At 46.7% G+C, this 143,138-nt stretch overlaps 3 protein-coding genes and 2 long non-coding RNA genes across 21 annotated transcripts; 1 reads left to right on the top strand and 4 right to left on the bottom strand.

Moving 5' to 3' along the window:
- The first annotated feature begins 26,617 nt into the window (after nt 1-26,617).
- Nucleotides 26,618-73,181, top strand: LOC129635426 (uncharacterized). 14 transcript variants are annotated; one of them, XR_008706287.1, is made up of 4 exons: nt 27,142-27,591; nt 27,747-27,894; nt 33,735-33,831; nt 72,964-73,181. It is a non-coding gene; the product is annotated as an uncharacterized LOC129635426 (long non-coding RNA). The 14 variants fall into 14 exon arrangements; XR_008706281.1 differs by having other exon boundaries at nt 27,144-27,591; nt 33,738-33,831; XR_008706280.1 differs by lacking the exons at nt 27,142-27,591; nt 27,747-27,894 and adding an exon at nt 26,618-26,754 and having other exon boundaries at nt 33,738-33,831.
- On the bottom strand, nt 28,873-30,029 carry LOC129635427 (uncharacterized). Its single transcript, XR_008706292.1, has 2 exons — nt 29,724-30,029; nt 28,873-29,356 (listed from the first exon to the last, which is right to left on the bottom strand). It is a non-coding gene; the product is annotated as an uncharacterized LOC129635427 (long non-coding RNA).
- LOC129635425 (nascent polypeptide-associated complex subunit alpha) lies at nt 43,523-44,424 on the bottom strand. The gene has a single exon (XM_055558421.1). It carries the CDS (start codon nt 44,288-44,290, stop codon nt 43,643-43,645), a length of 648 nt encoding a protein of 215 aa, XP_055414396.1. The 5' UTR covers nt 44,291-44,424; the 3' UTR covers nt 43,523-43,642.
- A 2,387-nt stretch (nt 73,182-75,568) lies between the features above and the next one.
- EXOG (exo/endonuclease G) lies at nt 75,569-95,832 on the bottom strand. The gene is made up of 6 exons (XM_055558419.1): nt 95,590-95,832; nt 93,941-94,090; nt 91,050-91,189; nt 89,283-89,359; nt 87,138-87,252; nt 75,569-77,679 (listed from the first exon to the last, which is right to left on the bottom strand). The coding sequence occupies exons 1-6, from the start codon at nt 95,750-95,752 to the stop codon at nt 77,218-77,220; spliced, it is 1,107 nt and encodes a 368-aa protein (XP_055414394.1). The 5' UTR covers nt 95,753-95,832; the 3' UTR covers nt 75,569-77,217.
- A 3,248-nt stretch (nt 95,833-99,080) lies between these two features.
- Nucleotides 99,081-137,355, bottom strand: ACVR2B (activin A receptor type 2B). Of its 4 annotated transcripts, none has more exons than XM_055558586.1 (11): nt 137,190-137,351; nt 114,926-115,133; nt 114,569-114,678; nt 114,263-114,414; nt 114,041-114,184; nt 113,370-113,513; nt 112,904-113,052; nt 111,235-111,349; nt 110,457-110,595; nt 110,210-110,340; nt 99,081-108,859 (listed from the first exon to the last, which is right to left on the bottom strand). In XM_055558586.1, exons 1-11 carry the CDS (start codon nt 137,239-137,241, stop codon nt 108,665-108,667), a joined length of 1,539 nt encoding a protein of 512 aa, XP_055414561.1. In that variant the 5' UTR covers nt 137,242-137,351; the 3' UTR covers nt 99,081-108,664. The 4 variants fall into 4 exon arrangements, with proteins under 4 accessions (XP_055414561.1, XP_055414560.1, XP_055414558.1 ...); XM_055558585.1 differs by lacking the exon at nt 137,190-137,351 and adding an exon at nt 131,947-132,228; XM_055558583.1 differs by having other exon boundaries at nt 114,041-114,414; nt 137,190-137,355.
- Between the last annotated feature and the right edge of the window lie 5,783 nt (nt 137,356-143,138).

Below are 143,138 nucleotides of genomic sequence, written 5' to 3'. Positions count from 1 at the left end.
CCGTGACAGTCAGAGACGGGGTGGCTGGACAGGCACCACGCGGGCATCTTCAGGCTTGCGGGGCCTTCTCCTGGTGGTCTCCCAGCCCTGGGGATGCACTCTTCCAGGTGCCCCATGACCCCTTCTTTGCCCATGGGTACCCATGGGTCCGTTCAGCCTCTTCCTGCCAAGCCCCTGGGCTCCCCCAGTAGCCCCGCTGTGGTGGCCCACAGCCCCCCCGCCTGCTGCCCCTGCCCCACCCACACTGGCCTGCGGCCCGGCCCTGGCAGCACCGTGCTCCACAGCCACCGCCAGGGCAGCTGGCCCACAGCCCTCCACCCAGATCCCAGAGCTGGACTCAGAGCCCTGTCACTGGCCCACCTGAGTTTTCTCAGCCCCAGGGGGGCCCAGTCCTCACTTGGAAAACAAACTTATGGTCACCAAAGGGGAAAGGTGGGGGGGTGGGGGGAGGGATAAATTAAGAATTGAGGATTAACCTATAAAGACTACTGGGCTTCGCAGGTGGCTCAGACAGTAAAGAATCCACCTGCAATGTGGGGAACCCGGGTTCGATCCTTGGGTTGGGAAGATCCCCTGGAGAAGGGCCATGGCAACACACTCCAGTATCCTTGCCTGGAGAATCCCCATGGACAGAGGAGCCTGGTGGGCAGGCATGACTGAGCGACTCAGCACAGCACACTACGATACATAAAATAGATTATCCACAGGGAACTGCTGTAGCGTAGGAACTCTACTCAATACTCTATATTAACCTATACAAGCAAAGAATCTGAAAAAGAATGGATGTATGTACATGTATAACTGAATCACTTTGCTGTACACCTGAAACTAACAATAAACTTCTATATTAACCTATACAAGCAAAGAATCTGAAAAAGAATGGATGTATGTACATGTATAACTGAATCACTTTGCTGTACACCTGAAACTAACAATAAACTAACGCAACACTGTAAATCAGCTATCCCTCCAACAGAAGACACTGGCCTGGGAGGCGCAGGCTGATCCAGAGGGAGGCAAGAGGGGGCCTTGCGGTCACTACACCGCCACAGCTCTCACCCGGCCGCGCTGGGGCGAGGCAGGCGTCCAGGCTCCATGAGGGACGGACGCCGGCTCCTGTGTCAGAGGGAAGGCATGTGGCCCGGGATCTCAGCCCTTGGCGGGGACAGAGATGCTCCTGGACAGACGTCAGCTCTCACCCTGGGGCCGTGGCCCTGGCAGCTCCCTGCCCCGTGCCGGCCGCTCTTCCGCCTCAGCCCCGATGGCCACGGGACTTGGTGCCCGGAGGCTGGGAGGGGCAGGGAGACAGCCAGGCACTCACTCCTACAGGTGGAGATGGAGTGGGCAGCGGCCGAGAGCCAGGAGACGCCAAAGGCCGCCTCTCATGGGCTGGGGGTGCCACGGGACTGTACACCCCTCCAGCACACTGTCCTCTGTGTATGTGCTCCCTAAGGGCTGGGGAAGGCCAAGCCAGCACCCCCATACCACCCTCTCCAGCCCTGCCCGTGCCCGACACAGATAGAACCCCAGGAGTATTAAAACAAGAGACACCCCATCAACCCAGCTGTTCAGTGTCCACGGGGTTCACCTGGACCCTCTCCTCCGTTTGAACCCTTCCTGCCTTTCTGTCCTATGAGACCCTTGGCCCCGTTTCTCAGCCACATTTCTACATTCCATTCCTTGTTCTTCTGGAAGGAGGTCACCTACATGGAGGGGCACGGGCAGATTCACACACAGGGTACACTCAAGGCACAGTAGCCAGTGTCCATGTTGATGAGGGGGCAGATGTGCTCACAGGGAGATGCCTGAAATCCTAATACTGAACCTCAGGCTTCCTGTCCCAACCACCCTGGACCACAATCCTCGGGATAGGGAGAGACAGACAGACCAGAGGTTGGGGGCAAGGGACTTGGTTTAGAAATGACACTCAAAGCCTGGCAGCTGCCAAGCTCTGTCCGGGGGGAATCCCAAGAGGCCCCACCTGAGGCACCTCTCTCCTGTGGGTGTCCCAAGTCAGCGTAAATGGCAGGGGAGGGGGCTGGGCCAGCCCAAGCCCAACACGTACAATCACCACTCTGACAAGCACTTCCTCCCATGCCAGCTCACGGGGCTGGCATCCACGGTCAGCTGCCAGGCACCTGCTGCCGGAGAGAAAAGGCCCATCACTCCAGCCTCCGTGGAGGCATGAGCCAGCTCGGGTTCCAGAGAGGCATGCAAGTTGCAGCAGAGCCCCCTTCCCCGGATGTGGGTGAGCGGCAGCGGTCCATCCCGGCCTCCTGCCCCGCCGTCCTGTGTCTGGCCGCTGTGGGCTGAGTCTGCCTCCAGGATTTGCTCTTGGAGCCATGTCTCCTGGGGACCATCTGTCTGCCACTCACCCTCTCGGGCTGCACTTCCTGGACAGCCAGGGGCCAGGCTGCTTCTGCGTGTGGGGCTAAGGGAGGTTCTGCAAGGACAAGAGGGCAGGGAGGGCTTGACCAAGAGGAGAGGCCGGCTTGATGGAGATAATTGGGCCTCCTGTATCCTGTATCAATCCATCATGTTTATAGTCTTCCCTCCAGACAGGAGACAATGAGGAAATGACAAAAGCCAATAAGGCCAATAAATGAGGGGTAATGGAATAATCAGTATGTGCAGCCCTGAGCCCCAGAGCCAGGAGCAGGCCGAGCCCCTCCACTCCCCTCCCCACCCCCCACCGCCGGTCTCTGTCCTGACTTCAGCCACAGGCCCCCAAGGGACAGGCAAAACCAGTCAACAGCCTCCACGGGGGTGTCCGGCTGGAGATCCAGCTACTCGGTTCCAGCTGGCGTCCTCCCCGCCTCCTCTCTCTCTCTCTCTCACCCCACATCCAATCCCAGGAAATCCTGTTGGCTCTGCCTTCAGAATGCATCCCAAGCCTGACCACTTCTCAACACCTGCACGGCTGCCATTGCTGGTCTGAGCCACCATGGCCTCGCCTGGAATCTCCCAAAGGACTCCTGCTTGGTCCTGGGTCCAGACCATTCTCAACACAGCAGCCAGTGGGGTCTATCAAAAGTCATGCTGTTGGCTCAGGCTGCTGCTTCACACAGAACCCCAGTGGCCCCCAGCTCACTCAGAGAACAGACTTAATGTTTTCTATCAACTAGTCAAGAATTTAGTGACATATCCAGTTCCTCTCTTTTTTACTTGTTTTTTTTTGAGGGATCTTCACTCTCTGCTTGAATTGTTTATAAAACGAAATAGGGGCTGAGGTCTGACAGCACCGCCATTTCACTGTTGAGGAGACCTGGATACCCTGCAGGGTCCAGGCTACCAAAAGGCGTTGATGTTGTTTAGTCACTAAGTCAGGTCCAACTCTTTGCAACCCCATGGACTGTAGCCCACCAGTTCCTCTGTCCCTGGGATTTCCCAGGCAAGAATACTGGAGTGGGTTGCCATTTCCTTCTCCAGAGAATCTTCCCAATCCAGGGATTGAACCCACGTAACCCACGTCTCCTTCATTGCCGGCAGATTCTCTACCGCTGAGCCACTTGGGAAGCCCACCCGAAGGCAGTACCATTCCTCAAAGACATGGAGAGCTGAAGGGGTGAATCCACTTTGACTCTTCTCTAGGGGACAGTTCTGTGGATAAATAATCACAGTCTCCAGTCAAGAGCACAAGCCCAGTTCAGCACCTCCCAAAAGTGGCCTCACTCCACCCTGAAGCCAGCCTTCCCCCCATGAAACACAGGGGAGCCCTGCCACCACCACTGACTTCTGCTTCCCCAATCATTTCATTTCAGAAGCCCCTGGCCCAGGGCCTTTACTGTGGCCACTCCACCCCACTGCAGCCTCCTTCCCTTCCCGTCTCAGGAAGCAGCAGGTGGATACTGGGTCCTTCTGTGACCTGATGCAGTTCCGCCAGAGGCCAGCTTTGCATACCTCGGATTTCAGAGAGAGGAAGCCTTGGATCTTGTCTCAAAACAGTTAACTAACTTCAAGTGGGGGACTGGGGAGACTCACTCACCCGACGTTTGCATAACTAACAAAGCCAGCCAAGTGGCCTTCACTGGACTCCAGGTACTTTCTTTCTACCTGCTCCCTGTGGACATGGCGAGTGGGCTGTGCTAGGCGTATAACCATTCCTGCTGGTCCCCAGAGCCTGGCGGAGGCTTATCTGGAGAGCAGACCTCCAATAGCACCCCAGCCTTAACCTCAGCACAGTTTGTGTGCTTTTCGTGCAGGAAGAAGGAACGTTTCCAGGTGGAAATCTTCCAAATGTGTCTTCCCCAATCACCCTGTCACCAGATTGTTCTCAGCAAAAACTTTCTTGTAAATTATCTTTGCCTTTGACTGTTCACACACAAAGGTCGCACAGTTGCCTGCCTCTGGTATCACACACGTAGCTGGGGAGCTGGTTTCAGAGGTTCCCACAGCTGGAATCTCCAGAGGAATTCTGACTAAGAAAGAGGACATGAGGTCATGATGAAGAGGGAGAGAAGGACAGAGAAGGCGGGGAGGACTCAGACAGCCAGAAAGGGGAGGGACCCTATCCAGCCCACCTTGCCCCTCCCATCTCCAAGCTGCTGTTTCTTTGCGGTTGCTCACACCACCGCATCCAAATGAACAGACAATAAAATGCTCAACTAGAAACAATAATACACTGGTATCAATGAGCTCATGTAGCACCCGAGTCTTGCTTTCTAAATACTATTCTGGGGACTTCCCTGGTGGTCCAGAGGCTCAGACTCTGAACTCCCGATGCAGGGGGCCTGGGTTTGATCCCTGGTCATGGAACTAGGTCCCACATGACCCAACTAAGAGTGCACATGCTGCAACTAAGACCCAGCACAGCCACATAAACAAATATTGTTTACAAAGATTACAAATACCATTCCATTCAAAGGAAAGAGGATTCCTTGGTGAAACAGCTGATTCACTGTTAGAGTAGAGAAAAAATACAAGATGAGCCCTGGACCATCCTGGAAAGTAAGAGAGTTCTTAGGCTGATAGATACACATCAAAACACACAGGAGGCAGTTTGGATGGTCCAGTTAGTAAGGGAGTAACAAATCATCAGTGGATGAAAATTAAGGTAAAAGTTTGATGAGCAACATAGTCTCAAAGTATCCTCCAACCATTGCTTTTTATAGCTTTCTTAATTTAACAGTGGGGAGGGGGAATTTGGTGCTCACCTCCTAAACCACTGATCGAAGACAACATTTCTAACAAATGAGAAAATGTACATTGCATGGCTCCCCATGTGATTCTCAGAGAGACACATCATAACCTATGTGGTAATCTTACCGAAAACGCATAACCTGAAAGTAATCACGAGGAAACAGCAAACAGCATTTGAGCAACAGCATTCTACAGAATAACTGGCCTAAACTCTTCAGAAATGTCAGGTTCAAGTAACACAAGGAAAGGCTGAAGAATTCTTCCAGATTAAAGGAGATCAAAGGGACATGGCAGCTAAATGCAACAGGTGACTCCGGAAAAGGAAAAAAATAAACAAATAGAAGATAGGATTGAGACAATGAACGAAATTTGAATATAGCCTAAGGATTAAATAACACATTTTCTAGTTTTGTTAACTGTGTTGCAGTTTTGCAAAAGAATATCCTTATCCTCATCAATATACTCTCAAGTATTTAGGAGTAAAAAGGCATCATGTCTTCAACTTACTCTCAAGTGATTCAGAGAAAGAAATGTGTGTACTGCGCATAGTATATTACAATATAGAATACATACTGTATATATAGAATATATACAGTATAAATATACACTATTTATAGTATATTATATACCTAATATATTGTATATGTAGTATATACATATATTGTATAAAATATATTAAATATACTATATATAATACATTATATATACACATATATAATACAGTATACTAGACACATATATGTAGAGAGAATTATAAAATAAATGAGCAAAACATAAATAACTGGTGACTCAGCATAAAGGATATAAGTGAAATTAAAGTAAAATTTACGCAAATAATAATGGCCAAAACCCCATGGTGCGTGCTGTGTGCCAGGCCTTGTCCAAATACTTTGTAACTCACTTGATATTTGCAAGAGTCCTACAATGTATGCGGTACTAACATCCCTGTTGTCATGGAGATGGGGAAACTGAGGCCCAGACCAGTTAGGATGGCAGAGCTGGGATGTGACGCCAGGCACCCTTAGACCGTGGGCCTGAAGATGCACAAGCTGTGCAGAGGCTGAAAACGGAACCCAGGGACGAAGCACAGAGGACCCCACACTCTTATGCCTGAATGCACATGGACGGGCTGCCCGATGCAGCGGGCCGCAGCCTGAGAATCAAAACAACCTCCAGCTCTGAACATATCAGCAAGACTCTGAAAAAGCAGGAAGAAGCTCCGAGTTGAGTGCCTTAGGCGTGGGGGACAAAGACCCGCTTTCCCAGAGGGTCCGCGCAGCCTCTAGCCCAGACGGTTGGCCTTTCCATTCCCCATCCAGAGAGCTCCAAGCTCTGGTTCTCTTCCTCCTTGACCCCTGGCCCACCACCCGGAAGTGAAGGGTTTCTGGCCTTGGCCTGCTGGCGATGATCACTGCCTGGGGCCATGGAGGAAAGGAGGAGGCCCCTTTGGAACGCTGGCCCCGAAGTCAGAGCTGGTAGGGGGTGGGGGATGACTGAGAGCTGGTGGCCACGCGCACTGCAGGAGATGGGGGGTGGGGATGAGGTCACTGCAGGAGCAGCTGGGCAGGGGCGGCCGTCCTCCTGGGCTTTCTGCCAGAAAGGACGGAGGGAGGTCTGCTCCCCGCACCCAGCAGGCGGGGCCTCGCTGCCCAGGACAGTCTCCAGGCAGGGGCGGGAGGGGCTGCCCGGGCCTGTCCAGCCCGCCAGGGACGAGGGGAGGGGGAGGAGGCCGCTGCCGTCCAGGCTCAGCGGTGGATGGACCCCCCATCCCCTCCCCGCTGAAGGGCCTGTCACATGGCGGCCGCGGCTCACACCCGCTTATCGGCGCCCGGGTGTGGAGAGGGTGTCGCGGACGGGAGATAGCGCTGGGACAGAGCTGTCCGCACCGGCCTGCTCTGCCTCCCTCATTCGCACCTCCTCTGAGGCCCCCCAGCCCGTGCATCCCCGGGGCCTCCAGGCTGCCCCCACTCGCCTCCCCGCAAGCCCCCTCTGCAGGCTGCCTTTGAGAAGCAGAGCCCTGCCCTGGACAGTCAGAACACTGGCCGCCAAGCGACCCTGGAGGGTTTCTGGTCCTCGTTACACCTAGGGGACCAGGCAGATCTCACTCACCTGAAATCATACTGCAAGCAGGCAAAGGAGCAGAGCTAGGTTCTGACTCTGGACCAGGGCAGGTGAGGGTTCGAGCCTCCGCCTGGGACCCTGGAGGCAGGGTCCTGGGGCCACAGTGAAGGAGCAGTGAGGGGCACGCTTGTCCCTGAAGAACCCAGGCCGTTCAAGTTTCAGCCTCATATGGGGAGTGAGGACACAGACACGCCATATTGTCCTGGACTCCACTGACCTTGGAGAAGATCCCAGGTCTCAGCCTGTGTCTGAATGGTAATGATGACGAGAGGCTGAAGGCCTCTGCAGTGTGGGGCTGGGGCTGGGGGATGCAGAGACATGAGCGGGGACCCACTGCCCAGAAATCAGGAGGCCGGGGTAGAAGTCAGGGGCCCATCATGAAAGGTGGTGGGAGTGAAAACCTGTGTCCTACCTGATAGCCTTCCCTGGTGGCTCAGATGTTAAAGAACCTGCCTGCAATGTGGGAGATCTGGGTTTAATCCCTGGATGGGAAGATTCCCCTGGAGAAGGGAAAGGCTATCTACACAAGTTTTCTTGCCTGGAGAATCCTCATGGACAGAGAAGTCTGGTGGGCTACAGTCCATGGGGTCACAAAGAGTCGGAACACGACTGGGTGACTTTCACTTCACCTCATGGGCTAAGGTGGGCCCCTGACTGGGCCAAGGTCTTGCAGGTATGGGGAAGGCCTGGCAAATTCAAGGCCCCTGTCTGCCACTGTCCCTACCCCCACAGCCTTAGGAGACATTTGTGCAGAAAGGAGCCCTGGCATCAGCAGAGGGAGGGTGGTCCATCTTGTGCTTTTCAAGGAACTGAGGCTGGGGGAGGGAGAGGTTGGAAATAATCCCAAGATCCTGGCTGGGAGCAGGGGAGAGGGCAGGGCTCCACACTTGCACACAGCTGGAAGACCTAAATTAACTCAGCTTCTCCCTGGGCCAAACACACAAAAACCCTGCTCAGCACACTCCCACTGGCACCCCCTTGCTCCCGTGCTCCCACTGGGAAAGGCAGCTTCAGGACCAGACCTGGCAGAGCCTGATGAAGAGTGAGCAGGGAGAGCGCCCTGAGAGCTGCAGCGGCCGGAAGCAGTGCTGGGCACCCAGACATCCCAGACACAGGGCCCTGCTCTGCTCCGCACACAGCAGCCCGCCCACCGGCATACAGCCTGGGCCCTGGCTGGAGCCTAAAGGCCAATGCACATGCTTTGCTGTCCCCTCTGAGAAGCATTTGTCATGGCCGGTCTCACGGTCAGCTGGTCGAACTGGTTCCTGCAGAGGGATCGGCCCACCAGCCAGGTCCTAGTCCCCAGCCTTCCTGGGTTCCCTCCCAGGGACAGGGAACACGCCGGGAATCAAGCAGGATAACTTGCTGGTAACTCCACAACAAGTCCTGGGCACATGCTCTTTACAGAACCCTGTAGAGGCCCCAGAAAAGAGCCACCTCCACAATCTGCCTGCCTCCAGGAAGTTAAGAGGTCTTGGAGAGCTAAGGCGAGTCAATGATGAATGACTGGATTATGAAGCAAAGTAAAATAACTGCAACGGCCTTAGGGAAAGGGAAAGTGAAGTCGCTCAGTCGTGTCCGACTCTGCGACCCCGCGGACTGTAGCCTACCAGGCTTCTCTGTCCATGGGATTCTCCAGGCAAGAATACTGGAGTGGGTTACCATTTCCTTCTCCAGGGAATCTTCCCAACCCAGGGATCGAACCCAGGTCTCCTGCATTGGAGGCAGATGCTGGCCTTATGGGGTGGAGGTCAAATGTTAGATGGGGGGGGAAGACGGTTGGGCAGCCAAGTGTGCCTCCCTGTGTCCAAAGCACTGACCCAGCTATGCTGTGTGCACCCAGAGGTGAGAGGGCCACCTCCCTGTTTCAGAGTGCGAGTGTGTGTGCTAAGTCGCTTCAGTCGTGTCTGACTGTTTGCAACCCTATGGACTGTAGCCCACAGGCTCCTCTGTCCATGGGATTCTCCAGTCAAGAATCAAGAATACTGGAATGGGTTGCCATTTCCTTCTCTAGGGAATCTTCTCGACCCAGGAATCGAACCCACATCTCTTATGTCTCCTGCACTGGCAGGCAGAATCTTTACTACTAGCAGCAAATTATCATTAATACCTATTTTTGCATTGTGCAGTCATTTGAGTTAAATTTTGTTTTCTTAAGATATAGAAGAGAAATGAACAGAAGTTCTGAAAATATCAGAGCCCATTATTATCACATGAAACTTGCTGGGTGAGTGTGTGAAGGAGGTTGCTGTGTAAAATGAAATTTTTACCAAAAGGACCCTCCTTGGCTCTGTCTGCTTCAATGTTTTCAAGGGACACATTGAAGGCTTGTTTATCCAATCTGCGATCTTAGAGCTGGGAGACAGAGCTAACATGTCAGATGGCCAAGTCAGGATCATAAAGAATGAGAACTCACCTGAAGATGGGCAGGAACTATAAGAAAATAGAATCTTAACAGTTGGGCATATATATGTATAATGCCACATTTGTGTTCCAAAAATTGACTATGTAAGCACACGACGGGAAGTGATGTGACGGTAGACCATGTGGAAAAGACACGAAGCTGCCAGTTACAGTGAGTTCCACATGAACCAGTGGTATTGTGAGAAAAGGAGGGTGTCAGTCCCCCAACTTGATTCAGCATTGCTATCACCTCACCCTGAAATCTTTCCCCAGATGTGGCTGCCCACCGGGAGGGCATGTGAAATAATGCTGAAGGGTCTGAAATCCATGAATCCCCATGAGATGCACAGATGTCTCTAGGAGCTCCTCATCTCTAAAGGGCTATCAGGTGACAGTGGGTACCCACCAGGTCTGTGCAGCCCAGAACAGCCGTTAGGGTCTGTCACTGATAGGCAGAGTTACAAGGAAGGTTTTGTCTTAATGTTATGAAGCTCTTCTACAAAGAAAATTGGACACCTGGGGGCCCAAAGGCATAGGAGAAAGTTCTTCCTTGATATTCACAAAATGAAAGTCGCTCAGTCGTGTCCAGCTCTTTGCAACCCCATGGACTATCAGATCAGATCTGTCGCTCAGTCATGTCCGACTCTTTGCGACCCCATGAATCACAGCACGCCAGGCCTCCCTGTCCATCACCAACTCCCAGAGTCACTGAGACTCACGTCCATCGAGTCAGTGATGCCATCCAGCCATCTCATCCTCTGTCATCCCCTTCTCCTCCTGCCCCCAATCCCTCCCAGCATCAGAGTCTTTTCCAATGAGTCAACTCTTCGCATGAGGTGGCCAAAGTACTGGAGTTTCAGCTTTAGCATCATTCCTTCCAAAGAAATCCCAGGGCTGATGTCCTTCAGAATGGACTGGTTGGATCTCCTTGCAGTCCAAGGGACTCTCAAGAGTCTTCTCCAACACCACAGTTCAAAAGCATCAATTCTTCGGCGCTCAGCCTTCTTCACAGTCCAACTCTCACATCCATACATGACCACAGGAAAAACCATAGCCTTGACTAGACGAACCTTTGTTGGCAAAGTAATGTCTCTGCTTTTGAATATGCTATCTAGGTTGGTCATAACTTTCCTTCCAAGGAGTAAGCGTCTTAATTTCATGGCTGCAGTCACCATCTGTAGTGATTTTGGAGCCCAGAAAAATAAAGTCTGACACTGTTTCCCCTGTTTCCCCATCTATTTCCCATGAAGTGGTGGGACCGGATGCCATGATCTTAGTTTTCTGAATGTTGAGCTTTAAACCAACTTTTTCACTCTCCACTTTCACTTTCATCAAGAGGCTTTTTAGTTCCTCTTCACTTTCTGCCATAAGGGTGGTGTCATCTGCATATCTGAGGTTATTGATATTTCTCCCGGCAATCTTGATTCCAGCTTGTGCTTCTTCCAGTCCAGGGTTTCTCATGATGTACTCTGCATATAAGTTAAATAAACAGGGTGACAATATACAGCCTTGATGAACTCCTTCCATGGAATTCTCCAGGCCTGAATACTGGAGTGGGTAGCCTTTCCCTTCTCCACAGGATCTTCCCAACCCAGGGATGGAACCTAGGTTTCCCATATCGCAGGCAGATTCTTTATTAGCTGGGCTACCAGGGAAGCCCAAGAATACTAGAATGGGTAGCCTATCCCTTCTCCAGGGGGTCTTCCTGACCCAGAGATCGAACCATGGTCTCCTGCATTGCAGGTGGATTTTTCACCAGCTGAGCTACCAGGATGCTCACAAGGTCAAGCTCAAAGACCTCCTGCTTGCCAGAACACTCCTGTGTAGGGGCCATGTGCATAATGGGAGGGTGGGAGTAAAGGAGGGCCCAGTCTGGTTCCAAACCCTGGATGCTCATCAGGATCACCAGTGTTGCTTGTTCACAGAATAGATTTGAGCTTCACATGCATGCGTGCACCGAGGTGAGCGGGCCACCTCCCTGTTTCAGAGTGCGAGTGTGTGTGCTAGGTCGCTTCAGTTGTGTCCGACTCTTTGCGACCCTATGGACTATAGCCCACCAGGCTCCTCTGTCCATGGACTTCTCCAGGCAAGAACATTGGAGTGGGTCGCTGTGCCCTCCTCCAGGGGATCTTCCTGACCTAGGTATCAAATCCAGGTCTCCTGCATTGCAGGCAGATTCTTTACCACTGAGCCACCAGGGAAGACCTTTAGATACTGAATCAAAATCTTCTTCAAGTATGGATTTGGAGAATTTACTATATTTTTTGAAGCTCACTAGGTGGACTATTCAAGATTGGGAGATTAGACATAACAACAAAATATATGAACCTTGATTGAAATTGATGCTTCAAAGAGTATAAAAAATATTTTGGGAACATGCAGGAAAATCTCTCATTGAGATTGTTATTAGATGATATTGAGTTCTTGATAATGTTCTTAGAGGGGATAATACTTATTTTGGGTATAGGGGCTTTTTTTCCCTGGGTAATTCAGGCTGAAGTATTAAAAAGTGAAGTGCTGTGCATTATTCACAATAACCAAGGCATGGAAGCAACTTACATGTCCATCGACAGAGGAATGCATAAAGAAGATGTGGTGCATATATCCAATGGAATATTATCCAGCCATAGCAAAGAGTGAAACCACGCCACTCACAGCAACATGGATGTCATTAGAGATTATCATACTAAGTGAGGCCAAGAGAAAGACGAATACCATATGATATTATTTACATGTGGCAGCTAAAATATGACACAAATGAACCTGTGAAAAAGAAACAGACTCACGGACGGAGTACAGACTTGTGGTTTCCCAGGAAGAGGGTTTTGAGGGAGGGATGGAGTGGGACGTTAGACTCCGCAGATGTAAGCTTTTATATAGAGAGTGGATAAACAAGGCCCTGCTGTATAGCACAGAAAGCTATACGCAATGTCCTATGAAAAGCCATACCAGAAAAGAATATTTAAAAAGGATGTGTGTGTATATATATATATAGACTTCCCTGGTGGCTCAGACGGTAAAGCATCTGTCTACAATGAGGGAGACCCAGGTTCAATCCCTGGGTCAGGAAGATCCCCCGGAGAAGGAAATGGCAACCCACTCCAGTATTCTTGCCTGGAAAATCCCATGGACGGAGGAGCCTGATGGGCTACAGTCCACGGGGTTGCAAAGAGTCGGACACGACTGAGCGACTTTACTTTCACTTTTCATACATATATAACTGAATCACTTTGCCGTACAGCAGAAATTAACACATTATAAATCAACTATACTTCAATTAAAAAATAAAAAACAACAACAAAAGTGAAGTGCTATGTCTACAACTTACTTTTTTTTAGACAATGAGTTAATTTTAGGTAGTTCAAGAAAAGAAGAACACAAAGGAGATGCAATATTGAGGGAGAGGGCTTTCAATGCACTTTCGACTTTTCCAAAGGCTTGAAATTATTCAATATAAAACTGGGAGGAAAAGTTAAGCCTCCTGGGCTACTCTGATGTGAGCCAAACACGAGGCGCACTGGACAACAGGGTCCCTCCATCCCACCCAGCCTGCTGACTGAGGCTCCGTGTTGGGGCTGGGTCCCAGCAGTGTGGTATTACCTCAGTGACCCCTAGAGGTACTGTGCGCTCAGGGTAGACTGGCCCTTGGCCAAACTGTCAAGTTCATGAGCACAGAAGAAAAGCCCATCCAACTACCCCATCTCCTCTGCCCCAAATTATAGAGTGCAGGGCATCTGATCAGCCCTCTGACCTAAGGGTCGGTCCCTGGATGCCTATGGCATCCCGTGATAGGTTGTCTCCATGACAACATCCAGCACAGCAGGCGGATGGAGGCTGGAGGCAGGCAAGAGCAGGAGCTCCACAGCCGATACGAGGCCACCCCTCACCAGCTCCACCAGAATGAATCAGAGGTTCGAGGAGGAGACCAGGGGCCCATGAAGGGGAAGGGCAGACAAGGTGGACGGGGGCGTGAGCAGGCAACACAACAGCAGGCCCTGGGTGGGGACGGGCGCTGCGGGAAATTCGAGGTGCGTCATGCTGACAGCAGTGACAGGGGCTCAGGAGGATGAGGCCAGGGAGCCCGCGGGCACTCACGGCCACTCCTAGAGCAGGGCTGCAGGCTGCACCCGGCCCCGCAGGAAGCCGCTCCCTCCAGATCACACTCTGCCTCTCCTGCTGGGCTCCAGTCTAAGTCCTGAAGGACGGACGGAGGTTTCCAGTTGGAAGACCGAGGCCCGAGGCCAGAAGCCCTGGCAGGGGTTTAAGGGGCTCGCATGCCCATCCTACCGTGGCCACTTGTGTGAGGTCCCCGTCCCACACGATACTGGCGACACAGTCTCAGTGCACAGACCAGAGAGCCTGAAGCCTCGAAATAAAGATGTCACTGTGAGTGGAGAGAGTAGGGAGCCCCTCACCCCCAGGCGGGCTCTCAGCAGCAGAGCCCCCAGCCTGGTCCTTCTCCCCGGCAGCACCAGGGGCTCCCCGGGTGTATCGGGGCAGAAGGCAGAGTCCCAGGTACAGGAGCCCAAAAACACGCAGGACCGAGGAGGGCTGGACGGGGATCAGCTCAGGGCAGTAGTGAGGTGGATATGCCTGGCCTAGGGCTCTGCTGCGTCTGAGCCCCAGTTCTCAGATGTCCCACGGCGGGAGGCAGAAGTGATCTGATTCAGAGGAACGTCCTGAGCTCTATGCAGTGCTTACACTGGAAAGTCTGTCTTGGTGTTAGCTCAGTTGTGTCCAACTCTTTGTGACTCCATGGACCATAGTTCATCAGGCTCCTCCGTCCATGGGATTCTCCAGGCAAGAATACTGGAGTGGGTTGCCATTTCCTACTCCAGGGGATCTTCCTGACCCAGGGATTGAACCTGGGTCTCCTACATTGCAGGCAGATTCTCTACCCTCTGACCATTAACGGAAGTGCTGAGATAAAAATTCAAGCATCACCTGTCATACACCAACAAAACTTTTACATATAAAAATGAGGATTGGGAGACTGCATTTTTTAAAATTATACGTAGTTATCTCTATTTTTCACAATGACCAGGTAGCATTTTTACAGGAACTAAAAATATGTTAAGAGCCTTTACTGACTTCCCTGGTGGCCCAGTGGTTAAGAAGTTGCCTTCCAAGGCAGCGAGTGTGTGTTCAATCCCTGGTTGGGAGCTAAGATTCCACATGCCTCGTGGCCAAAACACTAAAACAGAAACAATATTCTAACAAATTCAATAAAGACTTTAAAAATGGTCCACATTAGAAAAAAAAATCTTTTAAAAAGGACTGTAATTTACTGATCTAAAAATCAAGCTTCTCAACCATCCAGGTGGAGATGCGGGAGTGGAAACAGTACGGGGATAACCACACATTTGCTGGAAATTCAGGTCAGGCAACGGCAGACGGGGGCTTGCCTCCGAAGATGGGCGGTAAGACCTCCCCCCAGAGCCACCCTCGGGCTCCTGGAGAAACACCCAGACCCCTCTGTCCCCTCTCCAACAAGGACAGAAAGTAACAGGTGCTTTTCTGGGGGTGGGGGGTTTGGTCACAGTGACATTTTGGCTGTTTCTCCCTGAGAATAAAAAAGCCTGGCACAAGCTAATGGGGAACAGTGTGATGAAGAGGCCATTATAATCAGGCTGCGGTGTTCTGACCCCACCAGCTTCCTTCTTTTTTAACGATTGGCAGAATCAGACCAGTCATTACCATCTTAACTTTATCTCAAGCCCTGGCATTTCTGTTAGAGACAAACACAAAACCCCATGAAGACTGTTCTGGTAATACCACTTGGAACAGCAGCGTGACGGGACACAGACAAGTCCCTAACCCTACGTCCTACTTTAAGACATTTTTACTTCCTACCCTGATGACAGCCCATGAAAGGGTTCCACGTAAACCCAAACTAGAGACTTGGCTCAGAAACACAGCCACTGCTTCCCTCGGAGCTAACAGTTTTGGGGTCTTTGGCCCAACCAGCCATCCTATGCCATCCAGGTAGACAGACAGGCCCAAGGTGAGGGCTGGTGACTCTGCGGGCACAGACCCTTCTTAGGTTCCTCAACCTCTGGAACAAAAGGCCCACCTGGAAAGCAAGCGACACGCATGGACTGGGCACCAGCCAGTCACTAGAAGAGCCACATTTCTGAAGGCAAGTAAGGACTCTGATCAACCCCAGAAAGCACTGACCTCTCACCTTCAATGACTGTTTCTTATTTTTAATTTACTTGTGCCGCACTGGGTCTTTGCTGCCGTGCGGGCTGTCTCTAGCTGGAGCGTGGGGGCTACCCTCCAGCGGCGGTGCGCAGGCTTCTCATTGCGGCGGCTTCTCTCGCTGTGGAGCGCGGGCTCCGGGGGCACAGGCTCAGTAGCTGCAGCACGCAGGCTCAATAGTTGTGGCTCACAGGCTTAGTTGCTCCTAGGTCTGCGGAATCCTCCTGGACCAGGGATCGAATCCACGTCCCCTTCACTGGCAGGCAGATTCTTAACCACTGGACCACCAGGAAAGTCCCCCTGTGACTGTTTCTTCCCAAAGAACTAAGGAGGGTTCAAGTCAGAGGACATTCAAGTCTCTTTGGCTGGACGGCAGACAAGAAACCAGACACCCTCACCAAGCGGGCCCCAGGCTCACAGACGCCCACGGAAGAATGTCTTTCTAAGCCAAAAGCCTCTGTGTCAGAGACGACTTCAACATACCCCATGTCGGGTGCCTCTTTCCTCGTGGATTACTTCTTTGAGAAGATGAACTTTGGGCAAAACAGTTAAGCTCTCCAAGCCTCAGCTTCCTCATGGGTAAGATGAGGACAGTGCCGTTTCCCTCAGAGGGTAGTTGAGGATAATACGTGGAAAGCAATGAGCTTTGTATACACGACCCACTAAGTGAGCAGAAAATGCAGGTGCTGGGGGCTTCTACATGGCAGAAGAGGAGAAACAGCGGGTCCACAAGAGGAGCAACGAGAAAGAAATATACAACACGTGGTCAGGATAATGCATAGAGGCGTTAGACCAACTCAAGTCCTAATTACAGAAAACACAATATTGGGTTCCAAGAAGGCTGAGTAAATACATGATTTGGAGAAAGAAAACACAACACCTTCCTGCACGATAAGGGACATGCATCCCAACAGATTTAAATTCACCTGCCAAAGGTGATAAGAAACCAAAACACAGATTCCCAGAGAAGATGAGCATTAACACATGGAATTCTCATTGTTTTTAAAGTAAGGTCACCCCAAAGAGAAGGGGTCCCATCCTCTGCTCTGTTTGTAGGACAAAGGAATGCCAGGAGTGAGTCCTGGGTTGGTTTTGTTTTGGTTTTTGCCACACTACGAGGCGTGTGGGTTCCATGATCAGGGATTGAACCTGTGCCCCCGACACTGGAAGCATAGAGTCTTAACCACTGGGCTGCCAGGTAAGTCCCCTGGGTTTTTTAAGAAAAGCCAGGGCCTTCTCTTTGTCTCACAATCAGAACTTCTGGTGCTCTAAACATTCAAAGGTCAGAACCGCCAGCTTGGGAACTCCCATCACTAGAAATAAAAATACGGCCTCAGTTTATCAAATTCACTAGGGAGCTAAACAGCCTTTCAAGAAGCAGCCAGACAGACCACATCAGGATCGCTATCTCCAGTGTCACCTAGACTGCGGCTCATTTTTAAAATTACATTAGGTAAATGTAAACGCTGTCTGCTCAGAGCTCTGCACACTCGCGTCTGCCATCAAACACACAATTCCTGAATGTGTCATCAAATCTAACACTTTGGAAAGGTCTCCACACAACAAAGCAGCCAGAGCTGGAGACAAGGCTGTAATAATGAAGTAACACTGTTAGGAAACCTGTTCAGATTTCCTTCCAGTTGGCCTAAGAGCCATTATCTGTTTTCTGCAAAAGAAAAAGTGAGCATCCGTTTCCTTAATGGCCTCCAATAAAATGACGCGATCCCACAACAGCATGCTGTGCTGGCCCTGGTCCCCCCAGGCCCGCCCGCCCTCTAAGAGGCCTCCCTTCCAGACCCAAACCGCCAGCTTGGGCAGGCCCCGCAGGGAGCCCAGATAAGACAGAGGGACCAGAGCCGGAGAGGATTCGCTTCTGCCTTCCCCAGCTCCTACCCACATAGCACAGCCCAACGACTCAGGCCACCTGCTGCCTAGCACGCAGGGAGGCCCCGCCACCATGACCCACCACAGGGGTGCGGGGAAGACCCACCCAGAGGAGTGATCTCTAACTAGCTGTCCTGGAAGTTAGTGCAAGCGGTTGGTCAGGGTGCGGTTTAGAGTAAGGTTCACGGAACTGCACGGCCTACGTGACCCCCTCCAACAAGTCATATACGCGTGCTCCTCACAGACCAAAAAACACACCGAAGTGAACCCGATGGGGTGCACAACGAGCGCACAGATCACCAAGAGATGTTCACTCAAGAATGCAACTCAGAGGCGCTGTGCTCGGCACGCTGGAAATACTAAAGGAATAAGGCTGAAAGTAAATACAGCTCGCGCTGCTCTCAGAAGCGTCCCATGGCGGGCAGAAGTCAACACCCACAGTTTTCACTGCAGGTAGAATGTGGTGAGGTGTCAATAAGAGCATCAATGCCTGCGCTGAGGGCGTGGGTGCAGAGGAAGTCAGGAACCAGAACCGAGGGCAGGGCAGCAGCTGCGCCAGGGTTTACAACTCGGGGGCGGGCGGTGGGGAGCGGGTAGCAGGGAGAAGTTTAAATGGGCTTCAGGTGTTCCAGGCATTAACTAGCTGGGAGCCAACAGTTAGGCAAATCCTTGGTGCCACCTGGTGGACATCCTCTGTCACTGCGGCACAAACCTCAGACTCCCATTCTATTCTAGAAGCCCTTGAGACCAGCCACTTGAATATTTTCTCTCCTCATGGACTCTTCGTCTACAAATGACAATTCTCAAAAATAATTAATTGGTCATATCCATGTGTTGCCAAACAGGGCTTCTAATCAGGTTCATTAAATTCCACCCAAAAGTAAAGAAGCTTGACATCTCAAGATTCATTGCTTTACCTCATGGAAATGAACCATTTCTATTAGATTTTTTAAAACTGTTGACATAGCTAAAGGACCTCCAATACTACTTTTTAGAAATCTCGTAGACATAGAAATTCCTACCAGGAATCACAAAGTGTGACTCTTCCACCCATGACCTTCTCACAATATTTCAATTAAGAGGGATAAAATACTATTCCCAGAAAAAAAGAGAAAAATGAACACTTAGTCACTCACATCTTCTCTGATTCAGTCCTCTTTTTTCACAGGAAGTAAACATCTTTAATCTATCTAATGTAGGAACCAGTCCTACTTGGAAATTCAGAAAACTCTTTTTCCTCCTTGATTTTAAAACTTACAAAAAAAACCCTGAAATATTTTAGAGCTCTCTTTTCTGCAGATAACTCAATCTACATAACAAATTCTTCCCACTTTCAGGAAAATTGGAAGACTTTCAGAAAATGTTTCTAGAAAGTAGGGTACTGAAGCAGAATGGTTCACCAGATTGAAACCCCAGAGACCTGAGGCTTTGCACTAAGTTGCAAATCACGGCCACCAGTATCTTTTTTTTTCATTCATAAAACAGGTAATAACAATCCCCGAATCATCCTTCTCATAGAATAATTCTGAAGACACAAAGAGCCGTTAGTTAAAAAAAAAAAAAACTTAGAAATCTGCAAGGCCTATGTGAAGAGCTATTTTTGTAGCAAATGTCATTCAAAAGACAGGAATGCAATTGCATTTGGTACAAAAGATAGTTCTGCAGAGGGACAGTTTCCTGTGGGAAAACACAGAATTAAGCAAGATGAGACCAGTTCAAGGTAGACAAAAGGGTTTCAGAAGAAAACAAGTTGGACACAAATGATGCCCTCAACAAAGGACCAAGGGCTTAACGTGAACCAAGTCTTTAGTATCAGTAAATCAGCAACAATCCTTTTCATATAATATTTAGGTATAAAAATACTTTACAAAGGAAATCCTTGCTGCTGTCAAATTACCAAAAACCACTGCACTCTTGTCAAAGCTGTAACGAAAACTGGAAATCAACCAGGAGTGACTAGAAAATACAATACATATAACAATCATAAATCTAGCACTCGCTCACAACCTGAAATCAGGTTTTGTACATGAGGGCCTGAGCTTGTTTCTTCCCACCCAAGAGACAGAGATGACAATTTGTCCCTTCATCTAACCCCCAGCTCCACACACATGTAGCTGGGCCTTCATGCTGATGCAGGGCCAGAGAGACTGGCCACAAGCGACACAGGCTGAGGCTAAAATAGGTACCTGCAAGACTCAGTTAGGTATTTGGTTATGTTCCTCTAGCAAGACATAAAAAAAGACACTCCAAAAATAAAGCGATTGGACACATCAAGAGATGAAGCCCTTAAAATAAACTCATGCCAATCAAGTGAAAGAAAGAGACCGTGACGGTGTCCCACCTGAGGGACAAGAAGGGAGGGAGTCACAGGGGTGGGGAGTCAACAGGGGTGTGGCCGCCCCGTGTCCTACCCGTGAAGCCTCTACGGACACTCAAACCCTGGGAGACGGTCCTTCTCACACTGGGCACCCGCCCTGGGAGGGGGCGGGAGATGCCAAGCCAGTGAAACAAGCACATCTGCCCAGATGGTCACTTCTACTGAGTGATTTAGGAGGGGGGTAAGGAAATGTTTAACCAATAAAATAATGGATTTCAAGTGAAACAGATATGGAAATGAAGACTGTCTAAAGATAAAACAGGAGATTTCAAAAAAAAATTCCTGATCTCTTCGGCTGAAGCCTCAAGATCCCAGGAGGCATATTTTCCCTTTCTTCCCCCTCCTGGAATTAGTGGCAGTTTGGAAAATAACGCCGTAGAAGGAAAACACAGACAGGTAAGCACTTCTAATAGGACCACCACCCCCACTGCTGAGCCATCAAATATGAAGCTCACTTTCTTGCCAGGACAATTATAATCTGTGGGCTGGAATCTTCAGGTATGTTTCATTTGCCTGGATTCCATCTCTTCTTGAAACAGGCACATGGCTGACCTAAGCTATAATAAAGGGGGTGATTGTGATCAGAGCTGTCAGATGACTCGCTTCTGATAAAATCACTGCCTCTCATCTTCCCGCGGGCTCATGTTCGCTCCGGTCCTATGACGCTGCAGTTCTTTCCTACATATTCCAGCAGACATTTCTGCCTGGCTAGAAGGAACCCTCCTCTTGGCCCATTTTCTGCTCTTATTTTTGCACGCCAGCAACTGTCACTTGTAACTGCTCTCCATCCACACCATGTTTTACCTCCTGGCCTTAAGTTTCTACATATGAAGAGCAGAACCATCACTTCACTGGAGATTTATGAGAGCTTAAAGAACAACGCTGTGAATGACAAGCAATTTTCATACAAGCAGAGAGACCCACATTTAGATTTCCCCCTTGACAATTACTAGCAATGTCACTTGAACAGGACCCCTCAAAACCTCAATTTCCTTCCTATAAAAGAAGAAAATCACTACCTGTTTGTAAGAGCTGTTTGCAAGGACGGACCGGGATAGCATGAACAAAGCTACATACATACTGGGAGGTATACAAGGCCCTTGATAAATCCCAGTTCATCTGCTCCACTTCCTCCAAAGTACATGCATATATGCTTAATTACCTAGACAGAAAAGTAAATAAATACCTTATTTTTATTAGCCACATTCTCCTAAAGTAAGGTTCAGAGTATAGTTGTAAACAAGAAGCAAATACTAAATGGACGGATTTAAGAAGACAAAACATGAGCACTTCTCAGGCTCTCTGAATTGCCACATGTAATTACATGCATCCCTTGGAAACAGGAATTCATGATTCAAATACAAATTCATTCCTTGAGAGGAACAGACCCACCTTGGGTCTGCGATGCCACGTCCTCTTTGTCAGCATCACTAAAGGACACGATTTTACTAACAATGATTTCATTATGAATTGCTAGAAAATAACCTGAATTTTTAGCGGTGCATTCAGGGTTTCTAGCATCTGGTGCAAACCTTCCCCCCTTTTTTCAAAGCAACTTTTTATTGAAATATAGTTGACTTTTAATGTTGTATTCATTTCAGGTGTATGGCAAAGTCATTTAGTTTTATATATACACATATATATATTCCTTTTCAGATTATCTTCCATTATGGTTATTACAAAATACGTGATATAGCTCCGTGTGCCATACAGGAGGCCCTTATTGTTTATCCTCTTCTTTTATTTTCGCCTCCTTCCCTTTACAAGTGCTCTGAGCCAACTGTCCGTGGGGCTGCTTCTCAGCACACATCCTGCCTCCTCCCCTTGCCTGCCTTTGCCTCCCATGTCTATTTTCCTTAACCAAATTCACCCAAGTTTCTACATGTAGATGTTTGTACATATACATATAATATTTTTTACTCAACTAAATTCAATTGGCAAGCTCTAACACCTTTTTTCCAATTTAACTTATTAAAATAGCTTTTTATTTTGCTTTCATGCTAACAGATATGCTAAAGATTTTTAAATTCAAAATTCCACCTGAAGTCAAGTTTGATCTGAAAAATGTTGCCAAATCTAACAAAAGCTATATAGAAATTGTGAGTGAAAAATATAAATACGTATATAAAAGTTGATGTCCCTTTGATATGATTCTAAGAAAGACGAAAAACTACATACCCATAGTAGATATATATTCCTATCAACATTCAACTTTATGTCCTCATACATAACACACAGAGTTATCTGCTTCCTTTACAACCAACGTCTATAAATCTCCTTCTCAAAAAGCACAGGAATATTGAAGGTGGAGAAAAAAGGTCTTCTGAACAGTGAGCCACTAAAAGCAATAAAATTCACATACTGTGTTCCTGGGGGCTCTCTTCACTCACTATAAAAGGCTAAAAATAAATGTGGTGAACACACGTGACAAGCCATACGGCAGACCGAGTTTTCAAGAATCAACTTGTCCAGATCTTGGTTTCTAAACACCAATCCTAGTTAAAAGGAGCCAAGAGAAATGGCTGATTCCAGAGTTTGCAAAAGTTGAGTCTGGAACATCCTGTTATACCAGAAAGCAGGAAGTGCAGAGAAACGTAGCGGAGTCCTCAGCAATACTGCAGGAGTTCAGAGCTTCAGCAAAATCTGAGTACAAGTTATTAAGTAAAAGAATTTATAAAAGTTGTTGATTCAAAGAAATTGAGAGAGAGAGAGAGATGACTCCCACAAGGTGAAATAGAGGAAAGAAGGGAAAGGCAACCAAGAACATCGTTTGCAGCATGTCATTTATTCCTCCCATGTGACAAGTACTTAAAGATTTGTTGAATTAAAGATTTGCCAGTGTGAACATGAGCGTGGGCTCAGTCACCTCAGTCGCGTCCAACCCATGGACTGCAGCCCACCAGGCTCCTCTGTCCATGGGATTCTCCAGGCAAGAATACTGGAGTGGGCTGCCATGCCCTCCTCCAGGGGGTCTTCCCAACTCAGGGATCGAACCTGTGTCTCTTGTGTCTCCTGCATTGCAGGTGGATTCTTTGCCACTGAGCCACCAGGGAAGCCCGAACATGAATAGGTCCTATCAATTAATATAGATACAGAAAACTAACAATATAGGTTCAGAGGCTCAGCATGTGAAAGAAAAGACTGATAATGCTTTAAAATAAAAAAAGGACTGTTACTCAAAGTATACTCCTCAGGAAGCTTATCTTGACTGCCCTCACACATTCATCGTCCTGACACGAATTACGTGGAGAAGAGCGGACAGGTCTGTTTTGAAACTCTCTTCAAGGCTACTTGAACATGTCTGAATAGCATTCACTGATTGACTCTTCAGGAGAAGCAAGGTTAAGTCTTTTTAATGGTTAGTTTTATACATTCCAGTGTAATAAGAATTCTGGCATAGACAAGATGCACTGAAAGGTACAAATATACATGTTTTATTTTGAATTAATTGCAAATTTTAAATGTGTACGGCTGGCATAGAACACCTGCATACCGTTCAGCCAGATTCACCAACTCTTAACACTTTGCCCAATCCACTTTATTGCTCTCTCTCTCTCTCTCTCTAAACCTTTTAAAAATAAGTCGTAAGATAACCTTCGGGATCTGTTTCCTAAGAGCAGAGACATTGACTTGTATAATCACAGTACCATGATCAAAATCAGGAAATTTAACACTGATAAAATATAATTATCTAATCTATAGACCTCAAATGTTACCAGTTGTCCAAATAAAGTCTTATATAGCAACTTTTGTATTCCTGATCCAGGATCTGACCTAAGATAACACAAGGCATTTTATTTTCATGTATTTGAGTCTTTAGTTTTTAGTCTTCATTAATGTGGAACAGTTAATTTCTCAGCCTCTGTCTTTGAGGACACTGACATTTTTGAAGGCTCTAAGTTGGCTATTTCATGGAATATCCCTCAGTTGAGGTCTGCCTAATACTTCCGCATGATGAGACTCAGCATTATGCATCTGGGGCAGAAATATCATAGAAATGATATTGTATCCTCCTTAATGCATCATGGGCTTCCCTGATAGTTCAGTTGGTAAAGAATCCACCTGCAATGCAGGAGACCCCAGTTCGATTCCTGGGTCGGGAAGATCCCCTGGAGAAGGGATAGGCTACCCACTCCAGCATTTTGGCCTGGAGAATTCCACGGACCGTATAGTCCATGGGGTCGCAAAGAGTTGGACACAACTGAGCGAGTTTCACTTCACTTTAATGCATCACACCAGGAGGTACAGTTTATCAGTAAGTCCCACACATTTAATATTAACCTTGATCACTCGGTTAAAGGGCAGTTTCTCCACTGTGAAGTTATCATTTCTTGCTTTGTTATCAATAGGTAATTTGTGGAGGAAATCTTTTGGACTATGTAAATGTCCTATTCCTCATAAAACTTCACTTTCCAGCTTTAACAACCACTGATGACTGTCTGAAACACTTACTGCCATTAACGGCTACAAAATGATTTTTCTCTTTCATGCTAACAAACTTATTAGTTGACAGTAAGCAGAAGCTTCTCCTACACCCATGTATTGACTTACATATTAAAATATGGATTCCTGTTTAAGAGGTCTATAATCCATTTTATTTTGATATCCAGTAGTTCCAGACACGTTAAATTAGAACTCCATAAACCTGATTCCTGCATCCCTTTGACATGCCCTCGCTATTTGACTGCTTTCTTGCTTTCTGGCACAAGATGTTCCAGCATGTACTTTCCCTCACCAGCCCTGGAATCAGCCATATCTGCAAGTGCCAGGTCCTTTCAGCAGGAAATGTTTTTTTTAGAAACCAAGATCTTGTCTCAAGGTACATTCATTGCTAAGAGCCTATCACTGCTTTTAGGCCCTTTCAGCGGATAGATCATACAAATTATAGCCAGGTTAAGAAAAACAACACACTTTCCATGACAGCATTTGGTCAAAACACATTTAAGAGAAATATTCACACACACACAAAAAGCTGTTTTATGAAATGCTCTTAATTACTGGTTAATTTTCCCTTTTAAACTTTGTATATGTTTTGCTTCTACTACACAGGAAGCTAGTTATACAAATTTTATAAAAACAGAGCACACACAAAATTGTAATTTGCTCACTAAGGTGTAGAAGTGAAAGCTAGGAGAGCCTATTTTCCAAAGGTAAGAGTGAAGAGGATTTACCAAAGCTCAAGAATAGTCAGTATTTGAAAAATAAGTGAGTCTAGGAGAAGGAAATGGCAACCCACTCCAGTGTTCTTGCCTGGAGAATCCCAGGGACGGGGCAGCCTGGTGGGCTGCCATCTCTGGGGTCGCACAGAGTCGGACACGACTGAAGCGACTCAGCAGCAGCAGCAAGGAGCTTTAAGCCATTTTTCTTCTAATATTACAAAAAATACTAAAATCTGCAAGTTGATCAGAGGAGAGAGATTAATCTGCTTAGAATACTAACACTCTTACCACTTTCTCACTCCTACAAGAACGCCTGGAATGTTCTGAGGGTGTGAGTACCCCTGTGAACACCTTGCAGACACACATCACTGCTCATCAGAGCCAAACAGGCTGATAAAAAGCCAGTCAAGTGTGACAGAATATGCCCTAAAATTGTTTTTGTTTTCCTAACTCTGTTTCTCAGGTCATTCCGTCTTATCACAGATCCTGTTAAGTAACTATGTAACCTAAGCAGCATTTACTCCCAAATACACCTCTTGGACTTTCCAGAAAGTCTTTCTTTCCCACAGTACATCAACTCAGCCACCATCTTGGCAGAATCCTCAATCTTAGACATCAATTGGAGCTGTCCGCAGTTCCACACCAACTATTCTCCCGTGTTCTTCATCTCCCTTTCCTTTGGTCCATAAAGATCTCAAATATCTTGCATGTAAAAAACTTCACCTTAAAAAAAAAAAAATCCAAGCGTCTAAAAGAAAAGCTTTCCTTCCCATTTAATCAACTAAGTGCAATCGGGATGCCCTCCTAAATTTTTCCCTCTTCCTCACCCCAAAACGGGATTCATGCTTTCTCTCTCCTCGGTCACTCCACGTGCATGGGTCCAGTCCCGCGTGGGTCCTCACGTGGACTTCTGCACTCACGTCTCAGACCTCTCCTGCAAGCACCAGCTTCCTCCCCTGCCACTCTACACAGTGCAGCCAGAATACTTCCTGACAAAACCCACAAGTCAAGTCACCCATGCTTTAAAAACCTATGACTTCCCAATGTCTAAAAACTAAAGCCGACGAGACGCTTTCAAGGAATACAAAGCCGTCTATTAATCCGGCCCCCTGTCCTACCTATTGTGATAGAAATCTTCAACCCGCTTCTGAGCCGTCCATACTTTTTTGTACCATAAGCGTCATCCAGGATGGAGCAACACCTAAATCCCAGGACACTGCGGTCAACCATCAGCCGCAACACCTGAAGGCAGTTAGGCTGGGGCGCCTGACCCGAGGCCACGCGGCCCCGCCCCCCGGGGATCCGCGCGGAGCCTCAGTTCGCGTCTCGGCTTCTCGTCGCTTCAGGGTCTCGACCGCCCCGGAAACGAAGAGGGGGAGGGCATGACCCCGACCCACACCCCGACCCCCGACCCCACCCAAAGCCTCACCGCTCCGGCGAAAACCCGTCTGCCCTCGGGGCCGCGCGCCGGTAAGTGGGTCCGGCCCCTGCGGCGCGTCCCCGGCTGCTGCGCTTGGCCCGCGGGGTTCGCTCGCAGTCGCTGCTGCTGTTTAGGAAGAGCTGCGCGCGGCATCTCCGGGGGAACTTCGGTCCGTCCTGTCGCCGGTAGCCTCCGCCCGGCTGACTCGGGCCTCTCGGGGTGGGGAGAGGGCCGACTTGCGCGTGCTAACTGGAGTTGGGGAGCGGCAGTTGCAGAGTCCGGGCTGAAGTCGCAGCGCCCCTCTTCCTGAAGGCGGGAAAGCTGGGGGTCGGGGGAGGCTGTGCGGGGGTCCTCCGAGGCTGGACTCGTTGCGGTGGGCCTCAGCCTCCTAACCTCCCCTCCCCCTCTTACAGGAGGTTCTAATAACTTTTAATTGTGTCTTGGCTTCCCTTGTGGCTCAGCTGGTAAAGAATCAGCCTGCAGTACGGGAGACCTGGGTTCGATCCCTGGGTTGGGAAGATCCGCCGGCCAAGGGAAAGGCTACCCACTCCAGTATCCTGGCCTGGAGACTTCCATGGACTTTCCATGGGGTCGCAAAGAGTCGGACACGACTGAGCAACTTTCACTTCACTCCACTTGCGTCTTGGGGCGTTCTGGCTTAAAATTCATCCCTAGGCTAGCAGGTCCCTGGATTCAGCCAAATCTCTCTGCGCTCCTTCCTCTCTGAGATGCAAGTACCGAGGGCAGGGGAGCGGGGATTGGACTGAAGGGACCCCTGGAGCGCTGGCCTCCGCCCAGAAAAGAAGTCGGGACCAGCGGTATCACAGACGCCCCGGACCCTTCTGGCGGAATCGAGGGGGACAGTTAGGTCGTCCCTGCCGCCTCAAGTGAGTATTAATCACCATAGCGTGGGGGAGCAGGCTGACCATGAAAAGTACTATTAAAATGATGCCTTCCTCCTTCCACTGGAAGGAGGTGGATGGGCTTGAAAGTTCCAGTTTCCCAACCTTTCCTCGCCTTCCCGGTATGATCCCGCAACCAGCGACCTGGAAGCCTGGCTTCCAGCCCCAGAACTTTCCGGGCTCCGGGAAGAATCCAGGCTGGAGGCTGGAACTTAAGAAGTGCTGCCCCGTGAGTTCCAGAGGTGGAGGCGGAAGGGTGAACGGAGTCGTGTGGTGGAGAAGGGAGAGGTGAGTGAGTGCTCCGGGAGACTTTGAGAGAGAAATACGCCCCCATGTAGAGACTTCATTGCATTTAGAGGGAAAGGAGGAACGAAATCAGGCTGGAAGGTGCCCAAGGCCAAGCAAGCCGCTAGGGCTGGGCGGTCAGGAGGAAGGGATGGGAGTGGTCGTTAGAGAGGATGGCCGCAAGAGGGCGCAGGAGAGCCGGCGGAATGCAACTGCGGCTCCCAGGTGAGACTTGCAGGCTCTGAGATGGGGCATGAATGGTGAACAACAAGGCGATGCCCAGAGTGATGGTTGTTGGTTACCAGGCGGCTCTGACTCTCGGCCCCAAATAGCCACGCCTCACAAAGGGGGCAGAGGTCTGACTACAGCATGTGTTGGGGGCATTTCCAGCCTGGCAAGTGCCTCAGTGGCCAGACAGCCTGCTGTTCTGTGCATTAGAGTTTAGTAGATTCTACACAAAATTGAGATGACACTATTTTCCTTTCTGCGTTCGCTTTGTCAACTTAATGTTTTTCCGTTGCATTCACATTGTCTGAAGTGGAAGGATGTCTCTTTTTGTAAGACTGAGTAAAATATATATGTGTGTGTGTATAAATATGTCACATTTTCTTTATGCTAGACACCAGGGAAACAGAAAAAGATGGTACCTCAAATTTCTGAGTGCCTAAATTAAAAAATAAACCAAAAATGGGTCACATCAAATTTTAGTGAGAACATAGAGGAGTAAAAATTACCCTATATAGCTTCAGTTCAGTCGCTCAGTCGTGTCCCATGTTGCTCTTTGTGTCCCCATGGACTGCAGCTCACCAGGCTTCCCCTTCATCACCCACTCCTGGAACTTGCTCAAACTCATGTCCTTTGAGTTATGGGAGTATAAAAAATACATCTAGTCAGGAAAGCTGATTGGCTTTTACTTAAAAACTTAAATCTTGTACCGTATTGTTGTAGCCACGTGTTTCGGGAAACGAACTCACTCAGAAGGACAGTGCAGATATCGGAGTGCAGTTTATTACACCGGCGGGCCCAAGGCAGAGTCTCCTCTTAGCCAAGGACCCCGACCAGTTTTTATGAAAACCTTATATACCCTAAGTGTACGTGCTCAAACCCACCTCCCCAAATTCTCTGAAACTAGTCTAAAGAAAGGAAAAGAAAAATACAATCAAAGTTCCCATGTGATTCATATGCCTTAAGCCTAGGTGGTCAATTAATAACAGTGGACAATTATCAATAGTCCTGTGATCATACCCCAGTAAGCATAATAGAATGTATGATTCTATTCGGGTTACACAGATAATTAGGGTATTCTTTTAGGCGGCAGAGAGTCTAGGTACAAGCCCTGGGGCTCTTCCATGGGCAGGTGGGCGGGGGGGGGGGGGGGGTCTGGTTTCCAGTTGGTATGTCGTTTCCAGATACTGGCCATACAGCTCAAAGTCCACTGTCTGGCCCTGTTCTGTTTCCTCCTTCACTATTAGAAAAGAAAAGAGTAAAAGTAAACACAAAACAATAAATTTCTAAAAACAACTCTCTGAACTTCTAAGATAGCCTTCCTTTCTGTATTCCTCCAGCCATCTGTAGGTAGTCTCTATTGTATGCAAATATTAAAAATAAAAGTCAATGATAGAGAAACAGAAAAATAGGTGAGTCTCTGCCTACATCATCATGGTTATTGTGAGACTCCTAATGCCCAAACCCTCGGGTATCATAAAGGTTAACTCTAATAACAACTGTGAGATGTCCAAAACAGCGCATGATAACCTACTGCAAACACTCGGTGGAGACTCAGTAGTCATTGCCCTGATGACGATATACATGTGTTCCAAGCAGAAACTTACTCAGGTGTTACAGCCTTCATTAAGCTTCCGTATGCCCTAAAGTGCCAGCCAGGCGTGTGAGCCTTCAAGGCCGTGATACGGTGGTCTTTGGTGGACACGACAGTAGTTGTCCTGAGACAGGGTGTTTGGTGGTCGGGGCTGAGGTGTGGTGTGCCTGCTTGCTCCACTGCTACTCAAAACGGTCTAGGCGAGCAGCAGACACAAGGAAGAAGCTTGTTAAAGATGCCAGTTGATGGGCCGCACTCCAAACCTGCAGGATCGGTTTCTTCCTTGGATGCGGACTGCTTTGTATGCATATTCAAGTTTGAGAGGCAAGATTTGCATAAGTGCTTTTAACCCTAGGCTTACTAGTAAAGATGACTAGGCGAGTTTTAATTACTACTATCTCCTGTGACCCCTCTCAGATTCTGTCTATTGGTCTGGGCGAGAGTACATTTAAAAAAATACATAGTTGACATTTGGCTTCCCGTGTGACTCAGTGGCAAAGAATCGCTCTGCCATGCAGGAGACACAGGTTCCAATCTGGGTCAGGAAGAACCCCTGGAGAAGGAAATGGCAACCCATTCCAGTCTTCTTGACTGGAGAACCCCAGGGACATAGGAGCCTGGCTGGCTATGGTCCATAGGGTCACAGAGTTGGACACAATTTGAGTGACTAACACACACACATAGTTGACGTTCAATATTGTATTTGATTCACAAAATTGTATAACATAGTTTTAGGTGACCAACATAATTTATATAGAATACAAATTTGTTTTAATTACGTCTTCCAGGCAATTCCCAGATGAAACCAGGATTATGCAAGAGGGCTGTTGTATTTTTGTGGTGTGAGACTTGAGTAACCTTTGCTTGGTAACCTTTGATTCAAGGTAACAGGGTCTGTGTGGGTGGGCCAGGTCAGTGCTCCCCACCCTCCCCATTGCTCTGGCAGCATTAGTGGACCGTGAGACGGAAGGGCGTATGAAAATGGGGAAGGAGACCATTACCTTGTGGTCTCCATATGGAAGCTCGTTTCTTCCTGAATATGCCACGTGGCAAAGGACAGAGCAGTGTGGTCTTTCTGCATTTTACAGGCCTCCTGAGTGTATAGGTAGCAGGTGAAAATGCTGTGCTGATAATGCCTTCAAAGATGTACAGGTGTGATCTCTCTATATAATAACATCTGAGAAAGAAACTTAGAAATGGAGGAGAAAGAGGAGGAAATGGTAGGTTCTCAGATAAAATTTGTGACTCAGGTCAGCAGCTGTGTCCCCTTTTCTTGCTGAAGTCCCACCTATTCAGACCTTGTAAACATTTACTTCTATATCTCTGGTGGTCCTGCCTAACAAATTTATTTTTAATACTTTTTTTCCTCCTAATGTTAGCCAAGGTTAGGTCTTTAGGATATCCCACTGCCTTCTCTCCATTTTCTTCATCCAGACTCCCTTTAAGAGCATGACAAATTCCTGCCATGAGTTACTGATGTGCACATGTTGAAAATGTTCTTTTTTCTTATTAACTTGGGGATGTGTTGATACAGAAGATGCCTGCTGAATATAAGGGTAGGTCGTGGGATATCGGTGAAGAAGGAGAATATGTACTATCTAGGTCCTGTTTGGATTCAGCATCAGTCTATGTCATTGGTTCCCAACCTTTTTTTGGCACCAGGAACTTGATTTCATGGAAGACCATTTTTCCATGGATTGGGGACAGGGATTGGTTTCCGGATGGTTCAAGTGCTTTACGTTTATCCTGCACTTTATTTCTATTATTATTCTATCAGTTCCACCTCAAATAATTAGGCATCAGATCCTAGAGGCTGGGGACTCCTGGTCTATATAGACAAGGATAACGAAAATGCTCCGATAAAGCTGATTGCTGTATGGCCTAGAAATAACACAGAGTTCTAAAAAAGAAGGAGAGCTCTCAGTTGCCTCAAGGAAAGACTTTTTATTCAAAATACACAACAGTACAGGACTTGAGAGCTACATGTGATTTAAAATGAGCTGTGGTTAACCCTGTTCTCAGATTAATGTTTCAAGGGTTAATGTTTTCATTCACTTTTTTTGTTCTGCAAAACTGTCCCAACAATGGCGATGAGTCCTGCATGCAGGCAGCTGATAGCAATTTGTCCCAGCATAGCTGATGTTAATTTTGTTCACTTGAATCAGGGGCAGTTGGCCAGATTCCTCAACTGAAAAGATAATAATTTTCCAATTATCATTAACAGGGTCTTGGAGGGGTCTACTGAGAACTGTGCATGAACCATCGAGTTTCATGGGAATTTTCTTTCTCTACTTCATTTCCCTTGCCTGGAGATTTCTTTGGAAAATGAAGCCTCTCATCTATGTTCAGGCTTTTGTTATTAAGTGTTCTGTAAATTTCCTTTTTCTAATTTAAAAATTGTATTTATTTATACATTTATGTATTTTTTTATTTGGGCTGTGCTGGGTCTTCCTTGCACCACGCGAACCCTTAGTTACATATGGAATCTAGTTGCCTGACTAGATTGAACGTCAGCCGCCTGTATTGGGAGAGCCGGGTCTTAGCCACCAGACCACCAGGGAAATCCGTGTAAATTTCTTCAATTCCATTATCGTTTCACAGTTACTTTCTTGTTTCTTTTTGTTTCTCCAGGGGGAAAAAAAAAAAAGAGTTCTGTATGGCACCCCACTCCAGTACTCTTGCCTGGAAAATCCCATGGATGGAGGAGCCTGGTGGGCTGCAGTCCGTGGGGTCACTAAGAGTCGGACACGACTGAGTGACTTCACTTTCACTTTTCACTTTCATGCATTGGAGAAGGAAATGGCAACCCACTCCATGTTCTTGCCTGGAGAATCCCAGGGACGGGGGAGCCTGGTGGGCTGCCGTCTATGGCGTCGCACAGAGTTGGACATGACTGAAGTGACTTAGCAGTAGCAGCAGTATATATTCAAGTATCTTAAAATGCTGTAATATAATCACAAATTAAAAATGAAATCATTTCAAGAAAATAACAATTTGTTGATGCGAAAAAAAATCTTCATGATGTTTCATCTTGTCCTCATTTCTTGAGCCGATCTGCATCTTTCACTCTAGATGAGTGGTCATTCTAGATATTTAAAATAAAATAAGATATTGTTGCCCACATCTTAAAATCAGATAACCATTCCTTACTTTTGATTGAGTAGTACTTGGAAATAGAGTTAAGGATCTGCAAATGAGAAATGCTTCCTAAGTGTTTTAAAGAGGCTGTCAGGAAATACTATTGGGTGAAGTCATTTTGTATAACTTACAGCTGTTACCAGAGTCCAGGCTCACTCTACTCAGAGGTGTTGGGATCAAGAAGGGACTTTATTCGGGAGCTGGCTGACAGAGAAGATGGCAGGCTAGTGCCTTATAATAACTGTCTTCTCAGGGCCTGGTTGCTAGGTTATTTATGGATTGGAGATAGGGGGAGGTGAGGAAACCACGTAAAAAGACTAAATCCTTGCAAATGTCTCCTAGAATGGCAAGCCTCAGGCAGGGGAATGTGTTAGTTGCACTTCCTTACAGTCCTTCACAGGGGGGCAGCTCCGGTTATCTCCCTGGGGCAGGCCATTATGTACGTTTATAATAAAAAAGGGTTAAAGTCACTGAAGCAGATCCAGTGTAAATTTAAAATTAACTCTTGCTGGTTACATAGTGTCATCTCTACTGAACACTGCTGCTGCTGCTAAGTCGCTTCAGTCGTGTCCGACTCTTAGCGACCCCATGGACTGCAGCCCACCAGGCTCCCCCGTCCCTGGGATTCTCCAGGCAAGAACACTGGAGTGGGTTGCCATTTCCTTCTCCAATGCATGAAAGTGAAAAGTGAAAGTGAAGTCTCTCAGTCGTGTCCTCTTAGCGGCCCCATGGACTGCAGCCCACCAGGCTCCTCCATCCCTGGGATCCCAGGCAGGAGCACTGCAGTGGGATACCACTGCCTTCTCCACTACTGAACACTACTGGGTTGGATATTGTAGAAACCCCAGGATGAGTAATATGTTCCTTTTTTTTTTTTTTAAATAAGCAGGTCTTGCTGTCTCTAAGCTGAACCTGGTCACCTTTTTTTGAGCCAAGAAGAGCCCTGGGATGTGAAGAAAAGGAGACAACAGTCATGCACCCAGGTAGGTGGGGATGAATAAAGCAGATCGCACAGAGGTGATGTCTGAAGGTGAAGGAGGAACCGAGGCCTAAAGTGTTGTTTGCGTGGCTCTGCTCACTGGGGATTCCTTCGAGAAGTCCAGGTCTCTGTGTCCCGCTGTCACAGAGGTCCCTCTCCTGCTCCACTCCCCATGCTCCTAAATCCTCTAAGGGTTTCCTTTTGCTCCGATGATCTTCCATGGCAATCGGAGTGAGAACCAGAGGCTTCCCCATGCCCAGCAAGGGATGTTCTAACTCTTCTTCCATTGCTTTTGGGGGCCTGGGGAAATCTGTGCATTTACAGAGTTCCTTTATGGAGTTTGAGTGAGTTTCTCCTCCCTTGTCTCCTAGAGACACCTGAATGTTCCACTATGACACTGGGAGCGTGAGGCAGACTGACTGTCCCCCATTCACGTCTGTGCCAAGCAGGCCTCCCCAGCGCCCAGACCCTCCACTGGGTCCTCAGAAATGAGTCTGAGAGCCTCCCAGTGTTTACCCAGCGTCACAATAGAGTAACCTGGGCCACTTCTTTAAGATAGCATTGATCCTGGGCCCTGCATAGGACTAATTGACAGAAGCTCTGGGCGTGCAACACAGAGGACTGTAGAGTTCTAAAAATAACAGAAATGATCCCAATGGAGAGTCAAAGGTGAAAATGACTTTGGTGAATGTTGCTCAGAATTTCCCATCTATATGAATCACTTTTGGATCCCATTAAAAACAGTAATAGGGGCCTGATACTCAGAGGTTATGACTCTCCAAGTCTGGGTCATTAATTTGCAATTTGAGCAGTCAATGAAGTTGCTTCCCCCAGACCTCATTCCCAGCAGCATTAATCTAGAGAAATCAAGAACAGTGCCTGAGTGCCTTACACACGATCACCCTATCTGAACACAAATGCTGCTGCTCCCAGTGAAGACCACCACCAACTTCTGGAAGGATGACATTCTCTGCTCACCACTTGCAAAATGAGTAGGGACTAGAGAAAGCAGTGGAGTCTGAACAGTGGGGGAACAACATGTATTCATTCCCGAAAGGAATGTTTCATGAGAATCTACTGTGTGCTCACACACATGTGTTAAAGACACTGTGCTAAGATCCACACATTACGAGAGTTGATTGTTGTAATCTTCTGGGGACGGAGGCTTCAGTGTTGGGGATGGGGTCTTCAGTGTTGGGGACTGGGTGTTCTGTGTTCATCTTTACCAGGAGGATTTAGATGTCAGGCTTGCCTTCGTGGGAGTAGAGATTATCTTTGTTTCTTCTCTTTCCATATCATGGATAATAAAGATAAAACCCACCCACCAAATTTCAAGTCCTTGCTCTCCTTAACCCGAGTCTGAGCATCAAAAACTGGAAATGCCAGATCCATTCACAAAGGTGGCAGAGTTGCCAGGAGCTCTGGTCTCTGAGCTGCTCTGAGAAGGGTGACCGATGAATGGGGGCGGAGCCATGGCAGGACAGTTTTTCCTTTTTTGGTCGTTTAAGTGATCACTTTAAACGGAATCTGAACTGACATTTCCTATTAGGCTCTGCAAGTCTGATTTTGGAAGAGGGACTATATTCTGGATGGAAACTCTGTGCCCGAATGTTAAGCCTCAAATGAGAAACAGAGATCTGGGGCATCAAATGGGCTACTCAGGAGGTGGGACTGATCCTGGGTGACCAGCGCCCCTGATTCCAGTCTGCTCTTTGGGCAGATGCATTGTTAGAGTTACTAGATTCAAGTCACCGTGAGTTTCACCTGGATTCCCTGTGTGTGCCTGTGTGGAGGTTTGAGATAAAGAAAAGGCGAAAAGGGAAAGGCTGTTGAAAACCCTAGGTGGGGTAACCGCAGATCAGAGTGAGAAGTGGTCTGTGCTGCACACTGCGATACCAGTTTGCCTGAACTGCAGGCTGAGGTGTGTGGGCCTCATTACAGTGGGAGTCGGGACTGGTGGTCTTGCGCCCAGGGCGGGATGTCTTGGCCCTGGGAGGGGCTGGCGTGTGCCGGAAGTCCTCCGTGCGCTGTTCGGCATGTGGTAGGAGAAGGGTAAGGCAGGCGGAGTGATGTTACTATCAAGGGCGAAGTCTCTGATCGTAGGGCACAGAGGTGATGGGGAGAGGTTGGCACGAGCGAGGGGGGCCGGGAGGAGTGGGAAGAGACTGCACTGAGGGTCCTCGGCCCCAGTGCCCCTCAGCGAGGTGTTCAGGAACTAGAGGAGTGTGCTCCCTGTGAAATGCAGCACTGTGTGTTAGAATACCGATTTCTGCCCATTTCAGGTTTTCAAGAGTTAATCTGAACCTACCTCTTTTCAGTTCCAGCAGCCTCAAATCAAAGGTGGTTAAGAGCACTTTATCTGTAGGAACTAGGGGACAGGTTTTTCTAGGAAAGGAAAGTGGAAAGTGAAGTCGCTCAGTTGTGTCTGACTCTTTGCGACTCCATGGACTGTAGCCTACCAGGCTCCTATGTCCATGGGATTTTCCAGGCAAGAATACTGGAGTGGGTTGCCATTGCCTTCTCCAGGAGATCTTCCCGACCCAGGGAATGAACCCGGGTCTCCCACATTGTAGGCAGATGCTTTACCATCTGAGCCACCAGGGAGGTCCGGTTTTTCTAGAGAAGATGCCAAATGAAAGCAAGGATACTATTTGATTGTATCTTACCCAGCCACCTTGGTCTTGGAAAGCCTAGTTGGCTGGGTGTGATTGGCTGTTCTTAATTTATTTTCTCAGGTTAACATGCCTTGACTCGATATTAAGTTTTGTGTGCTTAAATAGGCTACCAAAGGGTGAGAGTCACCTCAGCCTAGTGGCCTCCTTGTTTAATCACTTTTAACAGTGGGAACTCAGTAGGTGGAATATTACACTTCTCATCCATTTGCAAGGTAATTTAGCAGTTGTCCACCTAACACAGAAACGCACAGGCATGTTGGTGCAGCAGTTTCACCAGATAAGCCACATGTGTAGAAACCAAAGAGCCACGTCTATGACAGCAGGAAAAAGAACATGTGCAGCTATGTAAATGCATACTACGAAGTGTTTTGGTTAAGTCGTTTTATTCGTAATTACCATGGAATACGACACTGTTTGGGAATGCAGGAGATCCATTTCTACTGGTGCGAAAGTATCACCTTCAAATATCATTGGTAAAGGAAAGCAATTTCATTGACAGAAAGTTTGATTTGACAATATATGTGTCAGTGTTGAACCATGTACGTAGTATTTTAGCAGTGGTGTATGTGTGCATGTGTACTATACAAATTCAAAAGCAGTTTGTGACACATGGAAATTGCATAGCAAGGAGGGTACACTTAGTGGTGACTAGAACATCTGGAGATAACATTTTACTACCTCTGGGGGGTAGTTAATTCATGGACATTTTTACTTGATTTTATTATTCATAATGTGTATTACTTTATAATTAAATTTGTTCCTCTGTAATTTTCTATCACTACCTTAATATATGACTACACGTTTCACAGTTTAAAGAACATTCTACAGTTCATAAGTTAGAAATCTAGCAGTCTTGGCTGGGCTTTCTGTTTCGGGCCTTAGAAGGTCAGTGAGGAGGGGGCTCATGAGGCATAGGTTCTTGTCTGCAGCTTCCAAGAGAGAGTCCACTTCCAGGACCGTTCAGGTGCTAAGCAGGATCCATTTCCTTCTGGCGGTCTCTGTGTCATGCTTCCATGGTCACACCTTGCATCTGGTGTCCCTGAAGGAGAGAAGAAATACTGTGTCACTGTGGACTCATTTGTTCTCTAATCTTTTACAGTGTATTCAGTTGAAAAGATCATCACAAGTATTTTATGTCAGGAAGGTTATTACCTCAAGGTCTAAAACTAGAAACTGTTCACAGTTAGGTTATGATTCAAATGCAAGTCATGGGATTAGTAAATAGAAGAAATTAGTGACCCCCAATCTACCCGCTGCAACTGCCAGCACCCGCCTCTATCCCTCTCCTCCTCCATTCTCTGCTCCTCATGGTGACCTCACTGTCTCTGCCTGTGACCTTTAGATATCTCTAGAACTAAGGCTTCCCCTTCTCAGCCTCTTTACTGTGCTCCCACACCCATCCTGTGCATTTCAGACCTTCATCTCCATGAAGCCTCTATCCCCTGATCCCAAACGCTCAGCCCAGCCCTCCTCCCCTTCTGCTCTCCCAAGCCTTTTATCCTTTGTTTCCTCCTTCTCCTTTGCCCTTTGTCCTCCCGTCATTCCAGGGACTTCTGCCCATTGCTCATGTCTTGTGTGTCTAATGCCCTCAAATGTTCCAGTCCTCAGTTACCAAGTGTCCTGCACCATTTCCCCCATGACACCATCTTTTTTTTTTTTAATTTTATTTTATTTTTAAACTTTACATAATTGTATTAGTTTTGCCAAATAACAAAATGAATCCGCCACAGGTATACATGTGTTCCCCATCCTGAACCCTCCTCCCTCCTCCTTCCCCATTCCATCCCTCTGGGTCGTCCCAGTGCACCAGCCCCAAGCATCCAGTATCGTGCATCGAACCTGGACTGGCAACTCGTTTCATACATGATATTTTACATGTTTCAATGCCATTCTCCCAAATCTTCCCACCCTCTCCCTCTCTCACAGAGTCCATAAGACTGTTCTATACATCAGTGTCTCTTTTGCTGTCTCGTACACAGGGTTATTGTTACCATCTTTCTCAATTCCATATATATGCGTTAGTATACTGTATTGGTGTTTTTCTTTCTGGCTTACTTCACTCTGTATGACACCATCTTTATGGCAGAAAGTGAAGAGGAACTAAAAAGCCTCTTGATGAAGTGAAAGAGGAGAGTGAAAAAGTTGGCTTAAAGCTCAACATTCAGAAAACAAAGATCATGGCATCTGGTCCCATCACTTCATGGGAAATAGATGGGGAAAGAGTGGAAACAGTGTCAGACTTTATTTTTTTGGGCTCCAAAATCACTGCAGATGGTGACTGCAGCCATGAAATTAAAAGATGCTTACTCCTTGGAAGGAACGTTATAACCAACCTAGATAGCATATTCAAAAGCAGAAACATTACTTTGCCAACAAAGGTCCGTCTAGTCAAGGCTATGGTTTTTCCAGTGGTCATGTATGGATGTGAGAGTTGGTCTGTGAAGAAAGCTGAGCACCGAAGAATTGATGCTTTTGAACTGTGGTGTTGGAGAAGACTCTTGAGAGTCCCTTGGACTGCAAGGAGATCCAACCAGTCCATTCCAAAGGAGATCAGTCCTGGGTGTTCTTTGGAAGGAATGATGCTAAAGCTGAAACTCCAGTACTTTGGCTACCTCATGCGAAGAGCTGACTCATTGGAAAAGACTCTGATGCTGGGAGGGATTGGGGGCAGGAGGAAAAGGGGACGACAGAGGAGGAGATGGCTGGATGGCATCGCTGACTCGATGGACATGAGTCGGAGTGAACTCTGGGAGTTGGTGATGGACAGGGAGGCCTGGCGTGCTGCGATTCATGGGGTCGCAAAGAGTTGGACACGACTGAGTGACTGAACTGAACTGAACTATAATTCCTGACTCTGCAATTTCCCCTGCAATTTTGGGGAATAGTTTGAGAAGAATAGGAATTAACTCTTCTCTATGTGTTTGGCAGAATTCACTTGTGAAGCCATCTGCTCCTGCACTTTCATTTTTTGGAAGCCTTTTTAAATAGCTCATCTAAATATGGTATTCTCTGATGACTTAGCAGGTAAAGAATCTGCCTGCAATGTAGGAGACACAGGTTCAATTGCTGGGTAGGGAAAATCTCCTGGAGGCGAAAAATGGCAACCCACTCCAGTATTCTTCCCTGGGAAATTCCATGGGCAGAGGAGCCTGGTGGGCTACTGTCCATGGGGTTGCAAAGAATTGGATGCAACTGAGCGACTGCATATCTATATCTATATAGATAGATAGGAGTGTATATCCTTCTGGTGTGATGTGTCATTTAAGGCCGGTGTTTCCTCATTGATTTTCTGTCTGGATGACCTGTCCAGTGTTATCAGTGAGGTGTCAAAGGTCCCTACTTTTATTGTTACTGTCAATTTCTCCCTTATGTTAGTTAATACTTGCTTTATGTATTTTGGTGCTTCTATCTTGGGTGCATAAATACTTAAAACTGTTGTATTTTCTTTTTGGACTGATCCTTTGATCATTATGTAGTGTCTTCCTCTGTCTGTTTTAAACATCCTTATTTTAAAGTCTAATTGGTCTGGGAATTTCCTGGCAGTCCAGTGATTAGGACTCAGCGCCTTCACTGCCGTGAACCAGGTTCAGTCCCTGGCGGGGTACTAAAGTCCTGCAACCCACGCAGCCAAAAAACATTGTTTTAAAAGGCTGTTTTAAAAATCACTTAAAATTTTAAATATACTGGCATGTGGAGTATGAGAGGCTTATTGGGATATACTAAAGTTTCAAAAAAGTTAAAAACAGAATTACTGTATGACCTAGTGATTCCACTCCTGGATATATATTGAAGAAAAAGCCAAAACACTATTTCAAAAATATATATGTACCCCAATGTTTATACTAGCAGTATTGACAATTGCCAAGATATATAAGCAACCTAAGTGTCCATCAACAGACGAATGGATAAGGAAGATGTGTATTCACACACACACACACAATGTAATACTCTAACAGTGAAAAAAATGAAATTTTGCCATTTGCAGCAACATGGATGGCCTTGGAGGGCATTGTGCCAAGTGAAGTAAGGCAAATACTGTTTGAAAAATATAACAAATGAGTGACTATAGCTAGGAAAAAAAAGCAAACTCACAGATACAGAGAACAAACCAGTGGTGACCAGGAGGGAGGTAGGAGGTGCAGTGTAGGGGTTGTGGAGTGGGGGTACACAGTGTTGGCCATAAGACAGGCTTAAGGGGGACTTGCCCGGTGATCCAGTGGCTAAGACTCCCATGCTTCCAGTGCAGGAGGCCCAAGTTTGATCCCTGGTAGGAAACTAGATCCCACATGCTGCAACTAAGCCCCGGCACAGTCCAAAAAAAAAAAAAAGATAGGCTCAAGGGTGTAGTCTACAACATGGGGGAAGAGCAATATTTTATAACAGTAAATGGGAAGTAACCTTTAAAATTGTATTACATTTTTTTAATTTTTAAAAATAAAAAATTTCTAAAGATTCTTTATTCTCAAAGAATATTTGAAAAAGTAAATAAGCTTTTGTCAAATTTTTCTCTTAATCAGTGTACTTCAGAGAATTGGGAAAATATAAATATGTAAGTTGCACCACAATTCATAACACACTCATAGACACACAATAAACAAAAAATGCTGATCTACTGATTCAATTATAATATGCTTTATTAACATAGATCACAGTTTCCTTTGTGAATTATCAGTATGTATTCACAACATCATTTTTAAAGGCTTCTGTCCATTCCCAGCACAAAATGCTAATCCCCCCTCCATTGTTGCCATTGGTTTATTTTCAACCAAAACTGCAATGCAAACAACTTCACTGCAAACAAGATGAACAGTCACCTCTGCTTATTAAAGGCACTGGCTTTTCAAGTGGAGCTTATAATCAGTCCAGGCTTGTTCCTGTAGGTTTCCATTACTCTCCACACTCTCCTAACAGACAGTGATATTCTTCCTTATTACTTCTTTGTATGTTCTAAACAGTTTACAAGAATCATATTTTAAATGTATGCTCAGTCATGTTAAATTTCTGAAATACGTTTGAACTCAACTGATAAATATTTTCAAAGACCTCAAAGATTCAGAACCAAGAGCTCTAACATTTTTGATATTGTGCATATGCGTCCCCTAGTGTATTTGTAAAATGTAAAGTGTATCATCCACAGAGTGACAAGATTTACCCAGGTGAAAATAATTAGTGTGAATTGTTCTGTAAACATTTGATAGAGGGAAAAAAGCTTGGTAGAAATCACCAGTGAAGCCATATAGTCCTAGTATTATTTGCTGGGAGATTTCTGAGTACTGTTTCAGTGTCTGTAATAGTAAATTGATCTGTTCAGATTGTTTTACTTCTTCATGATTCAGTCTTTTTCTTTTTTAACTTTTTACTTGGCCTATAGATTTTTTAGGATCATGTTTAGTTTTTACATATTTGTAAACTTTCTAGTCTCTGTCCTGTTGTTCATTTCTGGTTTCTTGCCATTGTGGTTAGTATGTGAGTAAGCAAGTCAGAAAGAGGAAGACAAATGCTATATGATATCACTTATATGTGAGATCTAAAATATGACACAAATGAACCTGTATATGAACCAGAAACAGAATCACGGACATGGAGAACTGACTGGTGGTTGCCGAGGAGGAGGGGTTCAGGGCGGGATAGAGTGGGAGGTTGGGGTTAGCAAGTGTAAGCTTTTATGTATAGAATAGATAAACAGCAAGGTTGTACTGTATAGCACAGAGAATTATATTCACTATCCTATGATAAACCATAATGGAAAAAATTATATTATATATATATATATATACACACACACATAAATATATAACAGACTCACTAATAATTAGTATGATATCAGTCTTCTTCAATTTGCTAAGATTTGTTTAGTGAACCATGATCTGTCCTGGAGAATGTTCAGGACATTACTTGATCTGTCCTGGAGAATGTTCAACGAGCAGTTAAGAAGAATTTTGCTGCTATTGGATGAACTGCTGTGTTTTTGCCTGTTAAGTCCATTTGGTCTAACATATAATTCAAGTTTAGTACTCCCTTACTGACGTACTTTCTGAATGATCTGTTCACTGTGGAAAGTTGGGTATTAAAGATCCAAACACTTTTTTTCTATTCTCTATGTCTCTCTTCAAATCTGTTAGTATTTGCTTAACACAGTAACACTGGTGAGTGCATATTTATTTGTTTGTCATCTTGATGAATTGACAACATTATCATTATTTCAGTTCCGTTCAGTCACTCAGTCACGTCTGACTCTCTGCGACCCCATGGACTGCAACACGCCAGGCTTCCCTGTCCATCACCAACTCCCGGAGCTTGCTCAAACTCAAGTCCATTGAGTCAGTGGTGCCATCCAACCATCTCATCCTCTGTCATCCCCTTCTCCTCCTGCCTTCAATCTTTCCCAGCATCAGGGTCTTTTCAAATGAGTCGGTTCTTCACATCAGGTGGCCAAACTTCATCAACTTCAGCATCAGTCCTTCTGATGAATATTCAGGACTGATTTCCTTTAGGATTCACTGGTTTGATCACCTTGCAGTCCAAAGGACTCTCAAGAGCCTTCTCCAACACCACAGTTCAAAAGCATCAATTCTTCAACGTTCAGCTTTCTTTATGGTCCAACTCTCACATCCATACATGACCACTGGAAAAACCATAGCCTTGACTAGATGGACCTTTGTCGGCAAACTAATGTCTCTGCTTTTTAATATGCTGTCTTGGGTTGTCATAGCTTTTCTTCCAAGGAGCAAGTGTCTTAATTTCATGGCTGCAGTCACCATCTTCAGTGATTTTGGAGCCCAAGAAAATAAAGTCTGTCACTGTTTCCATTGTTTCCCCGTTTATTTCCCATAAAGTGATGGGACCAGATGCCATGATCTTAATTTTCTGAATGTTGAGTTTTAAGCCAACTTAAAACTGTCCTCCTTCACTTTCATCAAGAGGTTCTTCAGTTCCTCTTCACTTTCTGCCATAAGGGTGGTGTCATTTGCATATCTGAGGTTAAACTATAAAGAAAGCTGAGCGCCGAATAATTGATGCTTTTTTTTTTTTTTCATCCAACAAGAAGCCATAACTTTATTAGATAGAAACAGTACAAATTTCAAACCCAGCTGCAGTTACTCTTTTGAAACACCAAAAAAAGGTCGTCTTTTCAGATGGTTACATTGTTAATTCCATAATAGCATTTACAATATCATTACTGTTGTTCTTCAGGGCTCTGACTGCCTTTGCTCTAGACACATTTGCTTGTGACATGACCAATTCTATGTCCTTAACTTCCACACCTGTTTCGTCAACCTCTTCCTCTTCACTCTCCTCTTGTACAGTTGGAGTCTGTGTGTTTTCTTGGATGTTTGAGACAGCTTCACCTTGAACTTTGAATTTCTCAGCAGCTGCTAACTGTGCTTGCTGAGATAAATCCTCAATCTTGGCTTCCCCAAAAACAATGTAGGTATCTGAAGCTGGGCTCTTGTACACATCTGGTTTTGTGATGACAAAAAGGATATTCTTAGATTTCCGGATAGTGACTCTAGTAACCCCTGTAACCTGTCGAAGACCCAGTTTGGACATAGCCTTCCGTGCCTTCTTTTCACTCCGGCTCTGTTTTGCTTTACTGACTGGTTCTTCATCGATTTCAGCTGCTGCTGCCAGCTGAGCTTGTTGTGTGGTTGCCTGTGTAGAATCCTGTTCCTCAAGCTCTGGGACTGATTCATCACTATCAGATTCTGTTCCAGACCCTGTCTCAGCCTGGGGCTGTGGCAACTCCTGCTCTGTAGCAGGGACGGTGTCTGTGGCTTCACCGGGCATTTCTTTTTATCGCTCCTCTTTACTCCGCGGAGAGCGGATTTCCCAGTGCCCAGGGATTCGTTTTATTCCACACTCCAAATCCCACACAGAAGCAATTATCACTGCGTTCTCAACCCGAGGGGAGAGGATCCCGGTCTGGCTCTGTGCGGGGAACGCGGAACCAAGATGGCGGCAGAAAGAGCTAATTGATGCTTTTGAACTGTGGTGTTGGACAAGACTCTTGAGAGTCCCTTGGACTGCAAGGAGATCCAACAAGTCCATCCTAAAAGGGATCAGTCCTGGGTGTTCATTGGAAGGACTGATGTTGAAGCTGAAACTCCAGTACTTTGGCCACCTGATGCAAAGAGCTGACTCATTGAAAAGACCTGATGCTGGGAAAGATTGAAGGCAGGAGGAGAAGGGGATGACAGAGGATGAGATGGTTGGATGGCGTCATTGACTCAATGGACATGGGTTTGGGTGAACGGGAGTTGGTGATGGACAGGGAGGCCTGGTGTGCTGTGGTTCATGTGGTCGCAAAGAGTCGGACGTGACTGAACTGAACTCTGCATATAAAGTAAATAAGCAGGGTGACAATACACAGCCTTGACGTACTCCTTTCCCAGTTTGGAACCAGTCTGTTGTTTCATGTCCGCTTCTAACTGTTGCTTCTTGACTGGCACCAGGATTTCTCAGGAGGCAGGTAAGGTAGTCTGGTATTCCCATCTCTTAAAACGAATTTGCTACAGTTTGTTGTGAGCTACACAGTCAAAGGATTTGGCATAATCAATAAAGCAGAAGTAGATGTTTTTATGGTATTCTCTTGCTTTTATGATGATCCAGTGTATGTCGGCAATTTGATTTCTGATTCCTCTGCCTTTTCTAAGTCCAGCTTGAACATTTGGAAGTTCACAGTTCACATACTGTTGAAGCCTGGCTTGGAGAATTTTGAGCATTACTTTGCTAGCATGTTCGATGAGTGCAATTGTGCGGTAGTTTGAACATTCTTTGGCATTGCCCTTCTTTGGGTTTGGAATGAAAACTGACCTTTTCCAGTCCTGTGGCCACTGCTGAGTTTTTCAAATTTGCTGGCATATTGAGTGCAGCACTTTCACAGCATCATCTTTCAGGATTTGAAATAGCTCAACTGGAATTCATCACCTCCACTAGCTTTGTTTGTAATGATGCTTCCTAAGGTCCACTTCACTTTGCATTCCAGGATGTCTGGCTCTAGGTAAGTAATCACACCATCATGGTTATCTTGGTCATGAAGATCTTTTTTGTACAGTTCTTCTGTGTATTGTTACCACCTCCTCTTAATATCTTCTGCTTCTGTTAGGTCTATACCATTCCTGTCCTTTATTGTGCCCATCTTTGCATGAAATGTTCTCTTGGTATCTCTAATTTTCTTGAAGAGATTTCTAGTCTTTTCCATTCTATTGTTGTCCTCTTTCTTTGCATTGGTCACTGAGGAAGGCTTTCTTATCTCTCCTTGCTATTCTTTGGAACTCTGCATTCAGATGGGTATATCTTTCTTTTTCTCCTTTGCCTTTTGTTTTTCTTCTCAGCTATTTGTAAGGCCTCCTCAGACAACCATTTTGCCCTTTTGCATTTCTTTTTCTTGGGGATGGTCTTGATCACTGCCTCCTGTACAATGTCATGAACCTCTGTCCATAGTTCATCAGGCAGTCTGTCTGTCAGATGTAATCCCTTGAATCTATGTGTCACTTTCACTGTATAATCGTAAGGGATTTGATTTAGGTCATACCTGAATTGGTCGAGTGGTTTTCCCTACTTTCTTCAATTTAAGTCTGAATTTGGCAGTAAGGATTTCATGATCTGAGCCACATTCAGCTCCCAGTCTTGTTTTTGCTGACTGCATAAAGCTTCTCCATCTTTGCCTGCAAAGAATATAATCAGTCTGATTTTGGTATTGACCATCTGGTGGTGTCCATGTGTAGAGTCTTCTGAGTTGTTGGAAGAGGGTGTTTACTATGACCAGTGCGTTCTCTTGGCAAAACTCTGTTAGCCTTTGCCCTCTTCATTCTGTACTCCAAGGCCAAATTTGCCTGTTACCCCAGGCACCTCTTGACTGCCTGCTTTTGCATTCCAGTCCCCTATGATGAAAAGGCGGAGAAGGCAATGGCACCCCGCTCCAGTACTTTGCCTGGAAAATCCCATGGACAGAGGAGCCTGGTAGGCTGCAGTCCATGGGGTCGCTAAGAGTCGGACATGACTGAGCGACTTCACTTTCACTTTTCACTTTCATGCATTGGAGAAGGAAATGGCAACCCACTCCAGTGTTCTTGCCTGGAGAATCCCAGGGATGGGGGAGCCTGGTGGCTGCCGTCTATGGGGTCACACAGAGTCGGACACGACTGAAGTGACTTAGCAGCAGCAGCAGCATGAAGAAAAGGAGATCTTTTTGGGTATTAATTCTAGAAGGTCTTGTAGGTCTTCATTGAACCACTCAGCTTCTTCGGCATTAGTGATTGGGGCATAGGCTTGCATTACTGTGATATTGAATGGTTTGCCTGGGAAACGAACAGAGATCATTCTGTCATTTTTGAGATTACACCCAAGTACTCCATTTTGGACTCTCTTGTTGACTATGATGGCTAGTCCATTTCTTCTAAGGGATTCTTCCCCACAGTAGTAGACTCAAACATAGGTCTGGCTCAGTCTCTGGCGGGGTGGGTCTCTGGATCCTGGTGCAGACATGGTTTTGTCTGAGCCCTTTGAGCATCACTGGTGGATATGGGGTTTGAGTCTAAACGCGATTTCGCCCCTCCTACCTTCTTTCTGGGGCTTCTCCTTGCCCTTGGATGTGGGGCATCTCTTTTTGGTGGGATGCAACATTCTCCTGTCTATGGTTGTTCAGCAGTGAGTTGTAATTTTGGAGTTCTCGCAGGAGAAGATGAACACACATCCTTCTACTCTGCCATCTTGCCCTTCTCCTATCATATAATGACCTTAATTTTTTTTCTTGTTGCAGCTTTTGGCTGAGACTCTGTTTTGTCTGGTATGACTCTTGCTACCAGTGCTTTCCTTTAGTTTCCGCTTGTGTGGCGTGTCTTGTTCTAAAGCTTCACTTTGAGCCTAATTTGTGTTTTTAACACTGAAGTCAGTCTCTGATAGGCAGCATATAATTTGATCTTATATATTTTTTCTAATCTAATTGATTTACAATGTTATATTAGCTTCAGGTGTACAGCAATCAATTATACATCTGCATATATCCATTCTTTTTTAGATTCTTTTCTCTTATAGGCCATTACAGACTACTGAATAGATTTCCCCATGCTATACAGTTGGTTCTTAGTAGTTATCTATTTTACATATCATAATATAGTAGTGTGTATAGGTCATTCCCCGGAGAAGGCAATGGCACCCCACTCCAGTACTCTTGCCTGGAAAATCCCACGGATGGAGGAGCCTGGTGGGCTGCCGTCTATGGGGTCATACAGAGTCGGACACGACTGAAGTGACTTAGCAGCATATAGGTCATTCCCAATTTCCCAATTTATCCCTCCCCCACCTAATCTCAGTAAGGATGTTTGATTTCTACATCTGTAATTCTGTTTTGTAGATAAGTTCGTTTGTACCCTTTTTTTTAGATTCCACACATAAGTGATATGATATTTGCCTTTCTCTGACTTCACTCAGTATGACAGTCTCTAGTTCTATCCACGTTGCTGCAAATGGCATTATTTCATTCTTTTTTATGGCTGAGTAATGTTCCCTTGTATATATGTGTTGTGGTCTGTGCGAGGGTTGGGAAAGAATCTCCAGACATGGAGTATTTCAGAAAGGAGCGTGTTTATTAAGCACAAATATCAGAGATAATGTGGGCACTGCAAGCAGTCAGGCCGACTTCCTGACAGATCAGGGAGCACCGGCCAAAGGGAGACTAGAGAAGGGGAAGGGGATAAACAGTCGGCAGGCTCAAAGGAGAGCCCACGCTTTCCTGGGCTTGAACTTGGGTGAAAGACGCTCAGTCGTGTCTGACTCTTTTCAACCCCATGGACTGTAGCCCACCAGGATCCTCTGTCCATGGAATTCTCCAGGCAAGAATACTGGAGTGGATTGCCATTCCCTTCTCCAGGGGATCTTCCCAACCTAGGGAATGAACATTGCAGGTAGATTCTTTACCATCTGAGCCACCAGGGAAGCCCTTTTGTGGGCCAGTAGCCAAGTATTACAGCCTCAAGACAGAAAATTCTTGCTGAAAGGGAGGCCTTAGGTGACTGGTTAGGGCACTTTTGGGTGAGTACCAGGATGGGTATTTTTACCTAATATGGGGTCAGGGAACTGGTCGGTAAGGACTATAGGGGGAGCTCTTAGCAATGGTTGCTGTAGAGTTCAGTCAGTTCCAGAGATAACAGTGCTGGGCTCCGCATCTGTGGCCTCATACCTGTGACCTCAATATGGGACTCCACAGTACATACCGAATCTTCTTTATCCATTCCCCTGTTGATGGACACTTAGGTTGCTTCCATGTCCCAGCTATTGCAAATAGTGCTGCTATGAACATTGGGGTGCATGTGTCTCTTTAAGTTATGATTTTCTCTGGATATATACCCAGGAGTGGAATTGCTGGATATGGTAGCTCTGATGCTGGGAAAGATTGAAGGCGGGAAGAGAACGGGATGACAGAGGATGAGATGGTTGGATGGCATCACCGACTCAATGGACATGAGTTTGGGTAAACTCTGGGAGTTGGTGATGGAAAGGGAGGCCTGGCGTGCTTGCTGCAGGGGATGGGGTCACAAAGAGTCGGACATGACTGCACGACTGAACTGAACTGATGGTAGCTCCATTTTTCATTTTTTAAGGAACCTCCTTACTGTTCTCAGAAGTGGCTGTACCAGTTTACATTCCCACCAACAGTGTAGGAGAGTTCCCTTTTCTCCACACCCTACCCAGCATTTACTGTTTGTAGATTTTTTGATGATGGGCATTCTGACTGGTATGAAGTGATACCTCATTGTACTGAATAGTTTTGACTAGTATTTCTTTAATAATTAATAATGTTGAGCATCTTGTGCTTTTTAGCTATCCATATGTCTTTGGAGAAATGTCTATTTAGATCTTCCACCCAATTTTTGATTGGATTTTTTTTTTAAATTGAGCTGCATGAGCTGTTTGTGTATTTTGGAGATTAATCCCTTGTCAGTTGCTTCATTTGCAAATATTCTCTCCCATCCTGAGGGTTGACTTTCATTTATATCTTCTTGAAGTATTAATCCTTGTATCATTATAAAATCAGCTTCTTTGTGTCTTGCTGTTGGTTTTGACTTAAAGTCTGTTTTATCTGATGTGAGTGTGGCTGCCTCCACGTTATTTGGCTTCCACTCGCATGAAATACAGTCATCCATCCCTTTACTTTGAGCCTATTTGTGTTCTTCGAGCTGAAATGAGTGTCTTATATGCAGACCATAATTAGGCCTTATTTATCCAGCCAGCCACTCTGTGGCTTTGATTTGTGAACTCAGTCTGTTTACATTTAGAGTGATTTTTGACATGCATGGACTTAGATTGACATGTTATCAATTGCTTTCTGACTGTTTTGTTACCCCATTGTTTCTTTTCCCCCTCTGTGCCTATCTCTGTAAATCAGTGGTTTGCCACGTTGGTATGCTATGCTTGCTTTGTTTTTTTTTTTCCTACTGTTTGTGATTCTACTAAAGAGCTTTGCTTTGTGGCTACCATAGGGCATACAGAAAATATCCCATAGTTAAAACAGTCCATTTTATGCTGACAAACTTATCTTTGCATGCCTGTAAGTGTTCCGTTCTTTTATTCTTCTCCTTTTATGTTTTTTATTTCACAACATACCTCATTTTACCTGCACATTTGTCAAAATGCTATAAGTATCCACTTTTCTCTGACATTTTTCATTTCATTCATTTTAGTTCCAGACTGGTTTTTGGTGTTTTTTTTTTTGGTTTTTTTTTTTACAGTTTTTGCCTGTTATGTTTTCTGCCCTGTTCTTCCATTTTATTTATTTTTTTCTGATTTCATTGAACTCTCTGTCTTTCCTTGTAGCTTACTGAGATCTCTTATAACAGCTTTTTAAAGTTATTAATTAGGTAGATTGAAGATTTCTAAGTCTTTGGGGTTGATAACTGGAAGACTTGTGAAGTCATTTAGTATTGTTAGATTACCTTTTTTTTTTTTTAATGTTCCTGGGGGGGGGTACTATATTCACTTCCCAAGTAGCAGCCACCTGCTCCAGGGTTTACTGATTGTCTTCAGGAAAGAAACACCCTCTGTCAGCCCTCTAGAATTAAAGAGGGCTTTCTCGGCTTTCTCAGGCCTTTATGGATAAACCTGTTTCACATTCTTATCACATCTTTTGGCAGAATTCTTGCGCTTATATACCATCTTTTGATCTTGCAACACAGTAGGCTGGGTACTGACAGCCCCTCTTTTCTTCTCCTAAGGATGGTGCTACTGCAGAAATGCATGGTCTGCCTCTGTCCTGCAGAGGCGACCCAGCTTTCTGTGTGTGTTCTCAAGCTGTTGCCCAAAGCTTGCTCTCAGGGCCTTGGTGGGGCGCGTACGTGGTGAACCAACCACCAAACCGTGAGGGTTTGTGGTGGTAAGCTGTGCCGAACGCCGAGGGTGCCCTCTGTCCAGTTTGGAGGCTGTCTGAGTGAAGCCTCCCTGTTGACTCGTGGATGGGCTTCCTGATGGAGTCCGTGACACAGTTAGTAGCATCTGTGCCACATTAGTGTCTTCGGAGAATCCTGTGAGTCCTCTTCCCAGCCCCCAGGCATGAGGCTAACTCGTAATTGAGCACGCTGGATGGGGCAAGCAAGCAAGAGGCCTGTTCGCTGCATTCACACAGTTGGGAGCGTGCTGTCCCCAGCTTGGGTCTTTATCCTCAGGATTGCTTTGGCAATGTGGGTATTTTGTGGTTCTGTATTTATTTTAGGATTATTTGTCGTAGTTCTGTGAAAAATGTCATGGGTATTTTAATTGGGATTGCTTTAAATCTGTACATTGCTTTGAGTAATAAGGCTCTTTTAAAAAGACTAATTTTTCCAATCCAAGAGCATGGGATATGATATCTTTTCATTTATTTGTCACCTTTAATTTCCTTTATCAATGTCTTATACTTGGAGTATATAAATCTTTCACCTCTGTGGTTAAATTTATTCTGAGGTATTTTATTATTTTTGATACAATCACATGTTTCTTTCTTAAGTTCTCTGATAGTTTGTTATTAGTACAGAGAAAAATAACTTTTTCTGTGTATTCATTGTGTATATTTCAAGTTTACTGAATTTATTTATGCTAATTATTTGGTGAAATCTTTAGGGTTTTCTCTACATGTCATCATGTCATCTGCAAGCGGTGACAGTTTACACCTTTAGAAATTAGATCCAAGTTTTTATTTTTATTTTTTCGCTGTGACTAGCACTGTTAATACTGTGTTGAATAAAAGTGCTGAGAGTAGGCATGCTTGTCCTGCTCCTGTTCTCAGAGGAATTTCTTTCAGCTTTCCACCGCTGAGCGTGATAGTAGCTCTGATTTGTCATACATGCCCTTTAGTATAAAAGCTGTGTTGCCTTTATGCCCACACTGAGAGTCTTTATCATAAATCACATTTTGAATTTTGTTGATACAGAAGTTTGCCAAATATTGCTGGAGGAAGATCATCATATAATTTTTATCCTTTGTTCTGCTAATCTGGTGTGTCACTTGTTGGTTTGCAATGTTCCTGCATTGGTGAGCTAAACCCCATTTGATCGTGGTGTATGGTTCTTTTAATGTATTGTTGAATTCAGTTACCTACTGTTTTGTTAAGGGCTTTTGCATCTGTGTTCATGACTGATACTGACCTGTGATTTACTTTTTTTTTTTTTTGATAGGGTCCTTCTCTGGTTTTCATGTATGGGTGACGCTGGCCTCAGAAAATAAGTTTGAAAACACTCTTTCTTCAGGTTGGGGGGAATACTTTGAGAAGGATAGATGTTAACTTTCCTTTAAATGTTTGACAGAAATTTATCAGTGAAGTCACCCAGTCCTGGACTTTTGTTTATTGGGAATTTTTTGATTACTCAGTTTCATTTCTAGTAATTGCTCTGTTTCTATTTTTATTTATTCCTGATTCAATCTTAGAAGATTTATGTTTCTAGGAATTTATTCACTCCTTCTGGGTTGTCCAATTTGTTGGTATATAACTGTTTGTAGTAATCTCTTCGTAGTTCTGTGGTGTCTTATAACTTCATCTCTTTCATTTCTGGTTTACTTGGGCCCTTTCTTTTTTTTAAAAAAAATACTATTTTTGTCTTTTATTCTTTACAGAAGCTTAATAAGTGTTTGATCTACTACCCTTACTATACATATACCTTTTCCAGGGAGATTTTTTACTTGGTGTGTTTTTTTGTTACTGATTAGTGACACTTCTTTTAAGCTAAAGTAAATTGCTTTCAACATTTCTTATAAGGCTGTTTTATTAGTGATGAACTCATTTAACTTTTGCTAGTCTGGGAAACTCCTGATCTCTCCTTCAATTGTGAATCATAATCTTGCTGGTAGAGTGTTCTTATTGTAGGCTTTTTTCTTTTTAGAACATTGAATATACCCTATCATTCCCTCCTGGTCTGCAACGTCCGCTGATAAGTCAGCTGACAGTCTTAGGGGAAGACCTTGCACATAACTAGTTGCTTTTATTTCACTACATCCATGATCCCTCTTTAATTTTTGACCCTTTAAAATGTCTTGGTGTGGACTCAAGAGCTTTTTTTTTTTTTAAATGTATGCACTTAACACTGTAAACAGAACTCTTTGAATTGTTTTACCTGTCACCACGAGCTTAGATACTAGCATTTCCAATTTTGTCTGCTTTAAGATATGTATTTTTTATTTCTCTATTGCTTTATTCTTTTAAAATACTTATTTATTTGACTGTGCCAAGTCTTCGTTGTAGCACGCGGGATTTTTAGTTGTGGTGTGTAGGATCTAACCCGGGCCCCCTGCATTGGAAGCACAGAGTCGTAGCCACTGGACCACCAGGGACGTCCCCTATGGATTTAGTCTCGTGTGCAATGGCTGTTCGGAGCTTGTTGTTCAAATTGCTAAGTGTCCTTGAATTTTTAATTGTTCTTCTTGAGTTTCCGTTTTGAACCATTGTGGTAGGAGATGATGCTTGACATGATTTCAATCTTCTTAGATTTTTGAGGATTTCTTTTGTGGTATAACATTTAATCTATCCTGGGAAATGCTCTATGAATACTTGAGAAGGATGAAAATTTTGCTGCCGTTGAGTGCAATGTACTGTAAACGTCTGTTACGGTCACGTGGTATCTAGTGTGTATTCAAGTTCTGTGCTTCTGGGTGGGTATTCTGTGTGGGTGATCTATACAGTGTTGAAAGTTGGGTACTGACATTTCTTACCATTATTTTATTTCTCCATGTTTTCCCTTTCACAAGTGTTCATATTTCCTTTATATGCTGAGATGCTCCAATGTTGGATACATACATATTTATGTAGATACAATATATGTATGTTGGTTACATACATAATCTCTTGATGAATTAGTCCCTTTATGATTATATGATAACCTTCATTTCTTTGAGAGGTTTAAGTCTTCTTTGCCTTATAATAGTGAGGCAAGTATCATTTGTACGGTATATCTTTTTTCCAGTTATTCAGTTTTATCCTATACATGGCCTTAAAATTTACACAAATCTCCTGTACACAGTATGTAATTGATTTTTGTGAATCCATTCAGCCACCCTATGGATTATTTAAATTGAAGTATATGTCATTTGTAATATTACATTAGTCTCAATGGTACAAAATTTTAGTACTTTTATACATTATGCCCCTCTTAGTTATTACAAAATAATGGTCATATTTCCGTGTTGTATAATATACCCATGTGTGTTTATTTTCTTTTTTTTTAATTTATCTTTTTATTGAAGGATAATTGCTTTACAGAATTTTGTTGTTTTCTAACCTCAACATGAATCAGCCATAGGTACACATATGTCCCCTTTGTTTTGAACCTCCCTTCCATCTCCCCCCATCCCACCCCTTTACGTTGATACAGAGCCCCTATTTGAGTTTCCTGAGCCATACAGAAAATTCCTGTTGGCTGTCTATTTTACACATGGTAATGTAAGTTTCTATGTTACTCTTTCCATATGTCTCACCCTCTCCTTCCCTCTCCCCATGTCTGTAAGTCTACTCTCTGTTTCTCCATTGCTGCCCTGTAAATAAATTCTTCAGCACCATTTTTCTAGATTTTGCATAGATGCATTAGACTACGATATTTATCTTTCTTTTTCTGACTCCCTTCACTCTGTATAATAGGTTCTAAGTTCATCCACCTCATCAGAACTGACTCAAATGTGTTCCTTTTTATGGCTGAGTAATATCCCATTGTGTATATGTGCCACAACTTCTTTATCCATTCATCTGTAGGTGGGCATCTAGGTTGCGTCCATGTTCTAGCTATTGTAAATAGTGCTGCAATGAACAATGGGATACATGTGTCTTTTTCAGTTTTGGTTTCCTCAGGGTTATATGCTTAGGAGTGGGATTGTTGGCTCATGGTGCTTTTATTCCTAGTTTTTAAAGGAATCTCCATACCGTCTTCCATAGTGGCTGTATCAATTTACATTCCTACCAACAGTGCAAGAGTGTTCCCTTTTCTCCACACCCTTTCCAGCATTTATTGTTTGTAGACTTTTTGATGAGGGCCATTCTGACCGGTGTGAGGTGACATCTCATTGTAGTTTTGAATTGCATTTCTCTGATAATGAGTGATACTGAGCATCTTTTCATGTGTTTGTTCGACATCTGTATGTCTTCTATGGAGAAATGTCTGTTTAGGTCTTTTCCCCACTTTTTGATTGGGTGGTTTGTTTTTCTGGCATTGAGTTGTATGAGCTGCTTGTATATTTTGGAAATTAATCCTTTGTCAGTTGTTCCATTTGCTATTATTTTCTCCCATTCTGAGGATTGTCTTTTCACCTTGCTTATAGTTGCCTTTGCTGTGCAAAAGCTTTTAAGTTTAATCAGGTCCCATTTGTTTACTTTTGTTTTTATTTCTGTTACTCTATTTCTGATCTTCTACATAGAGGATCTTGCTTTGATTTATGTCAAGTGTTCTGCCTATGTTTTCCTCTAAGAATTTTATAGTTTCTGGTCCTACATTTAGGTCTTTAATCCATTTTGAGTTTATCTTTGTGTATGGTGTTAGGAACGGTTCTGATTTCATTCTTTTACATGTAGTTGTCCAGTTTTCCCAACACATTTATTGAAGAGGCTGTCTTGTCCCATTGTATACTCTTGCCTCCTTTGTCAAAAATAAGGTACCCATAGGTGCATGGGTTTATTTCTGGGTTTTCTGTCTTGTTCCATTGGTCTATATTTCTATTTTTGTGCCAGTACCATACTGTCTTGATGACTGTAGCTTTGTAGTACAATCTGAAGTCAGGAAGGTTGATTCCTCCAGCTCCATTCTTTCTCAAGACTGCTTTGGTTATTCGGGGTCTTTTGTGTTTCCATATGAACTGTGAAATTTTTTGTTCTAGTTCTGTGAAAAATGCCACTGGTAATTTGATAGGGATCTCATTGAATCCGTAGATTGCATTTGGTAGTATAGTCATTTTCACAATATTGATTCTTCCTACCCAGGAACATGGAATCTCTCTCCATCTGCTTATGTCATCTTTGATTTCTTTCATCAGTGTATTGTAATTTTCTGTGGACAGTTCTTTTGTCTCCTTAGGTGAATTTATCTTAGATATTTAATTCTTTTTGTTGCAGTGGTAACTGGGATTGATCCCTTAATCTCTCTTTCTGATTGTCAGTGTATAGGAATGCGAGTGATTTCTGTGTATTGATTTTGTCTCTTGTGACCTTGCTGAATTCCATGTGTGTTTCTTTTCTACGTTTGTTGTTGTTTGGTCACTAAGCCATGTCTGACTCCTTGCAACCCCGTGGACTGCAGCACGCCAGGCTTCCCTGTCCTTCACTATTTCCCGGAGTTTGCTCAGATTCATGTCCACTGAGTTGGTGATGCCATCCACCCATCTCATCCTCTGCCACCGCCTTCTCCTTCTGCCTTCAGCCTTTCCCAGCACCAGGGTCTTTTCCAGTGAGTCAGTTGTTCAAATCAGGTGGCCAGAGTATTGGAGCACCAGTGCTTCCAGCGAACAGTTAGGGTTGACTGGTTTGATCTCCTTGCAGTCCAAGGTGAGTTTCCATGTCCTCCTCCTATGGACCACATTTTGCCAGAACTCTTCACTATGACCTGTTCATCTTGGATGGTCCCGCATGACATGGCTCATAGCTTCATTGAGTTTACAAGCCACTTCACCTCGACGAGGCTGTGATCCATGAAGAGGATTTTCTGCATAGGATACCAATTATCTTTCCCTCCCTGCTTTGTCCTCTCCCGTGGTAACCATTACTTTGTTCTCTGTGAGTCTATTGCTATTTTGTTATGTACGTTTCTTTCTTCCATTTTTTTAGATTCTACATGTGAGAACATAGAGTGTTTCTCTAACTGATTTCACTAGGTATAATACATTCTAGGCCAGTCCATGTTGTTGCAGGTGGCAGAATTTGATTTTTTTTAATTATTTAATTATATTTACTTATTTCTCTTTTTGACTGTGCTGGGTCTTCATTGCTTTGCATGGGCAGATTCTCAACCACTGTTCCACCAGGGAAGTCCCTCCTTACAGTTTTGGTTTGCATTTCTAGGAATTACCTAATTGATCTTTTCAGCTGCTTTTTCCCTCCCATGTTTTTATTTTTATTTTTTTTTTAGTTCTACCAGTTTATTGCTACCAACCCGTCACCCTCCACCCTCATGCACACATGCTCAGTCATGTAACCCCATGGACTGCAGCCCGCCAGGCTCCTCTGTCCATGGACTTTTCCAGGCAAGAATACTGGAGTGGGTTGCCATTTCCTTCTGCACCCCACCATGTTTTTAAAAGAATAAAATTTACCTCTTGAAATAAGCAACAGAAATTTGGCCCAGTTTTGAATTATTTTTCTTCTTCTTATTTTTTTTTTCTTATTACTTTTCTTCTTATTATTACATATCACATGATGTTTCTTGATGGCCAAGGTCATCAAGAGAGCCCATAAAAAAGTGTTCATGGCTCAGGCATGTCCGACTCTGCGACCCCGTGGACTGGGGCCTGCCAGGCTCCTCTGTCCATGAGATTCTCTAGGCAAGAATACTGGAGTGGGTGGCCAGTCCCTTCTCTGGGGGATCTTCCCAACCCAGGGACTGTACCCAGGTCTCCTGCACTGCAGGCAGATTCTTTACCATTTGTTGTTCAGTCTCTAAGTTGTGTCTGACTCTTTGCAACCCCATGAACTGCAGCACACCAGGCTTCCCTGTCCTTCACTATCTCCCTGGGTTAGGTCAAACTCATGTCCATTAATCGGTGATGCCATCGAACCATCTCATCCTCTGTTGCCCTCTTCTCCTCATGCCTCAGTCTTTCCCAGCATCAGTGTCTTTTCCAATGAGTCAGCTCTTTGCATCAGGTGGCCAAAGTATTAGAGCCTCAGCTTCAGCACCGGTCCTTCCAATGAATATTCAGAGCTGATTTCCTTTAGGATTGAACTTGTTTGATCTCCTTGCTGTCCAAGGGACTATCAAGAGTCTTCTTCAGCACCATAGTTTGAAAGCATCAATTCTTTGGCGCTCAGCCTTCTTTGTGGTCCAACTATCACATCCATACATGACTACTAGAAAAACCATAGCTTTGACTAGACGGACCTTTGTCAGCAAAGTGATGTCTCTACTTTTTAACATGCTGTCTAGGTTTGTCATAGCTTTTCTTCCAAGGAGCAAGTGTCTTAATTTCATGGCTGAGGTCACCATCCACATTGATTTTAGAGCCCAAGAAAATGAAATCTGACACTGTTTCCACTTTTCCCCATCTGTTTGCCATGAAGTGATGGGACCGGATGCCATGATCTTCATTTTTTGAATGTTGAGTTTTAAGCCAGCTTTTTCACTCTCCTCTTTCACCTTTATCTAGAGGCTCTTTAGCTTCTCTTCACTTTCTGCCATTACATTTGCATATATTTACCATTTGAGCCACCAGGAAAGCCAAGCCCCGTGAAGTGTCCATAAAAACCACATTAAAATTTGTTGTTCTGGGAAATGGCCTCAAGGGGGCAGCGTTTCTTCACGCCCCATTCTGGTAACAAGGACAAGCCTCATCATAGCCAAAGTCCTATCCGTGGGTTGTAGAGTGCACAGTGATAAACAGGAAACACGAACAGCCAAGGGTCGAAGGTCATTACTTCTTACTCATTACCCTTCACCCTCCAGACATATCCCAAGTCCTACCAGAGTGCTAGGCTGACACTGTTGTGGTAGGATGGTGAAATGACTAAGTAGGAGGCTAGAGGTGGGAAGGCCACCACCAGGAGATGTGGAGACAGGATGACTTTTCAGAGCTCTTCTGACCCAGAGTATGCACCATTTTGGGGGGAAAAAATAGGCTTGGTGTGACTGCAGGAGAGCCCTGCTGGATCTGAAGATGACTGCCCCATGCAGAGGGAACCAGGTACTCTAGATCCAACAGGGGAGGGCTCATTTGCTTACACATCCTCCCCACCACCTTAAGCAACGTGACGGTCCATCCTCGGGATCCATGCCTGCCCCAGCCCCAGGGATGTGACACTCTCAGATTGCCAGGCCTGGGGGCTCTAGAGTAGGCATTTATATTCATTTTCTTCTCATATAATTTTTATTTTCTATTAGCATATAATTCATTTACAATGTTATGTTTGTTTGAGGTCTATAGCAACTTGATTCATATATACATTTATCTGTTATGATTCTTTTTCAATATAGCTTAAGACAGATGGTTGACGAGCTTCCTGTTTTATCCAGTAAGTCCTGGTTCATTACACTTTTGTTCTATCTCTCAGTCTTGCTATCTACCTATATATCTTATTATCCAGGCTACCTAAGTATCAGCTATCCAACTGTGTATCTATCTAGTTGTATCTACCTATTTGTATTTATATCTCTCTATCTAGCTGTCTATAGATCTATCAATGTATTTATGTATATTGAATTCCATGGACAGAGGAGCCTGGCAGGCTACAGTCAATGGGGTCACAAAGAATCAGATGACTGAGCAACTAAGGCACACACACTAACCACTGTCTATTTTGCTATATTTCTATCTATTAATATCCAGCTATTTCTGTATACAACTGTCTATATCTATCCAGCTATCTACCTATGTATCTATATATCTATTTACATATATATATATATATTTATACTATATCTATCCATCTATCTATGTATTTTTTCATGTATATTTATATCTATGGGGCTTATAACTCAGTGGTAAAAAATCCAACTGCAATACAGTAGAGATGCAGGTTAGATCCCTGGGTTGGGACTATCCCCTGGAGAAGGAAATGACAACCCACTGCAGTATTCTTGCCTGGGAAATCCCATGCAAAGAGGAGTCTGATGGACTATACTCCATGGGGTCACAAAGAATCAGACACTACTTAGCGACTAAACAACAACAATTATTTATACCTATGATCAGCCCTGGGATTCCTTTGGAAGGAATGATGCTAAAGCTGAAACTCCAGTACTTTGGCCACCTCGTGCAAAGAGTTGACTCATTGGAAAAGACTCTGATGCTGGGAGGGATTGGGGGCAGGAGGAGAAGGGGACGACAGAAGATGAGATGGGTGGATGGCATCACTGACTCGATGGACGTGAGTCTGGGTGAACTCCGGGAGTTGGTGATGGAGAGGGAGGCCTGGCGTGCTGCGATTCATGGGGTTGCAAAGAGTCAGACACGACTGAGTGACTGAACTGAACTGATATATATCTAAGTATCAATTTATCCAACTATCTAGCTATCTATCTTTCTCCCTATTTTTATTATACAGCTTTCTATATATCCAGGTATCTTTCTGTCTTTATATATTTATAACTCAAGCTATTTATTTGTTCTTGTTCAGTCACAAAGCTGGTGTCCCACTCCTTGCCATCCCATGGACTGTAGTCAGCCAAGCTACTCTGTCCTTGAGGTTTCCCAGACAACAATACTGGAGTGGGTTGTCATTTCCTTCTCCAGGGGATATTCCCGATCCAGAGATTGAACCTGCATCTCCTCCGCTGGCAGCCACATTATTTACCACTGAGCCACCAGGAAAGCCCAACATGCTATCTGTTAATTTATCTATATATGTGTATTTATGTCTATGGGCTTGCCAGGTAGCTCAGCAGTAAAGAATCCGCCTGCCAGTGCAAGAGCCATAGAAGGTGCAGGATCAATCCCTGTGCTGCAAACTTCCCAAGCAAGAGGAAATGGGAACCCACGCCAGCATACTTGCCTGGGAAATCCCAGGAGGAGAGAAGTCTATAGGGTCGCAAAGAGTCGGACACGGCTGAGCGAGTGAGCACACACGCATATTTGTGTCTGTCCAGCTATCTGTATGCTCAGCTATCTATCTATACTCTATCTTTGGATCCAGCTGTTTACAGCTATCAAACTGTCAGTTTATCTACTTATTTCTGGTTATGTTCTGTCTCTCTATCCAGTTGTCTATAGATCTATCTATAAATATATGTTTATATCTACCCACCACCTATCTCTTTATGTATATTTATATATGTCTTGTATATATGACATATACATGTCATATATTTTATATATATATATATATATACACACACACACACACACATACACACATATATATCAATCTTAAGAGAAATCAACCCTGAATACTTATTAGAAGTACTGATGATAAAGCTGAAACTCCGGTATTTGGGGCATCTGACAGGAACAGCCAACTCATTTGAAAAGTCCGTGATGCTGAGAAAGATTGAGGGCAGAAGGCAAAGAGAGTATCAGAGGATGAGATGGCTGGATGGGATCACTGATGCAACAGACAGGAACTTGGGCAAACTTCAGGAGATGGTGAGAGACAGAGAGGGCTGGTGTGCTGCAGTCCACAGGGTCACAGGGTTGGAAACACCTGGGAGACTGAATAATAACAGCATATATGTCTGTCTATCCAATCTCTATATATCTAGCCATCTCTTTATCTGTCTATCCCTCTTTATATCCATATCGGTCAAGCTATGTATAGATGTATCTACCATAATTACTATCTGCTGCAATTAATACATTAAGCTGTATAATTATATCTGTCTCTGTATACATCTATCTATATGCAGATATACTCATCTGTCTGTATACCAGTAACTACATACATAGCTATCTATATATCCTCCTCTGTATCTATCTTTCCAGCTACGTATTACCCAGCTATTCAGGTATCTCACTGTATCTGTGTATGTTTTAATTCCTACCACTTAGATTACCTAACCCCCAAGGCCCACACTTCCCTTAGGTAACTCTAAGTTTGTTTCCTAAGTCTGGGAGTAGGTTGCTGTTTAATAAAGTAGATCATTTGTATTCATGTTGGATTCGATCTCAGAGCTGGTCTTCCCGTGAATACGTGGATCAGTGTGGTCTTCTGCAGTGTAGCAATGTTGCCTCTACTGGGAGGCTTCACTCTTACCTTTCAGCTGAGTAACATCCATTGCACATGTACACCCAGTCCTCACTGTCGACATATATGCATGTGTCCGAGGACTTTTTCGTAGGTTTCATGCCTTGCTTCTTGTAAACAGCAGAGCATGGAACTTGGGGTGCACGTGCCATTTGGAAGAATGGTTTTCTCCAGATATAGCCCCAGAAATGTATTTCAGTATCTCCTGGTTGCTATATGTTTTCAGTTTTGAAAGGAAGCTGCTTATTGCTTTTTTGAGTGGCTTTTAGCCATCTGCATTCCCTTTATGAAGAAAAATGATGGTTCCGTTTTCTCCATCCCCCTCGACCATTTATTTCTCGTAGACTGCCTGTTGACCAACGCTAGATGATACCTCACTATCCCTTTGGGTTTCCATTTCTCTAAGAGATGATGTTGAAAAAAATACCCAGGGGTGCTTTTGTTTTGTTTTTTAGTGTGAACATATTATGCTCTTGGTGGAAAACAGCTTCTAAAATTTGGCCGTTCTTCCTGCATTTTGTCTTACAAAACTCAGGCTGTTATCTAGCTCTGGGAGCATGTAGAACTCCGCAGGCCTTTGCCCAGGGGATGCCCTGAGGCACAGGCTTTCCAACTGTAGTTCCCAAACATGGCCACAAAGAGGCGACATTTCTTGATGCCGCCTCCTGGGAACCGGGGCATGCTGAGCCCTATAGTCACAGCTGGGGTCCTGGGAGGTAGAGTGCAGAGAGAGAGAAACCAGAGGGCCAAGGGTTGAGAGTCATTATCTCTTCAACATTACCCTTCACCCCCCCCCGCGCACACACACACATTCCAGGTCCTGCCAGAGGGCCCTGCTGAAGCTGTCACGGGAGGATGGGGAGGTGACTGGAAAGGAGGAGGCCAGAATTGGTACGCCTAGCGACAGGAGACGTGGACAGGGTGCCATCCCGAGGCCCTTCCAGCCCAGAGTGTGCACCGTGTGTTGAGGACCACAGGCCTGCTGGTGTAGGCGTGGAAGGCCCTGAGGATCCCCACACTGTTGTCCCGTGCAGAGGGGGCCAGGACCGCGAAACCCAAGGGAGGGCTCCTTGGCATACACCTCCTGCCCAGCTGATATGAGATCCACGCCTGCTCGGGCCCCCGGGATGGACCAACGCCCAGCTCAGCCTGTCTCGTAAGGGCTACAGAGTAGACGGCTGTACTCATTTCCTGCTCCTCACGGCCTGTTCACTGGGGACTGGAGCAGCCTTGTACCGCTGTGCTTATTTGAGGGGCACCGCCACTGGATTCGCTTCGCCATGTACACCAGTCTACGTTTCTGAACATCCCCTTTCCTGTAGCTTGAGTGTTGAGTCGAGTTCTCTGTTGTTTGCAGTATGCCCCAGTTCATTATGCTGCCCTTGTACCTCTCTCCTGTATCCCTAGATTCCTCTTTACAAATTATCATGCAGCTCTCTTGCTATCCAGCTTTCCAGGTATGGCGCTATCCACCCATCTCTCTGTTTCTAGCTCTGTTTAACTGCAGCTGTCTCCAGATCTATCTGGGAACCTACCTGTACCGTCCAGTGTGTATGGGCCTTTGTGTTGATGTCTCTGCTGCTGTCTCTCTACCCGGCTGTCTCTGTACAGTGACGTCCACATTCACCCGGCCGGCTCTGTATCTATCTGTCTATATACCTGATTAATCTTCTCTTTTGAACTCTCAGTCCAGCTCTCGATATATGTATTTATCCGTGTGTACATCTATGTCGTCAGCTCCCCGATGTTCCAGCTCTAACTTTCCATCTTAAGTTCTAGCTAGACCTCTCTTTGGAGAAGACAATGGCACCCCACTCCAGTACTCTTGCCTGGAAAATCCCATGGACAGAGGAGCCTAGTAAGCTGCAGTCTATGGGGTCGCTAAGAGTTGGACACGACTGAGCGACTTCACTTTCACTTTTCACTTTCATGCATTGGAGAAGGAAATGTCAACCCACTCCAGTGTTCTGGCCTGGAGAATCCCAGGGATGGGGGAGCCTGGTGGGCTGCCATCTGTGGGGTCACACAGAGTCGGACACGACTGAAGCGACTTAGCAGCAGCAGACCTCTCTTGCTTTTAATAGACACAGCTCTATGATTGTAGCTCTAAGCTCTTTTAGCTCTCCATAGATCTATGTGTCGATATATATCTCAGTCGATATTTACATCTCTCTGGCTACTTCTAGGCCCAGCTCTGTTCTATATCTACACCTATATATTTGAACTATCTCCTTGCAGGTACCCACCTATCTATCCACGTTTATGTATTTATCTCCACTGTACCTCTGTCTCTCCAGCCAGCTACGTGTCAATCTACTTGTCAATCTATATTGATATCTATTTCTATACACTATCTCTTCCCAAATATTTACTGGTCCACGTGCTCTGTAGATGCAGCTCTCTCTTTATGGATCACTCTGGAATCATATCTATGATCTCTCTGCCAGCTGTGTATGCATGACTCTCTTGGGGAAGTCTCTCTCCACCCATGTAGCTAGATATCTTTGCATCTGTATTCATATTTGTGTCTACATCACTCTATCCTGGTATCCTTATATCCTGCTAGGAAGTACTAATGTATACATCAATGTATTAACTATCAGGACTTCCCTGGTGGCCCAGTGGTTAAGACTCTGGCTTCCAATGCAGGGGGTGTGGGTTCAGTCCCTGGTTGGGAAACTAATCCCACATGCTTTGTGGCACGACCAAAAAATAAAATGAAATTTAGGTCTTCCCTGGTGGCTCAGAGGGTAAAGCGTCTGCCTGCAATGTCGGAGACCTAGGTTCGATCCCTGGGTCGGGAAGATCCCCTGAAGAAGGAAATGGCAACCCACTCCAGTATCTTGCCTGGAAACTTCCATGGACGGAGGAGCCTGGTGGCTAGAGCTGATCACACTGTCTCCCCAGCTCTGTATGTGTCCAGCCATGTCTTTCTCTCGGCCTACCTATGTCACTGTAACTTGATGTATTCAAATCCCTGCCACTTTGGTTATTTCCTCCCCTGCCGCCCCAGATTTCCTGCAGGCTACTCCAGGTGTATTTTCCAAGTCTGAGAGACTAGTCCATTTGTATTTGAGATTCCACCTAGAAGTGGTCGCATATGGAATTCGACTCAGTGTGACTTCCGTGGGTCCCTGTGATCCTCTGCAGGTCCATCCACTCCTGGCCTCATGTTTTTCTTCCCTCTTTGCTGAGTCACGCCCTTCGCACACCTGAGGCATTGCTTGAGTCCATTCACGTGCACGATGGACGTTTTTGCATTCCGCCCCGTGGTTACTGTCAGCGGCAGTGCAAGCCACGTTGGGGTGCACGTGTCTGTAGGAAGGATAGTTTTCTCCAGATGTAGTCCCCAGAAAGGGATTCCAGGACCCCGTGGTTAGCTGTCTTTTGAGTTTTGAAATGATGTGGCGTACTGTTTTCGAGTGGCGTTTAGCCGTCTGCCTTCCGTCTACTTGGAAACGGGGATTCCCTCTCGTCCTCCCCCAGCTCGAGCCCTTACCATTTCCAGCCTGCCTGCCTGCTGACCAGTGCTAGAGGAGGCCTCACTGCAGTTTGGTCTCCATTTCTCTAAGGGGTGATGATGCTGACAAATCGCCAGCGGGGCACGCTGAGCCCAGGCAAAGCTGGGATCCTGAGTGTAGAGTGCAGAGAGAGGGAGCACAGAGGGCCAAGGGTTGAGAGTCGTCATCTCTTCGCCGGTACCCTTCCCCCCCCACACACGTGCCAGGTCCTGCCAAAGGACTCGGCTGACGCGGCCCTGGGAGGACGGCGAGGGGACTGGAAAGCAGGCGGCCAGAACTGGCACGCCAGCACCAGGAGGCGTGGAGACAGGCGACGTCCCAAAGCCCTTCCAGCTTATTCATCTACATTAACAGATATGTATTCAGTAGATAGAAATAAACGTAGAGATTGACACAGATATATAGACAGCTGGGTGTGTATGTATATAAACATAGAGAGCAGAGATAGCTGGAAAGGAAGATACAGATAAAAATATAGGGAGAAGGAAATGGCAACCCACTCCAGCATTCTGGCCAGGGAATTCCCAAGGACAGAGGAGCCTGGCGGGCTACAGTCCACAGGGTTGCCAAAGAGTCAGACACAACTTAGCAACTTAAACAACAATACAGACAGAGAGAGAGATCTGTGGGCAGCTGGAGAGACTGACAGAGACACAAATATAGAAAAACTGATGGCTGAACATAGAGATACAGACACAGATCTATAGATATCTATATAGAAAGATAGATAAAGAGCTGGACAATTGGAAACATAGTTGGATAGAAAGATATAGATACTAATATACAGATATAAATACAGATATATAGATAAATCTATAGACAGTGACATAGATACAGATATAAATATAGGTAGAGCAATACAGATCTGGATACACAGAACTTACTAGGTTGGGATTAAAACACATATTAGTGTCATATATATACTATACATATCACACATAACTATAATACATATACATGAATGTATGTATATATGACAGAATGGATAATGAATCAGGCATTACTGGATAGGACAGGAACTTCTCAACACTCTGTCCTCAGCCACAAGGGAGTACAATCTAAAAAAGAAACATGTGTCTACATAACTGAATCAAGTTGTTTCCACTCAAAGAAACATAACAATGTAAATGACCTGTCCTTCCACAGAAAAAAAATAATTACATATTTGTATGGAGTATTAACCAGAAAACAGAGTGAAATCATGCTTTTGCAGCAACTTAGACAATTTCTAAGTGAATCATACTGTTGTTGAAACCTAGCATCCATTCACTCATATGGAATGGAAAGGAGAAGACAAGAGTATTGGGTGAAGCACAAAAGAGCAGCTTTTATTGCTTTGCCTGGCAAAGGGGGCCACAGCGGGCTCATGTCCTCAAGACCGTACGATCCACACTGGAGGGGGTAGGGAGTTTTATACCGTCCAAGGAGCAGGCGTGAACAGCTCACAGACAGGTCTCGGATTAGTTAGCAGCAAACCATCTCATCCTCTGTCATCCCCTTCTCCTCCTGCCCTCAATCTTTCCCAGCATCAGGGTCTTTTCAAAAGAGTCGGTTCACATCAGGTGGCCAAAGAACTGGAGTTTCAGCTTCAACATTAGTCCTTCCAATGAACACTCAGGACTGATCTCCTTTAGGATGGACTGATTGGATCTCCTTGCAATGCAAAGGACTCTCAAGAGTCTTCTCCAACACCACAGTTCAAAAGCATCAATTCTTCAGCGCTCAGCCTTCTTCACAGTCCAACTCTCACATCCATACATGACCACTGGAAAAACCATAGCCTTGACTAGACGGACCTTTGTTGGCAAAGTAATGCCTCTGCTTTTGAATATACTGTCTAGGTTGGTCATAACTTTCCTTCCAAGGAGCAAGCGTCTTTTAATTTCATGGCTGCAGTCACCATCTGCAGTGATTTTGGAGCCCAAAAAAATAGTCAGCCACTGTTTCCAGTTTCCCCATCTATTTCCCATGAAGTGATGGGACCAGATGCCATGATCTTCGTTTTCTGAATGTTGAGCTTTAAGCCAACTTTTTCACTCTCCTTTTTCACTTTCCTCAAGAGGCTCTTTAGTTCATCTTCACTTTCTGCCATAAGGGTGGTGTCATCTGCATATCTGAGGTTATTGATATTTCTCCCGGCAATCTTGATTCCAGCTTGTGCTTCTTCCAGTCCAGCATTTCTCATGATGTACTCTGCATATAAGTTAAATAGGCAGGGTGACAATATACAGCCTTGACATACTCCTTTTCCTATTTGGAACCAATCTGTTGTTCGATGTCCAGTTCTAACTGTTGCTTCCTGACCTGCGTATAGGTTTCTCAAGAGGCAGGTCAGGTGGTCTGGTATTCCCATCTCTTTCAGAATTTTCCAGTTTATTGTGATCCACACAGTCAAAGGCTTTGGCATAGTCAACAAAGCAGAAATAGATGTTTTTCTGGAACTCTCTTGCTTTTTCGATGATCCAGAAGATGTTGGCAATTTGATCTCTGGTTCCTCTGCCCTTTCTAAAACCAGCTTGAATATCTGGAAGTTCACAGTTCACATATTGCTAAAGCCTGGCTTGGAGAATTCACTGATTGCTGAGGAAGGCTTTCTTATCTCTCCTGGCTATTCTTTAGAACTCTGCATTCAAATGGGTATATCTTTCCTTTTCTCCTTTGCTTTCCGCTTCTCTTCTTTTCACAGCTATTTGTAAGGCCTTCTCAGACAGTCATTTTGCTTTTTTGCATTTCTTTTTCTTGGGGGTTGTCTTGATTCCTGCCTCCTGTACAATGTCATGAACCTCCATCCATAGTTCATCAGGCACTCTATCAGATCTAGTCCCTTAAATATATTTCTGACTTCACTGTATAGTCATAAGGGATTTGATTTAGGTCATACCTGAATGGTCTAGTGGTTTTCCCCACTTTCTTCAATTTCAGTCTGAATTTGGCAATAAGGAGTTCATGACCTGAGCCACAGTCAGCTCCTGGTCTTGCTTTTGCTGACTGTATAGAGCTTCTCCATCTTTGGCTGCAAAGAATATAATCAGTCTGATTTCAGTGTTGACCATCTAGTGATGTCCATGTGTAGAGTCTTCTCTTGTGTTGTTGGAAGAGGGGAATAATCCTGCCTAATATAGGGAATGGACACAGTTGGAAAAAATCTTGATTTCCAAGCTCAGCATCACTATTTTGTATTAAGAAAATATTACCTCTCTTTTAAATTGCTTTGCCATAGCACCTAGACAAACATTTGGAAAGTACTGGATGTATTACAGTGAAGATCACTGCAGACAGTGACTGCAGCCATGAAATTAAAAGATGTTTGCTCCTTGGAAGGTAAGCTATGGCAAACCTAGATAGCATACTAAAAAAGCAGAGACATCACTTTGCTGACAAAGGTCCATATAGCCAAAGCTATGATTTTTCCAGTAGTCATGTATGATGTGAGACTGAGACCATAAAGAAGGCCAAGCACTGAAGAATTGATGCTTTCAAATTGTGGTTCTGGAGAAGACTCTTGAGAGTTCCTTGAAATGCAAGGCGATCAAACCAGTCAATCCTACAAGAAATCAACCCTGAGTATTCATTGGAAGGACTGATGGGCCAGTACTTTGGCCCACCTGATGCGTAGAGCCGACTCACTGGAAAAGACCCTGATGCTGGCAAAGACTGAAGGCAAAAGGAGAAGAGGTCAACAGAAAATTAGATGGCTAGAGAATATCACTGGTTCAATGGCTGTGAATTTGAGCAAACTCCAAGAGACAGTGAAAGGCAGAGGAGTCGGGCATGCTGCAGTTGGTGGGGTCACGAAGATCCGGACGTGACTGAGCGACTGGATGACAACAATACCATGAAGACAATGGTTAAAGTGCACCTTTGCAGTGTTTGTCAAAAGAGCCCTCCTATTTTAGTTGTCAAACAAGAAAGTAATTTTTGAAGTGTTTCCTTTTTACCTATATTTAGTAACCAAGTCGCCTTTTCCTAGGAGGCTATAGCTTGAGCTGGAGCTTCCTAGGTGGCACAGCAGTAAAGAATCTGCCTGCTAATGCAGGAGCTGCAGGTTCGAAGATCTCCTGAAGAAAGAAATGGCAACCCACCGCAGTATTCTTGCCTGGAAAATTCCATGGACAGAGGAGCCTGGCAGGTTACCATCCACGGGGTCGCAAAGAGTGGGACACAACAGAGCGACTGAGCACCACACACATGGTAGCTTGAGCTTTCTCGTTTGTTATTAACTGTTTTTAAAGCAGGAGAAAGGTTTCATGATTATAAGACTTTTGAGACCATAAGGTTGTATTTGGCAGTGAATATACTGTTTTGAAAATGGCTGACGATATCCTTAAGTCTGATAACGTTTCCAGGAGTATAGAAACGAGTCTGAACCCATGTCCATTATGGCCAGCTAGTTCCCACTTTGGATGTCTGAACCACAGTTATTTCATTTTAATTTTTTAATGTAAGTTTTTTAAATGGCTAGAGCAGATGTACAATGCATGTTTAACAGGCCACAAACAGGCTGTTTTCATCACCCCAAAGTTCAAATTCAATCCTGTGCAAGCCAGAATGATGTCCCCATACCTGAACATGTGAAAATGTCTTTCACCATGTTCCCCATTCGATTGCAGATGTTTCCATAAACACCACTGATAAATCAATACATTTCTCCAACGCTGCCAGGGTGGCTCAGTTGCCTGCTCTGGGTCCACTTATATCCCTTGGTGCTGAGCCCTTTTTTTTTTTTTCCTGCCTAGTTCTCCACTCTGGGGGAGAATGAATCAGATATCACAAACAAGCTCAGAGCTGTGCTACTGGGGAAGTACTTTGTAGGCTGTGCACTTTATCACTTAATTGTCACACAGGCACTGCTCGCACGCTTCTGGCAGTGCACAGAAAACAGGCACCGATACATCATGAACAGTTAGACCCTGTGGCATCTTCACTCGAGACTTTTTTTTCATCCTGAATATTGGGGTCAGAAGTAAAATAGTAACTTTCCGTTCTGACAGGGAGACAGCATTTGGTGAACAGTGCAACTGAGTGAGCTGGGCGGTTCCTACAGGCCTGGTTCCGATGTTCAGGTCGGCTGTTCTTCCACTGTTGTCGTCTTTTCACCTTGGTGTGGGTGTCATTTGGGGTCAGCAAGCTTTTCTATAAGCCCTTCTTAAATGCAAAGTGCAAATTCAAGTCAGTTTCCTTCATTCTTGTCGTACAGATGCTAGTTAAGAGTGCCTGATCAGGGTCCTTTACTCTGCTTAGTCCTTTAGGCCGTGTCTTTTCCAGTGCGCATAATCGCTTAGCTGTAGGTCACGTGGCATCTGATCTTCATCCAGAGAGAGAGGACTGTGACTGGCTTTGGAAACAAGCTTAAAACACCCTTGTACTAGTTCCAATAAACTGTGTACTAATATAACATAGCGATAAAGGGCCATTTTGGACATAGATAATACAAAGCCTCAGTAAACACATAACTGCAACATCAACACATGTATAAAACTGAAATATCATTTTTTTCTCTCTAGATTATCTTCATTTTTACTAAACCCAGACTAATTAAGGCTGATTTGTTCAAAAGCCTGGTTTCAATAAACGTGGCCTGATTACTTATATACATTTAATTGCTTATATAGGCTTGTATTTATTTATTATGCCACACTGTGTGGCTTGTGACATCTTAGTCCGCTGACCAGGGATTGAATCCATGCTTCCTGCATTGGAAGCACACAGTCTTAACCACTGGACCACCAGGTAAGTCCCTGGGCTCTTTAAAATTGGTTGCACTGGAACTTTTCAGTAGGAATCTCACATTGAACTTCTGAAGGCCTCTGAAGGCAGGAAAGCCATTCCAGTGGCTTGCCTTCAGATTCTGCCTGTGATATCTATAGACTGAGTACACTTGTCTTTTTTCCAGGTCCCAATGATCTCTAGATTCCTACACATGACAAGGGAGTTTTTTTCATTCACCTGATAAGGTTGCTCAGAACCTAAGAATTCCTCCAATTTCTGGAGGAACCAGGTAGAGACAAGACAAAAATATTTTAATTTTACCCGTAGGTGTAAATTACCATATTGTTGTAAATCACAAGAGAAAAGGAGCTTTTCTGTATCTGAAAAACAATGATTAGTAGCCAGAAGTATGTCAGACAAGTTGTAAAAATCACAATCATATTGAGCAGTTCACTTAATCTCATATAATTAATCTTTGTTCTGTTTGAGTCCAGTTTTCCCATTCGTTTTGTTGACCTTGCCTGAGGACGCTGACAGTGATCATTTCAAAAAGTCTGTGACGTTTTTAAGGACTGTATGATCTGCCCTGTGAAGTGAGTGTGTTGGTCACTGGAACTTGCAGAAACTATACTCCGAGTGCGAGACACATTTTCTAACCTCCTCCTCTTCACTGTGACAGGATCGTCCTGCAGGATAGAAAGCTATAACCCATCGGATGAAGATGAGGTTTGTCTGGGAGCCAGGAAAAGCCAAGTGGCCCTCCTGGATTTCCCACGGCCGTGACTTTTTACTTTACAGCTACTGTTTATTATTTTTAAATTCCCTGACTTAGGAGTAAACCATTTCCGTGCTATAACAGAGATCAATCTTAACACAGAAAACTCTTTTCGTAAAGTACCTTTTTCACAACCCTTTTTATCACTTTCTGGATTTGTATTGATTCTTCCCTTACTTTTTCCATCCAGAAACCACCACCAACTTGTAGGACAAAATTCTCATCATCATATTTTTCCCTCAGAAAAATATCTCCAGTCCTTATACCTTCTTTAGCTGGTAATGCATCTTGTACATGCTTTAAACACCGAAATGGTTCCTTTCCCGTTTTAGTAGCTTTAAAATCATATTATAATTTTCAACCCCTAAAAAAAACCCTTACTCTCTAGTGAGAACAAAGAAGCAAGCGATTGTGAACTGTCTGTCATACTGGCATCAGCAAACTTAAGAATATATTCTGTAACCTCTAAAAACAGGCATTTTTTCAAACTGCAATTTCTTTTCTCAAAGTGGTACAAGACATGAGTCTAATGAACACAACTATCCTTAGTTTCCCTCTTGCAAAGTAGGTAATTGCAGATTTCATTTGTAAACACTTTTCTTTAAGCCAATTAAATAGAGCTCATGTACAAATTAACTTCAGCAACATTATTCAGACACATACTCTGACATAAATACATCCAGACAGAGATCTCATTTTTAAAAAATCTTTTTGTATTTCTTGACTCAGTCACTGCACTTAAATTTATCAGTTTATGAATAACAGTCACAATAGTCAAATTTGCACATTTGATTTTAAAAATTTTTCTTCCCTCCTTTTTTCCCCCCTTTGACTTGAAGTTCTACTAATTAAAACTCAAGGCTGAAGTCCCAGGCAAAGTGGGCTGTGTTTGTACTTGAAGAGCATGGCAAGAGTTTACTTCAAGTTTTCTGCTAAGAATATTTTTGTTCTCTCAGGGTCAGTGTTCTGAAAAAAAGTATTTTTATCAAGCCAGTTTTCTCTAATTGTACATGCAAAAAGGATTGGTTTTGGAATTTAAAAACAGTTTCAACCCATTTTCTCCACCTAAAGAATACCGTGACCACATGTGACCACATGGTGTTAGTCCTCTTTCCCTTATTTGCAGGTTCATAGATTGCCCAGTCTGCCAGAATGTTCCCGAGGCTGTCAGATGGAATCAAAATGAAGACGCGCTTGCCATGTGTGTCAAACACTCGCTGGCAAAACCAAAGGCACACCATACCAGAGAAAACCGAACTTTGAAACGATACACGCACCCCAGTGTTCCATTCAGCACTGTTCACAACAGCCAAGACACAGAAGCAACCTACATGTCCATCAGCAGAGCAAGGGGTAAAGAAGATGTGGTGCATGTATCCAACAGAGTACTGCTCAGTCATAAAAAAAAGAACAAAATAATGCCACGAGCAGCACCATGGATGCAACCAGAGATCATTATACTAAGTGAAATACATCAGAATGAGAAAACACCACATGAGATCATTTGTAAGTGGAATCGAAAATGCAACACAAAAAAGCCTATCAGACAGAAACAGACTCACGGCCGTGGGGAACAGACCTGTGGCTGCCAGCGGGGAGGAGGCTGGGGTTAGCAGATGTAAGCTATTATATACAGAATGGATAAACAGTCCTACCGCATAGCACAGAGAACTGTATTAAGTATCTATGATGAACTATAATAGAATGTGTATATATATATGTAACTGAATTACTCAGCTGTATGGTACAGATTAATGCAACACTGTAAATCAACTATGCTTCAATTAAAAAAGACAAAGTCCTGTGTCTACAACTTATTTTTTTAGTACAATTTTAAATGGTTCAAGAAAAGAATGCAAATAAGACACAGTATCGAGGGAGAGGACATTCACTGTACTTGCACCTTCTCTGAAGGCCTGAAATTAACTCAAATGCATTACGTCACAGTGATCCCTAAAGGTGCTGTGGTTTCAGGGCAGACCAGTGAAGTTTAGGACACGAAAAAGCCCCACCAACCAAGCATCCAATCTCCCTTGCCCCAAATTATACAGAGTGCAGTGCCTCTGGTCAGCTCTGTGACCTAAGGGTCGGTTCCTAGAGGTGGGGGGCCTATGGTATCCTGTGATAGGTCATCTCCATGACAACATCCAGCATAGCGGGCCTAGAGGCAGGCAAGAGCAGGAGCTCCACAGCCGATACGAGGCCACCCCTCACCAGCTCCACCAGAATGAATCAGAGGTTCGAGGAGGAGACCAGGGGCCCATGAAGGGGAAGGGCAGACAAGGTGGACGGGGGCGTGAGCAGGCAACACAACAGCAGGCCCTGGGTGGGGACGGGCGCTGCGGGAAATTCGAGGTGCGTCATGCTGACAGCAGTGACAGGGGCTCAGGAGGATGAGGCCAGGGAGCCCGCGGGCACTCACGGCCACTCCTAGAGCAGGGCTGCAGGCTGCACCCGGCCCCGCAGGAAGCCGCTCCCTCCAGATCACACTCTGCCTCTCCTGCTGGGCTCCAGTCTAAGTCCTGAAGGACGGATGGAGGTTTCCAGTTGGAAGACCGAGGCCCGAGGCCAGAAGCCCTGGCAGGGGTTTAAGGGGCTCGCATGCCCATCCTACCGTGGCCACTTGTGTGAGGTCCCCGTCCCACACGATACTGGCGACACAGTCTCAGTGCGCAGACCAGAGAGCCTGAAGCCTCGAAATAAAGATGTCACTGTGAGTGGAGAGAGTAGGGAGCCCCTCACCCCCAGGCGGGCTCTCAGCAGCAGAGCCCCCAGCCTGGTCCTTCTGCCCGGCAGCACCAGGGGCTCCCTGGGTGTATCGGGGCAGAAGGCAGAGTCCCAGGTACAGGAGCCCAAAACCTCACAGGACCGAGGAGGGCTGGACGGGGATCGGCTCAGGGCAGTAGTGAGGTGGATACTCCTGGCCTAGGGCTCTGCTGCGTCTGAGCCTCAGTTCTCAGAGTCCCGGGGCGGGGGGTGGGGGTGAGGCAGAAGTGATCTGATTCAGAGGAACGTCCTGAGCTCTATCTACACAGTGCTTACGTTTCAAAGTCTGTCTTGGAGGGACTGTTAATGGAAGTGTGGAGACGACAATTCAAGCATCACTTGTGGTATACCCACACAACTTTTATATACAATAATGAGGACTGGGAAACAGCACATTTATTTATATATATATATAGTATGAGTAGCTATCTCTATCTTCCACTACAACCAGGTAGCAGTTTCTAACACATTTTCTAATCACTAATTTTCTAATTAGAAAATTTCTAACATTTTCTAATTATGTTCTAAAATGCGTTAGAACATTTGACGGATCTAAAAATCAAGATTCTCTACCATCCAGGTGAAGACACAGGAGCGAGAATGGCATGGGAATAACGCCATGTCTGACGGAAATGCCCGCGGGGGCCCGGGGACATCGGATGGGGGCTCGCCCCTGAAGACGGGCAGCAGGACCTCTGCCCCAGAGCCGCCCTCAGGCTCCTGGAGAAACACCCAGCTCCTATCACCTCTCCGATAAGGAGAGAAAGTAACATTTTTTTTTTTTTTTTGGTTTCACAGTGACATTTTGGCTTTTTCTCCCTGAGAAGAAAAAGACAGGCACAAGCTAACGGGGAACAGTATGTTAAGAGAGGCTGGTATTTATCAGGCTGGGGCATTCTGACCCTCCCTCCCAACTTCTTTCTTTTTGACCCAAATAAAGCAGAACAAGATCTACCATTACCATCTTATCTTTATCTTTTCCTTTAATGTAATTTTATTTATTTTGGGCTGTGCTGAGCCTTTGCTGCGGTGAGAGAGGGCTGCTCTTCGTTGCCGTATGCAGGCTGCTCGCTGCGGGGGCCTCTCCTTGCAGAGCTCGGGCTCTAGGCGCTCAGGCTCGCGCTGTGGCGTGCACGGGCCTAGCTGCTCCGTGGCACGTGGGATCTTCCAAGATCAGGGATTGAGCTCATGTCCCCTGCACTGGCAGGCAGATCCTTAACCTCTCAACCACCAGGGAAATCCCTCGTGCCTTTATCTTAACGTCTTGGCATTTCTGCTAGAGATAAACACATCAACACCACGAAAATTGTTCTGGTAACACCACTTGGAAAGGCAGCAGTGATGGGACAGTCAGACAAGTGCCTGTATGATATTTTAAGACAGTTTACTGCCTACGCTTACGACAGCCCATGCGAGGATCCCACGCAAATCCCAAACTGGAGACCTGGCTCAGAAACACAGCCACTGCCTCCCCTAGAGCTGGCTGTCCTCGGGTCTTTGGCCCAACCACCTGCCCGCTGCCATCCACGTAGACAAGCAAGACGAAGGTGAGCAGGTCACAAGTTGGTGACTCTGCGCGCACAGACCCTTCTTAGGTTCCTCAACCTCTGGGACAAAAGGCCCATCTGGAAAGCAACAAACCCATGGATTTGGCACCAGCCAGTCACCAGAAGAACCGCATTTCTGAAGGCAAGTAGGGCTCTGATAAACCCCAGAAAGCACTGACCTCTCCATTTAATCACTGTGACTATTTCTTCCCAAAGAACTAAGGAGGGTTCAAGTCAGAGGACATTCAAGTCTCTCTGGCTGGACGGCAGACAAGAAACCAGACGCTCTCACCAAGCGGGCCCCAGGCTCACAGACGCCCATGGAAGAACGTCTTTCTGAGTCAAAGCCTCTGTGTCAGAGATGATTTCAACATACCCCACGTGGGGTGCTTCTTTCCTCGTGGATTACTTCTTTGAGAAGATGAACTTCGGCCAAAACACTTAAGCTGTCCAAGCCTCAGCTTCCTCATGGGTAAGATGAGGACAGTGCCGTTTCCCTCAGAGGGTAGTTGAGGATAATACGTGGAAAGCAGTGAGCTTTGTATACACGACCCACTAAGTGAGCAGAAAATGCAGGTGCTGGGGGCTTCTACATGGCAGAAGAGGAGAAACAGTGGGTCCACGAAAGGAGCAACGAGAAAGAAATATACAATGCATGTGGCCAGGATAATGCATAGAGGTGTTAGACCAACCCATGTCTTAAAGAAAACATATAAATAATACTGTGCTCCAAGAAGGCTGAGCAGATACAAAGACATGGTACAATTTGGAGACAAAATTTAACACCTTCACATCTAATACCTCCGAAGGGACACATCGGCAGACACAGCCCTCCTGTTAGCCTGACACAGGACCAGCCCATGATCGGCAGGTGCTAACAGTTTCCTTATAGAATCACTTCCCGTGTCAAACACTACACCAACTGAAAAATCTGACATCTTTCACCTTTTGGGGAGAAATTTGGTCTGAAATTTAGGATTCCACCATTTTAAGAACAGAGTCGCTAAAACACAGTATCCCGAAGAGGCCACACCCACTTCCTTACATTCACGCTTCTGAGAGGAGAACTACGAGGGCTTTTCCTCCAGGACGCCCGACCGCTCCTGAGCTCGGAGTTCTTCCAGTTTCTTCTCGTAGCGAGTCACGAAGTACTCGTCGGGCTCGATGCCCGCGTTCCGAAGGTTTTCCATGACCTTTTCCAGTCTGACTACCGATCGGGCCCCCTCAACCTTTCTTGTGCTCAGGTACAGGGTGAACTCCCGGAAGTCCAGGAGCTTACAGGTGTCCACTGAGCAGATGTTCCTGATGTCACTAGTTCTATCCAGATGTGGGAAAAACACCAGTCCCGACAGCTTCTCCAGGTCCTGCAGGCTCACCTGGAACTCACTCAATTGGGGCTGGAAGCCAATGGCCTTGTTGGGCACCACGAAGGCCCCGAGGGCCAGGGGCTCAGCAGACCCCGCGCTTCTGCGTGCCAGGATCACCTTGTACAGGTGGGAGGGCACTGCCACATTGTCCTCGCCGATCACCTAGGAACAAAGCAGCCGTATTAGCGATGCTAATGTGCACTGCTAAGTCACTTCAGTCACGTCCAGCTCTTTGCAGCCCCATGGACTGCAGCCCGCCAGGCTCCTCTGTCCATGGGATTCTCCAGGCAAGAATACTGGAGTGGGTTGCCATGCGACCCAGGGATTGAACCCAGGTCACTCATGTCTCCTGCACTGGCAGGCAGGTTCTTTACCACTAATGGCAGTTGGGAAGCCCAATTTGCACTGTGCTGTTCTTAGTCACTCAGTTGTGCCCAACTCCTTGAGACCCCATGGACTGTAGCCCGCCAGGCTCCTGTGTCTATGGGATTCTCCAGGCAAGAATAATGAAGTAGGTTGCCATGCCCTCCTCCTAACCCAGGTCTCCCACACTGAGGTGGATTCTTTACCCTCTGAGCCACCAGGGAAGCAAGTCCCAAATATTTCCTGAAAAGACTTCCAGATGCAATTCCAAAAATGCACTTAACAAGCTACTCTACCCCATCCCAATGGATTTCAATTCAACTGCCAAAGGTAATAATAAACCAAGACAGATTCTCAGAGAAGATGAGCATTTAACAGGTAGATTCTGATCATCTTTAAAGTAAGTTCACACCAAAGACCAGGGCTCCCATTCTCTGCTCTCTTTGTAGGACAAAGGAATGCCAGGAGTGAGTCCTGGGTGTTTCAATGGACAAGAAAAGCCATCGCCTTCTCTTTGTCTCATAATCAGAACTTTCGGTGCTAACATTCAATAGTCAAAACTGCCAGCTCAGGAACTCCCAGTTCTAGAAATAAAAATATGGCCTAGTTTATCAAATTCACTAGGGAGCTAAACAGCCTTTCAAGAAGCAGCCAGACAGACCACATCAGGATCGCTATCTCCAGTATCACCTAGACAGTGGCTCATTTTTAAAATTACATTAGGTAAATGTAAACGCCGTCTGCTCAGAGCACTGCACACTTGCGTCTGCCATCAAACACACAACTCCTGAATGTGTCATCAAATCTAACACTTTGGAAAGGTCTCCACACGACGAAGCAGCCAGAGCCCAGGTCAGGCCTGGAGACAACTCAATTGCCTGTGCGGGCTGGCTGTAATAATGAAGTAACACTGTTAGGAAACCTGTTCAGATTTCCTTCCAATTGGCCTAAGAGCCATTATCTGTTTTCTGCAAAAGAAAAAGTGAGCATCCGTTTCCTTAATGGCCTCCAATAAAATGACGCGATCCCACAACAGCATGCTGTGCTGGCCCTGGTCCTCCCAGGCCCGCCCGCCCTCTAAGAGGCCTCCCTTCCAGACCCAAACCGCCAGCTTGGGCAGGCCCCGCAGGGAGCCCAGATAAGACAGAGGGACCAGAGCCGGAGAGGATTCGCTTCTGCCTTCCCCAGCTCCTACCCACACGGCACAGCCCAACGACTCAGGCCACCTGCTGCCTAGCACCCAAGGAGGCCCCGCCACCATGACCCACCACAGGGGTGCGGGGAAGACCCACCCAGAGGAGTGATCTCTAACTAGCTGTCCTGGAAGTTAGTGCAAGCGGTTGGTCAGGGTGCGGTTTAGAGTAAGGTTCACGGAACTGCACGGCCTACGTGACCCCCTCCAACAAGTCATATACGCGTGCTCCTCACAGACCAAAAAACACACCGAAGTGAACCCGATGGGGTGCACAACGAGTGCACAGATCACCAAGAGATGTTCACTCAAGAATGCAACTCAGAGGCGCTGTGCCCGGCACGCTGGAAATACTAAAGGAATAAGGCTGAAAGTAAATACAGCTCGCGCTGCTCTCAGAAGCGTCCCATGGCGGGCAGAAGTCAACACCCACAGTTTTCACTGCAGGTAGAATGTGGTGAGGTGTCAATAAGAGCATCAATGCCTGCGCTGAGGGCGTGGGTGCAGAGGAAGTCAGGAACCAGAACCGAGGGCAGGGCAGCAGCTGCGCCAGGGTTTACAGGGAGGGGAGTCTAAATGGCCTTCAAGCTGGGAGCGAACAGTTAGGCAAATCCTTGGTGCCACCTGGTGGACATCTCCATCACTGCAGCGCAGACCTCAGAGTGCCACTATGATGAGCCTTCAAGACCAGCCACTTGAATATTTTCTCTCCTCAAGGACTCTTTGTTTACACAAACTAACGACAACTGTCAAAAATAATTAGTAGGTCAAGCCCGTGTGCTGCCAACCAGAGTTTCTAATAACCTCGGTTCATTAAATTCTAGGCAAAAGTAAAGAAGCTTGACATTTTAAGATTCATTGTTTGTCATGGAAATCTACCATTTCTATTAGATTTTCAAAAACACTCACACAGCTAGGGAACCTCCAATACTGCTTTTGAGAAACTGCATGGACACAGGAATTCCTACTAAGAACCACAAAGTGTGACTCTTCCACCCATGATCTTCTCGAAGTATTTCAACAAAAGGGGGGTAAGATAGTCTTCACAGAAATAGAAAAATAGAAACTTAGCCACTCACTATCTGCTGATTCAGTCTGCTTTGTTCTCAGAAAGTAAACATCTTTAACCTGCCTAATACAGGAACCAGTATTATATGGAAATTCAGAAAACTCATCGTTTCTTCATTGAATTTAAAACTTAAAAAAAAAAAAAAACCCTAAAATATTTTAAAACTTCTTTGTAGATAGCTCAACCTACAACATAAATTCTTCCCATTTTCAGGAAAATTGAAGACTTTAAGAATGTTTCTAGAAAACAGGGCACCAAAACAGAATAGTTCAGCAAATTGAAACCCCAGAGACCTAAGGCTTTGCACTAAGCTGCAATTCACAGCCACGGTATCTTCTTCTTTCATTCATAAAATGGCTAGTAACAATCCCCAAGCAGTCCATCTCTGAATAGTTCTGTAGACACAAAGACACGTTAGTTGACAAAAGGATTTTGAAATCTGCAAGGCCTATGTGAAAAGTTATTTTTGTAGCAGACATCATTCGAGAGACAGGAATGAAACTGCATTTGGCACAAAAGATGGTTCTGCACCAGGACAGGGGAAATGTGGGATTAAGCAAGATGAGACCAGTTCAAGGTGGACAAAAGGGATTCAGAAGAAAGTAGGCTGGACACAAATGATGCTCTAAACAAAGGACCCAAAGGCTGAACCGATTTATCAGTAAATCAGCAATAGTCCTTTTCATATAATATTTAGGTATAAAAATATTTTACAAAGGAAATTCGTGTTGCTGTTAAATTACCAAAAAGCACTGAACTTGTGTCAAGGCTGTAATGAAAGCTGGAAATCAACCGGGAGTGACAAGAAAATACAATACATGTAACAATCATAAAGCTGGCACTCGCTCACAACCTGAGATAAGTTTCCACACCTGCTGGCCTGAGCTTGTTTCTTCCCACCCAAGAGACAGAGATGACAATTTGCTCCCCTGTCTTACCCCCAACTAACTCCACACACTCAAAGCTGGGCCTTCACACTGACTCTGTGCCAGACTGGGCACACACAACACCCAGGCTAAACCTGCTCTCTGTCGTGTCATACACGCAGCATCAAGAGGAAAAAAACGTGCCTGCTAGACTCAGACAGATGTAATGTATCTGGTTACACTCCCTTGGTAAGACAATAAAAAGATATTCCAAAAATAAAACTGTTAGACACATCAAGAGATGAAGCCCTTAAAATAAAGTCAGATTAATCAAGTGAAAGAAAGAGACCATGATGGTGTGATAAACAGGAAATCCTGACCTGAGCGAACAGAGGGACAAGTGAGGGAGTCAACAGGGGTGTGGCCGCCCCGTGTGCTACCCGTGAAGCCTCTATGGACACTCAAACCCCGGGAGATGGTCCTTCTCACACTGGGCACCCGCCCTGGAAGGGGGCGGGAGATGCCAAGCCAGTGAAACAAGCACATCTGCCCAGACGGTCACTTCTACTGAGTGATTTAGGATGGGGATAAGGAAATATATATCTCTATAGATTTGCTTGCCTTTTTAATAAGACTTTTATTTTTATTTACTTTTTGACCCCAGCCTGTAGCAGTGAAAGCACAAAGCCCTAACTACTAGACCACCAGGAAGTTCCCAAGACTTTATTATTTATTTATTTTGGCCTTATCACATGGCATGCAGGATACTAGTTCCCCAACCAGGGATTGAACCCGTGCCCCCTGTATTGGAAACTTGGGAGTCTTAACCATTGGATCCACCCAGGGAAGTTCCATAAGGAAATATTCATCCAATAAAAGAGTTGATTTCAATTAAATAGATATAGAAATTAAGACTGCATAAAGATGAAATAGGAGATTTAAAAAAAATAATTGCTGATCACATCAGCTGATGCCTCAAAATCCCTGGAGGCATTATTTTCAATTTCCTTCCCCTCCTGGAATTAGTGGAAGTTTGGATAATGCTGTAGAAGGAAAAAAGACTATTAAGTACTTCTCACAGGACAACCCCACCACTGCCGAGCCGTCAAATCTGAAGCTCACTTTCTTGCCAGGACAATTATAATGTTCAGGCTGGAATCTTCAGGTATGTTTCATTTGCCTGGATTCCATCTCTTCATGAAACAGGCACATGGCTGACCTAAGCTATAATAAAGGGGGTGATTGTGATCAGCGCTGTCAGATGACTCGCTTCTGATAAAATCACTGCCTCTCATCTTCCCGCGGGCTCATGTTCACTCTGGTCCTATGACGCTACAGTTCTTTCCTACATATTCCAGCAGACATTTCTGCCTGGCTAGAAGGAACCCTCCTCTTGGCCCATTTTCTGCTCTTATTTTTGCACGCCAGCAACTGTCACTTGTAAGTGCTCTCCATCCACACCATGTTTTACCTCCTGGCCTTAAGTTTCTACATATGAAGAGCAGAACCATCCCTTCACTGGAGACTTTCGAGAGCTTAAAAAACAACACTGTGAATGAAGGGCAGTTCTCATACAAGGAGAGGGACCCACATTTAGATTTCCCCCTTGACAATTACTAGCAATGTCACTTGGATGTGACCCCTTGAAACCTCAATTTCCTCCAATAAAAGAAGATAATCACTACCTGTTTGTAAGAGCTGTATGCAAGGACTGACCGGGATAGCATGAACAAAGCTACATACATACTGGGAGGTATACAAGGCCCTTGATATATCCCAGTTCATCTGCTCTACTTCCTCCAAAGTACACATACTAGATACACATAAAGCTTCACCACTAAATAGAAAAGTAAACAAATATGTCATTTTTATTAGCTATAGTCTACTAAAATAAGGTTCAGAGTATAGTTGTAAACAAGAAGGAAATACTAAATAGATTTAAGAAAACAAATCATGAACTGTCATACATAAGTGCAAAGCATTCCCTGGGAAATAGGATCCATGATTCAAATATGTATTTATTCCTTGAGAGGAACAGACCCACTTCAAGGGCTAGGCAATGCCATGTCCCCTTCTTAGCATCTCTAGGACATGGTTTTATCCATAATAGTTTTATTACAAACTGCCAGAAAATAACCTGAATTTTTAGTTGGGCATTCAAGTTGAGCATTTGCACCTGCTGCAAATCTTTTTTTTTTTTTTTTTTTTAACTTTTTGAAGTGCAGTTGATTTATAATGTATTTGCTGCAGGTATACAGCAAAGTCATTTAGTTTTGTATACACACACACACAGGTATTCTTTTTCAGATTCTTCTCCATTACAGACGTTACAAGATATGTAGTACAGCTCCCTGTGCCATACAGCAGGGCCTTTTTTACCCTTTCATTTTTGCCTTCTTCTAGGGACAATCCAATTGTCTGAGGGACATACTGTTTCTTAGCACATATCCTACTTTTTCCTGCCTCTTCCCCCTGCCTAGCTTTGCCTCCCATGTCTGTTTCCTTAGCCAAAGTCGCCCAAGTTCATATGCGCATAGATTTATATGCATACAAATATTTTTAGCCCAACTCAATTCTTAAAATGGTGAGCTCTGAGACCATTTTTCCAATTTAATTTACTAACGGATCATAGTTTCCTTTCATGCTAATACATACACTAAAGATTTTTAAATGTAAAATTCCACATGCAGTCAAGTTTGATCTGAAAAATGATGCTGGGCTTCCCTGGCAGTCCAGCGGTTAAGAATACACCTGCCATGCTCTGTAATATTGCAGGAGGCCTCCGCAACAGAGCAGCTGTTCACAGCTTCAGCAAAACCTGAGTACAAGTTATTAAGTAAAGGAACTGATGAAAGTTGTTGACTCAAAGACACTGAGAGAGAGAGAGATGACTTCCATGATATGAAAAAGAGGAAAGAAGGGGTAGAGTATCCAAGAACATAGTTTGAAGCATGTCGTTTATAATTCCATGTACATGCCTCCCATGTGACAAGTACTTAAAGATCTGCTGAATTAAAAGATTTGCCAGTGTGAACATGAATAGGTCCTATCAATTACTACAGACATGGAAAACTAATGTTACAGGTTCAGAGGCCCAGAATCTGAAAGAAAAGGCCTAAGACTGATGATGCTTTAAACAAAAAAACAAGACCGTTACTCAGAGTACACTCTTCAAGAAGCGCACCGTGACTGCCCTCACACATTCGTCACCATGACATTAATCAGGGTCAGAAGAGCTGACAGGTCTCTTCTAAAACTCTCTTTGAGAATACCTATACACGCCTGTATGGCATTCACTGATCGACTGTTTAGTAGGAAATGCAAGATTAAGATTTTAGTGGTTAATTTTATATAACCCAGTGTAATAGAATTCTGGTATACAAAAGATATACTAAAGAGATATACATTTGCTTCATTCTGAATTAATTGCAAATATAAAATGTGTAAGGATGGCATGTGGAACACTTGTACACCCTTCACCTGGATTCATCAATTCTGAATATTCTGCCCAATTCCATTTATCACGCAACCTTTTTCTATGTTTTTTCCCTATATCTTTTGTATTTCTTAAGAGCAAAGACATTCACTTACATAATTAATTACAGTATAATAATCAAAGTCAGTAAATTTAATACTGATAAAATATAATTATCTACAGACCTCAAATGTTACCAATTGTCCAAATAAAGTCTTATTTAGCAACTTTTGTTTTTCTGATCTAGGGTCTGATCTAAGATAACACAATGCATTTTATTTCATGTATTTTAGTCTTTCAGTTCAGTTCAGTTGCTCAGTCGTGTCCGACTCTTTGCGACCCCATGAATCGCAGCACACCAGGCCTCCCTGTCCATCACCATCTCCCAGAGTTCACTCAAACCCATGTCCATTGAGTCAGTGATGCCATCCAGCCATCTCATCCTCTGTCGTCCCTTTCTCCTCCTGCCCCCAATCCCTCCCAGCATCAGGGTCTTTTCCAATGAGTCAACTCTTCGCATGAGGTGGCTGAAGTATTGGAGTTTCAGCTTCAGCATCACTCCTTCCAGTGAACACCCAGGACTGATCTCCTTTAGGATGGACTGGTTGGATGTCCTTGCAGTCCAAGGGACTCTCAAGAGTCTTCTCCAACACCACAGTTCAAAAGCATCAATTCTTTAGTCTCCATTAATCTCGAACGGTTTATTTCTCAAGCCTCTGTCTTCGAGGACATGCCTCTGTCTTGGAGGACACTAACATTTTTGAAGAACGTCCGTCAGCTATTTCACGGCATGCCCCTGAGCTGGGGTTTGCCTACTACTGCTGCATGATGACACTCTACAGTACGCATCTTGGCAGAAATGCCGCAGCAGCGACGCTGTGTCCTTCCCAGTGCGACATGCCATGAGGCAGTTTATCAGGAAGTCTCTGCTGCCGGTTCTTCACTCCCACAAGCACCTCTGGAACACTGAGCGTGTAAGCACCTCTGTGGATGCCTTAAAGACCCACCATCACTGCTCCTCAGAGCCAGACAGGGTGATCACAAGCCAGTCAAGGGGGACAGAATATACCCTAAAGTTGTTGTTATTTTCCTGACTCTGTTTCTAAGGTCATTCAGTTTTATCACAGACCCCCCTTAAGTAACTATGTAACTTAACAGGCGGCATTTACTAAACACCCGTTCCCTCCAAACACACCCACTCTTTGACTTTCCAGGAAGTCCTTCAATCTCTGTTTACTTCCTCGACCACTCCTCTTATTCCTCCTTACCTTACTTTGTTCCTGGGCACTCGGTACATCTCACAGTACATCAACCCAGCCACCCTCTTGGCAGAATCCTCATATTATCCATCAACAGGCGCCACCTACCTCTCTCACACCACTAATCATACTGTTATATATCTTCATTCTCCCTTTCCTTTAATCTATAAAGTTCTCAAATATCATGCATGTTTAAAAAAAAATTCTTTTCACCTTTTTTTAAAAAAAATCCAAGCATCTAAAAAGAAAAGCTTTTCCTCCCATTTATTCAACTAACTGGGCTTCCCAGGTTGGCTCAATGGTAAAGAATCTGCCTACAGTGTAGGAGCCACAGGAGACCTTGAGTTCCATCCCTGGGTTGAGAAGATCCCCTGGAGAAGGAAATGGAAACCCACTCCAGTATTCTTGCCTGGGAAATCCATGAACAGAGGAGCCTGGTGGGCTGCAGTCCATGTGGACACAAAGAGACCAACACGACTGAGTGCCTGAGCACGTGTTCAACTATTAATAACTGCAAGCTGGATGTCTTCCTGAACGCTTCCCTCTTCTTCACCCCAAAAACTGAGTTTGTGATTACTCTTTCCTGTACTTCTCTATTTCTGCTCACCCTACCTGAGTGAGTCCAGCCCGTATCTATAACGATACCTAAATCCCACAACTCTGCTGTCGATCCTAAGTGTTCTGAGCTCACACCGCTCCATCTTCTGGAGTTCCCATGCTCCCCTCCTGACTCTGTTCACGGCTATTCCTCCATCAAGATCTAGCTCAAAAATCGCCTCCTCGGGGGACTTCCTTGGCGGTCCAGTGGTTAAGACTGTGCTTCCAATGAAGGGGCTAGGGTTCAATCCCGGGTCAGGGAGCTAAGACCCCACAGGCCAAAAAATAAATAAATAAATCCCCTCCTCTGTGAAGTCTTCCTGACCCCTGCAAACAGGGTTGGTCACTTCTTTCTGAGACCACTTCCTCTATGCATGTATACATCAGCTCACACTACAACATAATTAGCTGATAACATGTCTGTCTCCTTGTCTAAACTGTGCACTCCTTGAAGTCAATGGTTGCTTTGTAACCCATCATTATATCCTGTATGGCTATCACTCCAACTGCTCAATAAATCCTTGTGAATAAATGAAACTAAAAAGTTGCATACAGAGACTTCCCTGGTGGTCCAGTGGCTAAGACTCTGAGCTCCCAAGGCAGGGAGCCTGAGTTCAGTCCCTGGTCAGAGAACTAGACCCTGCCTGCCGCAACTAGATATTCTGCATGCGGCAACTAAGGCTCAGTGCAGGCAAATAAATAAATAAATATTTTTAAAAATAATAATTCTAAAAAGTACAATACAGAATGAGATTATAATCTCACGCACATAAGCCTGAATGTTAAAACATGTTCCTACCTGGTAACTAACTGTTTTCTTTCCATCACTTCCAGTCTGAGGTAAGGTCAGCGGTCCAGATACTATCCAAACATCCTCAAACCTCTCTGTCAGTTCTCGACAGTACATTTCTATTCTGAAAAACAGAAAGCAAAAAGATACATGATAGTCTCATTCCCAAATGTAGAAAAGAAGCAAACCATATCAAGTCCTTGGGAGAGGTAAAAAGAATACTGAATTACAGAAATCAATGTAAACAGTGAATATGGCCTAAAACACTAAGAAGCAAATAAGCAACGTTCTTCCCAGTTTGCTGTATGAAAGAACTTAAAAACAACACATGCATTTATACAACTATCTACATTTTCCTGTGTGTCCATTCAATGTAAAGTTTATGACTGAAATTTTGTTTTGCTTCCTCCCTTATTCTTCTATGCTGGTAGTTTTCAAACTTTATTCAAGAATTATGTATCATTTCAACAAATTGATATTTTTTTTATGTAACTACATCTACTGTAGGACAATCAGGTTTATCCTAGCATTTCTTAAACACTGTCACACTGTATTAATAGAAATGAAATATTAGTAGCGTGAAATGAAATATTATTACTAGTAGTATAAAATGAAATATTAATAGCATGAAATATTAGTATTCATTTTAAATACTTAAAAGACCCCCTGACAGAACTGAATGAAAGCATCTGAAAAATAGAGAACGCCCAGATGATTTTATACAATAGTTCCTCATCCACACAGAATACATTCCAAGACCCTCAGTGAATTCTTGAAATTGCAGACAGTACCAAATCCTAGATATACTGTTTTTTCCTATAACCATATATCCACAATAAAATTTAATTTATAAACTAAACATGGTAAGAGATTATATACAATAATAAAATAGAACAATTATAACAGTATGCTATCATAAAAGTTATATGGGTGTAGTCTCTCTCAAAATATCTGACTGTACAAATTCATCCGTTGAAACCAAGCCCTTGTCATGCTTCGTGGCTGTAATTTATGCAGCTTGAGATGCAACAGCAAAACCAGCACAAGTTTTGTTTTTCTTCACAATTTCATAGATAAAAAGATTCGTTCTTAGATCAGAGCAATTTCAGCATACAATTTTTTTTCAGGTCAACAACTTTTACCTTTTCACTTAAGGGAAGCACCTGACAGCGTCTCTCCAGCCAATCCAAGTTGCCACCATCACTCCTCGTGCATTCTGGGGCCATGAGTGAGTAATGGGAATACAAGCACTATGAAAGCGAGATGGTTACTGACCAGCAGGCGGGATACACTGGACAAAGGCAAGATTCACATCCCGGGCAGGACAAGGCAGAAGATACTCGATTTTTTTTTTTTTTTAATCTTTTATCTTTTAAAAAAAATTTAATTGATTTATGTGGCTGTGCTGGGTCTTCATTGCTGTGCATGGGCTTTCTCTAGTTGCAGCAAGCAGGCTCTTGAGCTCGGACTCAACAGCTGTGGCATGCGGGCTTCGTCCCCCACAGCACGTGGAACCCTTCCTGAGCAGGGATCAAGCCCGTGTTCCCTGCACTGACAGGCGGACTCCCAACCACTGATCACCAGGGAAGCCCGGGAAGCACTAGGTTTTATCAGGTTTATTTAAAACTTAAGAAAATTAATTTCAAATAAATAAACAAAACTTATCATTTATTTCTGGAATTTTCCACTTAATGTTTTTGGACTGCGGCTGATGGTGAACAACTGAAACAGCAGAAAGCAAAACCACAGATAAGAAGGGACTGCTGTAGACAGTTTCTATCAAAGACTGGTAATGGTTATGTTCAACAGTGTGTTTCTCAAAAAGCTCAGCAAATCTTTAAGTACAAACAGAGCAAAATACGGAGCCCTGTGCCCAATGCATGGTGCTCCATTGCCTCAAGAATAACGTTTTCACTAGTTTCTTCCAGACTTGCGAAGAGTGGAAACAAGACCAAAATGGCTGGCTATGGATTGCTGTCTATACTTCCATAGAAAACCATCCCCACATCCAGCAAAGCAAACTAGCCCAAAGCATTTATCTTCAGTATTGTTAGCATTTGAAAAACAAAAGACAGGAACAGCTCAGGCACACATTCTCCTTGTCATATCCCTCATGTCCCACAGAATCACATTTTAAAAACTCTCCCTGCTCACCTGTTCCAATATCCAGCATTATTATCAAAATTCTGAGGCACGATATTAGAAAGGTAAAAGGTTTCAGCCATGGCTTTCTGTGGAAAGAAATAAAAACAGGAACATGCGCTGAAATGCCTTCCCCTCTGAGACAGACCACCAGTTCCTTAGTCAAACCTTAGCTCCAGGCAATTATAGCCGCTATTTGTTTAGATAAATGAAAGCCACAACTGCTCCATGACAGAAAGCTCAATGATTATTATCAGAATAAGGACTGTAGCAAAAGAAGTCGTTTGGCGTGCTACCTTACTTCACAATTTATTAAATTCATACATGTAATGTCGACTACATGAGCAAAAAATTTCCAACATATAGCTAAAAGGTAAATTCTAGTGTTAAGCCTCTGGCAAAGAGTTTCTCAACCAAGGTCAGCTTTCGGGAACACAGCAGTATTTAAGTAGTATGGTACAAACACATTAGTTCAAAAGCGGTACCAAAAAAGTCCTGTTCTTCTAAATTTCTGGCCACTATGTGTTCATTCAGGCTTCCCTGGTGGTTCAGACAGTAAAGAATCTGGCTGCAATGCAGGGGACCCAGGTTGGATCCCTGGGTGGGGAAGATCCCCTGGAGAAGGGAATGGCTACTCACGCCAGTATTCTTGCCTGGAGACTTTCATGGACAGACGAGCCTGGCGGGTCCATGGGGTTGCAGAGTTAGACACGACTGAGCAACCAACACTTTTTCATGCGTTCATTCGCCTCCCGTTTCTGGCCTGCACGCCCAAGGCTCTGGCCAGGTTTCCTTTCATTGACCTACACTAACTGCCAAGGTCACCAAATACTCGGTCTTCAAAAAGTGGCTCTCAGGCTTGCATGCATGCTGACATAACCTATGGAGCTTCAAAAAAACGGATGCTTGGGTCCCACGCCCTAGAATTCCTGATTTACCTGCTCTGGTTACAGTCTGGATACCAGGATTTTTTTTAAGACTTCCCCAGCTTCTTAAAATGAGTATCCAAGGTTGAGGGTCACTATCTTAAAGACAATAATCACCAACAATTCATGTAATAAATCTTAACGTCAGAAAAGTCATTTCTCCCCTTTTTTGGCAGAAAAAGTATCCTAAACTAAAGGAGGCTAGAGAGACGTGACAACTAAATGTAATATGTGACTCATGATTAGATACTGAATTTTTTTTTAAAAAGTTGTAAATGACATAATTGGGACAATTTGGCAAATCTGAATGTGAACTGTATACTAGATATTACTGTACAAAAACACATTTGCAAACATTTCTTAGGATAATGATACAACTTGATATATATTCAAATATCTTAATCCTCAGATAATATAATCTCCCAAACAATCTACCTAGGCATGAAGTGTTACCATGTCTGCAATTTACTGTCCAGGGTTTAAGAAAATTCATACATAAAGTAAATGTATCAAGATGCATTTTATGTACTATCCTCAACTTATCTCCAAGTCAAAATATTTTTGCTGTGCTCTCTTTTCAACTTTTCTACAGGTCTGAAATTTTTCAAGATAAAAATGAGTGAGTCGTTTAAGCTCATATTGGCTTTCCAATTCCCTTTTGCATAGCTTTTAATGTTCCTCACTCCACCCCTTTAAAAATGCTTGAGCATCTGAGCAAAGAAAAGAAGTGTAATCAGGGAGAAAATAAGAAAATTCTCAAGGGTTAGGGTTTGGGTCTTATGTTAATTTCCAAGTCCCAGGAAACACACAATACCAGCCCCGTGTTCCCATCCCTCCTGAAAAATATGCCTACAGTTGAGAATTTGTTATCTCCTGCTGGAGCCATGTGGCCACGTGACCACCCACTGCCAATATAGTCCTCGTTGAAGGCGCTGAAGGCTGGAGGGATGTTGGGATCCGGCTTGAATTTACAATGTTTTCTGTCTGCAGCACCTGAAGAAAAAAGACACACAATGTAAGTGCACAAATATCTCTCAAGATTCTCTAAGGCAAGCTGCCAGCTGCTATCTCTTTGAGCAGTTAGTAGGTAGTATCAATCCTTAGTGATCGCACGCACGTCTCAAGTTCCTGGGATAGTTCAGATACTTCATTTGAGTTTAGCAAGAACTAAGTCTTGCCTTCAGTCCCCCTTACCCCATAAAGCTACAGAAACAAAAGCAATATGGCTTTAGTTTACCAGGACCACTCTGACCCTCTCTGGATTCAGGCATTCCCCCAAATATTGGCCTGGCAAAGCTCTACCATCATATAGGTTCTTCATATATATATATATATTTTTTTTTTTAAGTGATTTTTTTCTATATACTGCTAATAACATTTTTTGTTTTCTGCAGGAGAGTTAATCTAAATAACTTAGCCTGTCATTACAAAAACTGTAAAACAAATGCTTCACACTAAAATCAAGGAAATCACAGGTATATTGCTTCCTGTTCTCAAATAATATTAATTAGCTCTATTTCACCTCCTCAAAACCATAGAGCTCACATGATTAACACTATGCAACACAGTGCTTTTTCTTACATACCTCTGAAAATAATAACTTAAGCACAAGATAAAATTAGTAAAGCTGAAATCTCATCTTGGGCAAACTGTTGGATTTAAAGGAAATTTATCAGGCTTGAGACTAAATCAAGTGAGTTTCTCTTGATGTAAATTTATAATCAGGGACTTCCCTGGTGGTCCAGAGGTGAAGACTCCACACTCCCAAAGCATGGAGCCCAGGTTCAATCCCTGGTCACATACCTAGATGACATATGCCACAGCTAAAAGATCTTGAATGCAGCAACTAAGGCCCGGGGCAGCCAAATAAATAACTTTTTAAATTGATACTCAATTTCACTTGCTATGATAAAGTTTACACTTACATCAGTTCCCTTTTAGCAGTAAGCATATTTCAAAGTGAAAGTGAAAGTTGTTCAGTCATGTCTGATTCTGGGACCCCACTGACTATACAGTACAGTCCATGGAATTCTCCAGGAAAGAATACTGAAGTGGGTAGCCTTTCCCCTCTCCAGGGGATCTTCCAACCCAGGGATTGAACCCAGGTCTCCTGCATTGCAGGTGGATTTTTTTATCAGCTGAGCCACAAGGGAAGCCCAAGAATACTGGGGTGGGTAGCCTATTCCTTCTCCAGGGGATCTTCCCAACCCAGGAATTGAATAATTGGATATTTTACCAACTGAGCTACCAGGGAGGCCAAGCATATTCCAATCCTCCTGCTATCCTGCAGGTTAATGTGTACTTTACGAAGGCACATGCTCATTTTTAATATATTTAAACACAGTATGCAGGATACAGCAATGGAGAAATAATTTGTGGGTCATATAGCAAATTAAAAGGCAAATAACAGAATGGGAATAAAACTCTGACAAAGTAATAGTCTTAACACAAAAATTTCCTACAAAATTCAAAAAAGAATATCCCCACTGAAAATGGTAAAGCAAAATTCACAAAGAAAGAATAAATCACAAAATACTAACCCTCAAAGTGAGAGTTAATTAACCCTGGTAACCAACACACAGGAATGGTGGGAGTGTGACAACAAGTAGGACAAAGAGTGATAGTGGGAGTGTAAACTGGAAAGGCTCCCTAAAACTCACTCTAACCATAAACAGCAAAACCTGGCCATCTTAATCACAGGAGTGCATCGAGACATGAGGACATGTGGACAGACGCACGCACCTGCCTGCCTCTGCAATCTCCAATCACGTTCCCCCTCATGACAGCCAGGCTGGCCTTCTTTTAGGTCCCCGGTGGAACAACACTCTTCACATGGAGGCCTCTGAAGAGGCAACTGTGCTTCTCCTTCCCTGTCTGGAATGCTCTTCTCCACATCCCGCTACCCACCCAGCTCACTGCCATCCACTCTTCAGGCCACTTTCTCAGAGAAGCCTCGCTAAGCAGCATCAGGTTCTCCTGTTATAATCTCTCATCATCTTCTTCATTGTTCCTTAATTACACAAACCCAACTTGGAATCCAGAGAAGGCAATGGCACCCCACTCCAGTACTCTTGCCTGGAAAATCCCATGGACGGAGGAGCCTGGTAGGCTCCAGTCCATGGGGTCGCTAAGAGTCGGGCACGACTGAGCAACTTCACTTTCACTTTTCACTTTCATGCATTGGAGAAGGAAATGGCAACCCACTCCAATGTTCTTGCCTGGAGAATCCCAGGGACAGGGGAGCCTAGTGGGCTGCCGTCTATGGGGTCGCACAGAGTCAGACATGACTGAAGCGACTTAGCAGCAGCAGCAACTTGCAATCACTTTTCCTCCAGAACAGTTATTGCCAAGTGTAACTACACGTTCATGAGTATTTGATAGGTCAACACACCCACTCCGTGACCCAAAGTGTCCTGGGGGTAGAGACCATCTACTCTGGTCACCGAGAGAACCCCAAGGCCCAGCACAGTGCCAGGCACATGACAGGCATTTGAAGGTATGTGTGCAGGTTATGAATGAGTGGTGCTCACAGCAGCCACATTTGTGACAAAGCCTCCAATTCATGTGTCAAGATACAGATCCTCTCAACCCCTGAGACAGCCAGGCAGGGTCCATTTGTCTAGTGAGCCACAGGAACATTTTCTACAAGTGCAGTAATGTAGAAAGGGTTGAAATTATTTATAACCCTCCTTGTTCTCAATTTGGAAACATCTTTCATCAATACCTTTGCTTCTAACCACCTACCCATTATCTTGCTCTTGGATATATGTTCAAGAACCCATCTAGGCACCCGCTTTGATTGATCATAAGACAAGGCATGGTTAGTGTAACACCTTGTCTCTGTTCCAGCTAAAGGGAATCCAAATTGTTCCAAGACAGCCTTTTCCGAAGAACCTAAAAATGAGAAAGGGTGCAAACATAACAGTTAGTGAATTTTATTAGGAACACAAAATAATAACGAAGGGGGTAAGACAAAGGACTGGCTCGACCATAACATTAACCAGGTGATCTAATTTTTGCAATTACTTACAAGGCAAAGAAGAGAGTAAGCAAAATACTAGTTTGGCCTAAAATCAATCCCGGAATTCTAGCCAAGTAAACTGTAGCTATTTCATTAACTGTTAAATAAGAATCCGATTTTACTGGGCTTTCACATCGAATTTTCAAATCTCTGCACCACACAATGCAGTGTACTCAAGAAAAACTCCTGTCGTCGATATAACTGAATGGGAGACAGCCTACCTATTCACCATGCTTTAAGAGTTAATGTGGGGACAAAAGCATAGACTTTTAATTTTTTTTTTTTTAAGACTCTCATTCAGGGACTTCCCTGGCAGTCCAGTGGTTAAGACTCCAGGCATCCAATGCAGGAGGTGCTGATTCAATCTAGGGTCAGGGAACTAACATCCCACATGCCTCGCAGCCAAAAAAAAAAAAAAAGCCAAAAACCCAAACAACAACAACAAAAAGACCACCTCACTGACACGCTTCCTCAATGTTCTGGTACTGAGGCAGAGATGTATGCTGCAGCAAGAGAGTGGTAAAACCGGCTTTTCCTAGTGGGAGAAACTAAACACCCACTGAACAGGGAGTCCGTTTCCAAATAACCCTCTCTAGATGCCCTCTCCAGGCTTCACCTCACCAGAGTAGCCCTCTCGCTAAATGCCAAGTGTCAGAAGGAGCAAATGAAATGCGCATGTTGGAGACAGAAATGAGCATGAGCTCATCTACTTTGTCAAACATAAGGTACACCTGGTAACTTGCAGATTTACTTGCCTTGAAGAAGGCTAGCAGATGTTCTTCATTTAAACAATGATCAAAGGAGGACAGCTCCGGGATCTGCTAAAACAGCGCTCCCCAACCTTTTTGGCATCAGGGACTGGTTTCCTGAAAGACAATTTTCTCAAGGACCCGGGGGTGGGCCTATGGTTTCAGGATGATTCAAGCTCATTACATTTAGTGTGCACTTTATTTCTATTATTATTACATGAGCTCCACCTCGGATCATCAGCCATTAGATCCCGGATCTTTGGGACCCTTGCGTTAAAACTATGGGGTCCTTCGTTCATTCATCTATACTTACTAGACGCCAATTATGTACCAGGTACTGGGCCGTGTATACGGTGGAGAATAAAACTTAAACACGGTCCGAGCTCTTATGGAGCTAACAATCGAGGGGAGGACAGAAGACAGTGAAAAACACGTGTGGGGATCAGTACTTGGGGGATAGTAGACCCCAGCGGGAAGGAAGTACACGGAGCCGGCAGGTGAGAGGCGCCGTGGGGAGAGGAGGAAGACCAAGGGCTGGCGAGTGGCGACAACGTGCGTCCATGGTTACGGCTCCCGGCCGAGGCAGTAGCCTAGACCCGAGATCTGGGGGCCCACACACTCACCGTCCGGCTCCCTCACCACCACCGCTGGCTCAGCATCCCGACTCCGGAGCAACTGCACGACGACAAGCCCAGTGCTTGCAGCGCCCGCGACAGCTCCGGCCACGAAGCCACTCAAAAAGCGTCGGGACCCACGGAGACGGGAAGCAAAACTTTTAGCAGCCATGTTGCCCGAGACGCTAGCCTTTTGCCGCAGCGCATGCACGATCCAGGTCGGCCGCTTTAAAGCCAATCGCAACCACGGGGCCCAGACGCGCATGCGCCACCTCGAGTCCCCGGGCACAGAGGCTCTCCCGGACGCCGGAGGCTGGAGCGCAAGCGCGCGCCCTCTGGTGACCGACCTGGAAGCCCATGCGCACGCAGGCTCCACCTCCGTCCACTTGGACCGGGTGATGCGTGAGGGCATGACGCCGTGAGGTCTCAGTGTGTGCGCATACAATCCTTTTAGTCCCACTTAATAGGTGAGTACACCACTTGCACATGCTTACAGTAAGGTCCTAAGACCCGAGATTCCAACTCAGATCTGATTCTAAAACCTGTGCCACATTAGGTGTGTTCCTGACACGGGGCTTTGAAGTCTCATGGTACACAAATCATAACTTCCGAAGACAGCTTTGCACCTCCTAAGGAGTTTCTTGACAATACAGTACTCCATGGTAGTTCAGGACCCTGAATCACAGCACAGGGTTTTGGATCCCCACTCACCCATTTTCCACCTGCTGCCTCTTTTGAAACAAGAATAATAATAATACTTCTTAGGCTTCTTGTGAGGATCAAAGATTAAGCATATAGTGTGTTGAGAAGAACCTGAGGCATGTTGTTAAATGCTCTGTTAATATTTACAATTTGTTATTTAGCTCTGCTTTCTATATGAAATCCAGATTGCTCAATGCTTGCTGTCTAAAAAAGGATATGTTTTATACACTCCCACTCACAAATAGGTCTTCATTTTGCAGCATAATCTCTAGCATTCATGTGGACTTAGTTCACTAAGCAGGAAGCCATTGCTAACTTCAATGTAGACACTGTTTTGAGTTTCATGACTCCATGCCTCCTCCCAGGAGTACCTGTCATGAAGTCATTTTGTATCATCCCCTGGGCCTCTGACACTAACTGGTTTAGCTAGGTCAACCAGAGTCTTCCTAAGGATTTTGAATCTGGAACTTTCTCCAGGTAGCAAAGTTGTGACAAGTAGAACTCTGGCACCTAAGGCCTTTTTTTCCTGCTAAGTAGTCAAAGAGCAGATGCATCTGGTTTTGCACAGAACACAAGGGGATCAAATGCTGAGACAGGTAAAGGTCTGTGATGCCAAACCCCGTTTCCAAGGCCCCTGAAGAAGTTCAGACATATCCTGCCTTTACCCAGAGCTGGGCTGGCCACTTGTCCCAGGATCCTTCCAGCAAAGCCCCCTTTTTGTTCAGTGGTGTCTGGCATCTGCAGTCAAGAATCCAGACAAATACAACCAGGCAGCATTAGTTATCTGCAGGTTTCAAAGCTGCTTCCATCAGAATTTACAAAATATACACATTCACTTAAGAGGTATTTCTCAAGGCCCTCCCGAGTGCCATACACTGAGCTAAGCACTACAGAGGGGAATGGTGGGTGACTTCTCCTCGTCTACATCCTGAACTTGGAAACAACGATGGGACCCCATATTGGATCCCAAGAGTCAAGAATTAGAAGTAAAGATTGCCTGACTCTGGGTAGGGTACCGCCTCTGAGCCTGTTGGCCTACCTTTAAAATGAAGGACTAGTAGTTTTAAAACTGTCATTAGGGAAACTTTAGTATTCCATAGGGGTGTTTGAGAAGTCAGGGAAGGAGGGGAGGCAGGCTGAATGGCCCCTGAGCCTCCTTCTTGCTCATGTGGGCAAGCCTGCTTTTATGAACTGGCTTGTATTTCCATTTCTTTTTTAACTGAAAAAAAGTCCTTTGCTGAAGAGAAAGCAACCAGATGGCTCCTGCAGTCCAGACTTCCAATGTTGTTAGCACCAAGGTCTTTATTCAAAAACATTATTAGCCTTTTGTCTTCCTCTCCTTCTCATGATTAAGGACACTCACGGATAAAAGGTGAACTTCCTAACACTTAAAAAGGACAAAATGGACCCAAAACTGAACAGGTAGTTCCTAAATAAAGGGCCCCTCCCTTCATCAAAAATTGCTCCCAAGTGTTCCAAGCAAGTTATTTAATCTTCATAATAAAGTGAATAAAAACACACTGACCCCACCAGAAGGATTCAAAGCTGTTGTTTCTCCACACTTAACAAGTAAGTACTAGTCACAAGCCAAAAAAAAAAAATCATTTATCTTACTGCAGAAAGCAGTGAGGTGATTTCTGAGTCTTTCCTGTATATTACAGAGACTATAATTATTTTATTCCAAGGAAGCATGTTTGCATCCAGTGAGGTAACTCAGAAACTCCAAAAGACCTGACTGCTGATTGACATCTGGGGAGGTGTTCCATCACTGTATTTTTTAATAGCTCAGCAAGTGACCCGGCTACTCAACCATGTTTGGAAATGGCAGCACTTGTATCCTGCAGTAGTCCTGAATATAACGTTTTTTCTGGGTTTCTCTGCTTCACTTACAAAAATAGTGCTCAGGGCTGTCTGCCAAGCACATAAGACTGTGGGGGTAGCGTTGCGTGAGGTCTTGGGGATTTGAAAACACACCCCTGCTCTGCAGGAACATAAAGAGTCCCAGGATGGTCCACGAAGGAGATGCCCGCTGTGTCTCCAACTAAGTCCTGAGCTTCTGAAGGGCAGAACTGGAGACCTGTGCTTAATCACCCACAGGACCTTGGCAGCCTGGTATCAGCCATTAACGAGTGCACGTGTCCCAAACAGGAACTCACAGAGGTGCTCAAGTTGGCCCTGTAAGTGGGAGAACAGAACCCCCCCTGCCATGTGATTAAGAGAGACCACAGGGTTTTTTTATTATTATTATTTTATTTTCATATACAAAAAGATAAAACTTGAAATAGTTCTAGATTTTTCCTCCTATTCTGTTGGGGTGTGGCTGCTTCTTCACACGGGGGGTTGGGGGTAGAGGGGTGGGGACTACATTCACATCGGTTTATTTGAGGACCCAGTGCAGAGTTTAAGCAGCAAAACCCCAACTTAGCAGATCTAATTTCAAACTTGACACTCATTTCTAAAATTACCACAGTAAAAAGGAACAAAGATCCACTGCAAATGAATGAACTATGATACAATGTTCTTTCCAAAATGTCTTCATTTTGCAACTGTAATTACATGGATGTCTGCTTTAGGCCATTTTAGGTGTGTGCGGGTATTTAATATATATATATAGGTGTGTGTATTTTATATATATATATATATTATATATATATATATATAAATCAGCACACTTTTCAAATCCAGACAGGGTAACAGCAACAAGCTTAACTCTGTGTGTGTGTGTATATATATATATATATATATATTTTAAACATGATACTTTAGTATAACTTTTGTTAATTCAGTAGTACAATCTATTTCTGTTCTACAAAATTTTTATTGTATAGCTACAAGGGTGAAAAGTGACCTATTACATTTACATCTCACATATCCTGGTACACAGTACTTATTGAATTTGAGCCAAAAACAAGAAGTCTTTAGTTTTAGCACTTGAAGAGCTTCCTCAACTTCTACTGTCTGAAATCATATCCTAGTCACATTTCCAGAGTTTGCAAATTATTCATCATTGTAAACGGCGAGAAACAGGTGAATCCAAACTTTTAATTACAGTTTTATATACAAGTTAGATAACACAGCTCAAGAAGACTTTGCTATCCATCCTAAACCCAACACACACATTCTGCACAAAGTTATTAGACAAGTCTTAGGGTTTTCTGTCTTTCCCTTACAATAATACAAACATTTAGAAGGAGCTGGTAAAACTGATATATTACGATGGCAAATGAGAGGTGACATCTATTGGTTCCAAAATTGGTCCTGCAAATGTACTCTGCTGTGTTCTTTAACTGTGTGTCTGTTGCAAGGAGAAGCTCTTTTCACAAGAACTGACATCAAACTCAATATAAGTTGAATTTACAGTACTGTATGAAGTTATTCAGATTCAAGGACAAATGTGGAAAAATGTTAACACATGGAAAATTTGGCCTTTGATGCTACCAGAAATATGTCAAATTCATAAGCAGATTCTTTTTGTACAGTTGAAAAATGGCATCATGTGGATTTGTGGTGTGGAACTGAAATCTCAAAGTATGTTTCTCATCTGCGGTAACCCTCACCCCCCCAATTCTCAAGTACCACCTAATTTACTTTTGCATTTTTACAGAATTCTAGAAGAAAAATAAAATGGAGGGGGGAGGAAAAAAGACGCTGGCATTTTAACAAGTCTTCCCCTCCCAGGAGGTCGTCAGGCTCTCAGATGAGGTCTCCTAAGAATCTCTGCATGGTCACTGGCTCTCAGACAGCCTCTCGAAAATGACCTGGACACCTTCCAACTCAAACTCCAGCTGTTGCCTCATCCTACTCTCATCTCTGCCGCTGCTGGTAAGATTTCTATGAGTGTGTTTCTCGCTTATGGAAAAACTATTCGGCGAAACAGACACCTAACTTGTGGCAGTGCTCTGAGAAAGCCTCAGCTAAAGCCCCTGCAGAAAGCAGAGCGCGCACTCTGAGGGCTGCGCTGGGACCCAGCGGGGACACGCTGACCGTGCTGTCCCACGACCAGCAGCACCGGCCAGGCAGGCAGCCCAGCTCACAAGGGCCGAGTTACCACTTTAATCTTGGTCTGCCATCTACGCCCCGGAGACGCAAATTCAGATGTGGTGACTGCTGGTTAATTAAACTTTCTGAACTGGTTTTTAAAAAAAAAAAAAAAAAAAAAGGCTCTTTAAAAATATATATATATATTTATTTAAAATACATCAAAATGACAAACAGCCATAACCCGCAAGGCCTAATTTCACAGCAACGTATGCTACAGACATCTTCCCAAAATGCACTGCGGTGGATGGGGTGGGTGGGGGGTTCGATCCTGCCATTTAAGGGAATGTTCTACGCTCGAGCTTTAGTGACTGGACGTGTGTTACAAAGAGCTCATTTTCAGAACTCATTTGTGAACAAGGCCAACCTACTGAATCACCTTGCCCATTCAGACACAAGAATACTGAAAATGGCAGGATTCAGAGTGGAGCACGGGAAGCACCGTTCAGATGACACTCAAGACCCATCCCACCACAGGGCCGCGAAGAGCTTGCCAGAAGCCCTTTTTTTCAATCCTTGGGAAGAGTTTTACTTTAAAACAAACGAGTACCCATACTCGGCAGGGTTCCTGCGTGCGTGCGTGCGTGCGTGTCTGTGTGCGCGTGTGCGTGTCGCAAGCCTGCAGTTTCGAGAGGACCCAGATGGTGACACTGTTCCAACACGAGGTCTGAGGTAACTGGTTCTTAACACACCTGGAGCACAGAACTGCATCCAGAAAATACAGCTGGGAAAAAGGAAAAAGGTGGGATTTCTGGCTAGAAAAGACAAGTAGAAAAAAGCTTACAGCAGTTGCTTTTGGGGGGAGGCAGGTGACAAAAACAAAGGCACAACAGAATTACATTCCAAGACGCGAGGCTGGAGGGCAGACAAACGTTCTTTGATGGGGAACAGGAAAGGGCCGAGGGTCGAGGCCCAGAGTGCTCCTGGATCCTCCGAAACTCAGTTCATTCAAGTATAAAAGGGGTGGCGTAAAACGATACTCTCGGCCAGACCGAAGAGAAGCACAGCGGGTTTAACAAGACACATCAGAGACTCTCCTGACAACACCGTCCCAACCAGCGCACCTTTGAACCCAGCGGCTGAAGCCAGGCCTTCAGCAACTGTGGACACAGAGTATTAGCTACATGCCTAACCCCGTCAGAAAGGCTCACCCCAGTGACCATCCACTCTCCACCCAAAAACCTAACAGGTAAAGACCGCCTTCCACATCACGGCAGTGATGCTGACCTTTGTAGGAAGAGCAGGAAAGCCTTGTAGACGTTGGGCAGAGGCCCTGCTGGCACATGGTTCTGAGCCTCCTCCGCAGGCTCCAGGGTTGCTCGCTAGACTCAAGCGGCCCAGCCCCTCTCGCCTCCCAGCAGCCTTAATAGAGCAGACAGGCCGGGCAGCCCTCCATTTACTCTGATCGCAGTATCCAGACACCATGCCCCTCCCTTTCCGAACGGAGAATTCTCTCCTGAAAAACTGGATAGTTTGGTCTGAGATCATTCGGTTTGGCAGATTTCTCCAATCACCAAATCCTCGTTTTACCCATTTGTTGCCTGAATCTTACTTGAGTCCGAAGCCACCCTAATCTGCACCCTGGTACCATTTCTGTTCCCTGAAACCCCTTCACACCACTACACCCATGAGAGTAACTTACAAAGGAATTATTCACCTCAGAACCCTTTGTTCAAAAGAAACCTCAGGAGGAAGCACGTATATAGAGCACACGGGAGGATCCTCTGGCCTCTCCCAGCCCCTCTCCTCGGCAGACTGCCTCATGCAGACAGCCTGCGAGTGGAGTTTTGGGCCAAACAAGACCGACCCATCGGTGGACTGCAATGTGCCAGTGTATCAACGAGAAGCCGCAGGAGCGCTCAGGGGCAGCCCCACACCACTCACACTCCAGTGTACACTTATCTTGGAAGGTAAAGCTCATGACTCTGATTACAAAATCATTCTTACTCAAACTCACTAGACTTTATAAAAATAATCTGTGGTATAAAACAATCTCCACACTGTGCAGAAGAAATCTGTTGGGTGATATAACTAAATATATATGTAGTGCTATAGATTTCTTAAAGTAAAATTTCAAGTGTCGTATCTCTATTATATAACCTATTCTTTTATTTACAATGCTACCTAACAACATTCCAATGCGAACGTGATTGGGAGAATCCAGGAATGAGCCCGCACCCAACCCACAGCAGAAATTCCCAGGGCTCAAGACAGGACTCCTCCATTTGCAAAAAAAAAAGACCCATCCACATCTGCCTGAAAAGCATGAGCTAATGGGTCCTATTTTTTGTAACTGTGAGCTTCAAAATGTAAACTTTACAAGTGAAGGAAACGCGTTTCTGTGGATGTCCAGAAAAGCCCACAGTTGTAGAATCCACTGCATACACACACACGTCTGCGTGTATATTTCTTTAGTGTCCTGTAGTTGGCTTGCAGTAGTTCTCAGAATTGCCTAGGCTCCAGACAATCCAAAGACACTCCTGGAAAGGGCAGTGCAAAGCCCATCTCCACATGCTGGCATTCAGAGAATATGTGTTTTAATTCATGAGGAAAAAACACTTATCTTATCGCTACAAGCTGCCATAGAAGCAAATAAAATCTCACTGGTTTTGGCACTACAGGGATACATGGAGGATCACAATCACAAAATCCTGCTTCATTCATACCTGGAAGATACCGTCACAATGATGTAAAAGCTGTAAAAATTTTCAGTAGTGGTAAATCCTTTCAATTCAAAATTCTGTCCAAACCAAAGTTTACAGTGAACACAAAATGAGTTTAAAACAAGAATATTCAAAATATCCCACTAGATAATCTGGACTTCTACTTGATGGTAATTTGTAGTTCTCCTGGACCCACTGCAGTCATCCCTCTATATGGAGGGTTGCGGGGTGGAGATCCGAAATCCACTGATGCAGAAACCTCTTGTATAAAATGACACACATTTGAAATCACCTCCAGATTGCTTGTAATACCTAATATAATAAAATACTATGTAAAGACTTGTAAATATAATGTAAGTACTATGTAAAGAGTTGCCAGGAAGTGGCAAATTCAAGTTTTGATTTTTGGAACTTTTTGTAATTTTTTCCCCCAAAATATCTTTGATTCGAGGTTGGATGAACCCGAGAATGAGGAACCCATGGATGCAGAGGGCCAACTGTAATTGTTTTCAAGTGTGGCTGAGTCACATGAATTAATTTCCAAGGGAAGGGGTGCATTTTAAAATTCCATTTATTTTTGCTACAAAACTAAATCCTCTTTAAAAAAAAAAAAACAACTTCCCCAAGCCTCCTAAGGGTCTGGGATACATTCATAGGTGGATTGCTGGTTGCAAATTAACTGTCAGGAATCTTACTTAAAGAACATGCCTATAACCCTGAATTCATTGTTTACAAATCTAGGCTAAGAAGAAAAACAAACAGTTCATCAACTGAATCACTGGGCCGGTTTCTTTGCCTAAAACATAACTCCTGATTGAGACTTGAAATCATCATTCCTAGGCTGAACACATTAGCTGCTGAGTATTATACTATTCCAGCTTTTGTAAACAGCCATTGACCAGAAAAAGCCACCTTGTCTCCTTTTCTTTTTTGGCCACTTGCCCTGAACCGAAAGGGGAGGGAGTGGGATGGGGTTGGGGGTGGGGGTAGTCAGTCAGTTCCCTGTGCTTCTTGAAGAGTTAGGTCTGAGGCAGGCCTGGCCATCTCTCCAAAGATTCAGAAACAGCTGGGACTGACAAACGGAGTTAACTCCCGGAAAATGCTTTCCAGGTTAGGTATTTTTTTTAGTAAGCCAAGTTCTCTGTGATAATGCCCGGCTGTTCAACTGCTAGGATGCGTTCTCAGTCACATGCCACTCTTTGCGACCCCACAGACTACAGCCCACCCGGCTCCTCTGCCCATGGAATTTTCCAGGCAAGAATCCTGGAGTGGGTTGCCATTTCCTACTCCAGGGGATCTTCCCCACCCAGGGACTGAACCCACATCTCTTGCATTGCAGGCAGATTCTTTACCAATGCCCCACCTGGGAAGCCCCTTCACTTCTAGTACCAATTCTAAAAACTTACGTACGTACGCTCACTATATTACTTAAAAAAAAAAAAAAAAAAATCCTTGTATTGCCAACAGATGCTGGGAACTTCACATTGTATTCTCGAAGAGGCAGAATTCCATTTTCAAGAGGGCCATCTAGTCCACCCACCCCAATGGAACAGCCCCCTCCCTGGCCTCATGGTTTAGAGTACAGGGGCCAAGGGATGGGGCTCTCTGAGCCACATACACGACATATGGTGGACCCTCAATACACGGCTCGGCCTGCCATGAAGGAAACATCACACACGCGGCCCAAGCACCCAAAGAGGAGCAGCACGGCGGCCAGCTGGAGAGAAAGGAGACAGAGAAGAACCGCAGGATCCCCTGCTCAGCTCCCTAAGGCAGGGACCAGCCATGACAGGAGGGTCGGCCTGGTCCCTGGGGGCAGGGGCAGAACCACCTCGGGGGCCTGGAGATAGCAAATTTTTCCCTTGGCTGAGAAAGCAAGAGTGGGCGGCTCAAGCATCCTGAGGCTGTCCGAGGCTGCACAAGGTCCCTCTTCTTCTGGACACATGCCGCCCCATGCAGACAGGATGAAGTCTGCATCAGAAGCAGCTGGCACATGTAAGGAAGCCTCCCCAGCAGGACTGAGCCCTTTGGGTCCCTACTGAGAGCCAAGAAAACAAAAAGGCCATCTGAACACCAGGCTCACGGCGCTTACCCCACTGCCACCAGGCTGGGTCTCCCTTCCTCCTCAGAAGGACCTGGCTGTGGCCCTCACACCCCAAGTAATTCAACCAGAGAAGGACTCTGGGGAGGGACCAATGGCCCCAGGATGTGCTAACGCCTATGCCCTTCCATGGCCTGTGATGAAGAGTCCTCTGCGGAACACTGTGACACAGTGACCTCTGTCCCCACGTGTCTCCTCCTTCCCTTGCTCACTCCTGGCTCCCTCTGGTTCAGGAGACCTCCCCTGCTGCTGCTGCTAAGTCGCTTCAGTCATGTCCGACTCTGTGCAACCCCACAGACAGCAGCCCACCAGGCTGCTCTGTCCCTGGGATTCTCCAAGAAAGAACACTGGAGTGAGTGGAGACCTCTCCACGAGTGACCAAAGAGAAGACACTCTCCACAGCCAGGAGCCTGGCTGGACAACAGCACACTCTGGAGGAAGGGGCAGGGGTCCTGGGCCACTTCTGTCCTCTGACTTGGCCACCCTCCTATCCTGAACGGGGCAGGGACGATGAGACCAGACTCCACAGCTCACACTCTTCCACAGAGCTTGGAGGGAAAGAGAAAAAAAATGTAGGAGTGATATGAGCTCCCTGGAAATGGAGATTGCGTGAAGCATCTGTGGAGATGAGCACAGGCTAAGCCCCACAAGCCCGTTGGCACAAGCCGGAGCCGCGGATGGCTGGCTCCCCAGAGGATTCGTGAGGAAAAAGATGACTTCATCAGAGGCAGAAGAGCCCCCCAGGCCCCAGCGGCATGTCGGGAAAGAGACGCCCACCTTCTCCTGGCCACGACCATGGGCAGGGACACTCGGCACAGCATGCGTGTGCCACCAGAAGCCCTCTGCCAAGACACGCCACCCGGGGGCCGATTCCTGACACCTCATTCTGGTGCCACGGCCCCGAGGAAGTGACAGTGGCTGGGCACAGGGCCAGCAGAGGGGGACCCCCATCCCTGCCTCAGCCTAAAGAGGTCCCGTAGCAGGGCAAAACTTGCTCTCAGGAGAATCAAGCCAGCACACAAAAGAAAAACTGCCCAGAGGAAACCTAAAACCAAACAGAGGCTGGGCTTAAGTGTTCCACACGGGATAGGATCAGAGATCCGATCATTCCTGTCGGAAATCAGCTACATTTTCTTAGTGGTTTATTTGTTTCTTCTGAGGGTTGAAAAGTAGAGATGCCCAGCACTGCCTACCTAAGTAAGGAAAAAGCTGGAGAAACCAGATATGGCACTTTTTAATAAATATTTTAAAGCTTCTGAAAGAAATAAGTGGAAAAGAAAAGCAACTGCTGTAAGGCCTGTTTTGTTGTTAAAAATCATTCCGAGGGAAGAAAAAATACCACAGCACAAAATAGTTTTAAAAAGAAAAGGAAAAAATAGACAAATAAGTTACTAAAAAAAAAACAAAAACCGGTCCCTGGAGCCACCCTGGCCAGCTCACATTTTGACCCATGAAGCAAAGCTCACCTCCCACCGCACTGTGTCCAAACACGCAGAGGAGGACCCAGCCTGGGGGGCCCAGCGCCCCCGCCACCCGGCCCGGCCGTCACAGGCGGCCCGGGAAGCATGGCTCCAGAGACCTGCCGGTCAGTTCCCCTCGCGCCACCGGTGATTTGCTTAAGAAATTAAGTCTCAAGTAAAATTACCTCATGGGGGTCTAAAGGCCACAGTTTTCCCAGATTAAAGTGGGGTCGCCTGTCATTCTGAACAATGACCTCTCAAGTCGAGGGAAACAGCGGAACCTCTAAAAAACTCAGGAGGAGGCGACCCCCCTTCTCACCCCAGTCAACCTCTCCCCATCGCCCACCAACTCGCCTACCCTCAAGGTGAAGAGATCCAGTTTTCAAATAAAATGGTCTAAAGCAATGGGAAGGAAACGCCTTCACAATAAGAGTGATGAATGCCCAGACTCAGCCCAGACAGCCAACCCACAGTGGATGACAATTATTTACAAGGGGATGTTATCAATGAAAAACGGGAGCATTCCCTAGAAGACTCACAACTTTTTCTCTTTTTCTCTATTTCTTTTAAACTTTGTCATAAAAGCCAACTTACATTAAAATATACTTACTACGAGACAACACAACTAATAAAATATATAATAAACCTTACACAAGTAGAAAATTCTGAGGTATTTCTGGTTTGAGGTGGTCTGTGGTCGTGAAGTTTTAATTCTTTTACTTTTCAAAATTTAAACCTCGGAAGCCACATAGCAAAGCGTTTGTGTGGATGTGTGTGTTTTGTTTTTCTTTTAAAAATTTGCATGTTTCATAAATTAAAAAAAAAAAAGTCAAAGGTTGAAACAGCAGCATTAGGAACATTCACTGACGAGAGCAAGGTTATGGCAAAACAGAGAAACGGTTTTTTCGAATATGCACCTCTTGTAAGGGGGTCTGGAGAAAGCTGTGTCCACGAGCTACATAAAGGGACAGACAGAGCCAGCGCTGCAGGACTCTGGGGCTCTCCAGAGACAGGCCTTGGCCAGGCCGGACCCAGGAAATCCTCTCGCCCCGGCTGTGCAGGGCACCCCCCCGTGGCCATTTCCCTGAACTGCTCCAGGAGGAAACTATTTCAACTTTTCCTCCATTATAGATATTTACAGTATAATGTCTCATGAAGACTGTACTCACTAAACCGTGATGATTTCTACCCTTGCCGAACCTTAAAATCAGGGTAGAAAAAAATGTTGTGTCCTATGCCCAAGCCCAAGTGGGTGAAAAGAAAAACTGGACAGGGCACACAGATGGGCCAGAGCCACACCTGATTTCAGACTTTCTCCAAACCCCACTCTTGCCATTCATGCTCAGCCTTCACACGATCCTTCCCCTCGATTCTGGGTTACCTGAGAAGTAGTCTCATAGCAAAGGATGTTGCTCCGAGTGTGCCCGAGTCCAGTGTAGCTCTGCTCCAGAACCCACCCCCAGCTCCGTCCTCCCCTCCAGTCCAAACCATCCTCATCCTCAGTCCAGTTTTTCCTCGGTCAGGACAACACCCGTTAATCCGTGAAAAGACACGCCTGCTGTTTCTTAAACTCACTGTCTAAAAAGGGAGAAAAACACAGTAAAAGGCGAGGCGGGAGGGGGACGAGGGCAGAGGGAAACTCCTCCCATGAGGAAGATGTGTTCTTATGTAACAGTCTTCAAAGGTTCCTCTAGGTAGAGTTTGCAGCATTAAGTTTCCTAAGACAGGATGGGTTTCTTTGTGTCACAGGTTCTGAGACAACAAACAAAGAGAAAGCGGGGAAAAATGGACCCCGAAGGGCGGGAGGTGGCCGAGGCTCTTCAGCATGGCGCTGGTTCTGCATTCACAGCTCAGCACCTCAACGCCTGCTGACGTGTCCGCTGTTTGCGATACAGTAGAGCAATGTGCTGGTAAAAACTGATCCAATCCAAAAAATAATATTAATAATAATAATTATAATAATTATAATAATAATAAAAAGTCAAGGTAAAATAGCAGCTGCATTTTATGTGTTTGTTGGTATTATGGGATTTCCAAAACAAAACACAACTTTTTTTCTGTTTTTTTTTTCCTTTCCTCTTCAGATCTACTGAGTCTGGAGATCCACTCGTGTCCTGGGCTTAGATGCTCGACTCCTTCGGGGGCAGGTCCACGTTGGTGACAGAGGTCACCAGGGAGACAAGACAGTCCGAGGTAGTGCCGTTGACCGACCTCCGGATCAGGGACACTCGCTCCTCCACACAGCCCGCGGACAGGCGAGCCTCCGCATCGTGGTCCCAGCACTCCTCGATGGTCACGCAGAGCTGGGCCAGGCCCTGCACACCGGCGGGAGAGGGGAAACACATGCCTTTGCTGGTGGCCCTCAGTGAGGACAAGCAAACCAGCGATGTTCCTGAGGACTGAGCCCACAGGCCTGTCCACAGGGGTCTGGGGGAAGCTCCCCTGCCAGCAGTCAGCATCCTGAGCCCACCGGCCTCCTCCACAGCCCCCAGGAAAGGGCCACTGAACCTCAGTATTCAACAAGGGAATCCAGGGCCCCATGGGGCTGCCTGCCTTGGAGTGTTGACATTGCAACAAAATCTCAGGCAAAGCCCAAATCACACAGGGGCCCAATGTGCAGTTACAGTGGAGACAGAGGGGGACTTCATCCCACCCTTTTCCCCACAGGCCCCAGAACCTCCCCCGAGTCCAGGGAATGTGGCCTGACACCCTGTGCTGGAACCAACTGCGTGTAGCTGGGAAAGGCCGCAAGATGAGCGAAGTGCCCACCCATACCCAGGAACAATCCGGCCTGCTTGGCACTAGGCCACACTCAGACCCCTCTGGACCTGTTCCACATCAGAGAACTGGACTGGCAACCGCAGCATCTCTGCCCTGAGAAACTGAAAGTCTGAGGCAGAAGGTAAAGCCCAGCATCCCTCTCCCTGTGCCTAAATTTTCTCCATTTGCAGTCTTGGGTTTCACAGAGCAAGCAGCATGGCAGCAGAACCTGACCTTCACAGGTCAACCCCTGACCATGTGGGAAGAGGGCTAGCCCCCAATGGTGTCCTTCTGAATTAACCCTAGGGTGCCAGGGGAAAAGGATTCAATGGAGCTCAAGGCAAATATCCAAGAAATGTTAATGGTTTCCACAGCTGGGATCTTTTGTACATGTCCCCAGATTGGAGGGGCCCAGATGCCACGTAGCTCAGCCCAGGCCCAAAAACTTGATGAGGGCAGGGAAAAGCGATTACTTCATCAGAGCTAAGCCATATTAAACACTTAAGTGATAGGTGTCCTGCCCAGTGAGGTACAGCAACTCCTTAAATCTAATACTACCCTGAGGAGACAAGAGCTCAGAGAATTAAAGCAATTTGCCTGATGTAACCCAGCTACTGATGGACAGATCCAGGATTTCCATCCCATGTGTCAGGTCCCATCACTCTCTGGGGTCAAAACCAGAGCCGCTGCCTTGGAGAGCACTAACCCGCACAGACACTGCCCAGGTGGAAGGGAGGCAATGCACGGGCGTGGGGGCGGGGGGACGGGGGGGGGTGGGGGGGCGGTCCTGCGGCCTGAGCCCTCCCCTCTGGCCCTGCGGCACAGGACGTTGGGTGAAGCTCCCCTCCGGGCGTCAGCATCCTGCGCCCACAGCCTCTTCCGCAGCGCCCCCCACCGGCCCTCACCGGGTGTTTCAGCCAGTGATCCTTGATGGCGGGCCGCATCTTCTTGTGAACCACCACCTCCTGCAGCTCCTCCAGTGACGGGTGCTGGCCGATCTCCTCCTCAAAAGGCAGCATGTACTCATCCACAGGTCCTGGAAGAGAGAGTGAGTCCCGAGGCGGGGTTGGGGGGGGGGGGGGGGGGGGTCACCCGACTGCCCCACTTCTCCCCCACCACACCCAGGACGCTCGGGGCTCCTGCCCTACTCACCGTCGGCAGCTTTGCAGCGGGACACGAGCTCCCACAGCACCAGCCCCATGGCGTACATGTCGATGCGCAGAAAGGCGTCTCTCTGGAAGTTGATGGCTCCCTCGAGCACCTCGGGGGCCATGTACCGCCGCGTGCCCACCTGCGTGAGGACAGGGGAGGGGCTGTGGTCACCGAGCATGTACAGATGCACTCACAGGACATGGGAGCTACAGCCCGTGTGCACAGCAGGGTCATCGACAATGAGAGCTGTCCCCGATGGTTGTGCGGAGGAGGGGGCGGGGAGCCTACAAGGGGCACGATGCAATGAGACTGTGAATATCACTCCAGACAGTAGTAATCTACCACAGAACTGCTGCCTCTTTACTCCATCAACACCACAAGGGGCTCCACAGATCATGTGTATTTTACTGAGACTGACACCAAAAACAGAAGGGGGAGAATAGTTCAAAATATTAACAGCAGTTGTTTTAGGATGATCTGCTCAGGTTTAACTTTAGGTTACTTTTTCTCCAGGTTTTTGGTTTGGATTCTTAATATACACTTATTTATTTTTATCTTGTTTAATAATTACTGAAAGAGGAAAGGGAAATCTGTTTCTCGCTGACTGGCGCAGGAAGCCACGCCACCCTCCAGGCCTCACCTCCCCACTGGTGAAATGAGAGAATCGCCTCTGGGGTTCTCAGACAACTCTGAGCTCACGGGGTGACCCCTGTCCCCTGCCAGCTAACACCAGAAGGGCAGTGTCCACCCCTGTCTTCTATCCCCTGAGGCTTGTCACCTGCCCGTGAGTGTCCCCCGGAGGTTTCCCTGGCTCAAACCGAACAGCCAGGCCAAAGTCAGCCAGCACAGCAGTGAGGTCACTCTTCAGCAATACATTCTTGCTCTTAAAGTCCCTGTGGAGACAGTGGACCGAGATGGAGCTGAACCTGTGGTCTGATCGACCCTGCTCCTGCCTCCCCACCTGGACTCCCAGAGCCCTAAGCCGGGGCTCATCCCAGCCTGTGGGGAGCGGGGTCTGCACCAGGTGGGCAGCCGTAGGACAGCCCACTCCGTCAGTGTGGGGATCCCTAACTGCACTCCGACCAGAGCTGGCAGAGCAATGCCAACCCGTCTAGCCCCCAGCATCAAAGGCCAGTCCTCACATTCTCAGAGGTTTTAAGGAGGGGCACTGCAGCTGGGGATGTGAGTTTCCTGGCAAGAATTTACACCGTTTGGGATGTGAGTGAGAAGAGAAGTTTCAATGAATTTGCCTGATTCTGAGCAGGCCCCAGAGCAGAGGTCCCCAACCTCCACGATCTAATGCCTGATGATCTGAGGTGGAGCTAATACAGTAATAATAAAAATAAAGTGCACTGAAATGTAACATGTTTAAATCAACCTGAAACCACCCTCACCCCAGTCCGTAGAAAAACTGTCTTCCACAAAACTGGTCCCTGCATCCAGAAAGGTTGGGGACTGTTGCCCCAAAGGTTCGAGCCGCTCTGGAGGTGGTGCAGTGGGTGCTGGGGTTGCGCTCAGCCCTGCCTTTCCCCAGCAGGTCCTCAACTTCCTCATGCCTGTCTCAGCCTTACTCTGAGGACTAAACTGACGGACGAATGCTTAGGGCCACCCCGGCACACTTACTATGCACTATTGTTAGCCTGGACCCTATGAAGAGTCAGCATTCAACTGTGTTTGACTACAGAAACGGTAATTTCCTACAGTCAACGCCCTATGTCATGCATGTTATTCCCACTGCGGCCCTGCAGCTTTGAACCCCAGAATCTGAGGCTCCCTCACAGTCAGAGAGGAGCCTCCCTCCCACACTAAACTAGGTCATCTTTTCTGTGCTGCTGTTCCTTCACCTGTAAGAAGGGCTGGGGAAAATAGTACTTATCTCACAGAGCAGTTAGGAGGCTTAAAGGACCTGGCATTTCGGAGTGTCTAGAGTAGTGCCTGCTACTGTGATGAGGTAACAGACAGACTGGCTCTCAAAGCACCATCCGAGGACTCCAGAGAATCCCCGAGACTGTTTCAGGGGATCTGCGAGGTCAACATTCCTTTCATAATAATCCGTTATTTGCCTTTCTTAAAGCTCATTATCCCAGGACTACAGAGTTTTCCAGAGGCTACATACACATGTATACACATGTCGTCACTCTGACAGTTAACAGGATATGTATGCTCTAATACAGCAAGGATCAACGCACAGAACTCCAACCAGGGACAGAATCAGCACTTCCTTCTGTGGCCACTGGAGGGCACCAGAGAACCAGCTTGCAAGACCACAGCCTGAGCAGACAAGGGTGGAAGTCAGGGGAAGGGCCAGGGTTGCCCCTGACACACCACAGAGCGGCTAAGCATGTTTATGAAACTGAGAACCACCCCCACCGGGCCCTGCCCTCAACCTCTAACCCTCTCTGTGGCTCCAGGTTAAGAGAAGAGAGGGCAACTGCTAACCCAGGTACCTGTGGGCAATAGATGGCTTGTGGCCCTCGCCCCGGCACCAGGGCACATCCTCGTGTAGGTATGAGAGGCCTCTAGACATCGTCTCTGCCACGTGACACAGTTCATTCCATGTGATGATGTTCCCCTTGAGGTAATCCGTGAGGGAGCCCTACAGGAGAGAGCACAGGCTCTGGGCACGTGGGCAGGACCCAGCCCTGCCCCTGGAGGGCCGTACCCATGGGTCAGATGGCTGAGCTCTCCACCAGGAGGTTGGCACCGACGAGGCCAGGAGGGGCTGGGAAGCGGGTGATGTCAGACAGTGATAATCATGAAATCACTACTCCTGTTTGCAAGAACTGATCCCAGGGAGAGGGGCTCTTCCTGCAGACCCTCGTGTCCACACCCGTGGAGGGGGACCTCAGGGGAAGGCCACGGTGGGCCCATGGTCACCTCCCGCGGGAACAGGGTCTGCAGGGCAAAGCTCACCTTGTCGTGGAAGGCCGTGATGAGCCACAGCTCCGCCTCCAGGCTGGAGCCTCGCTTCTCAGCGGCAATGAACTGCAGCAGGTTCTCATGCTTCATGCCAGGCGTGCTGAAGATCTCCCGCTCACTCTGCCACGACTGCTTGTCCTGAAGCAGGGAGGCGCGGCTGAACCCCACCGCAGCCATGCTGCCTGGCAGCTTCCCACCCGCTCCCAACCTCAGCCTGTCAGGGGGCAGGGCAGGACTGAGCCCGGCCAAGGACCACAGGCCAGCGGTGAGCCCCGAGATCACTAAGGCCAGCACCTGATTTACAACAGGGGGCACTGAGGTCCACAGTGACAGAAATGAGTGGCCCAGGACCACCCAACCAATGAGAAGCAGAGCGGGCCTGGTTCTGCCAAGTGTCCTGGGCAATGGCTCCGTTAGCCTGTGTCCAGGGCCTCTAAGCAAAACCTGATGTCAAAGCAAAACTCTGAAAACCAGGGTGGACGGAAGTTCTGCAAATTAAGGTTTCACAAAGCCCTACCCTAGGCCCGCGATAAACGCTGTCAACCGCAATGGGGCCCATTCCTCTCTCACCCCGCTTGCACAGGGTACGGACTGCTCTTGGGCAGGAGGGCTCAGGCCCCAGCCAGATGACCTGGAAACTCCCCCCACCACAGGCAGACACACACCTGGAGTGGGAAGATCTTGACAGCCACGAAGTCGTTCATGAGCTGCGCCTTCCAGACACAACCAAAGCGCCCCCGAGCCTTGATCTCCAGCAGTTGCAGAGGCTTCAGGCCCACCAGAGGGGACGGGGGTGGAGGTCCAGGGTCCTGGGGAGATCCAGGGCTTAACAGGATCTGGCCGTAATAGGATCTACCCCGCCCCACCCCGAGCCACCCCCGTCTCACCTCGTGGATGTCCACGTGGCCGTAGGGGGGCTTGCGATGTCGGTACATCCAGAAGGCCAGCAGGGCGATGAGGGAGAGGCCCCCGACGGGCAGCAGCGAGTAGGCCAGCACAGTGAGCAGGGTGGGGGCTGTCGGGGGTGGCTCGTACGTGACTGGGGGACACATGGAGCCCAGCATCACACAGTGCGCCTACCTGTGCACCTCCAGGGCCAGACCAGAGACCCCTGCAGCTGCTCCCCACCCCACGCAGAAGCCGAGCATCTGGGGGCCAAAGCTGGCCCACAGCTGCTCCCCCCACACCCTCACCTTCTGGGCCGCCCGCCTCGGGCAGGTGGGTGAAGCGCTCGTTGCAGAAGTTGCCTTCGCAGCAGCAGAAGTACACCTGGGGGTTCTCCTCGGTGGCCACGCACTCCTGCCTGGAGGCACAGTTTCCCATCCACAACTTGGCTGAGGAACACTCCCAGGGCGGCTCAGCAAAAGCCCTCCCCACAGACAGAGATCCCTATGGGGAACCGTGGGGGTCGGGCTCCCCAGAAGCGGGACGCAGATCCAAGGGGGGGACAACCCCCCCCAGCATCACTGGGGACCTCAAAACCCGGGAGGGCTGGGACCCGGCGAGAGCCCGTGTGGACTCCAGACTCCCGGCCTCGGGGGCGCCGGCACCTGTCGTAGCAGTTGAAGTCGTCCAGCCAGCAGCCTTTCTTGACGAGCTCGATGGTGCCCGAGCTGTTGCGCCAGGAGGCGTAGCAGTGCAGCCGCTTGTCCCGCTCGCCCTCGCAGCGCTCCAGGCCGCTCTGGTTGGTGCGCTCCAGCTCCCAGTTGGCGTTGTAGTAGATGCACTCCCGCGTCTCGGCCTCCCCACGCCCCGAACCTGTGCCCAGGAGGCAGCTGCTGCTGAACCGCCCCAGGCCCCTGGGCTGGAGGAGGGGCGGGCACAGACTGGCAGCCAGTGCGCAGGGAGGGGCTCGGCCAACACCCGGAGCTCCGGGTGCCTCCCTGCGACCCCAGGCATGTCAGAATCACCGTGTGTGGTGGAGTGGGGCAGGAGAGTGATGCTAGACATGCCTATTCCTGGGCCCAGCCCAGACCCTGCCAACTGGAGTGGGGGCAGGATCTGTGTTTTTAACCATCCACTTTGTCCCAGGTGGTTTTGGTGCAAAACTCGGGGGCCACTTCAGAGAAACTAGGAGCGCAGCTTCCTGCCCATGTCTCTGTCTTGTCTCAGCAGCTCTGCTACTAAGAGGCGGGGCTGAGGGAATGGGATGGAAACGCTGTGGCAGGGCCCATGCTGGTGCCAACGATGCCCACACCTCCCCCTCCCCCCGCCCACCTGCAGCAGCATCGGCAGCTGCATACTCTGCAAAGCCCCCAATACAGAGGGCACACAGGACCCACTGCATCCATGGCAGCAAATCTAGTGGGGTCCTCTGGTGACCTGTGGGCCGGACCCCCAAGCTGGGCTACAGACGGGTGCTGGGCACAACCCCACCCTCCTTCCCCCGACTGCAGCACACAACATTGCCAGGCTCTTGAATATGCTCGGCTTCCAGGCTTCACACAAGTTACTACCTCTGGCTGCAAGATGTTCCCCACTGTCTCCTTTAAATGTTGGCTCTTCTCTCTCCCTGGAAGCCAGGCCAATTACTCTCCACTTCCACAGGCCTTTGCACTTCCTCCATCACCTCATTTATCCCCCGTGACTAATTGCCTATTGCTGTTTAAAGGGTTATTCCAGACATTCAAAAAGTATAAAAATAATGCAACCAAAGATAATCCCCCAGAGACAATAACATAATAAACACTCATATAAGAAACAAAGCATTACAAATGTGCTTGATGATTGCTTCCTAAATGTCAGGCTTCCCCCACAGGACTGCAAAGCTGATGCTTTGACAGCAGAAACCTTAACTGTCTTGAGTGCTAGAACCAGGTCCAGACACAGGCTGGAAAGATGGGCAGAGGCGCTGAAAGAAGGACGGACCAATAATCAGACAGAAGGACATAGTTCTCTCCTGGCTGGAGCTGGATTATCAAGGGAGGGGAAAATGAGGGATGGCCTCAGCCTGCAGCCCAAGCCCTAGGGTCCATCTCCACTCAGACAACAAGCCTCCGCGCCCCGTATAAAGCTGGGAGCCCGCCGAAAGAGAGAAGTCAGCACACAGCAGGAGTGTCCCAAGCTTGGCCCAGCTCTTCTCTCCAGGCTACTGACCAAGCAGGGACCCCTCTAGCCACTACTGTGAGCAGAACCCATGCGGACAGGGCTGGGAACTCCAAATCTCAAGGCTCCAGGTAAGACCCGGGGCTCAGGATGACCGTGGACCCACACCTGACAAGATCCTCCTACACGTGCATGCGTGCTAAGTCGCTCAGTCATGTCTGACTCTTTGTGACCCCATGGACTGCAGCCCGCCAGGCTCCTCTGTCCATGGGATTCTCCAGGCAAGAATACTGGAGTGGGTTGCCGTGCCCTCCTCCAGGGGATCTTCCTGACCCAGGGATGGAACCCATGTCTCCAGCGCCTCCCCCATGAGCAGGCCGTCCCTTACCACTAGCGCCACCCAGGGAACCCCACACACCAACTGAAAAAAAGGGGCCTCGACCCCATTCAGGTCCTGGTTTGGACGCCTCCCGGCAAGTGCCCCAACCACCTCCTGCCTGTGTTTCCCCACTCGTGTAAAGAGGATGCTAACGAACCCACTCCCTTGGCTGTCCCAAGAATGACTTGAGTTACTGCATTTTAAGTGAGAAAGATGCCTGGCACTATCACTGTGATATCAGAGTCAGACCCCTCCCCACTGCCAACACCATTTCGTCACTGCACAAGCCCCCCGCCCCGTCAGGCTGGGGGTGTGCACACCCACACCTGCAAGAGCTTTGTCCCCCAGGGGGACTCGGGGAGGCCGGGAGGCTGCATGCCCCCCAACTCCCAGACTCTGCTGCCAGCTGGAGAGGAATCCCCCTCCTCCCTCCTCCCTGGCACTCCTTCTGCACACACTCAGCTATTTATAGCCTCTGGCAACACTCCAACCACAAGGCCGCCTCCGCCTTTTAATAGACACAAGGCTCCTGCCCACACTCATAGAGCCGGGGCCCCCTATACAGGAGGCTCCCCCAACCCCAGCCCATTCACCCATCCCGGCAGGAGAAGAAGCTGTGCCCGCACTTGCTGCCTCAGAGCCCAGAGGGGCACCTCCCCCTAAGACATGAGGGTAAGGGGTTCATTCTACCCCGAGCACCAGCCGACCTGAGCACTAGCCTCTCAAGGAAAAGGTATACAAGCAGCAGTGTCCCCAAGAGGCGGTCCTTATGTTCCAAGGAGTCTAAACCTCGGTGGGAAGACACCCCTGGTGCTCCCCAAGCCCCCAGTCCAGGCGAGACATGGAAACCCCAATCCTGGACACACAGAACCACACGCAGATTCCACTCGGAACCTATGATCTGAGAGCAGGATGGACCTGAATGGGTGGGCCCTGACATGCAAGGTCTGTTTCCCAGGCCAGCTGGCCTTGGATGTACCCAACTTGCACTTGGGGAGACAAGGGGGAAATCCAATGGGGAGACAGAGAGGGCTGGAGACCTGAGGCAGACCTCGGGGGAAGGGGTGCAGCCGGAGCAGCCACGCCTCCCCTGGGGTCCTCCGAGCTCTGGGTCTAGGGAACATTCAGCTCAGCCAACAGCTCTCAGAGGTACCACAGACCCCAGCAGCCAGCCGACCACTGTGCTCTGCCCTTGGTTCCTGGGGCTCCCTGAACAGCCCCACCTCCCTGTGGGTGCAGTCCCCTTACACTGTGGAGTGGTGAGAATGGGATGCCAGCCACCACCCACCCACCTCAGGCACCAGGTCACCACCCCCTGCTCCCTGCAGGAGCCACCAAGCCAGAGAGGCGGCCAAGTGAGGCAAGCCCAGCCTTCTCCCGCATCGTCCAGCCTCCAGGTCTGTGCAGAGATGAGAGGCAGCCCCCACCCCGCCACACAAGTGCACACAGGGGCAGCCAAGGAGGGTCCCGAAGGTGAGGGCACCCAGCGGCAATACCCGGATCTGAATTTGTGACTCCGCCTCCCCCGGTCCACACAGGATGCTCTTCACCATCTTCCCCACGACCAGAGTAGGATGGCTGGTGTGTGCGGGATAAAAGGAACCTAAATGTAGGTGAGGAGGAGGGCTGGAGCACACACACACGTGTGCACGCACTGTGCAATGACACGCACATACAAGAGGCAGAAAAGAATCCCAAACTGGACTACGCCCATCTCTGAACTTCTCCCACACAAGAGAATAACTCTACCCAAGATGTTTATTAAGTGTCAAAACCGGGTTTTGGGCCCAAGGCTGCCTCGCTGTGGAGTACACACGCTCTTCACCTGCTCTTGACGCCGCTACTCTCAGTGTTAGCGAACAGCTCACTGCACGGCCAGACCACCACCTCGGGGGCCACCCTCCTGTTGGACCTTGAGGGTCCCTGACAACACTTGTTGCCGTGAGCCCTGCCGCCATGGGCCCTCCTGGGGTCCTTCCCTGTGTGTTTCCTCATGAGCGGGTGCTCCTCTAGGGGATACACCACGGATTAGAGGTCAGACATGGGGGGACACAGGGATGAGCATCTCCAACTCACAGGTCACGGTCACACTGTTCTCCCACATGGATGTACTCTGTACGTGCCCAAGAGACTCCAGACCCACTGGGCCACTCCCTCAGCCCTGTGACGTGCTAACCGGGCCAGGGTGAAATCGGACGTCACGGTTCTGATCCCCATTTCCTAATCGCTTGTGAGAGTGGTCATGCGTGTGTGAGTCAGCTCCTTCTGAAAACTGCCTCTTCACATCCTTTCCTGTTTTTCCGCTGGGCTGCTTCTCCTTTGGGTTATAGAAATTTTTTATATGTTCCAATAAAACTTTTCTTACTACAAAATAACCCCTTTCATTTGTTTGTTTGCTCCGTGCCAGAAAGCCTACTTTAATGTGACGCTAACACAGCTTTATGACACTTCTTTTAGTTAGCATTTTCCCAATTCATCTTTATCCAACTCGTACTTCAAATCTTTCTGTATCTTTTTTTATCCCAACTCAATCTAATACTGTCTTTGATCTAACATTGAATCCCGGGTCCAGGAAGATTCCACATGCTGCGGAGCAACTAAGCCTGCCCACCAGAACTACTGAAGCTACCTGCTCTAGAGCCCGAGCTTCATGACCAGAGAAGCCACTGCAAGGAGAAGTCCACACACGGCAACCAGAGAGCAGACCCCGCTCGCCACAACTAGAGAAAGCCTGTGCACAGCAACGGAGACCCGGCACAGCCAAAAACCCCCCGACTCTAGTCCCATTACAAGTACCACTATGAAAACTGGAGCTATCAAGGGAACATTTCATGCGAGGATGGGCACAATTAAAAGGACAGAAATGGTAAGGATCTAACAGAAGCAGAAGAGATTAAGAAGAGATGGCAAGAATACACAGAAGAATGATACAAAAAAAGGTCTTAATGACACAGATAACCACGATGGTGTGATCACTCACCTACAGCCAGACATCTTTGAGGATGCGCCTTGGGAAATGTTAGTACGAACAAAGCTACTGGAGGTGATGAAATTCTAGCTGAGCTATTTCAAATCCTAAAAGAAGATGCTGTTAAAGTGCTGCACTCACTATGTCAGCAAAATTGGAAACCTCAGCAGTGGCCACAGGACACTCCAATCCCAAAGGGCAGTGCCAAAGAATGTTCAAGCTACCACATAACTGCACTCATTTCACATGCTAGCAAGTTCCTGCTCAAAATCCTTCAAACTAGGCTTCATCAGTACTTCAACTGAGAACTTCCAGATGTGCAAGCTAAGTTTAGAAAAGGCAGAAGAACTAGACATCAAACTGTCAATATCTGTTGGATCATAGAGAAAGCAAAGGAATTCCAGAAAAACATCTGTTTCATTGACTGTGCTAAAGTCTTGATCACAACAAACTGTGGAAAATTCTTAAAGAGATGAGAATATCAGACCACCTTACCTGTCTCGTGAGAAACCTATATGCAGATCAAGAAGCAACAGTTAGAACCAGACATGCAACAACAGACTGGTTCAAAACTGGGAAAGGAGTACAACACCTGTATATTGTCAGAGCAAAAACAAGACCAGGAGCTGACTGTGGCTCAGACCATGAACTCCTTATTGCCAAATTCAGACTTAAACTGAAGAAAGTAGGGAAACCCACTAGACCATTAAGGTATGACCTAAATCAAATCCCTTATGATTATACAGTGGAAGTGAGAAATAGATTTAAGGGCCTAGATCTGATAGATAGAGTGCCTGATGAACTATGGAATGAGGTTCATGACATTGTACAGGAGACAGGGATCAAGACCATTCCCATAGAAAAGAAATGCAAAAAAGCAAAATGGCTGTCTAGGGAGGCCTTACAAATAGCTGTGAAAAGAAGAGAAGCGAAAAACAAAGGAGAAAAGGAAAGATATAAACATCTGAATGCAGAGTTCCAAAGAATAGCAAGAAGAGATAAGAAAGCCTTCTTCAGCGATCAATGCAGAGAAATAGACGAAAACAACAGAATGGGAAAGACTAGGGATCTCTTCAAGAAAATCAGAGATACCAAAGGAACATTTCATGCAAAGATGAGCTCGATAAAGGACAGAAATGGTATGGACCTAACAGAAGCAGAAGATATTAAGAAGAGATGGCAAGAATACACAGAAGAACTGTACAAAAAAGATCTTCACGACCCAGATAATCACGATGGTGTGATCACTGACCTAGAGCCAGACATCCTGGAATGTGAAGTCAAGTGGGCTTTAGAAAGCATCACTACAAACAAAGCTAGTGGAAGTGATGAATTCCAGTTGAACTATTCCAAATCCTGAAAGATGATGCTGTGAAAGTGCTGCACTCAATATGCCAGCAAATTTGGAAAACTCAGCAGTGGCCACAGGACTGGAAAAGGTCCGTTTTCATTCCAATCCCAAAGAAAGGCAATGCCAAAGAATGCTCAAACTACCGCACAGTTGCACTCATCTCACACGCTAGTAAAGTAATACTCAAGATTCTCCAAGCCAGGCTTCAGCAATATGTGAACCGTGAACTTCCTGATGTTCAAGCTGGTTTTAGAAAAGGCAAAGGAACCAGAGATCAAATTGCCAACATCCGCTGGATCATAGAAAAAGCAAGAGAGTTCCAGAAAAACATCTATTTCTGCTTTATTGACTATGCCAAAGCCTCTGACTGTGTGGATCACAATAAACTGTGGAAAATTTTCTTCAAGAGATGGGAATACCAGACCACCTGATCTGCCTCTTGAGAAATTTGTATGCAGGTCAGGAAGCACCAGTTAGAACTGGACATGGAACAACAGACTGGTTCCAAATAGGAAAAGGAGTTCATCAAGGCTGTATATTGTCACCCTGTTTATTTAACTTATATGCAGAGTACATCATGAGAAACGCTGGACTGGAAGAAACACAAGCTGGAATCAAGATTGCCAGGAGAAATATCAATAACCTCAGATATGCAGATGACACCACCCTTATGGCAGAAAGTGAAGAGGAACTCAAAAGCCTCTTGATGGAAGTGAAAGGGGAGTGGAAAAGCTGGCTTAAAACTCAACATTCAAAAAACGAAGACCATAGATGCCGTTTCCATCACGTCATGGCAAATAGGAGAAAAAGTGGAATCGGTGACAGATGTTATTTTCTTGGGCTCCAAAATCACTACAGACAGAGACTGCAGCCATAAAATTAAAAGACGCTTGCTCCTTGGAAGGAAAGCTATGACAAACCTAGACAATGTATTAAAAAGCAGACACATCACTTTGCCAACAAAGGTCTATATAGTCCAAACTATGGTTTCTCCCGCAGTCATGTATAGATGTGAAAGCAGGACCATAAAGAAGGCTAATTGCCAAAGAACTGATGCTTTTGAATTGTGGTACTGGAGAAGTCCCTTGGATTGCAAGATCAAACCAGCCAATCCTAAAGGAAATCAACCCTGAATATCCACTGGAAAGACTGATGCTAAAGCTGAGGCTCCAATACTTTGGCCACCTGATGTGAAGAGCTGCCTCGCTAGAAAAGACCCTGATTCTGGGAATGATTAAGGGCAGAAGGAGAAGGGAGCAACAAAGGATTAGCTAGCTGGATGGCACTACCAACTCAATGGACATGAGTCTGGGCAAATTCCGAGAGACAGTGAAGGACAGGGAAGCCTAGCGTGCTGCAGTCCACGGGCCTGCAGAGTTGGACACGACTTTGCGACTGAACAACAGCATTTAAATTTGTTTTTTCTCTACCGTTACCACCTTTAGATTATCATTGTAGATCCCATTTCAGGGACTTCCCTGGTGGTCCAGTGGCCAAGACTCCTTACTCCCAATGCAGGGGGCCTAGGTCTGATCCCTGCGCAGGGAATTAGACCCTACATGCCGCAACTAACTCCTGGCCCAGCCAAATGTATGTCTGTTTTAAATTCCATTATTTCAGCCACTTCTGGTCTGGAAGTAATGGACCCTATTTCCATTCCATTGTAAGCTAAGCTTTAACATGTACATTTATGCTAAAAGCCGAACGTTAATCAACAACTCTCCTATCCCTTATTGGAACTTCACTGTTCTAATTACCTTCATCCAACCTACATTAAATTAACATATTTGTGTTCCACATGTAACCGATTGTTCATCTTCTTATCTGCCTCCTGAAGCAGATATATTTGGGTTTTACACAGTCGGCATCTTCTTCTCAGCTCATACATCCATCAGTTGGTCTGCGCACCCATTCATTCTGGAACTCCACTCTTCCTTCCAGGACCGCTGTCCTTCCCACGGAACACCTTCCTTCAGTACAGATCTTTGGATAAAGAAGCCTTCTCTCTGAAAATTTGTCATTTTGTTCTTTTTCCTAACTGACTCTGTTCTTGTTCCTAACTGACGGTTTAGAAGAACATAACCTTTCAGGTTGAGTCATTTTCTCTCAGCATCTTGAAGGTATTATTCCACTGTCTTCTGGCTTTTTCACCCTTACTGCAGAAAAGTCTATGATTAGTTTACCTTTGTAGATATTCTGCCTTTTCCCTCTGGTTGCTCTCTTAGATCCGCTTCTTGCAATTTCACTAATGAGCTATATGTTTAAACTTATTTGTACTGCTCAAAGGCATGGGCTTATGCAGTTATGTGCTAAGTCGCTTCAGCTGTGTCCTATGGACAGTAGCCTGCCAGACTCCTCTGTCTATGGGATTCTCCAGGCAAGAATACTGGAGTGGGTTGCCATACTGCTCAGAAGAATATGCTTTTAATCCGATGATTCACATCTTTCACTGACTCTGAAAAATTCTTTGTTGTTGTTGCTCAGCCACTAAGTTGTGTCCAACTCTGTGACCCCATGAACCGCAGCACACAGCGCCTCCCTGTTCTTCACATCTCCCGGAGTTTGCTCACACACATGTCCATCAAGTTGGTGATGCCATCCAACCAGCTCATCCTCTGTTGCCCCCTTTTCCTCCTCCCCTCAATCATTCCCAGCATCAGGGTCTTTTCCAACAAGTTGGCTCTTCCTATCAGGTGGCCAAAGTATTGGAGCTTCAATATCAGTCCTTCCAGTGAATATTTACGGTTGATCTCCTTTAGGATGGACTGGTTTGATCTCCTTGCTATCCAAGGGACTCTCAAGAATCTCCTCCAACACCACAGTTTGAAAGCATCAATTCTCCAGTGCTCAGCCTTCTTTATGGTCCAACTATCACATCCGTACATGAGTACTGGAAAAACCACAGCTTAGACTATACAGACCTTTGTCGGCAAAGTGATGTCTCTGCTTTTTAATATGCTGTCAAGGTGTGTCATGGCTTTTCTTCCAAGAAACAAGAGTCTTTTAATTTTGTGGCTGCAATCCCCGTCTGTAGTGATTTTGGAGCCCAAGAAAATAAAATCTGTCACTGTTTCCACTTTTCCCGCATCTATTTCTATCTCCCTGTTCCATGTTCTGACATTCCTATTACAAGCACCAGACCATCAGATCAGTCTCTCAACTCTGCTTTCATATTTTTCAAATCTGTGTCTGCTGCTGCTGCTGCTAAGTAGCTTCAGTCATGTCCGACTCTGTGCGACCCCAGAGACGGCAGCCCACCAGGCTCCCCCGTCCCTGGGATTCTCCAGGCAAGAACACTGCAGTGGGTTGCCATTTCCTTCTCCAATGCATGAAAGTGAAAAGTGAAAGTGAAGTTGCTCAGTTGTGTCTGACTCTTAGCAACCCCATGGACTGCAGCCCACCAGGCTCCTCTGTCCATGGGATTTTCTAGGCAAGAGTACTGGAGTGGGGTGCCATCGCCTTCTCCGAATCTGTGTCTAAACACCATTATAGATAATTCCACAGATCTTACTTCCAACTAATTAGTTCTCTCTTTAGCTGGGTCTAATTTGCTATTTAGTTCTAATTAATTTATAAATTCAATTAATCTATTATTTTATTTTGACAAGTTCTACTTAAAAAAAAACCTTCTTGGTCAATTTTGATACTTCCATTTCTTGTCATACTTCCAAATCTCTAGTTTATATAAAGTCCATAATTTAACTTCCTAAACATCTGTTTATCCCACTTGTTACTTTTGATGATTTCACTCATGGAATCTTGTTTCCCTGTGTGTTTTGGAATTTTGGATTCTGTTTTTGGATACAGAACTTATGTTCAGTGGCGGCCTTTTCTGTGGGAATAAAAAGTGAAGCCAAGTTTGAAGGGGCAAACTTCCAGAAATAATTTATATTTTTGCTTCTGCCAAATTCTGCCAAATTCTCTAGGACATTACCAATCTGGAATCACTGTAATTATTCAACGTCAGGTTCCCAGGAAACACAGATGGTATAAACTTCAACTCCAAGCTCATGGAAGCACACAGATCTATGTTACAAATTATCAAAGCAAACTACCCACCTCCCCAGCAATCAACAATTCATCTATTCCCTTTATCAGCAAAAGAATGTTCCCTCTTGTCCATACTTTCACTGAATGAATAACCCTGCAGAATCTTATCATGAGAGAGCCTCAGTCTCAGTTCCACATCTTATCTCCTGCGCCTCACACCCTGCTACTAAACCCACATCTTGAAATTATGGAAAGAGGCAAAGTCCCTCAGGAAAAAGCAGCTTTAGCCAGTGAAAGGGCACAGCTCTAGCTTCCAGCCCACTCTTGCTTCTCCCTTTTTTATACATGCAATTATGCATATACATTTAAAAAGGATATTTGCTATACTTTATCCAGCATTTCCATGTGTCTTGTATAACGATGTTTTTTGGCTGTTCTGTTCACTATTATCGCCAGAAATGCAAGTTCGGAGCAATTTTCAAGGGTGACAAGAGGAGCTCTACCAGCCTGCATGCTAAGTCACTTCAGTCGTATGCAACTCTTTGAGACCCTCTGGACTACAGCCTGCCAGGCTCCTCTGTCCACAAAATTCTCCACAAAATGGAGTGTGCTGCCATGCCCTCCTCCACGGGATCTTCCCCACCCAGAGATGGAACCCAAATCTCCTACATTTCCTGCACTGACAGGTAGGAGGTTCTTTACGACTAGTGCCAGCAGAGCAAGAAATCAAGCTAGGTCACCTCGAGTCACATTCAACTTCGACTTTGTAAATGATTCCGTAACACCATCCAGAGAACAAGGCTGGGGCAGTGAGGGGGTGGCGGATTTCCCTGGTGGATCAGTGGTAAAGAATCCGCCTGCCAATGCAGGAGACAAGGGTTCAGTCCCTGATTAGGGAACATCTCACATGCCATGGAGCAATTAAGCTGGCACCACAACTACTCAGCCTGCACTCTGGAGCCTGGAAGCCAACTACTGTAGCCCGTGCGCCCCAGAGCCCTGCTCCAAAGAGAAGCCACTGCAGCCAGAGAGGAGCCCCTGCACTCCGCAACCAGAGAAACCCCGAGCAGCAACGGAGACTCGGCACAGCCAAAACTAAAACATACAATTAAAAAAAAAAAAACAAGGGTGCAGGACCATTCTCCACAACACGTGCTTTTCTCCAGAGCCCATCATTCCTGAAGGACACTGGCAAGAGAGCTTGTAGATAAAAGGTCAAGGATTTTACACAAATGTTATTTTTGCTCCCTCCTGTAATCCCACTAAAACCACAGCAAAGAAAAGGTTTTTAAGGCATAAACCCATAAAGACAAAAGGAACAGCAAAGAACCACAGAAGTAAAGTTCTGAAGCCGGAAAGCAAATATACAAGTGGCCAATGGCCACACGGACTCCTAAACTGGCTGCAGAGAAAGCTGAGCAGCAACATGATTTCTACCACCTAACATCTTCATCCCACTTTAGAGTTTGTCTTCTTCTGGCTCCCCCTCACTCTATATCTCTGGAGTCCCAAACCAAAAAGAAGGACTCACTATACTCACCCTCTATTTAAAATTCCAATTCCTGTCTTCCTCGCCCCGCAAGGGTGTCAAGTGCAAGGCTCGGCCTCTCAGTTGCCCACGTGGACTGAAAACAGACTCAGATGTAAAAGTCACCACCCAGGGCCTCTGCAGTCACACAGATCCTGGCCTGGTAGGTATTCCCTATCTTCTTAGCTGTACAATGCTTTCAACCGGAGGTATTTTCTCTGTTTGTCCATCTTTTCCAGGTGCCTTCAGAAAGACGGTTGATCCTGATCATCAAAAGAGGGAACCTCCGTATCTACTTTGACCCAGTTTTTAAATATATTTTCAGGACTATATATAATAGCTCAAGAGGACACCTCCACACATACACAGCAACTGAGATCTCCAGTGCAGATAAGACTGCCCATCTGCTACTGCTAATCTGCTAAGTCGCTTCAGTCGTGTCCGACTCTGTGCGACCCCATAGACGGCAGCCCATCAGGCTCCACCGTCCCTGGGATTCTCCAGGCAAGAACACTGGAACGGGTTGCCATTTCCTTCTCCAGTGCATGAAAGTGAAAAGTGAAAGTGAAGTCACTTAGTCGTGTCCGACTCTTAGCGACCCCATGGACTGCAGCATACCAGGCTCCTCCGTCCATGGGATTTTCCAGGCAAGAGTACTGGAGTGGGGTGCCACTGCCTTCTCCAAAGACTGCCCATAGAAAGTATTAATCAAGAATACTGACCCCAACGCAGAGTCCTGAAGAAAGTTAACTTCCCTTCCAAAGGGTAAGTCAAAGGCAAAACAATCCCCTTTCAACCAACTTCATTATTTTAGACTCTTGTGAACTGAACTGCACCTCCTTGTCCTCAAATTCGTAACCGGCAATATGACTGTACTAGGAAATAAGGTCTCTGAAGAGGTAATTAAGGTCAGTCAAGGCCACATGGGTGGGGCTCTAATAGGAATTCTGTCCTTGTAAGAGGAAGAGACACACCCAGAGAGAAGGCTGTGTGAGGACAAGCAAGAAGGTAGCTCTCTGCATGCCAAGGACCAAGAGCTCACCAGGAACCAATCCTGACAAAATCTTGGTCTTTGATTTCAAGCCTCCAGAGCTGTGAAAATTAATTTCTGTTACTGAAGCCCCCGAGTCAGTGGCATTCTGCAGCCTAAGCAGGTTACTACCCAGACAGCGCCCATCACCTGTGCAATGTGGAAAGCTGGCTGGGAGGTCACTCACGCTAGAAACAGTACCCACTGACTCCCAGCTCCACGAATAGGGCCTGACAAGCAGGCTCACACAAGGAATCCCAGGAAAACAGCAGTGAGAGAACAGAGCGCATGGTGAGGAAGGAACTCGGAAAGCAGGGGCTTTGGAGAACAAGCCATCTCAACCTGCCCTCTTTCATTCTTCAGCCAGTCAGGGCAGAAGAGGGTGCAGGGGAACAAGCCACACGCCCATCCAGGAACTGAAGCTCACGCAGCCCCTTCTGCTGTGAAAAGCCTCTCCCCAGACTCCAGGCCCATTCTTCTACAAGTTTCTCCCATCCTCCCTACCTCCATCATCGCCACACGTGGGACCGGAAACAGCCACGCCCAGAGCTTGTCAACCGCACTGGCTGCACCAGTAGAGCCTGCCCCCCACAACCTTCAGCAAAAACCTCAGCCCCTCTGGGCATGGAGGCAGCGGGCAGCCTGACTGGTGAGCACACACAGACGCACAGGTGCACATCCACCCCGAACCCGGACGCATCCTGGTCAGTCCACTGCCACCTCCCTGTCGGCAGTGACTCAGACGTGGGAAGCAGCCTCTCTGGAGCTCCTCAGACACCAGGTCAGCAGAAGTGGGCATCCTTCCTGTCTGGGCACCCTTTGTGAGGTGGGCGATTTCCAAGCTCTGTAACCTACCATTACACAGGGACACAAACACACATACACACCACCACAACACAGCATAACTATGTGTAATCGTTTCTCGATACCCGTATTAAAATTCAAAACGTACATGCCCTGTGACTCCGAACTCTCTCTTCTTGTCATCAATCCTTAGCAAACAATCTGCATAAACTGAGCAATCAGAAAGTCCATCAACAGGAGACCAGACAAAAGGCAGCCTATCTCTGAACTCTGAAATTTCACACTATTAGAAAGACTGAGGTGGATCCATAAACACTAAAAAAAACTGCCAGAGCAAGTCTCTGAGCTTAAAAAGCCATGACGGGGACCTCCCTGGTGGTCCAGTGGTTAAGACTCCACGCTGCCACTGCAGGGGACACAGATTCCATCCCTGGCCAGGGGAACTGAGATCCTGCATGCCATGCAGTGGGGAAAACACACACACACACCACGAAAACCACGACATGTGACAATGTGGATACAAGTTACGAAACACGGTGAGCAAAAGATGGGGACACAAACCGTTCACCCTGCAAGATTACATCCTTTTAAAGCACAACAGCAGCTTCCCTTGTGGCTCAGCTGATAAGAATCCGCCTGCAATGCAAGAGACGTGGGTTCGATCCCTGGGTTGGAAAGATCCTCCGGAGAAGGGAAAGGCTACCCACTCCAGTATTCTGGCCTGGAGAATTCCATGGACTGTATATAGTCCATGGGGTGGCAAAGAGTCAGACACCACTGAGTGATTTTCACTTCACTACACTTCAAAGCACAATGCCAGGCTAAACTAACATATGCTATTAAAAAAAGGCAGTGGTTACCCTCCAGGGTTTAGGGGTCAAGACTGGAATGGAGAAAAAGAGGGGACAGTGGGGAAGGGGCGAGCATCTCCAGCTGGATGCTGATGACATCAGCATATTCAGTTTGTGAAAATTCCTCAAGTTGTCACTTATGGTAATTACACTATCCTATACATAATTTATACTTCAGTTAAATGTTTGAAAAAGGGTAATACCATTTTAGGTTAAAAAGAAAAAAACAGCTTTCTGTCTTTCTCTAAGTCTAATATTTCTATAGATACACAGGTTAAACTCCACCAACTGGAGAAGGCTCATTTCTGGAGGAGGATTCAGAAGGCAGACAGAGCTGGCAAAAGAGACCATGGGTTCCCCTGTAATATCTAAATTTTTGCAACTAAATCCATGTGTTACTTATAAAACTAAAAATTAACAAAAATTTTAAATGGGACAAGAAATTACGGCCAAAGTGACTATTACTATCAACTACACCCCAGATGGCCCACCAGGAGACCCTAGGATGAGCGCAGGTTTGGGAGGGGCTTTTCAGGGAAGGGAGACAGGACTGTCTCCCCCACGGAGTCCTGCAGGACTCACTCTCAGGTCGGGGTGGGGGCTTCACAGGAGGCACCAGCCAGGTGGGAAGCGAAACCAGAATTCACCTGACTCCTCTGCCCCTCTATTTTCTAAGCTCCAGAGCAGATGAACCCTGATTCCCTTCTGCCCTCAGGGCACCAAAGGCTCTCCTCTAACCCCTACTCTCTACTAGTAAAGAATCTGTCTGCCAAGGCAGAAGACATAAGAGTCATGAGTTCACTCCCTGGGTCAGGAAGACCCCCTGGAAGAGGGCCCGGCAACACACTCAATATTCCTGCCTGGAGAATTCCATGCACAGAAGAGCCTAGCAGGTTATAGTCCATAGGGTCACAGAGAGTCAGATGTGACTGCAGCAACTAAGCCAGCAGGCTTGCACTCACTCCCACCCAAGCCAGCGATTCCAAGGGGGGCTCTGGTCTGCCTGGCCTGTGAGGCCCTGAAGGGAATGTCAAACTTGGACAGGAGGGTGACTCTCAAACAGAATACAGTAATGGTTTCTTAAGCCAGGGTTGCCAGTCCAAGACTCTGAGAACTCACGCATGCTTTCCGAGTCAATGAGGGGAAAGGGGTTAGGAGAGTTGTCAGTGATACTGGACGTTAAAAGGCATTGTCCTCATACCTGCAAACACTGTGCTCCACTACACAGGCCAGGGGGAGAAAACATCCTGGCATCAACACTCAAGAGCAGCAGCTTCCAGGTCAGCCTCCCGTTTTCATTGGTGCTTGTTTAGGAGGCAAGCAGCGGCCCCTCCCTCTCCTTGGATGGACAGACAACAGCTGGTCTGGTCACATCTTCCCCGAAACGCTGGGCCACCAGCCCCAGGAAGCAGCCTCCTCCATCCTCCAGCCAAGTGCTTGGGTTTCCAAGCAGCCTTCCTTTTCCTTCCCCAGAACTAATTTTAGCCTCCTTGGTTGTCAGAGTGGAACTGAAATAGTCGGCAGAGGAGCGTTTGCAAACAAGAATATGTGTTCACCTCACAAAACGCCTCAGCTCCAGCCCAGAAACCGGCCAGAGAGAAGTCAGCCCAGCGAGTGGCAGGCCAGACCCCTAGAAGCCACCCACACCCCACCCGGGGAGGAGGAGGACTCACATCCGCCCACACTGGGGCAGCAGCCTTCCTTTCCCACACCCACTCCCAGCGATCACGTGCCCATGCTAGGGCTGCCAGTCCCTGAGAGAGTTTGAAAAAGGCACATGTATGTGCACAGCTAGACAGGGAGAACCAGGGCAAGGCATGGGGCTGCCCAAATGCAGCAAGCCAAGACTAATCCTGGGCCAGGGGAGGCCTGACGAACTCCCCAACAATCTCAGCCTGTGTTACCAGCCGGCTTCCAGCGCCTACCATAGTCTCAGACAGAGAGAGCACTGAGAAATTTCACCATCAGGCTCAGAAGGGGCCAGCGCCCTCCCCTCTCCCCCATCCCCATCCAACAACCGAGGCATCCAGGGGCATCCAGGGGCAGGACCGCAAAGACCAGGCGCCTATGGGGCTGGGATGGCAGGCCGCAGTTTAGTGGCGAAAGCCCAACAAGGGGGAGGTGTTTATTCTGGAACAAAGAACAGGTGACAGAATGGAAGGGAAGAGAAAAAAGATGAAGAATCCTGAGACGGCAACAAAGTCCCCTTTGGGAAGACCCAAAAGATGGAAGCAGAAAGTCTCAACACCAACAAAACAAATAAATAAATACAAACAAAATAAAAACCTTTAAGCACTTCACACACAACACACAGCAGCGACAGGGAGCACTTGGAAACTGAAGCTTTGGGGACTGCTTCCTCCCACTCTGTAATAGTGCTCAGTTCAGCAAGGTGTATTTTGCTGATCTCAAGATCAGAAAGGAGATCCCCCGCAGAAGGCTCCGGAGGAGTCGAGCCGCGAGTGGATTGGGGGAGGAATGGAGGAGGAACAGGGAGCTGCCAGTCTGCCAAGAACCAACAGGCGCCGAAAGAGATCAACCCCCGGGTCGGGGCCGTGGTGCCGGCGCCCATCTGGTCTCCAGCCTCCAGCCGCGCTGCCCACCACACCTCCCCGGGCCCCATACCTTTGGGGAGAGGCGGCGCCCCCGCCCCGGTGTCCACGGCCTCGGAGCCCCAGGCCCAGGGCGGCGGTGGCTCCCCAGGGTGCTCGGCGGCCGGCCCGCCCGCAGGGCTCGCGGGGGAGGGCATGCCCGGTGCTCCGCTGGGCCCGCGTCAGCTGCCAGGTGCGCGCCCAGGGACACTGAGCGGCGCAGAGGCCCGGCCCGGGCGGGCGAGGCAAGATGCGAACCTGGCGGTGCACTCACAGTGGTGGGCGGGGGCGGCAGGCAGGCGGTCCGGCCACCCGCAATCGCCGCCTCCCTGAAACCTGAACCACTTCTGGGAAAACTCAAGGACGCCAGGATTCTCTCCACGATGGCCAGCGGCACTCCTGAAGCACAAATTTGAACCAAACCCTGACGCTGAAGCAGGAATCTCCCAGACTTTTAGAATCCAACCTTCCGCCCTGAATCTTATGAGGAGAGAGTGAGAGTGAGTGAGTGAGTGAGTGAGTGTGTGTGTGTGTGTGTGTGTGTGCGCGCACTCGCGCGCGCGCTGGGGGGAGGGAGTAAGGGGGATGGTATTAGCCATTAACCCCATCTCCCACAACTCTCTGTCCCTTTAAAATCATGAGAACATTCTAGATCAGGTTCTCAATCAGGTGATTTATGCTCTCTCCACTCCAAGCATTTTTGGTTTTCCGGATTACAAGTGCTATTAGCATTTTGTGGGTAGAGGCCAAGGGATACTGCAAACCATCCTACAATGAACAGGACACCTCCCCCCCTTCCCACCTATACAAACATCAAAGAATCATGGGATCCAAATTGTCAACAGTGCCAAGGTTGAGCCAGCCAGGACCCTGCCTGAGGGCTGTCTGTCCAGTGTCATTCTCAAAAGAAGGATCCAGATCAGTTACTGCCTACCTAGGTCCCCAGATCCCAGTCTCTGGTAAAGGGCCAGTATTTACAAGTAGATCTAGGGTACTCTGGTCCTCACTTGCTCTACTCTAAGTTCCCAGGCAGGAGGCTGAATGCACAAGCACTCAAGGGAGGGCTTCCTGAAGAAGGGGGTGGGGGTGGGGGGTGCAGGGAGGAAACCAGGGCTGGCATGTGGACAGTGGGCAGGGTCACACAAGGCAGAAGTAAAGAGAAGTCATGCGCAGTGGCTAGAACAGGTAGGTGGAACCCGCCCGGTGCAGCATGCCCGCCAAGGACAGCACGTTGTCCCCTGAAACAATGGGCAGGGCAGGCCGGAGAGCCAGGCCTTCACAAAATCCCACCCAGGGGGCCACAGTTACCTGGTATCGGTGCAAACAGTGAGTGTGCACCCAGTATGCACTCACTCTCACACGCACTCTCTATTTGCATTTTCCTGGGGGAAAGATCCACAGCTCTCATCAGATCCTCAGAGTGTACGATGGGCACGCTTCACTGGGTTCCCCAGAAAGGAAGTTCCTTAGGCTAAGTGCCAGGAGAAGTCCAGGTGCTACCTGGGGGAATCGGGATGACCAGAAAGACCCTGCAGAGTAGTGGGTGGCCATCAGGGCCTCGTGTGTTTTCACCCAGGTGGACAGCCTGGGAGGCTGGGTGAGTGTCTCACATCATCTACCTTGGAAGCGTCTCTAAGAGCTGAGGAGAGTGCCCACTCTTCCCCAGGGGGCAGCCCGGCCAGCCAGCCAGGGCAGAGCCTGGAGTGCTTAGCAAGTACAAGGACACGGACACCCTTCCCCGGGAAAGGGTACCGGTGGCCCGTAACTCTCTGGTCTGTGTCCCTGAGAGCTACCACTACACTGGGCCTGAGAGTCACTTCACTCATTGCATACACACATCCCCCCGAGGAAATGGAGCACATCTTTGGGTGGGAGAATAGTTGTCTACGAGGACAGCAGGGAGCAGTCAGGGCTTGCACCTTCTGGGGACAGACAGAAATCCGGTCCTCCTCCCCAGCCAGGGGCCCCTGACATTTCACTCAGCATACTCTCCAACCCACAGGCCCTGATCTAAAGCCCAAGCACACAGACAGAGGTCAGGATTCTTGGGGGATACACAGATGTGTGTCTGGGATATCCTCTGCAAGGCAAGAGCCAATGACTTGTTTCCCAAAGACATTTGGCCAGGCACGGATCACAGAAGACTTGCAAAACTCACTAAGGCTGATCTTGTATCAAGCACTGTATACCATGACTACAGCATCCATTCTGCCTTTTTGAATAGGCCTGCATCATCTAATATGGTAGCCACTAGCAAAATGAGGCTACTGAGCATCTAAAATGTACAAAGTCTGAACTGAGACATTCTGTAAGTATAAAATATGCCATGGATTTTGACAACAGTAAAGAACGTAAAAAGTCTGTTTTAATACTGACTACAAGTTGAAATGACTGTGTTATATACATTAGGTTAAATAAAATATACCATTAAAGTCAATTTGCCCTTATTATGGGCTGAATATGTCCCCTAAAAATTCTTATGTTGAAACTCTATTGCCCAATGTGATGGGATTTGGATATGGGGTCTTTGCAAAACATTAGAGGTTCATGAGGGTGGAGCCCCCTTGATGGGGTTAGTGAAAGCAAAAAAACAAAACAAAACAAAACACAGTGCCCCCAGTATCCCCACCTGAAGCACCAGGAAAGGCCATGTGAGGATACAGTGAGAATACAGCCATCTGTAAGCCAGCAAGACAGCCCTCACCAAAACCTGACCATGCTGGCATACTGACCTCAGACTTCCAGCCTCCAGACTGTGAGAAGAGTTAAGTCACACCGTCTGTGGTATTTTGTTATAGCGGCCTGAGGAGGCTAAGACACACCTGTTTCTTTTCCCTTTCATTAACAAAACTACCAGAAAAGTTTAAAGTCTTCTATGTGGTTCCCTCTATATTTCTGTTTGACAGTGCCGTCCTAGACCTTCCTTCTACCAGGAGGTGGGGGTACTTCTAAACAGCAAGCCCAGGGTTTGAAGGAAGCACATCCAGGAGGATGGCGGAACAGGAGGACCAGCTCTGCCCCCACCGGGGTCTGCTGAGGCTCCTCCCATAGTTCCTCACAAGTCAGGCAGTTGGCCACCAGAGGACTGAGACCACGAAAAACACACAGTGACTCCCACCTTCCTACAGTAAAGAATCCGTCTGCAATGCAAGAGACCTGGGTTCCATCCCTGGGTTGAGAAGATCCCCTGGAGGAGGGCATGGCAACCCACTCCAGTATTCTTGCCTGGAGAATCCCCATGGACAGAGGAGCCTGGCCAGCTACAGTCCATGGGATCACAGAGTCGGACATGACCGAGCCACTAAGCACACACACACAAGCACTGCCCAAGCCAGGGAAGAGCATGGAAATCCCAGGGACCCAATCCCACCCTGCCTCACCTAATCAGGCAGAGACCTGAGACTGGTCAGGACAGAAGAGCTAATTAGGGAAGAGGCCACCTCTGAAGGCCTGGTCTCAGAAGACCACAGCACCTCCAGGAGGAATCCAGAGACAGCCACGTGAGCCGCTGCTTGCCTAGTAAGTAGGCTAGCTGCAGCCCTTCCCTCTAAAGGCCAATGTCTTCCTTCACTTCAGAAATCTCTTGGGAGAAAAGCATCTCAAAGCAAAACTTCAAAGGCAGAGAAAGGAACAGGTTCAACACTTTGCTTCTGTGACACAAGAAATGGCTCCAAAAGACCCATGACCCCCTTCCATATTGTGCCCAAGTACCAATAAGGGGCGGTTTCCCAGGCGGCTAGTGGTAAAGAATGCGCCTGCCAATGCAAGAGATCCAGGTTGGCTCCAATAAGGGGTTGGCTTCCCAGGTGGCTAGTGGTAAAGAATGCGCCTGCCAATGCAAGAGATCCAGGTTGGCTCCCTGGGTCGGGAAGATCCCCTGGAGGAGGAAATGGCAACCCACTCCAGTATTCTTGCCTGAACAATCCCATGGACACAGAGGAGCTTGGCGGGCCACAGTTCATGGGATCGCAGAGTCGGACATGACCGAGAACGCATGCATCCACCAATAAGGAGTCTCTGTCTTCCAGTCGCTGCATTCAAGTTACGCAGCTCCAAGCCCCACAAGGAGAAGTTACTTGCCTTCGGTGGAGAAGGCTAAGCCACGATACACCAGAAAGGAGGCCGGTAGAGTGGGAGTGGGAAAAGGAGATCCGGGATCCCCACCCCAGCAGCAGCCCGGGGATCCCAGCCCCGCCCCTGCACTCCCGGCCCCGCCCTTAGCGGGTTTCCCAGACTCTAAGCTGCTGCCACCTCGGGCGGCAGGGGACCCGCGCTGCATGTGTAATGGGGGCTGGGAACAAAGACGCACAGGACCAGCTCCCCGGTTGCCGCGCACCAGCCTAAGAGACCGTCCCGGGCTTCTCTCTGAAGCTTTAATGCGCGGCTTGCCAGAGCCATCCGAAGCCTAGTGCGGAGCCTGTCCGCGCGCACACTAGAATAGGGCGCGTCCCAGTACCGCTAAAAGAGGAAAAATCTGTGCGCCGGCCAGGGAAAAAAGCGATCTCCCAGAGGAACTCCGCGTGTATATACAACCGCACCCACCCACCCACCCTCAGCCGCCAGCACGCACGCCGAACGCTAGCAGGGTCACCCGCCCCCGCCACGTGCTTTCCCAGAGGTCAGAACGAATAGGGACCTGTTGGTTTTTCTTCTCGCCCCACCTCTCCTTCCAGGTGCCCCAAAACAAAGCAGTTCCTCGGAGTGACCGCACCCCGCGTACCGGGGCGCCGCAGGGAAAGCAGGCGCAGGTGGGAGCTGGCGCCAACGGCGCGCCTCCCGGGGAACACCACGCAGACATGGTGGGGTGGAGTGCAGGAGACTCCTCTGGGCTCTGTGAAGCGGCCCGCTTCGCTCCGCTACACCTAAGTGGCTCTGAGGGTCGCGCAATCCTGCCCCCAGCCGCTGCTGCACCTACAATCCCCCTACCTCCGTATAAGATCTGCCCGCCCCTCTTGGCCACCTTCCCCATGCTCCGATTTTCGTCTCACTCTCCCTGGGTTCCACGCGCCCATATAGTCTGAATCCCGACCATGGGGTCGCCTCCGCGAACGGGAGCCCCGCAGGCCGCCGCACAGGCAAGATCAACCCCCCCACCCTCCAAGATCAGCGAGCGGGGCGCCCTGCGCGCCCCCTGTCCCCGCCCCGGGAGGTGCAAGCTGGGTGCAGGTGGCGCGGCAAGGAGGCCGCGGGCCCGCCCTTTGTTGGTAAACACCGCGCGGCGCCCGAAGCCGCTCCGCGCGCCCTTCCTGCTCCCCCCACGCCGCGCCTCGTTCTTACCGGCGCACAGCGATCCCCAGAGGAGGGCGAGGGCCGCCCAGGGCGCCGTCATGTTCCGCGGCGCCGCCCCGCGGACACCCGGAGCCCGCGGGCAGGGCCGCGCGGCGCTCCCGGGGCGCGCAGGGCCCGGCGGCGGCTGCGCTCTCCTTCCCGCTCCTTCCTTCGGCCTCGTTCCCCGCGCGTTTCCTGCGCCTTCGTCCCCGGCAGCGTGCAGGCTCTAAGGGCCGGACGGCGGGGCCGGGCTCAGGGCCGCTGCGGGCGGCGCAGGCTTCGGCCCGGGCTCCGGGACGACGCGGGGGCCGGGGGGCGGCGGCGGGGCGCGGGCCGGGGCGCGCCCGACTCAGGCATCGCGCGGCGGGGCTGGGCCCGGGCCCCGGGCACAGGGGCCGAGTCCGGAGGGGCCATGAACGGGGGGAGGGGTGGGGGGGAGGGGAGCTGAACCGAGTCCAAAATGGCTCCTGAGCCGCGGCCGCGGAGCCGAGCCAGCGGGGAAACCCGGATGTTGGATACAAAGAGGCGGGCGAGCTGGGAGGGGAGGGGGGGGGGAGGCGGGCCCTCCGGCCGCGTGGTCCGCGCCCCCCTCGGGGGCGGGGCCGCAGATAAACAACAAACGAAGGCCCCGCCCCCCGGCCGGCTAGGTCTGGAAGGCGTGTGCAAAATGCACGACCCGAGGGCGAGGCAGGGCGATCTGGCAGGATTGGGTCCTGGACCACTTAGCCCCAGGACCCCGGGACCTCGTGGCCACGGCACTGTGATTCCTGCTTTGCACTCGAGCCCAATCTCCCGAACGCATGCTGCTTTGCGACCACGGAGAGGCTGGGTCGCCCCGGACTCTGGCCTGGATTCCCCTCTGCGCCTCCGTCTCCCTACCTGAGATGGAGGGCACAGTGAACCACAGGAGACGTGTCTGAATTGATAGGCGAACTAATCTGCAGGAAAAAAAAAGGCTGACTTCCCTAAAATGACAAGTGGTCTCTTACGTCTGTAACCCAACCCCAAACACACACAAAGGCACAGCTGGGGATCTTGAAATTGGACACATCCCAGGGAGGGAGAGTGGGAGCCCCGCCCCCGCAGAGCAGCAGCAGATGGAACAGGGCCTCCAGCGACTTGCCTCTCTACCCTTAACCCCACCCCACTCCCGCTTTAATCTGCACCTTCAAAACTGTCCTGTCCTCCCCGTAGTGGAGCTTGTCCAGCGAGTGTCTCTGCTACCCTCTTCACTCCCCAAATGGCTGCTTGAGAATCCCTTGTTTTCTGTGTCGGTTTCTACCATCCTTACCACAATCAGGGCTTGGGAGGGTCATGATGGAGAAGGAAATGGCAACCCACTCCAGTATTCTTGCCTAGAGACTCCCATGGACAGAGGAGCCTAGTGGGCTGCTGTCCATAGGGTTGCAAAGAGTAGGACACGACTGAAGCGCCTTAGCAGCAGCAGCAGATGAGGCTCCCAGCTAAAGAGGGAAAGCCCACTCACATCTCAGGGATGAGGGGCGGAATCCTTCGGTACAGAAATGGTCCCCTGGCTGCTCCTGATTTGCTACGACCTTTCTTGGAGCAGAACAAGAGGAGCCAGGCTCGAGGTGGAGCCTGGAAGTCTGAGTTGTTTCACTTCTCTGAGCCTCAGTTTCCTTTTACAGAAAGCGAGGAGGCTAAATAAATAAAGGGAAAAATGTGAGTAGGCTAGATTCCTTCCATGCTCTACATTTTTTAAATAGCAGAAACCTTATTCAAACGAGATCTTATGCAAAAGTCCACTTTGTAGAAAGTGTATCAGTGAAGTTGAAATGAGGGTCCACCACCCCAAGTTTCCACAGCACTAGGAACACCTAGGGACCACACTTCGGAGTCACTTACAGATTATAGGATGCTATACTGATGGACAAGAAAAGCAACTGTCATTTCCTTGGAAGGGAAGATAAATCACTGCCTCCTTCCTGCTGGAAGGTAGCAGCCATAATCTGTGTGCCAACAATTAGACTGACTGGCTGTTTCTTCTCTGCTACTCCACACCAGGTAGGGTATCACAATAAAGGCTCAGGGTGGTCCAAACAGCCAACACATCTGTGTCTTCCAACCTGGCATCTCTGGGAACTTCAAATTCATATAACCAAATGCCTACCTGACATCTCTATTGGGCAGCCTATCAGGTATCTAGAACTTGCCCTAACTAAAGCAGAGTTCTCATTCCCTAATAAATCTACTCCTCCAGTTGTGCCTGTCTGAATCAATGGCATAACCAGCCAATAGTTCAAGTTGAAATTTTATGTAATTCTTGATTCCTCCCATAATCAGTCCATCAGCAACCTAGTTTCAGAAACACATCCACCATCAACCCACTTCTCTTCCAAATACACTATCACCGCCAGTATCTCACTTGTGGACCACGGCAACAGCAGTCAACTAAAATCATGTCTTGTTACCTTCTTTCATTCTTGCCTGGCTATATATTCTGGACAGAAATTGAAATGACCTTTTCAAAATGGGACTCACTTCACATTCCTCCCTTGCTTCAAATCCTCCCATGGCTTCCTGTCATGATGGCTAACAAACTGGTATATGAACAGCCCTACTTCCTCCATCATCTCATCATCATCAGCCAGACACACTGACCTACTTTCTGTTCCCAAGACACATTAAGGTGGTTTCTGCCTTAGACCCCACCCCCACCCCAAACTCCCCACTGGCAAGTCTGGAATCCCCTTTTCATGATTCTCTTGCAGAGCTGAAATCCATGTTGTTAGGCTCATAGGATTAGCCTCTGTCTCGACCACCATTTGCTCATGTGCCCGCAGGCTGTTTGGGAAGGTGATGCTGGGTATCTGAAATATCAGGCATGAGATGATGGGAAGTTGAAAGGCAAAAACCCAACAAATGTCCACTCTAAAATTTATGACAGGGAATTCTGCCATTCAGGAATTCTGTGTGTTCAAACCACTCTTCCTGTTTTCTTCCTTCTTCAATGATCAAGGTGGGAAACCAAGGGGTCAGGAAGAAACAGCTGAGCATGGCATCCTTCCATATCAAGTTAATGAGAGAAGACAGAAGACTATAACGTTATACTACTTGGTATCTGTATAGTTATAACACATTCTATTGTGAAGCTTAAGTGCATTCAATTGGCAAGATAAACTCTTAAAGGAAGCACAATTTTTGTGATTTTATTTAGAGACCTCTTTACTTAAACACACAGAAGTAGCCCCAGCCTGTTTCAGCTCATGAAGGCCCTGATTATAGAGATATACCATAGGGGGTAATTATGAGAACTATGGGAAACATACATGAGTATATATTAGTGGGTAATTTAGGTACATTAAATTACCAGTACATTAATCAATTTACAGGGGGTAACATTAATTGGATGGGTACATGGGGTTTTTTTGGCAATACAATTCTCCCCAAATGTATCCATTTACTTCCAATCTGTCCCATGTGCCATCAACTTCAAAAGTTATTTCCCAGACATTTTAAAACTGTTTTCTTTTCTTTCTTGTCCCCACAGTTCTTCTTCCCACCCTCTCTTAACTTAGTGGTGGCTACCTTGAGGTCAACTAAATTAATGGGCTTGGATGGTAATTAGGTAAAAAGGTAACTCTCCATAGCCTTATAACAGATTAGATTACGCTATGCTAATAGAAGAAGCACAGCTGGAATCAAGACTGCCTGGAGAAATACCAATAACCTCAGATATGCAGATGACACCACCCTTACGGCAGAAAGTGAAAAGGAACTAAAAAGCCTCTTGATGAAAGTGAAAGAGGAGAGTGAAAAAGTTGGCTTAAAGCTCAACATTCAGAAAACTAAGATCATGGCATCTGGTCCATCACTTCATGGAAAATAGATGGGTAAACAGTGGAAACAGTGTCAGACTTTATTTTGGGGGGGCTCCAAAATCACTGCAGATGGTGACTGCAGCCATGAAATTAAAAGACGCTTACTCCTTGGAAGGAAAGTTATGACCAACCTAGATAGCATATTCAAAAGCAGAGACATTACTTTGCCAACAAAGGCCCGTCTAGTCAAGGTTATGGTTTTTCCAGTAGTCATCTATGGATGTGCGAGTTGGTCTGTGAAGAAAGCTGAGGGCCAAAGAATTGATGCTTTTTATAACTGTGGTGTTGGAGAAGACTCTTTGAGAGTCCCATGGACTGCAAGGAGATCCAACCAGTCCATTCTAAAGGAGATCAGTCCTGGGTGTTCTTTGGAAGGAATGATGCTAAAGCCGAAACTCCAGTACTTTGGCCACCTCATGCGAAGAGTTGACTCATTGGAAAAGACTCTGATGTTGGGAGGGATTGGGGGCAGGAGGAGAAGGGGACGACAGATGAGATGGCTGGATGGCATCATCAACTCGATGGACGTGAGTTTGAGTGAACTCCGGGAGTTGGTGATGGACAGGGAAGCCTGGCGTGCTGCGATTCATGGGGTCGCAAAGAGTCGGACACGACTGAGCGACTGAACTGAACTGATGCTAATAGAAAATCCCCAAACCCCAGTGGCTCAAAACAACAAAATTTATTTCTCACTCATACTGTAAGTCCACTGGGGGTCAAGAAGCAAGCTATACTCATTATAGTAACTTAGTGACATTGGCTAATGGAGGCTACATTTTGATACACGCTTCTACTATTGCAGAGAGAGAGAGCCTGGTAAATTACATTTAAGCTCTTAAAACTTCTACCAGATTCTGAGAAGACGGGGGCTAGGTTGGTGGCTGCATACCAACCTAGCCCCCAACCTTTTGAATCTTCCAAAATTCTCACAGAGTAACTACATGGAAGAAGAAAAGAAAGAACAGAAAATCCATGTACATTTACAATAAAACCAGGTGACAAGGTTTCCCCCAAAACACCAAAATACAAACAAACCGAGATAACTACCAACAGCAATAAAAGCTTCATGGACTAGTCTCTGTGCAAGGGGAAGCTGAGGAATGGGGTGGAAAAGGTACCTGGGAAATGCAGAATCCCAAAATAGCTAAGAGATATTCACTGGAAAGCACTGACTCAGTAACTTAAGAACAGTAGGTGAAACCAGAAGGGGTTTTTCCCTTCAATTCAATAGTGAGTGAATCAAAGAGCCTCTGGTAAGAACAGAAAAAACTAGAATAGTCCATCCTTGTGAACTCTTAAAACTGACAGGCCAAGCCTCCTTTTTAGGTCAGGCTCCTACAAGGTGGAGAAACCTCTGGAAGTGCTGGATAAGATGTTTTACTTCCAATTATTTGCCCTTCGGAGCCATGACAAGAAAACTGGACAAAAGATAGGAGTCAACTGTCTTTGGATTTTGTACCATCCTGAAATCTCTGTGAAAAGAGAAATAGTTGAAGTGAGGCTTATGATTGCCCCTGCTTTCTGCCTGGAGACACATTCCGGTCCACAGCGCAGGAAGTGCATTAAACAAGCAGAACCCGGCCGCCTTGCAGAGTTAGGATCAGAGACAGAGGTTGGAGACGGGGAAACTTAAGGAGCAGAGTGGAGAGAGGAGGACCCTGCACTGAGAAAGCTGGAAGTCTGCAGACAAGTCTCCTCGGGGCTTTTGCTGAATTCAAGGTGTCACATCCTTAGAATCAAACTCCATGAGGGAAGCAAGCAAGCAAGCTGAATAGCTCCAAGCCTGGCACAGAACACTTTTTATTTCTAACTGGTTAAAGTGGACAAGTCCTTACTCAACACCCAGGACACTGAGAGTGAAGACTCAGAGAGTCACTCCAAGGGCAGTGGAGCTGAACCAGCCCTAGAGTCAAGGCTACTGTAAATCCACACTACCAAGCCTTGCCGTGATCAAGCTGGTCTATAAGTAATTTAAATACCTACCAGACAACAGGTCAACCCCTTTTTAAAAGAATTCAACAAATCTGATATTGTACCATGAAAGAATTTACAATGCCCAACATTTAATTTTTAAAATTACTAAATATGAGAAGAAGCAGGAAAACGTAACCCATCA

This window comes from Bubalus kerabau, chromosome 20 (genome assembly GCF_029407905.1).
Source record: "Bubalus kerabau isolate K-KA32 ecotype Philippines breed swamp buffalo chromosome 20, PCC_UOA_SB_1v2, whole genome shotgun sequence".
NCBI classification, from domain to species: domain Eukaryota; kingdom Metazoa; phylum Chordata; class Mammalia; order Artiodactyla; family Bovidae; genus Bubalus; species Bubalus kerabau.
Note: the sequence above shows the minus strand (reverse complement) of the source record. Positions and strands in the feature narration are given on the sequence as shown.

Excerpts from the sequence above, each read along its gene's own strand:
- ACVR2B (XM_055558582.1), bottom strand. The coding sequence starts at position 132,070 with ATGCCCTCCCCCGCGAGCCCTGCGGGCGGGCCGGCCGCCGAGCACCCT. Across the intron at positions 110,596-111,234 it reads CGGGGGACACTCACGGGCAG|GTGGGCACGCGGCGGTACAT; the intron begins GTGACAAGCCTC and ends GTCCTCACGCAG. Across the intron at positions 108,860-110,209 it reads ATCACTGGCTGAAACACCCG|GGCCTGGCCCAGCTCTGCGT; the intron begins GTGAGGGCCGGT and ends GCCGGTGTGCAG.
- LOC129635425 (XM_055558421.1), bottom strand. The coding sequence starts at position 44,290 with ATGCCCGGTGAAGCCACAGACACCGTCCCTGCTACAGAGCAGGAGTTG.
- EXOG (XM_055558419.1), bottom strand. The coding sequence starts at position 95,752 with ATGGCTGCTAAAAGTTTTGCTTCCCGTCTCCGTGGGTCCCGACGCTTT. Across the intron at positions 94,091-95,589 it reads GGTGGTGAGGGAGCCGGACG|GTTCTTCGGAAAAGGCTGTC; the intron begins GTGAGTGTGTGG and ends TCTCATTTTTAG. Across the intron at positions 89,360-91,049 it reads GAGATAACAAATTCTCAACT|AAAGCCATGGCTGAAACCTT; the intron begins GTAGGCATATTT and ends TTCTTTCCACAG.